Source organism: Bubalus bubalis, chromosome 19 (genome assembly GCF_019923935.1).
Source record: "Bubalus bubalis isolate 160015118507 breed Murrah chromosome 19, NDDB_SH_1, whole genome shotgun sequence".
Classification (NCBI taxonomy): domain Eukaryota; kingdom Metazoa; phylum Chordata; class Mammalia; order Artiodactyla; family Bovidae; genus Bubalus; species Bubalus bubalis.
Genome location: NC_059175.1, coordinates 32,334,783 through 32,456,678, shown reverse-complemented (window position 1 = coordinate 32,456,678; position 121,896 = coordinate 32,334,783). Strand labels below are relative to the sequence as shown.

Genomic DNA, 121,896 nt, shown 5'->3' with positions numbered 1-121,896 from the left:
ACATAGCATTTAGCCACAGGCCTACCAAGTTACACCACTATTTTTGAAGACAGAAGAGGGGGTCATGAGCCTAGGGATGCAAGAAATGCAGCTCTAGAAGCTATGAAAAGACAGGCTATTGATTCTTCCTTAGAGCTTCTGGGAGAGAGTGGGCCTGCTGACACCTTGACTTTAATCCAGTGAAACTGATTTTGCAATTCTGACTCCCAGAGCCATAAGATAATAAATATGTGTTGTTTTAAGCCAGTAATTTCATGTCAATCTGTGACAGAAACAATAGAAAACTAATAAATTGAGGTTGTAGGAAGAATCTGTTTCCTTGCCTTTTCAGCTTGTAGCAGCTATCCGTATTCCTTGGCTCATAATCCCCTTTCTCTATCTTCAAAGTTAGCTATGGCAAGTCAAGTTCCTTCTCAGAATGTATCACTCTGACCTCTTCTTCCTCCATCTTCCACTTTTAAGAATCCTTGTGATTATACTGAGCACATCCAGATAATGCAGGCTAATATTGCAGTATTAAGTTCAGTTGATTAACAAGCTCATTTCCATCTGCAACCTTAATTGCCCTTTGCCATGTAACATGTTCACAGCTCCAGATATTATGACATGGACGTCTTTGTGAGGCCGTTGCTCTGCTCACAGGGAGTTAATTATTCACTTAGTAAAGTTGAACACATTAATCAACACTCTGGCTTGGATAGTTCCTCACCTCAATCCATAAATGGAAAGAAGTTAAAATATTCAGGACTTTGGCTGGCCGGATTTGACCGGAGCGGGGCTGAGTGAGTGATGGGATTTAAGAGTGATGCCATGGTAGGAACTGTGGATGCACAGAAGGGCAGAGGGTTGGGGATGATGATTCTGGGTCTGGACATTTTAAATTTGAAGTGCCCATGGCATCTGCAGCTGAAAATGCCTAGCAGTCAGTTTTGTATGAGTATATGGAGTGTGGGGTTTCCCAGGTGGTTCAGTAGTAAATCTTCCTGCCAATGTGGGAGACCCAGGTTCTATCCCTGGGTCAGGAAGATCCCCTAGAGAAGGGAATGGCAACCCACTTCACTATTCTTGCCTAGAAAATTCCATGGACAGAGGAACCTGATGGGCTGCAGTCCATGGGGTCACAAAGAATCAGACATGACTAAGCAACTAACACAGACACACACAGTATAGGTGGTAGCTGAAACCATGTGTGTAAGGTATGTTAAGCAGGGCAGGAGAGTGAGAGGCAAAGAAAGCAGTGAACTAAAGACAGAATGGGAGACGGCAATGGCACCCCACTCCAGTACTCTTGCCTGGAGAATCCCATGGGCGGAGGAGCCCGGTAGGCTGCAGTCTGTGGGGTCGCTAAGAGTCAGACACGACTAGCGACTTCACTTTCACTTTTCATTCTCATGCATTGAAGGAAATGGCAACCCATTTCAGTGTTCTTGCCTGGAGAATCCCAGGGACAGGGGAGCCTGGTGGGCTGCCATCTATGGGGTCGCACAGAGTCGGACACGACTGAAGTGACTTAGCAGCAGTAGCAGCAAAGGCAGAATGGGAGGGAAATTCTCACTGTAGAGGAAGCTATACTGCACCCTCAGTTCACCCTTCACAACCAAGGCACTCACCTCCCCAGCTTCTAGGAACACTGACTGTGGATTGCTCCCAGCTCTGTCAGAAGGATCGGAGAAGACAATGGCAACCCACTCCAGTGTTCTTGCCTGGAGAATCCCAGGGACGGGGGAGCCTGGTGGGCTGCCGTCTATGGGGTCGTGCAGAGTCAGACACGACTGAAGCAACTTAGCAGCAGCAGCTGTCAGAGGGATATCACTTCTCTAGAACTGCCCTACACCCAAGGGAGACGCTTTGCCCTACTTTGAACCAGCCCATTCTGTGGGGATATCCCTCATCCAAGGAATTATCAATGTAGAAATCCAATGCCTTGGCCCCTTTGCATCAATTTGTGACATCAATCAAGGACCGTCTAATTCAAGAACTCTGTACAATCAGTGGAGGCTTCTGTTGCAACTGTATCACAGTTCACCTTGTCTCTTGCCTCATCTCCCTCTCCTACTGATAATCATCTTCCTGAGAGCAGTCCAAGCACACACCTACACTCTTCTCCATTTTAGTGTCCATTTCCAGGGAAGTAGCTCACACTAATCCTCTCACATTTAGTGGGATGGTAGAAAAGTTTAATTTTGTGGAAAGGACAGTAAAGAAATGAATTAGAACAGTATTAAGAGAGTGCAGTCTTTGAACTGTGAAATGAAACAGTGTCACATGCTACAGAGATGTTTGGTGAGATAATGAGTGGACCATGATGAGGGAAGAAGACACACTGAAGTATGGTGATGATTCTTAAAGGATAACGATCAGTAACAGGTAATCATGAGGGCAGTCTATGCTTCTGCAAAGATTGAATGTTGGGATTGAATTCAGAATGGGAAGGAGCCAGAGAAGAACACAGGAACAATGAATGGGAGAAACTCAAGCATTTTAAAGGTGCGTTCATTTGTTAAAAAAATAAATATTGAACAAATTAATTACCATTTAATAAGTTAATAGATATTTATGTCTGTTATATAAATCAGTAGTCATATGCAAGTGATATGACTGCCCATCAGGCACTCAATTTGCCCTCAAGGAATTTACTGTCTGAAAGGGATGAGAGGAAGCTGACCAAGGTAACTGACTAGGGACTGCTAGGCAGTAGGAAGGCTCCAGATCAATTTATAGTCTGTTGGCAATAAGTCTGCATGCCAGTCAGTCTACTGGCAATAAGTCTGTTGTGCTTCCCTGCAGGGCAGAGGAACATTCAGTGAAGATTGTCAGAGTTTTTAGAGTGGAAGGATAGGAAACCAAAGTGCCCATTTGGATGACCAATCTTGTGACCCAGGGGAAAGAGGCCAGAAAGGACCTAAAAGAATTGAGAGAATATTTCACCAAAAGGTTTTTTTAGATTGAAAATCTGCAATGTTTAAGATCATGAGAGAATGATAAAGGATATATGGAATGTAGTTAGAGAATGAGTTTTGGAGTTTAAGGCTTCTGAGGGCTATAGCCTGGTTCATTGGTCCACCATGATGTTGGGCTAGTTTAGGCTTATAGCAGGGTCTAGGGTGAAGGTAAATGATGTAAATCAAGACAATATCTTTACTGAGTTGTGAGAGGGAGCCAGAGGTCAATAGAGGGGAAGAGAATTATGAGGGAGCTTGACATCAAACAGATGAAGTATTAATAGGCAAGTGTCCATTGAAATAAATAGATGAACATTTTGAGGAAATAGATGCATTTGTTAACATTGAAGCTAGATTCCCAGAGCATACAGTGAAAAAAAGTGGGAAGGGGGTGATTGTTAGGAAGAATCTTGGAAAAGGATGTTCAGGATAATAAGGATATGAGGACACAAAAGCAGATTGTAGCTTGTAGGACTTCCCTTCCCTAAGACCACAGGGTTTAAAAATATGGTAAAAAGTGACTGACTCCAAATGATTAACTTGCCACAAGTTGTCTTGAGTCTATACAACTTGGCACAAGTTGTTTGCATTTTACCCAAGGCAGTTAATTATTACTGGCAATAAACTCAAAAAGAGGTTTCTGGGTCAAGTACAAGAAATGAAAGTTTATTCAATTTTGGCAATGTAAGAAGTGGAATTTTTTTACTTAGAAAAGTATTAGCTTCTCTTTTATATGGTATTTTATTGTCTTAATTTTTACTGATAGATTGAAAAGAAAAACTAAAGCTGCTAAGCCTTGTGCATTAAAAGCATTTTTAAAAATCACTGAAGTTAGTATAAACAGTAGTATACAGTGGGGTAAGGAGAACTTTTACTTCGGTGGATTCAGTAGAAATTAAAGGATGGATTTTTCTTACTAACAGGCACAAAGCAATGCTCTTGGGCTTTAACTTTGTGCTACGTTACTGACCAATTCTTGGTCAGGATCTTGATTTTGTACAGGTTTCCATTTTCACTCTTCAACATATTCTTTACAGGTTTGGAAATGGATCTTGTGATGATTAATTTTTGATTAATTAATTATTAGGCTGCTTTGACTCTTGGTTGTGGTAATGTGGGATCTTCCATCCTTCTGCTGGAATGTGGCCTGTAGGATATACTTCCCTGACCGGGGTCAAACCTGGGTCCCCTGCATTGGGAGCTCAGAGTCTTAGGCACTCAATCACCAAGGAATTTCTGTGATGATTACTTTTATGTGTCAACTTTGATAGGCTATAGTATTAAGTTATCTAATCAAGTACTAACAAAGGTGTTGTGAAGTATTTTTTTAGGTGAGGTTAATATCTATGAGTTGACCTTCAGGGGATTATTTTTGTGACATATATGTGTATATATCTCTACCTATATATCCATCCCCTATTGGTTCTGTTTTTCTGGAGAACTCTGACTGATACAGACCTGATTGGTATAAGGATAATGTTAACCCTGTGTTAACAATTGGTTCTGGACCAGTATGTGACCCAGATTGAACCAATAAAGTGTGAGGAAATGTTTGATCTGGGCTTCTAGAGAAGTACTTCCCTATAAATCTGTGAGAGTTTCCACTAGTACCTGCCTCTGTCTTCCTCTGACAGTAGTTTCCTTAGATATGAGGCGTGGAATGGGTGCATCTCTTTCACTGTCAGGTTGAGTATGAAGCCAACAAACAAAGAAGGCAGAGCCAAGACACTTGTAGAGACATGGAGCTGGGGCTGCTGGTTTAAATCAGTACTGAAGCCTGTCCTGCCTCTGAGATTCATAATCCAAACCATGTATCATATTTCCTCACTGTTTATCTGGTAGTTGGGCTTTCTGACTCCTGCAGCCAAAATTATTTTACCTAATACAACACTTTTCCTTAAGATGAGTTCTTTGGGATATTAAGAAGCTAGTATATATGATCTGTTAGTTGAAATTTATGTCCTGTGTGGATACTTTTTTTTTAATAATAATTGCATATTTGGGATTTAAAAACAGGTAATATAAATCAAAGAATAGCTTTTAATTGAATCTTTGCAAGTTAGACAATGTGTTGTTTGTAAAGTTTCAATGTGTTCTGTTAATTTGTTTTAGAAGTATTAAGATTCTTAAGATTCCAGTGGACTTATATCATACCCAATCTTTTTAAAAAAAATTGGGGTATAGATGCTTTACAATGTTATGTTAGTTTCTGCTGTACAACAAAATGAATCAGCTATATGTATACATATATCCCCACCCTCTTGGACTGCCTTCCCACCCCCACATCACCATCCCATCCCTCTAGGTCATCATAGAGCATCAAGCTGAGCTCTCTGTACTATACAGCAGGTCCCTACTAGCTATCTGTTTGACATATGGCAGTGCACATAAATCAAGCCTGATCTCCCAATTCATGCATAAGTCTTTTTTTGCATTATGATTTTTTCAGAGTATATGCCTAGTAGTGGGATTCAGTTCAGTTCAATCACTCGGTCGTGTCCGACTCTTTGCGACCCCATGGACTGCAGCATTCCCGGCCTCCCTGTCCACCACCTACTCCCACAGTTTACCCAAACTAATGTCCATTGAGTTGATGATGCCATCCAACCATATCATCCTCTATTGTCCCCTTCTCCTCCTGCCCTCAATCTTTCCCAGCATCAGGGTCTTTTCAAATGAGTCAGCTCTTTACATTAGGTGGCCAAAGTATTGGAATTTCAGCTTCAACATCAGTCCTTTCAGTGAATATGCAGGACTGATTTTTAGGATGGACTGGTTGGATCTCCTTGCAGTCCAAGGGACTCTCAAGAGTCTTCTCCAACATCACAGTTCAAAAGCATCAACTCTTCGGCACTCAGCTTTCTTTATAGTCCAACTCTCACATCTGTATATGACTACTGGAAAAACCATAGCTTTGACTAGACGGACCTTTGTTGGCAAAGTAGTGTCTCTGCTTTTTATTTATTTTTTTTAATGAATTATTTTACTTTATTTTCACTTTGCCATTGTTTTTTTTATTAATTTTTTTAAATTTTATTTTATTTTTAAACTTTACAATATTGTATTAGTTTTGCCAAATATCGAAATGAATCCGCCACAGGTATACCTGTGTTCCCCATCCTGCTTTTTAATATTCTGTCTAGGTTGGTCACAACTTTCCTTCCAAGGAGTAAGCGTCTTTTAATTTCATGGCTGCAGTCACCACCTGCAGTGATTTTGGAGCTCAGAAAAATAGTCAGCCACTGTTTCTACTGTTTCCCCATCTATTTGCCATGAAGTGTGGGACCGGATGCCATAATCTTAGTTTTCTGAATGTTGAGCTTTAAGCCTTTTTCACTCTCCTCTTTCACTTTCATCAAGAGGTTCTTTAGTAGTGGGATTGCTGGGTCTAAAAACAGAACTACCATATGACCCAGCAATCCCATTACTAGGCATGTACCCAATATTTAAATGCCATGTCACTGACAAAGCACAGAACTTGGAAATTATTTGATATTGCAGCAATAGTGCACACTTATTAGATAGTTAATCTGGCAGATATATATTGCAGGTAATATGGATATCACTAAAAATGCTAAAGGAAACAGCCAAATAAGGCTGCCCACAGAATAGGGCAAGTGATTAATTACCTTGGGGAGTGGGAAAGGAGAAACAGTTTCTTGTAACATAAAAATAGACCTAGAAAACCTAAATGGCACAGCAGTCTTTCTGCTCTGTTCAGAAAGAATTTATTCTAGAGCTTAAATTATATATTTAACCCTTTAATCATCATGCTTTTAATATTTTGAGTCCTTTTGCACAGGGTGCTGTTAATTACCAGTATGCCTATAAAGAATCACTCTCTCTCTCCCTTTCTCTTTCTCCCCAATGAAAACTTCAAAAATTAATTGCTAATTACTTTTTTAGATGAATGTAAAAACTTAGATAAAAGTTTTAGTCAGGGACTTAAGTACATGTACATGCGTATTCACAGAAGCACTTTTCACAACAGCTGAATGGTGGAAGTAGTCCAAATGTCCATCAACAGTGAGTGGTCAAACAAGTTGTGGTATCTACATACACACAATGGAATTTTATTCAGCCATAAAGAGAAGTGAAGCACTGATACATGTTACAGGATGTGGCACCTCAAAAACACTATGCTCAGTTTAAGCCAGACAACAAAGAGCACATGATTTTATGTATGTGAATTACCCAGAATAGGTAAATCCATAGAAACAGAAAGCAGTCTGGAGTTGTCAGGAACTTGGAGGAAGAAAGAGTGAAGATGGTTGTTTAATGGGTATGGGGTTATCTTTTGGAGGAGTTAAAGAAAATGTTTTAAAATTTGATAGAAATGGTGATTGAATGATATTGTGAATGTTCTAAATGTCACTGATTTGTATACTTTAAGCTGGTTAGTATTATTATGTAAATTTTGCCTCAATAAAAATGGGGGGAAAGTTTTATTGAGCTTAGGTTTATATATAGAGCTCTACAAATCAATAAGGCTGAATTAATTCTTGCTTTTCCCCACAAATCTGTTCCTCCTCTATCTTCATCTGATCCAACAAATGTCACTGCCATTGGCCAAATAGCTCTTGGCAAAACCTGGAAAACATTCTCCATACCTCTTTTTCCTTCTCCTCTCCCATCCCATCCTATCACCAAGTCCTATTGATTCTTTTTCTATAGTGTGTCAAATTTAATCCTCTGTATTTCAGCTGTGCTCATTCTGATAGGAATTACTTTATTTTCATCCAGAGAACTAGTCTCCCAACTGAACTACCAAATTTTCCTTCACATTTCTGTCATTCCATTCTAGCCAGAGTGAGTCATTAAAATGCAGTCTGATCATATCAGTCCCTTGCCAAAAACACTTCAATAGCCTTTTTTTCCCATTTAAGATAAAGTCTACAATCTCCAACATGTTATCAGAGGCCTGCTTGATCTGCCTCTACTGTCCTATACTCATACTGTTTATATATATATAATATTTTATTTATTTATTTATTTGATTGTGCTGGATCTTAGTTGTGTTCTATGGGATCTAGTTCCTTGACTAGTGATCAAACCTGGGGCCCCAGCATTGGGAGCTCTGAGTCTTAGCCACTGGACCACCAGGGAAGTCCCTCTGTTTATGTTTTTGTTTTATATGGCATGCAACATAAACTGACTCTAATTAGTTTCAGGATACAGATACAGGAGATGATCAAGGAACAGTTGAGCAGTCAAGACAGAAGTGGGGAGTTAAAGGAACCAAGTCCTCCCCAGGGACCTCTGCAGCAGCAGGTGGGTTCCTCTCACTGGAGTGCTGACATGGATGTGTTTAGTGTTCTGTATTTAGTGTCTCAGATTACCAGGGGAAAGAATCTAATTGGCTTGGCTTCTGTCAGACTTTTACCCCTGGATCTGTCTGTCCTTGAATTTATCTCCACAAAGATAGATCTGTCTTGTGCCATGTTACATGTGCCTGGCATAGAGTAGGGGCTCATTCAATAGTGAACAAATTTATGTCCAACTAATTGAATAAATAAATTGGCCATGGCCATAAGACAAAGCTGAGTAATTCAGCTTGGGGCTCACTTCCGGGTATGAGTTCATTTCCATGGTTGAGGGTGAGGCATCCACTTCAGGAGATAACTTCTCACTGTGCTGCTCAGCCTCACCTTGTTCCACTTTCCTCCTTGCACCAGAAACCTTTGCCCTTCTCTCATCCCTCAAAACTCTCAAATTCTTTCTAAACTCAAAGGCTTTGCATATGCCATCTCCTGTGCCAGATATGTTCTTCTCCATTGTTCTGGTTGTAGATTTAATGCCTCTCGGCTACAAATTTATTCATTTTGCCTGTTTTGTGAATATATATATATATATATATATTCACAGGCTCCTCCTCTGTCCATGGGATTCTCCAGGCAAGAATACTGGGATGGGTTGCCATTTCCTTCTCCAGGGGATCTTCACCCAGGGATCGATCCCATGTCTCTTAACCTCTCCTGCATTGGTGGTCGGGTTCTTTACCACTAGTGCCACATGGGAAGCCCATATATATATATGTGTATATATACATATGTTAGTCGCTCAGTCGTGCCTGACTCTTTGCAACCCCATGGACTGCAGCCCACCAGGATCCTCTGTCCATGAGATTTTCCAGGCAAGGATACTGGAGTGGGTTGCCATTTCCTTCCCCAGGGGGATCTTCCCAACCCAGGGATCAAACCCAGGTTTCCTGCACTGCATGCAGATTCTTTTACAACTGAGCTACAATGGAAGCCATATATAAACATGCATATATGGGCCCTTTAATTTTGGTCAGCTGATATAATATTAAACTTTGTCAGTAGAGGGAGCTAGAGAGACATTGCAGGAAACATCGTCTTCGGGGTCTCCTGTGCTTTCTTGGCACTTCTACAGCACCGCCAGCAGCTTCTCCTGGCACCCATCTCAGACATGTTTCCTGTAAGACACCCCGCCATAAGCAGCTTTCCCAGCACCTTGAGGGTAGATTTCTGGCAAGTCCCAGAGGGTAGAGTTCCAGCAAGTTCCAATGGTGTGAACTACAGTGATTTCTCTGCTGGCTAGCTATTCCCAGCCAGAAATTCTCCAACAAAGTCTAAATTTATATCCCAGGGGAAGTGGCTGCCCCTTGTCCCTGTTGTTTCTCTATTCTTACTTCTTACCAGCAGTCCATTGTGACTTCAACCCCTTGTTAAAAATCTTTTTTTTTTTTTTTTTTTTGCCCATGCTGTGTGGCATTGTGGGACCTACTTCCCTGATCAGGAATTGAACCTGGATGCCCTACAGTGTAAGCATGTGTTGAACAGCACTGCCACCCTTGGGGTAACACTGGTATTGCATTTTGTACCAGCAGAGGCTTCTTTTGAATCCTGTGTCCACATGATGAGATATCACATCAAGCAAAGGGTGCCAAACTGATCCTTGCCAGGAACCAAAATCTACTACTGCTAGCAACACTCAAAAGAGTGCACACTTTCCCCTCCTCCCTTTACTTGCTATGTGTTTATAATTAAATTAGTTACAATTAGGCTCTGGAGTCAAGCGGACCTGGTTGGGTTTCATGATCAATTCTTTCACTTGCTAACTTAGGTGAAGATGTTTAGCTTTTCTAAGCTTCTGTTTCCTCCCTTGTATGGGTGAGATAGAGAGTAATATCTATATCATAAGGTAGCAAGTAAGGATTAAATAAGTTAATGAGTAGTGCTTGGCAACAAAGTGTATGTATGTAGGCTGCTGCTGCTGCTGCTTAGTCGCTTCAGTCATGTCCGACTCTGTGTGACCCCATAGAAGGCAGCCCACCAGGCTCCCCTGTCCCTGGGATTCTCCAGGCAAGAACACTGGAGTGGGTTGCCATTTCCTTCTCCAATGCATGAAAGGGAAAAGTGAAAGTGAAGTCACTCAGTCGTGTCCGACCCTCAGCGACCCCATGGACTGCAGCCTTCCAAGCTCCTCCATCCATGGGATTTTCCAGGCAAGAGTACTGGAGTGGGGTGCCATATGTATGTAGGCTAGCTGCTGTATAAAAGGCCCATGAAGATAAATCCATTAAGTTTTTGAAAAGATGAACTCTTCTGATATTAAGAATGTTCATATTAGCTGTCCTTATTTTCCACTGTTTCCCAGTCAAAGGACTGCTCAAAGTTCTCGGGATCTTCAGTTCAGTTCAGTCACTCAGTCATGTCTGACACTTTGCGACCCCATGGACTCCAACATTCCAGGCCTTCCTGTCCATCACCAACTCCCGGAGTTTACTCAAACTCATGTCCATCGAGTCGGTGATACCATCCAACCATCTCATCCTCTGTCGTCCCCTTCTCCTCCCACCTTCAATTTTTCCCAGCATCAGGGTTTTTTCAAATGAGTCAGTTCTTTGCATCACGTGGCCAAAGTACTGGAGTTTCAGCTTCAGTATCAGTCTTTCCAATGAATATTCAGGACTGATTTCCTTTGGGATGGACTGGTTGGATCTCCTTGCAGTCCAAGGGACTCTCAGAAGTCTTCTTCAATGCCACAATTCAAAAGCATCAATTCTTTGACATTTAGCTTTCTTTATAGTCCAACTCACACCCATACATGACTACTGGAAAAACCATAGCCTTGACTGGATGGAACTTTGTTGGCAAAATAATGTCTCTGTGTTTTAATATGCTATCTAGGTTGGTCATAGCTTTTCTTTCAAGGAGCAAGCATCTTTTAATTTCATGGCTGCAGTCACCATCTGTAATGATTTTGGAGCCCAAGAAAATAAAGTCTGTCACTGTTTCTAGTGTTTCCCCATCTATTTGCATGAAGTGATGGGACTGGATGCCATGATCTTAGTTTTCTGAATGCTGAGTTTTAAGCCAAATTTTACACTCTCCTTGTTCACTTTCATCAAGAGGTTCTTTAGTTCTTTGCTTTCTGCCATAAGGGTGGTGTCATCTGCATATCTGAAGTTTATTGATATTTCTCCTGGCAATCTTGATTCCAGCTTGTGCTTCCTTCAGCCCAGCTGATGTACTCTGCATATTTTAAATAAGCAGGGTGACAATATGCAGCCTTGAGGTATTCTTTTCCCTATTTGGAACTAGTCTGTTGTTCTGTGTCCAGTTCTAACTGTTGCTTCTTGACCTGCATATAGGTTTCTGAAGAGGCAGGTCAGGTGGTCTGGTATTCCCATGTCTTTCAGAATTTTCCACAGTTTGTTGTGGTCCACAGAGTCAAGGCTTTGGCATAGTCAATAAAGCAGAAGTAGATGTTTTTCTGGAACTCTCTTGCTTTTTCAGTGATCCAGTGGATGTTGGCAGGTTCCTCTGCCTTTTCTAAATCCAGCTTGAACATCAGGAAATTCACAGTTCACATACTGTTGAAGCCTGGCTTGGAGAATTTTGAGCATTACTTTACTAGCCTGTGAGATGAGTGCAATTGTGCAGTAGTTTGAACATTCTTTGGCATTGCCTTTCTTTGGGATTGGAATGAAAACTGACCTTTTCCAGTCTGTGGCCACTGCTGAGTTTTTCAAATTTGTTTGGGAGCTTTCTGTGGCTCAAATTAGTTGTCTTAACCACTGGACCATCAAGGAAGTCCTTGTAATAATTCTTTATATCAGACTTTCCCTATTCCAATGCTTATGTAGTTTCTTTGTCCTAATTGGGCCCAGGTCGGTACATATCCCCACTCTTCACCTGGGTAATTTTATTTGTCCTTTAGGTGATAATAAAGCATAAAGGATTTTATTAAGTCCTTCTCTGAGATCTCAAACCAAATTATTCCTCTGTTTTTCCTTCATAACATCTTCCACAGTTTTAAACTTATGTATTAGTTTGTGTGATTCTTGCACATCTTTATCTTCCCAAACTAGATAACAGTCTTCAGGAGGGCATTGATCACATTTATTTTGTTTACTGCTACAAATCCGGTGCCTATTACAGTGCTTAACCCAATAATGGGTCATTAAATGAAAAAGAGAGTAAATCTTTTTTTAAAGGAGAATTAATTATTTATTTTTGGCAGCTGTGGGTCTTAGTTGCTGCTCGTGGGCTTTCTCTAGTTGTGGTGAGCGGGGGCTACTCTCTGGCCATGGTGTGTGGACTTCTTATTGCGGTGTCTTCTCTTGTTGTGGAGCATGGGCTCTAGGAAACACGGGCTTCAATAGTTGCGGCACATGCGCTTAGTTGCTGCCTGACATATAGAATCTTCCAGGACTAGCGATCAAATCTTGCATTGGCAGGCAGCTTCTTAACCAATGGACCACCAGGGGAGTTTGAAAGTAAATTTTTATTGTGGTTTTATAACAGTCAAGTCACTGGTGGCAACTGAAAAAAAAAAAAAAAGAACTCAACTTCCTGTTCACAGGGGGTTGACAAATTTATATGAAAGAATAAGACCTGCACAAAAAATGTAAATCAGTAAAGAGTTTCAAAAGAATGGTACAAGTGGTAAGTACTAGTAGTTCAGAGGCAATCAAGAATTTTATTTTTAAAAAGCTTTTTTTAAATTTTTATAGACATCCCTAGAAATTAATTTCTTCTTAGCTAATTGTATTTTATCTATTATATATTAATGGGGAGGAAAATGGCCCAAATGAGATCAATTATTTTAGAAGATACTTTTTAGTAGATTCATAATGGGTTATTAATCTTTCTGGGAAGTTTTTAAAACTAGCATTATATTTTAATTTGTTCTATGCATTTTGGCGTCACCATGCAGCATGTGGGATCTCAGTTCCTCAACCAGGGATCGAAATCATGGCCTCCTATAGTGAAAGCTCAGGGTCCTAACTGCTGGACCACCAGGGAGTCCCCTCTTTAGCCCACATTGATCACATAATATAACATTCCTGGCTTTCAGCTTCCTTATTAGAGACTGTCCTGAGCATTCATTGGAAGGACTGATGCTGAAGCTGAAGCTCCAATACTTTGGCCACCTGATGCAAAGGACTGACTCAGTGGAAAATACCCTGTTGCTGGAAAAGATTGAAGGTAGGAGGAGAAAGGGACAACAGAGGATGAGATGGTTGGAATGCATCAGTGACTAGATGGACATGAGTTTGAGCAATCTCCGGGAGTTGGTGATGAACAGGAAAGCCTGGCATGCTGCAGTCCACAAAGAGTCGGACTTGACTGAGCAACTGAATTGAATTGATATTGACAAAATAACATGAAATTTTTTTAATTAATAAACTTTTCCTAAGTATTTATTATGTATCAGCACTATAGGAATCACTGAGGACACAAAAGTAATATGTTTCCTGCCCCCTATATTTAGGGTGAATTGCAGAAGGAAGAAACTTTTTACAAAGGTCAGCTAAGAAAGCCACTGTGGCCAATCACTTATAAATCACAACACACAATTTCCTCATGTGAACTGAAAGAAAAAAAAATGCACAGTGAGTTGTGAGTTAAGTTTTATTTGGGACCTGATGAGGACTATAGCTTGGGCTGTACATAACTCCTAGGACCTGTCAGTATATACATGGTTTTAGTCAAGGGGGATACTTGCAATCAGGCACACATTTTTGCAAAGGTTTGATGCTAGTCACGAGGAACAGATGTGTCCGTTAAAGACTAGTGGTTTTCCAGACATGAGAAGATACAAGGAATTGGGCTCACAAAATCTTCTGAAAATAACCATCCAAAGGCCTGTTCTGCCAGTTTTTCCCAGAGCACAGGATGTGTCATTTCTGATCTCTTCCCTGAACTCCTTTCAGGGTGTGTTGAAGGTCAGTGACAACAATGGCTAGTGACTTCATTCTTGTAAAATGGCAACAGATGACAAGTGACAATTTTTAGTTGGCACCTATTTTTAGTATCCCTTATTAAATAAAAAACTAACTTCCATAAGACAGAAGATAGGATGGAGATTATTCAAGATACTGTGTCAAATCAAAAAATGAAAAAGATGAATTAAAGGTTAGTTTGATCAGAGGCAAGAAAATAGGGAATGCATAATGGAAGTTAGACTTCTAAGTGCTTTGAGACTCACAGTTGAGAAGAACTTTGCACATGAAGTTTTTTAGACCCTCTTTAAGGGAGGGTCTAGAGATGTGTGGCAATAGAAATTTTTGTAAATGCAAAGTTTTTGTACACTGGGACAAGATGAATATGTTAAATGTGAGCTAGACAAAGCAGACCAAAAATAAAGCAAACCCAACTGCTAAAATTCAACTTTAGAAAAACTCAGCCACATAGACTGGGAATTTCCATCAGAGTTTAGCGGTCCCGTGGATCCAATCCCTGTCTCCTCCATTGCACGCAGATTCTTGACCATTGAGACACCAGGGAAGCCCAACTAGACCCACAGTAACCGCTCAGAGATTTGGATATGCTCCAGAAGAGCCAGTCGGGCTTTCCGTATTTTAGACAACCAAAACCACACAGCCCTATTTTCAGAGATTAATGGCTGCTCTGTTGAAGAAGTGAAGTCACTCAGTCGTGTCCGACTCTTTGGGACCCCAATGGACTGTAGCCTGGCAGGCTTTTCAATCCATTGGATTTTCCAAGCAAGAATACTGGAGTGGGTTGCCATTTCCTTCTCCAGAGGATCTTCCCGACGCAGGGATTGAACCGGGGTCTCCCGCGTTATAGGAAGACTCCTCAACGTCTGAGCCACCAGGGATGTCTCACAGGGGAATCCCGCGCTGCAGCTCTGCTCTCCAACCAGTCCTCGGAGGAGAGAGCTGGCTTTTCATTGGATCAGCGCGGGGACAGACCCAGCTCTCTATTGGTTTAGAAGGGGGGCGGGAGGGAGGCGTGTCCTGACGTCACGCCCGTCCTCAAAGTGCTTACTCAGGGCTGTGGAAGGAGAAGTCCGAGAGGAAGAGGATAACCCGGAACTACCTTTGCGGTCCTGAGCCATCCCTTTCTCGGAACTGGGGTCCCCTCCCACCAACCAAGAAAGCTCCGCCCAAAGCAGCCCCGCCCGCACCAGGGGATCAGGTGACCTCGGGCCGGTGCGGTCACGTGACTGGGCGCGCCCGCCCGTTGTGGCCATGGCGGCCGCAAGCTCTAGTGTGGTCAGGCGAGTGGAGGAACTCGGAGACCTGGCTCAGGCCCACATACAACAACTTAGCGAAGCCGCCGGCGAAGATGGTGAGGGAGCTGAGGAGAGGGAGGCGGTCAGGCGGGCGGTTGTTCGGAGCTGGCTCTCGACGGCCATTGGGGCTGAGGCTGCGGCCTGTAGTCTATGGATTCCAGGCCAGAAACACAGAAGGTGTTGCGCTTCTGGCCCTAGCTGGGCGTTCTCTTGTCTACCTCCAGGAGCTCACATCGCTTTAAGACAAAGGCGTTTACTTCCGGACCAGGTTTTTCATAACCCGCGAAAACCGCCTAAATCTCAGGCAAATCAGGGCTTCTTGTCTTTACCTGTCTCGGTCGGTGGCGACTGGCAAAAGGGCGAGATCTGGATGAAAGTACACAGGGAAGTTTAAATGAGTGGTTAAAGTTGGATGATGGTACGCAAATAAGTAATGGTAGTTTTGCATGTCCTAAAGATAGTTTGGCGTGTATAATAGTTCTACTTTTTCATTGCTACGTTGTAAATTTTTTTGTTGTGTTTTGGAGTCTAAACTCAACTGTAAACAATAGTCTACAGACGAGATTTACATTGGAGTAATTAAAACGATTCTCTCACGTTCATCACCTCAGTTGTCACAAGGGCCCTGTCAGTACTGGAATAACTTTTTTTTTTTAATATCTAAGCGGTTTCCTTGGATTTCCCTGGTGGCTCAGACGGTAAAGCGTCTGCCTACAATGCGGAAGACCTGGGTTCAATCCCTGGGTCGGGAAGATCCTCTGGAGAAGGAAATGGCAACCCACTCCAGTACTCTTGCCTGGAAAATCCCATGGACAGAGGAGCATGGTAGGCTCCTACAGTCCATGGGGTGGCAAAGAGTCAGACAGGACTGAGCGACTTCACTCAACTCAAGCGGTTTCCTTAGGAAAGACTGACACAGAATCACCTCGACGTTTGCTCTTTTTCATTACTTACCAGCTGCCTATAGGTTTCTACATTCTTACCGAGTTTTGCACCTTTACTACAGATAGAAAGTTTAAAAAATTTTTGTGGGCTGTCTCGTTGTCTTCGGAGTCATAGAGAAATAGTAGTGGAACATTTTCTCAAGCGATTGAATAGTTGGTGAATTTATTGAATAGGGTCCATGATAAAATGGCTCTAGTTCCATACAAGACTATTTGCTGGATTTTCTTTTCTTAGGGGTCTGTTGTTAAAAATCCACAAGACTACCCTGAAGTAGTTTCCTTTTTTGGTTTGTGGTAAGTGAATCACATGAATAATTTTAGTTTATGGACAGTAGTAGCTATTCCAGTACCTATTGTCTGGAAGTGCATCTAAGTTACTTCCAAATAAACTATTCAGTGATTTCCACCCCACTCCAGCTCCATTAGAACCAGTCTGAAGAGATGAAAGAATGTATGCTATTCACTTACCAGTAAACTAAAAAGCCATTCTCATTTTCCAGTGGAAGTGTACTTTAATCCAGTCTAGAGTGAAGGCTGAAAAGTAAAGTATATATTCTTGTTTGGAGGCTTTAAAGTTCTGAAATGTACTAGAATTGCAATAATAGTGGTCGACGTTATGAACTGTTCAGTATTACTAGCAAGATTTTCATATTAAGTTTAACTAAGACATAGTTCCATATATTTGAACTTGTATTTTCTAATATAGCAAAAATTATACACAGTAAAAATTTGTTTTTTAATGATATTTATGTTAGGTTGTAGGGATTGATAATTCCTGTAGTTTTTTAATTGATCAGATACAGTCAGACACTAGTCCATGTAAGAATGCTCTCCTTTGTACTACTGGTCAATTTTGGTTCATTTATTTCTCATTGTACAAGCACAATGTGTTTACGATATGGAAATATATACCATTAGAGGGACCTTTTCTGGGGACTATGTTAGAATCTCTTATCTTTGCCTTGTCAGTCACTATTTTGACTGAATGGTTAGGAAAAATTCTACATTTCATAAAAATTTTCTAAAATGGTGAACCATTATCCCTCCATTTGTCTAATTATGTCATGAGTTCATGTGAAATGCTCCTTCAGCAATGGTTTGATGAATTCAGTGCAGACCTTTACATTTAAAATAATCCTGCAAATTAAGAAAAAAATATCAACTCAGTGTTGAAAGAAGCTCCTGAGGGGTGTTTTGTTCCAAACCGTTTCAGTTCACAGTAGAATCTTTTTTCCGGAGCTGTATGGGTGTTACTTCTGGACTGAGGAGAGATAGGAAGGCAGTGCTGAAGAAGTAGTTTTCAATTTAGGTGAATATTGGACCTTAAAGTGTTCAGAATCTGGTCTAGATACAGGTTCGGCCTTACTGGGGAAAGTTTAAGGTTGTCGTATTACTGCGAACAGACGCAACTTAAACTGGTGGTGCTTTTGTTCCAACACTGATCTGCTTACCTACTTGTGTAGGTGCTGAGGCTGGATCAGATGGACCCTCACCAGGTCCTGAAAGGTTGTTGAATCACGCCAATACACCGGGATTCTTGGCCCCCAGAGGAGAAGAATTCAATCCGGGGCCAGAGATGAGGCTTGATCGCTCAGAGCTTTTGTGTAATAAAGTTTTATTAAAGTATAAAGGAGATAGAGAAAGCTTCTGACATAGGCATCAGAAGGGGGCAGAAAGAGTACCCCCCTGCTAGTCTTCAGCTGGATGTTACATAGTCACTAGCAGTCTGTTTAATGAAAGAAAGGAATGTCTTAAAATTCAGAATGGCACCAAATGGTTTATCCTGGGCCATAAAATGATTAACTTGAATCTTAAAAGAAGGGCAGACCACCATACAAATAGTTTCATTTACATAGATTAGGGGAACAATATCTGTGTATAACATACTGGTTTGTCAAGTAGGTTCTGGGCCAAGAGGCGGAACCGACTTGGAGACAGAGTTTGGGGTAAAGGCGTAGTACATTAGCATAGTTTAAGACAAACATTTCCATAAGAAAAAGGCATTGGTTATCTCTAGGCTCAAGAATAGCTAACTTCAGGCCAAACCAGATGTCATTATGGCAACACAGTATTTTAAGAGAAACCTCCCTTTAAATTTGTATAGAGAAGGAAAAAAATATTGCTAGTTTGTTTCCTCCTGCCGCTTAAGAGAGAAAAATGTTTGACACTTGCAGGCTATTTCCTCCATTTGGAGACCCCTGGCCTTCCTGCCTGTTACCCTCTCAGTCCTACATTGTCCCTTTACCAGTGAGGGGAAAAGGTTATATATTTCAGGAGAAAGCTACAGAGGGGCAGTCTCAAGGATCTAAGTGTCTTGATGGGCTTTTTTTTTTTTTTTTTTTTTGATGATGTGTGTGTGTGCTTAGATGCTCAGTGTCCAACGCTTTGCAGGTTTTGGAACTGTAGCCTGCCAGGCTCCTCTGTCCATGAGGATTCTCCAGGCAAGAATATTGGAATGGATTGCCATACCCTCCTCCAGGGGTTCTTCCCAACCCAGGATACACAAGGGTGCATAGCACCTTGGATGCATATGGACAATTTGTAGGTTAGAGAGGAAAAATTCATAAGACAAGGTGAAACCATAGAAGCAAAAGAAAAAAGGAATAAGTTAGACAATGTAGAGGGAAAGTGAGGACGATGCTTTTAGAGGGTGTATCAGAAATATTTAGTTTAATTTTGTCCAGGTTTTGATTTCTAGGTTTTTAAGAAATAAACTACTCAGGCGTATTGTGTAATTTTACTTACAACAGCTATTTGTATACCTAAATATGTAAGTATAATTATAAAGTTATAATTTCATAACTAACAGCACTTAACATTTTATGAGGCATTTGGTTTAATCAGTCTTTTTCCTTCACAGAATGTATTTATGAAATTATAAGTTTTTAGTGGAAGTCCTTTCTATAGATTTATGTATATTATTTGTACTCTTCCAATAAAAGTTTTAAATTTAATGCTTAAACATTTTGAATATGTCAACATCATAAAATAAACATTATGAAAGTACACGTTGTGCTTAAGAAATGGCAACTGAACCTAGAAAGTTTTAAGTCTCGCTTTTAAGAAAAAATTTCCATGATAAATTTAAGTAGAGTTAGATATTATGATATACTTCATGTTTTACAAAAGATACTACTATGTTGTATTAATTTTATCATTTTAGATATGTAGCTTTTTTTTTTGTTTAAAAGACACCTGAAAATAGGTGAAGTAATCATATTTTTATCTCTTATAGATCACTTTTTAATTCGCGCCTCTGCAGCTCTAGAAAAATTGAAACTTCAGTGTGGAGAAGACAAAGAATGTTCAACCCCATCAAATCTTCTAGAACTTTACACACAGGTACTGAATCAGATGGTTTCTGACATATTGTGGGGTAGGTTGTTTACTTAAGAGGGTTGACTCCAAAATTTAGGTTTAATGTTCTTTATTTAAAATGTTTTTGTTCAAAAAACTATGTATAAGGCATATAGACTTGAAACTGTGAGGCAGTTTGCAAAGAAGTAAAGTTTATTGGATGTGTGGATTATAAAGTCAGGGAAAAAATCTTACATATACCAGTATTGCTTCCCTATACATAATTAAGCAAAATACTCATATGTGCAATTTCCAAGCTCTGAAAGGTTAGAGGGAATGGAGGTTTCTCTAAGGCCTCTGGTTATTTTTTTTTTTTCCCCCTGAAATTTACCTTTCCTTTGGATTCTTCGCTTGACTACCTGTGATTTTGTTGTGCAAGTCCATAAGAACAGAAAGCTGTTCCCCCTTCTTTCCCTTTTCTTTCAAATTCAGACCTCTCTATGGACAAAATCTGTTTTCTAGGTTTTCTCAAACTGCTGAGGCAAGTTCACATTAATAAACATAATTTTGAGGGACTTCCCTGGTGATGTAGTAGTTAAGACTCTGTTCTTCCATTGCATAGGGCACAGGCTCCACCCTGATGGAGTTCCATCAGTGAACTAAGATCTTGCATTTGCAACAAGACCTTCAAATATGACTTCAAATATGACTTGACTGCAAATATGACTTGTCTTTGGTTGGTTAAATAGAACTGATAGCAGAACTCGTTTCCTTAGTCTTCATGCAGCACAACAAAAAAGCAAAACCTGAAAAAAACATAATTTTATTATAGTAGCTATCATTTATATAGCACTTTATAGTTGACAGAGTGCTTCATATGCCCTTACTTGATTGCCAGTTGTTATAGGAAATAAGAGTAAACTTACTCGAGTTTCCAAAACACATTCATAGCACTTAGCTGCCTGATGCTGCTTTCTGTTAGGAGATACATGGGCATAGTTCTGCCTTCAGATGTGGTTGAATGAGCCTCTGACAAGTACCCACAAACCCCAGAGAGCTATTGTAGCTCGGGAGAAATTTCCTTCACTTTCTTTCTTTCCTTTCAGAAGGTTCCCTGTTTATCTTACTTCTTTCATATAGGAGAGCTGTAAACACTTTTAACTTATTTCTGAGAATAAGGCAAAAGAATTAGAGATATAATTAAAATTCCTCAAACCTTTCTGGAGCTTACTTGTGGTTCTGAATCAACAGGTCCTTTTCCTTAGGATGATGATCTCTCCCTTCCTGGCTTAGTCCCTCTAACACAACAGCACCTGTCACTTAAGTAGTGCTGTGTGCTAGGTCATGTTCTAAGTGATTTACGTATGTTAATTCATTTTATCCTCAAGGCTGGGGACTTTAAAAGACAATTTGTCAATGAAGTAACTGAGGCTTTAAAAAAGAAGTAAAATATGACTTGTCTTTGGTTGGTTAGATAGAACTAGTAGCAGAACTCAATTTCCTTAGTCTTCATCAAGTAGATTAAACAGAGACAAAGGATTGAGTAGTTTGAAAGGGCTGACTCTTCATTTGGGGAAACAGGTAATCCTTTGAAGATTCAGTGTACAAAACTGGAGGTAGTGACCTTTTCTTGATACGGCAGGCATTTAGAAAATGTTCAGAAAGTAATATATGCAAATAACAAAGAATATAAAAAACTTTTTATAATTATATTGCATATGATTAACTTACTTGAATTAAAACATAAATATCCATTTTATTTTTTGAGGAAAGCTGGATTATCTTAAATCAGTGTTTAGTTAAATCTTACAAAGTTTACTATAAATTCGTCTTAGATTATATTTACAGCTAGGACTGACTACTGGGGCTTCCCTGATGGCTCAGTGGGTAAAGAATCCGCCCACAATGCAGGAGATGCAGGTTCGATCCCTGGGAAGATCCCCTGGAGAAGGAAATGACAACCCATTCTGTGTTCTTGCCTGAAAAACCCCATGGACAGAGGAGCCTGGCGGACTACAGTCCATGGGGTCGCAAAGAATATATGTAAGATTAAACTGTAAGAGTTATTCATTCTAATTCAAATCTTTTATATTATACTTTTTTCTCTCTTACTGCAGGCTATTTTGGACATGACATATTTTGAGGAGAACAAGCTAGTAGATGAAGATTTTCCTGAAGATTCTTCACAGAAAGTAAAAGAGTTGATCAATTTTCTTTCAGAACCAGAAATTTTGGTTAAAGAAAATAATATGCATCCAAAAGTAAGTTTTGCACAACTATAAATTATGGTGGAATGCTGCTAATTCCTGCTAGACTACCCTTTAGGATCTGTGTTTTTTCCTTCTTAAATGTGTCTTTGTCTCTATTTTAAATTGACTGAAGGAGGGATATATGAAGTTGAATGTTTCAGACTGATGTCAAAACTAAAGTATCCATTTTTATAAATATGTTTCAGAACATTTTCTATGATGAAGTTACACACAGTGCATAGTCATTTTCTAAAGATGCACATTTGCTATTTCTGCTCCCTTTACTTTTGCAGATGCTATGTTTTCTTGAAGGTTCCTAGTGATTTTAATGACCACGTCTCTGGTTCTTTCACAGTCCTCTTCTTCCTGGACATTTGCTGTCTTTCCAAGGATCATAACATCCCTAAAGGCCTTTTATGCTTCTCTTCGTCTCTGAGAAGCCTTGCTCTTTCTCTTTCTAAGCATCTCACCTCTCTCCCATTCTGGAAGCATAGGCACTCCCCAAGAATATCTCCTTAATTCTCTAATAGTTTCTATTTTGTCTTTGTTTGAATATCTCCTTAATCCTCTAATAGTTTCTGTTTTGTCTTTGTTTGTCCACACACTTTTTACTGCTGTCTCTATTTCGATGATTCCCAAGATTTTTGTATCTAGCCCTGACTACTTTAAACCCCTGGATCAGCAGGGAAATCCATTCATTCAGGCAAATAATTTCTCATCTTCAGCTATCTGCTGGCTGTCTCTACCGAGATATCTTTGTTGCTCTCTGTTTTATCAGGGAATGCTAATTGTGTAAATGAATAATTCCAAGTTTTAAAAGATACCACATAATAAAAGTTTGATTCATTTAAATTATTTTTGTATATATCTTTTCATTGTTTTAATTTAGTAGTAGTAGAAAATGTTTCAAGTAACATATATATATATATATTTCTGAAAACTTATTTTTCCCATCAGACTATGGAATACTTATATTTGAAATACATTAGAGGATTTAGTTACTTAAATACTTGAATATCAATTATCTAGAAATACTTGTAAATTAGAGTAGTTATTGTAATTTTTATATAGCAGTAGATGTTTATATTTCTAATTGATTCAAAGTAAGTCATTCCTGTGTAGGTTGCAAAGTAAAGGGCAGATTTTATGAAATGAATATTTTTAATTTCTCAATATTTTGAAATTTAGTTTTTATTTTTACAGACATGAAGTTTCTCTTTTTAACTGAGTCTTTGTTGTATTTCAGCATTGCGATTTGCTTGGAGATGAACTCCTGGAATGTCTCTCCTGGAGACGAGGAGCCCTGCTCTACATGTATTGTCATTCTCTGACCAAAAGGAGAGACTGGCTCACAAGAAAATCTAGCTTACTTAAAAAGGTAAAAAGGCAAATTCTTCATACATATTTGATTGTTGACATTTAAATGTTTCTAAAATCTGTCTTTAATATAGGATTAAGAACCAAGGAGTCAAAGGGCCTGGGTTTTCATTCCAGGCCTGTACTTATCAGCTGTGTAATCTTAAATTGAAATTACTGTAAAGATTAAATAATATGGAAAAGAAAAACCATAAAATAACATGTGAAAATCCTTTGTAAACTGGAAAGTTTTACACTTTTAAGTCCCAGATTTTTATTTTTTATGATATAAGACAATCTGTATTAATTTCTAAGCATATTTTTTGGCCTGAAGAAAACAAAACTTGGTAGTGAGCCTCTTTCTATTAGCAGATCACTCCTAAAGATTCCACATGACCCTGCTCTTAGAAAATTGTGGCTCTCTGATTTTTCCTGATTCTTCCGACCAAATCAGTAAATGCAAAGATCCTGTCTTAATATTTGTATAACTATGGATCCTTCCTATCTTGAGTTGGTTGTACACACAGTTTATGTGGGCCTGCAAATGAGAGGTCACAGTTTCAGATATAAAAATTTGATTATAGTGTTTCTAAATTATAGTAAGTGTATCCATATTTTTAACAAGTTGTTATTGAACATATCTTTATTATCTTTACTGATTTCTTCCTCTGATGACATTTTTGACAAGTATGTTACTGAATCATGTGTTCTTGATTAGTGATTTTTTTTCCCCCTGTTGTTCAGCCCTTAAGTTGTGTCTGACTCTGTGTAACCCATGGAATGTAGCATGTGAAGCTCTTCTGTCCTCCACTATCTCCCAGAGTTTGCTCAAATTCATGTCCATTGAGTTGATGATGATACCTAACCATTTGATCCTCTCCTGTCACCTTCAGTCTTTCCCAGCATCAGGGTCTTTTCCAGTGAGTTGACTCTTCCCAAAACATGGCCAAAGTGTTGGAGCTTCAGCTTTAGCATAAGTCATTCCAGTGAATATTCAGGGTTGATTTCCTTTAAGATTGACTGGTTTGATCTTGCAGTCCAAGGGACTCTCAGGAGTCTTCGCCAGCATCATAGCTCAACAGCATCAATTCTTCGGCCTTCAACTTTCTTTATGGTCCAACTCTCACATTCATACATGACTTATGGAAAAACTATAGCTTTGACCATATGGGCCTTTATCAGCAAAGTGATATCTCTGCTTTTTAATACACTGTCTAGCTTTGCCATAGGTTTCCTTCCAGAAGCAGATGTCTTTTAATTTCATGGCTGCGGTCATTGTCTGCAGTGATTCTGGAGTTCAAGAAAATAAAATCTGTCACTGTTTTCACTTTTTTACTTTCTATCTGGCATGAAGTGATGGGACCAGATGCCTTCATCTTGGTATTTTTTTAGTGCTCAGTTTCAAGCCAGCTTTTTCACTCTCTTCTTCACCTTCATTAAGAGGCTCTTTAGTTCCTCTTCGCTTTCTGCCATTAGAGTGGTATGATCGTCACGTCTGAGGTTGTTGATACTTGTGGCTGTCTTGAGTTCAGCTTGAACTTCATCCAACCTGGCATTTCACATCATGTACATGTACTCTACATATAAGTTAAATAAACAGGTGACAATAAACAGCCTTGACATACTCCTTTTCCTATTTTTCCTATTTTGAACTGATTGTTCCTTACATGGAACAATCAGTTGTTCCATGTAACGTTCTAACTGTTAATTCTTGATCTGCATACAGGTTTCTCAGGAGGCAGGTAAGGTGGTCTGGTATTCCCATCTCTTTAAGAATTTTCCACAGTTTGTTGTGATCTGCACAAAGACTTTAGTGTAGTCAATGAAACAGAAGTAGATGTTTTTCTGGAACTTCTTTGCTTTCTTCATGATCCAGAAAATTGATGGCAAATTAGTCTCTGGTTTCTTTGCCTTTTCTAAACCCAGCTTATACATCAGAAGGTTCTTGGTTCAGGTATTGCTGAAGCCTAGCTTGAAGGATTTTGAGTATAGCCTTGTTACAATAGCGTGTAAAATGAGTGCAATTTTGTGGTTGTTGAAACATTATTTGGCATTGCTGCTCTTTGGGATTGAAATGAAAACTGATCTTTTCCGGTCCTGTGGCCACTGCTGAATTTTCCAAATTTGCTGGCGTATTGAGTATAGCACTTTCACAGCACCATCTTTAGGATTTGTTTTTTTTTTTTTTTTTTTTTTTTTTTAATTTTATTTTATTTTTAAACTTTACATAACTGTATTAGATTTGCCAAATATCAAAATGAATCCGCCACAGGTTTACATCTTTAGGATTTGAAATAGCTCAGCTGGAATTCCATCACCTTCACTAGCTTTGTCCTTAGTAATGCTTCCTGAGGGCCACTTGACGTCACACTCCAGGATGTCTGGCTCTAGGTGAGTAATCACACCATAGTCGTTATCTGGGTCATTAAGACCTTTTTGTATAGTTCTTCTGTATATTCTTGCCACCTCTTCTTAATCTCTTCTGCTTCTGTTAGGTCCATACCATTTCTGTCTTTTATCATGCCCATCCTTGCATGAAATGTTTGCTGGATATCTCTCATATTATTGATGATATCTCTAGTCTTTCCCATTCTGTTTTTTCCTCTATTTCTTTGCATTTTTCATTTAAGAGGGCCTTCTTATCTCTCCCTGCTCTTTTTGGAATTCTGCATTCAGTTGGGTATATCTTTTCCTTTTTTCCTTGGCTTTCACTTTTCTTCTTTTCACAGCAATTTGTAAAGCTGCCTCAGACAATCACTGTCTTCTTGCATTTCTTTTTCTCTGGGATGGTGTTGGTCACTGCCTCCTGTATAATGTTATGAACTTCTGTCCATAGTTCTTCAGGCACTCTTGTCTACCAGATTTAATCCCTTGAATCTGTTTGTCACCTCCACTGTATAATCATGAGGGATTTGATTAGGTCATGCTTGAATGGTGTAGTGGTTTTCCATACTTTCTTCAATTTAAGCTTGAATTTTGCAGTAAGTAGCTCATAATCTGAGCCACAGTTGGCTCCAGGTCTTATTTTTGCTGACTGTATAGAGCTTCTCCATCCTCAGCTGCAAAGAACATAATCAGTCTAATTTTGGTATTGACCATCTGGTGATGGTGATGGTTATGTCCATGTGTTGAGTTGCCTCCTGTGTTGTTGGAAAAGGGTGTTTGCTATGACCAGCATGTTTTCTTGACAGAATTCTGTTAGCTTTTGCCTTGCTTCATTTTCTACTCCAAGGCCAAACTTGCTTGTTATTCTTAGTATCTCTTGACTTCCTACTTTTGCGTTCTAGTCCCTTGTGATAGAAAGGACATCTTTTTTTTTTGGTGATAATTCTAGAAGTTCTTGTAGGTCATCATAGAACCATTCAACTTCAGCTTCTTTGGCATCAGTGGTTGGAGCGTACACTGGGATTACTGTGAATGTTGAATGTTTTGCCTTGGAAGGGAACCAAGATCATTCTCTCATTTTTTAATTTTGAACTGCATTTTGGACTCTGTGAGGGCTATTCCATTGCTTCTAAGGAGTTCTTGCCCACAGTAGTAGATACAATGGTCACCTGAATTAAATCCACCCATTTCTGTCCATTTTAGTTCACTGATTGCTAAGATGTTGATGTTCAATCTTGCCACCTCCTGCTTGACTACGTCCAATTTACCTTGATTCGTGGACCTTACATTCCAAGTTCCTATGCGGTTTTGTTCTTTATAGCATCGGACTATACTTTCATCAGCAGAGACATGCTCTACTGGCATCATTTCTGCTTTGGCCCAGCTGCTTCATTCTTTCTGGAGCTGTTAGTAATTGCTCTCTGCCCAGTAGCATGTTAGACAACTTTTAACCTTAGGGTCTTGTCTCCCAGTGTCATATCTTTTTGCCTTTTTATACTCTTCATAGGGTTCTTAAGTCAAGAATACTGGAGTGGGTTGCCATTTCCTCCTCCAGTAGACCACATTTTGACCCATCCATCTTCATTATGACCCATCCATATTGTATGGCTCTGCACAGCATGGTTCATGAGTTACAAAAGCCCCTTCGCCACAACAAGGCTGTTACCCTTGAAGGTTTTTTCCCCCGTACCCTTTTACTAGTTGGCGGGTTATACTTTAAAATACCCTTTTAAAAATTTCAAGGTAGTGGGTCCTTACAACATTGTAATGTAATAACCATAAGACATATCTAGTAATAACTATTAAGCAGTATTCTCCTGAGTGAAAATATTAACATTTGAAGTTTCTATAGCTCTGCATTTAATAACCTGGATTCTTTGTTTTTGACTTTCATTTAGTACCTTGTTGATGGAATCAGTTACTTACTACAAATGCTGAATTTTCGATGTCCCATCCAGTTAAATGAAGGAGCTTCTTTCCAAGACCTAGACACAGCTAAATTACTAAGTGAAGGTAATATGATTTCTTTTTTCAGTTTTCTAAGTGTTTCAAAGCATTTTAAGATTTTAAAATGTTTCTTAGATTTAAATGATTTAAGTAAATTTCAAGGTTTACATTACAGACAAAACAATAATAAAAGGCTTTTTTTAAAAATTGGAAGTCTTCTCATGTAATACATAAAAGTACTGCTAATCTCTGTTTAATAGTTTAAAGAAATTAATTTATCATGTTGCTTTTACTTTCTTTGCATCCCCACCCAGCCCTGATCAGGCTCTAGGTATGGCTTCTTATAACAGGGAGTAGAAGTAACTTCAAAACAAGAAGAAATTTACTGCTTTTTCACTTAAAAAAGGTCCACAACTGGTTATGGTGGCTTCATGGCATCAGATTCCTGTCTTTTTCCTCTATCGTCTTTTGAAGTAGAGCCCTGCGACTTCAGAGGGATGGATGTGCTTTATAGAATTCATATAAATAGTATTTGCCAGAGTTGTGCAACAGGCATCCCTGTTGAGGACATTGCTTCCATTTTCAGTGTCTCAAGATGCTGCTGGAGCTCCTTCTGTTTCAGCTATGTTTCAGTCTCTAGGAATAGCAAAAGGAAGTTTCTTTCAGCCAGGTCTTTCTTACAGCCTTCTTAGAAGCTTGTTAGAACACTGAGAACACTTCTGCCAACATTTCACTGGCCAGAATTTAATCACAGAGCTTCATATAGCTAGAAGGAAATCTGGGATGTATTGCCCTTTACATTATACGTTGCCATCCCTAGTAAAGTCTCTTGACTAAGAAAGAAGGGACGAGTACATGTTGGATGGTACCTGCTGGTTTCTGTCATAAACATATGTGCACTTAAAAATGTTAGGAACTGGAAGTAGCGCATCATTTAGGTTTTAGACTGAGGTTTGAGAGGGAAGAACCGTTTAGTTTTAGTGTCTCTTTTTACAAATGGAAGAACTGAGGTCCTGATAAGCCTGGTAAGGTCACATAGCTGGCGAAAGATGTTAGATTATATATGTAAACTTTCTTTTATGCTTCATGTGAAATTCTGGGGAACCTTGATGAGAAAAATCAAACATGCGGAAGAACAAGAAAACTTCTTAGGGAAAATTCTGTGTCTTAATTTTACAAGTGTGTTTTAATTCTTCTTTGTTAACTGCTGTAGACTTTCCCTTTCTAGTAGAAAACATTGCATGGAAAAAAAAAAAACACTGTGAATTAAGTGCCATTAACATATATGACTGGCTACAAGTGGCTTGTCCTTAAAAAAACTTGTTGTAGATATAAAGTGAGCATGATGTTTTGACAAACATGGTGTTTTGACAAATGTTTTGATTTATTCGTGAGAAGTATTTATTCCAGGTAACTAGTGAATTGATTAGTTGCATTGAAAATGAGCTTTCTAAAATTTCCTCTCCTGCATGGATTGATTTAAAAGAAGAAGCAGAGATGGACATTAAAGCTATTTAAACTCAAAGAAAGAGGCAAAATATTTCCCTTATTCTCCCATTTCTAGTCATAAAGTTATATATTGTCATGGCCTGGAATTTTTTTTATCACTATCCTGATGATCAGTTCAGTTCAGTTCAGTTGCTCAGTCATGTCCGACTCTTTGCTACCACATGAATCGCAGCACGCCAGGCCTTCCTGTCCATCACCAAATCCCGGAGTTCACCCAGACTCACATCCATTGAGTCAGTGATGCCATCCAGCCATCTCATCCTCTGTCGTCCCCTTCTCCTCCTGCCCCCAATCCCTCCCAGCATCAGAGTCTTTTCCAATGAGTCAACTCTTCGCATGAGGTAGCCAAAGTACTGGAGTTTCAGCTTTAGCATCATACCTTTCAAAGAAATCCCAGGGCTGATGTCCTTCAGAATGGACTGGTTGGATCTCCTTGCAGTCCAAGGGACTCTCAAGAGTCTTCTCCAACACCACAGTTCAAAAGCATCAATTCTTCGGCGCTCAGCCTTCTTCACAGTCCAGCTCTTACATCCATACATGACTACTAGAAAAACCATAGCCTTGACTAGACGGACCTTTGTTGGCAAAGTAATGTCTCTGCTTTTGAATATGCTATCTAGGTTGGTCATAACTTTCCTTCCAAGGAGTCAGTGTCTTTAATTTCATGGCTGCAGTCACCATCTGCAGTGATTTTGGAGCCCAGAAAAATAAAGTCTGACACTGTTTCCCCATCTGTTTCCCATGAAGTGATGGGACCAGATGCCATGATCTTCGTTTTCTGAATGTTGAGCTTTAAGCCAATTTTTTCACTCTCCGCTTTCACCTTCATCAAGAGGCTTTTTCGTTCCTCTTCACTTTCTGCCATAAGGGTGGTGTCATCTGCATATCTGAGGTTATTGATATTTCTCCCGGCAATCTTGATTCCAGCTTGTGCTTCTTCCAGCCCAGCATTTCTCATGATGTACTCTGCATATAAGTTAAATAAGCAGGGTGACAATATGCACCCTTGACGTACTCCTTTTCCTATTTGGAACCAGTTTGTTGTTCCATGTCCAGTTCTAACTGTTGCTTCCTGACCTGCATACAGGTTTCTCAAGAGGCAGGTCAGGTGGTCTGGTATTCCCATGTCTTTCAGAATTTTCTACAGTTTATTGTGATCCACACAGTCAAAGGCTTTGGCACAGTCAATAAAGCAGAAATCGATGTTTTTCTGGAACTCTCTTGCTTTTTCCATGATCCAGCGGATGTTGGCAATTTGATCTCTGGTTCCTCTGCCTTTTCTAAAACCAGCTTGAACGTCTGGAATTTCACGGTTCACGTATTGCTGAAGCCTGGCTTGGAGAATTTTGAGCATTACTTTACTAGCGTGTGAGATGAGTGCAATTGTGCGGTAGTTTGAGCATTCTTTGGCATTGCCTTTCTTTGGGATTGGAATGAAAACTGACCTTTTCCTGTCCTGTGGCCACTGCTGAGTTTTCCAAATTTGCTGGCATATTGAGTGCAGGACTCACATCCTTGTGATACTGATCTTCTTTTGCATTATAATTGATTACACTTGCCTCTACCTTCCATTGCTTCTTCAACAGGGGAATCAAAGGCACAGATACGGTCTCTTTTTTTCCCAGGAAATAAGAAAGTAAAATCAGCCCCCTAGCAGTTTTGTCACAGGAGTCAGTCCTCTTGGTGTTGGCTTGCTCTCAACTAGAGCAGTTTGTTCCTCCCTACTTGATTCCTTGAGATGTAGACTAGTAGCCAGGAAGCCTACTTCTCATAGGCTAAATTACTCTTAAGACCCTGGTGGAGTGGTTCTAAATTTTTTTTTTTTTAATTTTGTTAGCCAGTATAAAAAACGTAATTCAGAATAATTATTATTTTTTCTTTTTTGGCTGTGCTGTATCTTCGTTGCTGCATAGGCTTTTCTCTAGTTGCTGTGAACGGGGGCCTACTCTCTAGTTGCAATGCATGGGCTTCTCATTAGGATGGCTTTTGTTTTTGTGGAGCAGGGCTCTAGGGCACGCAGGCTTCAGTAGTTGGGGCCTGTGGGTTCTAGAGCACAGGCTCAGTAATTGTGGCACATAGGCTTTAGTTGCTCTGCAGCATGTGGGATCTTCCCAGATCAGGGATCAAAACTGTGTCTCCTGCATTGGCAGGTAAATTCTTTACCACTGAGCCACCAGGGAAGCCCCAGAATAGTTCTTAATGCTAATTAGAGTTAAAAGTTCTTTAAGAATCATCAAAACTTTTGTGACCAGGTCTTAATAATAGTTTGCCTGATTTTTGATAAAACTTAAAGCAATGTATGCTTTCAATGATTTTTATGTCTTTTTAGAAGGTGAGATAATCATTTTGTCCTTTGATCATTACCTGTGTGCCATTAAATTTTTTGCTTTTAGAAATTATCAAGTAATGTATTCAGTAAACCTTTTTATTTCATTTCTGTGTTTCATTATTCTGTGGGCCCTTATAAAAATAGCCTTGTCACTATAACCCTGGAGTTAAATAGGTTAAAGGACTGTTCAGCTGGGTGCATCCTTGGTTTATGCCCTTTTTATGCCACTAAGAACCACCCATCCTGGCAGCCTTTGGCTCATTGCTTAGCCCAGAACCTGAATTTCAGATGTCTTGAAGGAGGAGCTCTGAATTGAGATCACTAATTGCCTGGGTAGCATGTTAAAAATACTGATTTCTGTGTATCACCTTAAGGTTCTGATTCAATATCTGGAGTCCAGGAATCTATTTTTATTACCTCCTGTAATTATGATGCAGTCAGATTTAGATATCACTGCTTCTAGAGAATGCCAGTATGGCCACTTTTTTTTTCTTTTTTTTTTTTTTAACATAAAACTCTCTGCCCTCACTCTTACTTCATGGGTTATTCATCCTCTCCCTCCCTTCATCCCGCATGCTCACATACATGTTCACTAAGCATATGAACAGTAAATAGTGAAGTATTTTATTGAAAACCATGCTGAAACTTAGCAGAAAAATATCAAAGAAAATTTATAGCACCAAAAACAGTGTAACTAGAGAGTAATGGATTCCTTGAGAGAGTAGGGAGGGAGGAAGAGTATTTTTTATGTTGTTCATCTCTTCCCTTGGTATTTTGAAACAATAGTTCAGCGTAGTTTATGGACCAGCAGCCTCACCCTAGATTCTAAGTCTTTGTTAAAAATGCAGATTCATAGATGCAATCCCATACCTGAATCTGCAAGTTTTGGAGGTGGGAATCCAGCAACCAGCATTTCAGCATGTCCTCCAGGTAATAATTCTAGTGAAGTTTGAGAAACACTCTTTAGTATATAGCTGTTCTTTTGCTCCTCAGGGACACCTTCCTATAGGATATCTGTGTACTTTTCTTAACCTTCACTCCTTGTTAGTATAAAGGATGAGGCTAGCTTAGAGTTGGGTGTAAACTGGATGCCAGATCTCCCTTAAACAAACCCTTCTCATCTTTCCCATGTGGCCTCACTTTGTGGGTCTTACTTCAGCTCTTCCTTCTAAAGATCTAGTCTACTTAAAAGTTTAACCTTTCATTCAGTTTTGCTCCTGTCTCCTTACTTTACCAGTCTTTTTAGGAATAATTAGGGTGTAAGATCACAAACATAAGAAAGGATACTCATTTGATGAAATGCCCTATCTAATATGAAATATAATTCTGGAGTGAAAATCTTTAATTGGGGATGCAGAAAACCCCACCAACTATTCCTTAAGAAAACTTCATGAAATTAAGGAGAGCATATGGAATCTTGATTTTTGCAAACTGGGGCCTAAAGAGCTTTGATGAGTTGCACAAAGTTAGTAATTTTTATCCAGATCCTCTCAGATTCTAGGTCTGTTTCTTTTTACATTCTGAATAATATCTTATGCTATTCTAGCTTTTTCTCTGAAGATTTTGATCTTTTAACTATGAAGAAATGAAATGAGAAAGAAATGATTATGGGTAATATGTACAAAACAACTTAATAAGTATAAGGCATATTACCCATAATCTTTTCTTTTCACTTCATTTCTTCATAGCTAAAAGAGAGAAAAAATCTCAGAACAAAAGCTCGTTAAAATTCCATGAAATAAGTAGGGCATGTGGAATCCTGAGTCTTGCAAACTGAGGTTTAAAGAGCTTTGGTGAGTTGTACAAAGTTGATCATTTATCCCCAAATCTTTACTACTCTAGGTTTTTTTTTTAATATCAAATTAATAAACTCTGTATGTCATAAATGTTTAATCATATAATTGCCTTCTTCTATGATCATGCTTTCAACTTTTGATGGAAATCCTGCAGTGTATTCCTTTTTCCTGAGAAGATGAAGCTTGGATACAATTTAACACCTTTAGTTATTTCAAATTTTATGGCCTCTAAGGGACATGATTATGCAGGATTGTATCTGTACACTATTGTAGAAATATAGGAACTGTATTACTGATCCTTGAGTATACCCCCTAAATAAAAGTTATGTTCATGAATGGGATCGAGGGAATCTCGGAGTAGTATGCGGAATATGCAATGCACGTTCCTGGGAGAGGTTCCATTGATTTAGATTAGATTTTCAAACAGATCCTAAAGATAATCCCAGAAAGGTGAATACACAAACCTAAATGATTCTTTAAAAATAATTTTTGGGGAGGGTGGGATTTGGCTTCTTTTATAAAGTAGAGATGGAAGTGTCAATGAAATGAGGATTGTGTTAAGTGATATTTGGCTTTTCTAAGTATAACTGTTAAATGAGAAGGGAAAATGCTTAATAATATAAAAGGATTTTATTAGAGTCTTGATCATTAGGGTTTCTTTTAAAGTTTTAAAATTCTAATCTCTCAACTTAAATGACTTTCCTAGGAATATTTAGTGACATTCATTTGCTGGCTATGATGTACAGTGGAGAAATGTGTTATTGGGGATTGAAGCATTGTGCAGATCAACAGCCAGAAAATCATGAAATGGATACTGGCGTTTCTGGAGGAAGTTACGCTACACACAAAGAACCTTTGGATTTCCGAGAAGTAGGAGAGAAAATTTTGAAAAAGTATGTATATGTATGCGAAGGACCCCTGAAAGAACAAGAATGGAATACAACAAATGCAAAACAAATTTTAAACTTCTTTCAGCATCACACTAACTAGTAAGTTCTTCTAGTCCTTTTCAAACAGAAAAACAAAAAGACTCAGGAAATGAAAATTCCAGAAAAGAAGACATAATGATACTGAATTTATGAACATTACACTACATAAAGATAGCCAGCATGGTTACCCTTTTTTAAATGCCATTACTGTCTTTCACTATATATTCTTAAACCTGTGAAGGAATGATTCTTTAATTTCTGAAATGGCATTTACATTATTCTAACTCAGCCTGAACTACAGATATCCTGTGACTAATATTAAGAAGGAATCCAATTTATCTCTATAAAGATTTTTTCTGTTATTAATTCTTTAGATTTTTTTTTACTGTGGTACAATAGACATAACATAAAATTGAACATTTTAACTGTTTTTATATATTTTTTTAGTCTCCCTCTCTTGAAGTTTGCTACACTTCAGAGATTAAAATCAAGTCACCTCTTTGCTTTGGATATATGCTATGGGTGTATTTAAAAATTGGCAAAATGAAAAATTGTGACTTGTATCCATGTACCACTTTCAGAGTAAGATAAATAATGAAAGACTCCACAGAAGAATTTTTGTTTCACTACATAGTACTAATGGCATTTAAAATTTTTAGTCTGTTAGGCATTTTATAAAAATTTTAAAATGATTTTTCTTCTTTTGTTTAAAAGAATATGCATGGTTTATTAAACAAATAATGAAGATAAAATCGTTAGGTTACTCTGCCATTAGTCATGTGTCTTAGGGCACATCTTTTCATACATTCTGAAATTTTAATATTTTCTGTCTTTGATTGTAGGGGTGAGTGTTAAAGGCCAAGAGCCCAGCCTGCTATCTCACTGACAGTCTTTCTGTCTACCTCAGTTCCTGTTGTCGTCTAGGGATGACCTGGCTGATACCTTGCCAGTGTCCTCAATCTCTGGGCCATTGACTTCATCACATTCCAGGAACTTGACTCCCATGGCCACTCCATGAATATCACCATCCTGAGTTTCTGTTTCTGAAATCTTTAATTTCAGTAACTAATGACATTTTCATCTTTCCAACTTTTTACTTCCTCATTTTTGTTGATTTTTCTCTCTTACTGCTTTCCTATCTCTTTTGCTTCTTCAGAGCCTCCTGTTACTACTACTTTTTTCCTCACCATCAGCCCCTTTCAGAGTTTTCTTCCTTCCCTGTCCAGCCTTGATTTTCTGGGACATCACATGAAGAGCTTTCTACAGTCCCTTCAGATCCCATCTTCCCCTTGTCCTTCAGCCTAATCATTCTTCAGGCCTTCTCTCCATATTGAATTAATCCTATCATTCCCCCTTCTTTTCTGGGATACTGAATTCCATGTGAAGTTCCTGCAGCCCTTCAAAGTGGAGTCACTCTAAAGATCTCACCTTCAAGTTTAGAAGAGCCCTCAGCGTAGGCCGTTTATCTGTCCCTTTCCCCTTGTGGCTCACACGCACCTCTGACTTGCCTCATCACTGTTCTCTGGCCATTTGTCCCCTCCCCTAGCACATGGCTCTTAGTCTTGAATAGAGACTATGCGGAGGTCAGTCTCTGTTTCCCCGCTTTGCCCTACTCATTTTCCCGCTTTTTCGAGGAAAAGAGGTCTCCACCTCTTTTCCTCTCCACCAATTTCCCCACCTTTCCTTTCTACCGACTTTCTCCTTTCTCCCAGGGCTTCTCTTTTTTACTGTCTGTACCCTGTAGGTATTACTATTACCCAAAGTACTATCCTTTTTCTCTTTTTCCTCCTTCTCCCCTATTTCCTTCCTACCTTTCTCTTTTTTTTTCTTTTTTACTTTAAATATAGTTGACCCTTGAACAATGCAGGTTTGAATTTTGAACTGCATGGGACTGCCTATAAATTTTTTTTTAAATAGTTAATACTACACTTCTACACAACCATCAGTTGGTCATATCCTCAGATATGGATGGCTAACTATAAGTTATATTCTGATTTTTTACTGCCAGGAGGATTCATCCCTAATCCCCTCATTGTTCAAGGATCAACTGTACTTCTGTGTGATGTTATTCATAGCCATGGCTTCTGCCACCTGTAATGTTAGGCTGACTCCAAAACCTGCACTTTGAATCCCAACTTCTGCTCTCTAAACCTTCTTTCTAATTGCCTATTAAATATCTTCACTTAGACATCCCACAGTAATTTTAAATTTAACGTGCTCACACACAGCTAATCTTCATCTTTCACCTATAATCTTTTCCAGTTCATGTTTTCTTTTTTCTTCAATCTTCCACAAAGCAGGGCAACACAGAATGCTGTAATCTGCTTTCTTCTGCCTACCTTGCCAGTCTCATCTCTGCAGCTCTTCTTGTGTGATCATATTCTAGTACTTGTTCCTTAGGCTCCTTTTTGATAAATATTCTGATAGAACCTCTTGGGACAAGTGGATACTTTCTCCCTATCTCTGTCTCTTGTTTATCCTCACACAGCTAAGAATATTTTTATTTAATTCAGTCTTTAACAAGTTTTGCTGTGAAAAATGCCTCTATGCTTTCTAAGCATGAAGATTTAAATCACAGACTACCCATCCTCACTCCACCCCTTTTGGAGCATCATGATCAGTCACAAGTGTACCAGTTCCTTTCCCAATGTGCTATGTGTTTTTTTTTTTCCTTTGTTATTCTTGTTACTTCTAACTGGGATGCATTGCCCTTCTTTGTGGCTAAGGGAATATTTTTCCTTAAGGACTCAGCCCCAGTGATATTGTGTCTGTAATGCTTTTTCCAGCCCTTTTCAGTCAAAGTTACAAGTTTTGTTTCTGCTCCCTGAATCTTCGCCTCCCTGAATCTTCCCCTCCCATGTTGTTTTATTGCTTTATAGTCATTTTTCTTAAGAGTTGACAAATTCCATGTTTTGAAAATTTATCTTTATGCATAGTGTTTAATGAATGATAGGCCCTTAGTAATGCTTTTTGAATTAATAAGAGACATGATTCTTAAGTGCTTAACTCTGCCACAAAAGGGTTTCTGATATCTGATTCCAAACTGCCATGCCCTCTTGTACCAGTGGTTGACAAGGCCAAGAAGGAATTATTCCTCAGAGGAGTAAAGTATTGTTTAGATTTAGAACCAGAGAAAAAAAGAGGACTTTGTCTTCAGAAGCTAGAGACTCCATTTTGTCCTCATGACCCCTGTGAAACAGCCCTTTTGGGTCTCTCACTGGTTGGTATACTAATGAGGGTACTGTTGGGGTGCTTTCTGTACAACTTTTTCATCCCCCACACAATTGGAGAATAATTTGTAGATCATAACATTTACAGTGCTTTTTACTGTGATATATCACAAAGCAATGAACAGTACATTTTTATATATTAAAGCCTGATAAATGAATTGTTTCATTTAGAATGGATTAACTTCAAAATACCAAATATTCCACATAAGGAAGGTACTATAATTCACTGATCAAAGTATTATAATTTACTTATCAACACGTGCCTGCTACATGCTGTTTTATCCTTTAGCCCTTCAAAGTGGAGTCACTCTAAGTATCTCACCTTCAAGTTTAGAAGATCCCTCAGCATAAGCCATTTATCTGTCCCTTTCCCATTGGACAGGGACAGACTTCACATGGAATTTCCACTTTATCCACTGAGAATATAGCTTTGTAAAACATCAGAGTTTATATTCTAGTGGAAGAAGTTAATGCATTTTAAGAAGTAAAAATATAGTGTGGTGAGTGTTGAGTGCAATGAATAATTAAGCAGGCTAGTGTGACTCTTAAGAAAGGTGCTGTTTTATTTAGGGTGGTTGGGAAGACACCTCCAAGCACCTATCTACTTCATCATTTGTGTCTCCCCTCTGTTTAAACACCATCAAATGTGCCATTTTGCATTCAGTGTATTCATAAAATTTCTCTTTTGAAAGTTTTGATGCTGGATTAAAGAATGAATCACTTCCTAAGAACTTTTCATTTTGATCACATTTAAAGGGTTTCTCTCCAATGTGGGCCTTACTATTGGGTAAGTGATAACCTAAAGGCCTTGTAGAATTTATTACACTTGGAGTTCCTCTCCATTTTGAACTCCTTGATGGGTTACTAAAACTTTAACTCTTGTAAAGGAATTTTCATAATCCTTAAATTTGTATGGTTCTTTTCCAGGATGAATTTTCCCATGTTAACTAGGCTTTGAGACTTAGTTAAAGGCTTGTCTGCTTTGCTGCATTTATAGGGTTTTTGCTATTGTGAATTGCTTGATGCTGATTAAAGTGCACATAATGACAGAAGACTTTCTCTTATTTCTTCGTGTTCAGTAGAGTGAAGTGAGAGTCATGGCTAAAACCCCACAATAAAATTTCCCTTCTTGCCTTGTAACAGCAAGTAAGTTCCATCTGTAAGTTCCACTGGAAATTCTGTAATGTAAGGGGGTATGGTCTCTTAAAGGCTTTCTCAGATTCTTTTTAATGCCATTTTTTAAATACTCACAGCTGGCTGATAGGCTAGTTGTAGATCGCTTGTCACTTTTTCTTCTCCACCTTCCAGGGCTCCTTTTCTGGCTCCCATAAGGATATCCCTTCTGCACAGAGTACAGGATTCCGTAGTTCTCTAGCATCACTTTCTTGTATTATTTTTTTTTAACACAGTATGAGCTGTCATGTTATGAAAGTATTACATGAACATACATTTAATGTATCCACAGTCAAAGTATGCATTACGTATTTGTGCTGCTGTCCCTTACTGGTTTTTGTTTGTTTTCCTACTTCTAGTGAAAATTTCCAAGTAAAGTGTTTTGGAGCATATAAAATTAAAAAAAAAAATAAAACCATAATCCCATATTTGTTTTTTGTTTGTTCTTTGTTTTCTTTTATATCTGGGTATTGTATTAGAATGAAAACTTTCATCATCTTAATTTAGTGTTTATAACCAAGCACAACCTTATGTTGCCTTTCTGAGACAGATTGCCTCCTCTGCCCACTATGTCCTCTACCTGCCTCTTCACAGAAGAACTTGAGCTTCCCAGGCCTTCCCCAAGTTCAAAATATAAATTTAATCAGAGAAGTGAGAAAATGCAGAAACAGTCAAACAAGACAAAATAATGATTTAGCCATTAAACAAAGTCAAGGAGCTTTAGTTCCTCCTCAGGGTTTATAGATAATGTTATAAACCATATCCTTTGAGCTGTTTTGCAAATACCCAAACTTTCACCACATGGAAGAAATTAAATTGTAGGCCAACCAGAAGAACATAGGTCCCAGACTGATATGAACCAGAAGGATGTTGCTCTTGACTGCCACCAACCAATCAGAAGAATGTCCACAGGCCAATCAGGTACCCTGCAACTCTCTGCCTTACTCTGTCTTTAAAAAACTTTCTCTGAAAGCCATCAGCGAATCTGGGAGTCTTCTTTTGAGCATTAATGGTGCATGCTTCTTGTTTTGTGTCTGCAATAGATGCTGCACTGTCCTTCATGATCTGGGTGTCAGTAGATTGCCTTTAAGGCATATAGGCAATGGACTCAAGTTTGGTTTGATAATGTGTTGACAGTATTATTCTGGTCCTGATAACCTTCAGACAGAGTAGTTGTTAGGAATATGGGTTCTAGAGCCAGAGGCCCTAACCCCAGCTCTCTTGTTTCCTAGCTTTGTGACACCATATAAATTATTTAACCTTTTTGTGCTTCAGCATTCTGTTGTTTAACACAGGAATAATAATGGTACCTACTTCACAGGTTGGAAGAAAAAAACGAATTAATCTTCGAAGTGCTTATTCAATAAACCAGAAATAGATGTTTTTCTGGAACTCTCTTGCTTTTTCTATGATCCAACAGATGTTGACAATTTGATCTCTGGCTCCTCTGACTTTTCTGAATCCAGCTTGAACATCTGGAAGTTCATCATTCACGTACTGTTGAAACCTGGCTTGGAGAATTTTGAGCATTACTTGGCTAGCGTGTGAGATGACTGCAATTGTGCGGTAGTTTGAACATTCTTTAGCATTGCCTTTCTTTGGGATTGGAATGAAAACTGACCTTTTGCAGTCCTGTGGCCACTGCTGAGTTTTCTAAATTTGCTGGCATATTGAGTGTAGCAGTTTCATAGCATCATCTTTTAGGATTTGAAATAGCTAAGCTGGAATTCCATCACCTCCACTAGCTTTGTTCATAGTGATGCTTCCTAAGGCCCACTTGACTTTGCATTCCAGGATGTCTGGCTCTAGGTGAGTGATCACATCATCATGGTTATCTGGGTCATGGAGATCTTTTTTGTATCGTTCTTCTGTGTAATCTTGTCACCTCTTCTTAATATCTTCTGATTCTGTTAGGTCCATACCATTTCTGTCCTTTATTGTGCCCATCTTTGCATGAAATGTTCCCTTGGTATCTCTGAATTTTCTTGAAGAGATCTCTGATCTTTCCCATTCTATTGTTTTCCTCTATTTCTTTGCATTGATCACCGAGGAAGGCTTTCTTATCTCTCCATGCTAATTCTTTGGAACTCTGCATTCAAATAGGTATATCTTTTGTTTTCTCCTTTGCCTTTAGCTTCTCTTCTTTTCTCAGCTGTTTGTAAGGCCTCCTCAGACAACCATTTTGCCTTTTTGGATTTCTTTTTCTTGGGGATGGTCTTGATCACTGCCTCCTTTCAGTGTAATGAACCTTTGTCCAAGTTCTTCAGGCACTCTATCAGGTCTAATCCCTTGAATCTGTTCGTCACTTCCACTGTATAACCTGAAGGGATTTGATTTAGGTCATAAATGGATGGTCTAGTGGTTTTCCCTACTTTCTTCAATTTAAGTCTAAATTTGGCAATAAGGAGTTCATGATCTGAACCACAGTCAGCTCCCAGTCTTGTTTTTGCTGACTGTATAGAGCCTCTCCGTCTTTGGCTGCAAAGAATATAATCAATCTGATTTTGGTGTTGACCATCTGGTGATGTCCATGTGTAGAGTCTTCTCTTGTGTTGTTTGGAAGAGGGGGTTTGCTATGACCAGTGAGTTCTCTTGGCAAAACTCTGTTAACCTTTGACCTGCTTCATTTTGTTTTCAAAGGCCAAATTTGCCGGTTACTCCAGGTATCTCTTGACTTCCTAGTTTTGCATTCCAGTCCCCTATAACGAAAAGGACATTTTTTTGGGGTGTTAGTTCTAGAAGGCCGTGTAGGTTTTCATAGAACTGTTCAATTTCAGCTTCTTCGGCATTACAGGTTAGGGCATAGACTTAGATTACTGTGATATTGAATGGTGTGCCTTGGAAACAACAGAGATCATTCTGTCATTTTTTAGACTGCATCCAAGAATTGCATTTTGGACTCTCTTATTGACTATGTGGGCTATTCCATTTCTTCTAAGGGATTCTTGCCCACAGTAGTAGATAAAATAGTCATCTGAGTTAAATTCACCCAATGCAGTCCATTTTAGTTCACTGATTCCTAAAATGTCAATCAATGTTCACTCTTGTCATCTTCTATTTGACCGATTCCAAATTACCTAGATTCACCTTACCTGCCTCCTGAGAAATCTGTTTGCACGCCAAGAAGCAACAGTTAGAACTGGATATGTAACAACAGACTGGTTCCAAATCAGGAAAGGAGTATGTCAAGGCTATATATTGTCACCCTGCTTATTTAACTTATATGCAGAATACATCATGCAAAATGCCAGGCTGAATGAAGCACAAGCTGGAATCAAAATTGCCAGGAGAAATATTAATAACCTCAGATATGCAGATGACATCACCCTTATAGAAAGCAAAGAACTAGAGTCTCTTGATAAAAGTGAAAGGAGAGTGAAAAAGGTGGCTTGAAACTAAAGATTCAGAAAACAAGGATCATGGCATCTGGCCCCATCACTTCATGGCAGATAGATGAGGGAACAATGGAAACAGTGAGAGACTTTATATTTTTGGGCTCCAAAATCACTGCAGATGGTGACTGCAGCCATGAAATAAAAAGATGCTTGCGCCTTGGAAGAAAAAGTTATGACCAACCTAGACAGCATATTAAAAAGCAGAGACACTTTGTGAACAAAGGTCTGTCTAGTTCAAAGCTGTGATTTTTCCAGTAGTAATGTATGGGTGTGAGAGGTGGACTATAAGAAAGCTGAGTGCCAAAGAATTGATGCTTTTGAACTGTGGTGTTGAAGAATCTCGAGAGTCCCTTGGACTGCAAGGAGATCCAACCAGTCAATCCTAAAGGAAATCAGTCCCGAATATTCATCGGAAGGACTGATGCTGAAGGTGAAACTCCAATCCTTTGGCCACTTGATGCGAAGAACTGACTCATTGAAAAGACCCTGATGCTGGAAAAGATTGAGGGCAGGAGGAGAAGGGGCAATAGAGGATGAGATGTGGTTGGATGGCATCATGGACTCGATGGACGTGAGTTTGAGCAAGCTCCTGGAGTTGGTTCTAGTGTGCTATAGTCCCTAGGGTTGCAGAATGGGACATGACTGAGCAACTGAAGGGACTATCTGCCTTACTCATCAACCACAATAATTATCTCCCTGTTTTTTTGGCCTTGTCCCTTTTGGAATATTAGTTCCCCGACCAGGGATTGAAAGTAGGCTTTTAGCAATGAGCACGGAATCCTAACCACTGGGCTGCCTGGGAATTCCCAAATGGCTGGTTCTTGTTCTGGCTAGTGAGCACTCACTAACGTTTGCTTAGTTCAAGTTGTGCTGGCATTCTAAGTGGGAAGCAGTTTTCAGAGGAAATCATTGACTGTATAGGCATCTTAAATGTTTACATTTAGTATGGCTGGAAGAAAACCTACAATTTTCAGAAGCTTTTCAGCCCCAGTCTCCAAATGTGTATATACCTGCTATAATATACCAACTTCTACAGTTACCATTCAGCTTCATTTACTGGGCTTCTGGTCTCACACTTAACTTTTGGTCTCACATTTAACTCACAAGTCAGATGCGTTTAATAAATATTAGTCATCTGAACATTATGCATACCCTGTTTCAAAATAGATTAAACTGGTAAATGCACATGACTGAGTAGCATGTAGCTTTAAAAAGCAAAGAGGAATATTTCTTTAAAATGCTGTGGAGTGGTATTATTAAGTGAAAAGGTGGAAAAGGTATACAGTACTATTTAAGAAAGAGTATAAATGTGTTTGTATAACCTTGTTTGTTTATATTAAAAAAAAAACAAACACGGTTATGGTGAAAGGAGGAGTGGGGGGAGCGGAATCAGATGTAGGGGATCAGGGTGTAAACTAGACTTCTCTGAATATATGGTGAATTTTGTCCATTGGCTTGGGAATCACGTACTACATTTTTGCAGTTTTTTAAAAATAAGATAACATCAAAAAGGAAACTCCTAAAAATCCGAAACAAAATGAAGCAAATTAACTGTAATTGTGTAGCAAGTTGGTGGCTTCAATATACAGGAATGTTTCAGTTAGCTTTCAGTTCAGTCACTCAGTGGCATCTGACTGTTTGTGACCCCATGGACTGCAGCATGCCAGGCCTCCCTGTCCAACTCCCAGAGCCTACTCAGATTCGTGTCCATCACATCGGTGATGCCATCCAACTATCTCATCCTCTGTCATCCCCTTCTCCTCCCGCTTTCAATCTTTTCCAGCATCAGGATGTTTTCCAATGACTCAGTTCTTCACACCAGATGGCCAAAGTATTGGAGTTTCAGCTTTAGCATCATTCCTTCCAAGGAAATCCCAGGGCTGATCTCCTTCAGAATGGACTGGTTGGATCTCCTTGCAGTCCAAGGGACTCTCAAGAGTCTTCTCCAACACCACAGTTCAAAGACATGAATACTTTGGTGCTCAGCTTTCTTTATAGGCCAAGTCTCACATCCATACATGACTACTGGAAAAACCATAGCTTTTACTAGATGGATGGACCTTTGTCGTGTAAAGTAATGTCTCTGCTTTTTAATATGCTAGCTAGGTTGGTCATAGCTTTTCTTCCAAGGAGCAAGCATCTTTTTATTTCATGGCTGCAGTCACCATCTGCAGTGATTTTGGAGCACCCTAAAATAAAGTCTGTGACTGTTTCCATTGCTTCGCCATCTATTTGCTATGAAGTGATGGGACCAAATGCAAGTTTTAAGCCAACTTTTTCACTCTTTCACTATCATCAAGAGGCTCTTAATTCTTCTTCACTTTCTGCCATAAGGGTAGTGTCATCTGCATGTCTGAGGTTATTGATGTCTCTCGGCAATATTGATTCCAGCTTGTGCTTCTTCCAGCCCAGCATTTCACATGATGTACTCTGCATATAAGTTAAATAATCAGGGTGACAGTATACAGCCATGACATACTCCTTTCCTGTTGGAGTCAGTTATCTTTCAGTTCAGTTCAATTCAGTCGCTCAGTTGTGTCCAACTCTTGGTGATGCCATGAACCGCAGCACGCCAGGCCTCCCTGTCCATCACCAACTCCCGGAGTTCACTCAGACTCACGTCCATCGAGTCAGTGATGCCATCCAGCCATCTCATCCTCTGTCGTCCCCTTCTCCTCTTGCCCCCAATCCCTCCCAGCATCAGAGTCTTTTCCAGTGAGTCAACTCTTGGCATGAGGTAGCCAAAGTACTGGAGTTTCAGCTTTAGCATCATTCCTTCCAAAGAAATCCCAGGGCTGATCTCCTTCAGAATGGACTGGTTGGATCTCCTTGCAGTCCAAGGGACTCTCAAGAGTCTTCTCCAACATCACAGTTCAAAAACATCAATTCTTCGGCGCTCAGCTTTCTTCACAGTCCAACTCTCACATCCATACATGAAACAGTAATTTGGACACCCTTAGTGTGATATCCCCAAGGGCAAAAAGAACTGGAAAGAAATCAACCTCCTTGATACTTATGTTGTTATTAAGTATGAAAATTGAAATGTATGTAATTAGAAATTAGAATTTTCAGTGTAAGAGAAGAGACGTGAAATTAAGGTAAAATTTTTGTAGTTCTAAATTTGAATAGGGAGTAATAACTCATCCCTTTATGTATATGAAGACCACTAAATAATGTCCAAAGACCATTTCTCATTAAAATGAAGTAGGGCTCCCTGGAGATAAAGCCAATTCCAGTCTTGGGGAGGGTATTCAAATGGTTGATGAGGGATAATTTTTCTTTAATTATCTAATAAAAGGAATTATAAAATTGGAATAGCAACATTTTTCAACTGTAAACAAATAACATTGATAACTGCTAAATCCTTTGAAGTAAGAAGTTTATGGAGCATTCAGTTACAAATGGATCAGACTTTTGAAACCATTAATCAGTTTGATATCAGAAAAGAAGAATGACTTACTTTGAGACCTCACTGGGAAGTCATTTTGTAAGAGTTGAGAACCATTTTAGTACTTCATACTTAAACTGATTTATTTGTGTTATTCCTAGAGAGGTAAGAGAAATGCCAATTAATTTATGGTTCTTTTTCTTGTCTGGAATCCCTTGCAGAACTAAGCCTGAAATTGGATTGGTTATTGGCTTCTAGCAATGGCATGCAAGATAAATGATGAAACTTAATATTCAGATCTCACAGAACCTCTGGGGCTTTATTGGATTTCTGTTATTTGACATTTAGATCCCCAGATAATTTACTTTTGAAGTGTAAATACAAGCTCGTAAGCACTGTGTCCATTATTAAGCATTATCGCGCTCTGCTATGTAGAATATAAATACGGATATAGATACAGATAGAGATGAATATTATGTTAAACATATTATATATTTAATTATTTGTATAAATACACACAACTTATCTATGTTTCCTGTAGCTTATCATGATCCTTACAGTCTTAAATGTTTTTGTGAAGTTGCTGATCCTCTGTTCTATTTTTGAAGGCTATTTAAAAAATGGGATTAATTTTCCACTCTTGGGCACATATCTGGACAAAACTATAATTCAAAAAATACATGTACCCCATGTTCATAGCAGCAGAATTCACACTAGCCATGACATGGAAGCAACTGAATGTCCATGGACAGATGAATGGAGAAAGATGTGGTATATACACATACAATGGAATATTACTGAATCATAAAAAAGAAAATAATGCCATTTGCAGCATGACTGGACACAGAGTAAACATAGTGAAGTCAGAGAAAGACAAATACCATATCACTTATGTGTGGAAACTAAAACATGACACAAGTGAACATATCTTCAAAAGGGACTCACAGAGATAGACCACAGACTAAACAGGTGGGAAGGGGAAGGGGGTGGGGGAGGGATGAAGGGGGAGTTATGGCTTAGCAAAAGCAAACTATTATATATAGAATGGATAAACAACAAGATCCTACTGAATAGCACAGGGAACTATATTCAATAGCCTGTGTTAAACTGTAGCAGAAAAGAATATAAAAAAGTATCAGTTCAGTTCAGTTGCTCAGTCGTGTCTGACTCTGTGACCCCATGAATCGCAGCACGCCAGGCCTCCCTGTCCATCACCAGCTCCCGGAGTTCACTCAGACTCATGTCCATCGAGTCAGTGATGCCATCCAGCCATCTCATCGTCTGTCGTCCCCTTCTCCTCCTGCCCCCAATCCCTCCCAGCATCAGAGTCTTTTCCAATGAGTCAACTCTTGGCATGAGGTAGCCAAAGTACTGGAGTTTCAGCTTTAGCATCATTCCTTCCAAAGAAATCCCAGGGCTGATCTCCTTCAGAATGGACTGCTTGGATCTCCTTGCAGTCCAAGGGACTCTCAAGAGTCTTCTCCAACACCACACTTCAAAAGCATCAATTCTTCAGCGCTCAGCCTTCTTCACAGTCCAACTCTCACATCCATACATGACCGCTGGAAAAACCATAGCCTTGACTACATGGACCTTTGTTGGCAAAGTAATGTCTCTGCTTTTGAATATGCTGTCTAGGTTGGTCATAACTTTCCTTCCAAGGAGTAAGCGTCTTTTAATTTCATGGCTGCAGTCACCATCTGCAGTGATTTTGGAGCCCCCAAAAATAAAGTCTGACACTGTTTCCACTGTTACCCCATCTATTTCCCATGAAGTGATGGGACCAGATGCCATGATCTTCATTTTCTGAATGTTAAGCTTTAAGGCAACTTTTTCACTCTCCACTTTCACTTTCATCAAGAGGCTTTTGAGTTCCTCTTCATTTTCTGCCATAAGAGTCGTGTTATCTGCATATCTGAGGTTATTGATATTTCTCCCGGCAATCTTGATTCCAGCTTGTGTTTCTTCCAGTCCAGCGTTTCTCATGATGTACTCTGCATATAAGTTAAATAAGCAGGGTGACAATATACAGCCTTGACGTACTCCTTTTCCTGTTTGGAACCAGTCTGTTGTTCCATGTCCAATTCTAACTGTTGCTTCCTGACCTGCATACAGATTTCTCAAGAGGCAGATCAGGTGGTCTGGTATTCCCATCTCTTTCAGAATTTCCCACAGTTTATTGTATATACATATAACTGAATCACTTTGCTGCACACCAGAAATTAACACGTTATAAATCAATACTTTAAAAAGTTTGCAACAAAAAAGGATTTTTTTATATGGGTGATTTGGGTAATACATGAGAGAATTTTAACAACTGAGATAAGAGAATGGTGGGCAGAGGCTGATTCTGAAATTTATAAATCTCCATAGTTGGTTATTTTCACGAAGAGAATGGGTAGCTGCATGTCCTGGAAACTGCAGGTTGACAGTGAGTTAAACCAGGTTTCAGTTTCAGTTCAGTGGCTCAGCCCTGTCCGACTCTTTGTGATCCAATGGACTACTGTACACCAGGCTTCTCTGTCCATCACCAACTCCAGGAGCTTGGTCAAACTCATGTCCATCAGTTGGTGATGCCATCCAACCATCTCATCCTCCGTCTTCTCCTCCTGCCTTCACTCTTCCCCAGCATCAGGCATTAAGCACCAAATAGTGGAAGAGGGCCATCTATTGCATAAGAGTCGCCCAGACCCAGGCAAAAAGGAAAAGAAATGAGTTCCACACAGAGAGGGACGGCCTTGGGTGAAGTAACGCAGTTATAAGAGGGGCAAAGGGCGAGAGCTCTTAAATCAATGGGTGAGGTCAGCGCGCCTGAGGTTGAGGCCTTAAGGGAGGGGCGCAGTGATTTCTGGTGGGAGCTTCAAGCTCCGCTGCGAACCACGCTCAATTGGGCCATCTCTCTCCCCGGCTCTGAAGGTTTCTTCGTCTGCGGTGGGACCGGGGTAGGAGGGCAGGGGGTTGAGGGGAACGCAGGGAGCGGGGCGGGGAGGAGGAAGGGAGGGGAAGGGGGAGGAGGCGGGGCGCGGCTGTGCCGCGTCACCGTGCGGCGCGCCTGGAGAGGCGTAGGCAGCCATGGCGGGAAGCGACCCTGGCAGCCGAGGGAGCTCTCCTCAGCCTCCTCACAGCGACTGGGGCCGCCTGGAGGCGGCCTTCCTCAGCGGCTGGAGGAACTTCTGGCAGTCGGTTGGCAAGGAGAGGGCGGCTCCTAGGGCCTCCGCAGAGGAGGTGTACGAGGAGGCCAGTTCTCTGACGCGGCTGCCGGTGAGCATCGGTCGCCGCCCGCGAGGAACCGAGGGAGGGGCGCTCGCTGGGGCGGCCTCTTGGGGGGCCGGGGAGAGGGTAGCCCGCTGGGCCCAGCCTAAGTCTGGCCCGGTCCGTGCAGCTTTACGGGCACTGTCGCCACCTGTGGGGCAGCAGTTGAAAAGAGACGCCTTAGCGTTGACGCTTGGTGCCTGGCAGCCGGACCGAGGGTTGCTGCGAAACTCACCTGCAAGGAGCGCCCTGGTAACCTGCCAGGTCATCCTCAGGTTTTCTCCCCCCAAAACGAGTCTGGGGACTGGGACACCCTGAACATCCTGTTGAGGAAATGCTGAGACCATTCCAGACATTCTTGGAAACATGGACAGCATTCAGCGTCTGGGTTCTCAGCATCTTTCATCCTAGGCTTCACGTATCAAAACACACTTTCTGAGGGTTTTGCGGCTGTTTTCTTACCGTGTATTTCAAGTAACAAAACCGACAAGTGAAATTAAATAACTAAGTTACAAGGGTCTCAAGTTACAGCAGGCCTTGAGAATTACACATCTCATTCCTTGTTCAACTGTTTAGGAAGATGGGAACATGGCGAGAGAAGAATATCTTAGAAATTAAAATTCTGTATCTTAGCTGGACTGTTGTCACTTCCCTCTGAGGTACATCAGAAATTGAAAACTGCAGGCTTAAATTTCATCCATAGTTCTTGCAGAGATAACAGATTTTTACAGAAGAACACAGGTGACAGATATACTCTGATTTGATCTGATAAAATCAGAAGTTTGTTTACTTGAAAAGATTTTATTTTGAAGAATAAATTATTTCATTAAGTAATTTAATGCAAATAATGTGGTAGAATATTCATGAGGAGAAATTAAATAAACTGATTATTTTGTTTGAAAAATACCAGAACAATGGGTGGTTTTTCAGGAATGTTTCAGTGTGTCAAAATGAAGTGTTCATTATGATTCTGCCCTGAGGCAGGAAATTAACTTCAGCATGGTAAATTTCATGAGTAAAGATAATGACTGTTAAGTTGATCTTTTGCTATTTAGTATAAAAATTGTTTGTTAATTTTGTAATTTATTGTGATTTAATTATTAAAATGATGGATTGTTCAGTTGACCTATCGTTTCCCAGTATAATTGTTAATTTGTAATTTATTTTTCAAAAAAACCTATCTGCCAAGGTAAATTATTCATTCCCTTTACCTACCTGCTGCTTCCCTCTGTTTCAGATTGATGTACAGCTATATATTTTGTCATTTCTTTCACCTCATGATCTATGTCAGTTGGGAAGTACAAGTCGTTATTGGAATGAAACTGTCCGAGATCCAATTCTGTGGAGATATTTTCTGTTGCGGGATCTTCCTTCTTGGTCTTCTGTTGACTGGAAGTCTCTTCCAGATCTAGAAATCTTAAACAAGCCTATATCTGAGGTCACCAATGGTGCATTTTTTGACTACATGGCAGTGTAAGTACTAGTTTTATGAATTAAAAAGAAGATATTAATTTGATTATAGCAAGTCAGTAGCCTAAGTTAGTCTTGGTCCTACAAATTTGTAGCATGAATTTTAGGTCTAAGGGTCCTTTTGTAAGAATTGGGGATTAGGTTAAATAACATCATTCAGGACCTACTGTAAAGCCAAAAAAAAAAAAAAGTCTGTGACAGAAGATAGCACCTTAAAAAAAAAAAGAATATTTGTGCTTTAGGTAAGGATTGTTTTCCTGTGCTAGACTTAATACATGTGGTTTTTTTCCCCCCCATATGTTAAGTTATTTAGAATCCTTATTCCAATACAGATGCCATTACATCAAGTCTTGTGAGACTCGTTGACTAAAATGTACATGTGTATAATTTTAACTAGTGATGGCTCAGTGGTTAAGAATCCTGCAGTGTGGGAGATGTGGGTTCAATCCCTGGGTCAGGAAGATGCCCTGCAGGAGAAAATGGCAACCCACTCCAGTATTCTTGCGTGGAAAAATCCCATGGACAGAGAAGCCTGGAAGGCTATAGTCCACGGGTACTCAAAAGTCGGACATGACTTAGTGACTAAACAGCATAGCACTGTAGTCTCACTTGCTGGTTACTTCCACATTGTCCCACAGCCAACCAAGACATCAGGTGTATCTGTGGTGCTGTGGAACCATGTTTTCATAGGGATAGTAATAATCATAGTAATGAACATTTGTGATCTGACTCAATGGATATGAATCTGAGCAAACTCTGGGAGATAGTCAAGGACAGGGGAGCCTGGCATGCTGCAGTCCATGGGGTTGGAGATAAACGATTTAGTAGCAAACAACATGACCATTTGTGAGCATATATATTATTTCTGATTCTTGTTATCTAGAGTTGATTGTTATTGCTCAAATAATGCAAATTTAAAAATCTGAAGTTCAGACTATAAGTGGCTTATATGACTAATTAAAGTGGTGAGGCTTGGCCAAATCTACCTAGCTGCAACGTTGACTTTTTTTTTTTTTCTTCTTAAATTACAAGATTCCTAAGTAAAGATGATTTTCTTATAAAGTTAGTGATTGTTTTAAAGGGCTTGATTTAAAGCCAGCTTGATTTAAAGGGCTTTAGGTTTTATTTAGATTTGAGCAACTCTGTTTTAATTTTTGATGACATGTTGAATCACTTGTTTAGAAATTCATGACTATTGAAAAAGCTGTTTCTTTCACATGATTCTTAGTTTGCTAGGTAACCTGTAATAAGTACTTATTGAACTGCTAGTGTTAATGGAAGTACTCTAAGAAATTCAGTTATATTGGTAGCTTTTAGTAATTTTTTTCTTTTTTACCTCTAAAGACATTTTTATGCTATCTATGTAATTTAGTGCAGGGTTTCTCAGTCTTGGCACTATTGACATTTTGCACCGGGTGTTATGGGAACTGTCTTGTGTGTGCATTGTAGCATGTTTAATAGCATCCCAGGATCTGCTAGATGTCAGTAGCACTGCCCTACTCCCCCTGTAGTTGTAATAACAAAAATGTCTCCAGACATCAGCAGATGTTCCCAGGGGGTGCAAAATCTCCCCAGGTTGAGAATCACTGCTCTATGTAGTGAATTTTAACCATTAAAACACATGTTAGACCAAGTGTTTCATGAGAGAATCTAAATGAAAAAATAGAAAGTAACCACTTCCTGGAGAAGACTTCCTCAGTTACTTAACCACTACTACTCCCATAGCACCTTGTGCTTTTTCTGTCATGGCACTTGACATATGTATTATTAATATAATAGTATCTGTCCTCCACTGCCCTCCATGAGGATTAGGACAGTAACCATTGTATACCTTTTGTCTAGCAAGTTTTCGATGCATTATATATTGTTGAATGAATAAATGGCTAAGTAAGTATTTGTGTTAATTATCTAATTGTGACAATTTTATACAGCTATAAAATGTGCTGTCCACATACAAGAAGATCCTCAAAATCTAGCCGTCCTATGTATGGAGCTGTCACCTCATTTTTACACTCATTGATCATTCAGAATGAACCACGATTTGCCATGTTTGGACCAGGTTTGGAAGAACTAAATACATCTTTGGTGTTGAGTTTGATGTCTTCTGAGGAACTTTGCCCAACAGCTGGTTTGCCTCAGAGGCAGATTGATGGTAATTTTCATGTTAATGTACAATTCATAATAAGTCAAACACTTTGAGCTTGACTCTAGTAATTACATAGAAAAAAATTAGTTTTTTAAATTATTTAACTCTTTGATGTAATGAAATGTACTAATTTGATGGATGGGAGCCCTCACGTCTCTATGGACGGAAAGAACTAATTTACTTTTTTATAAGAGGTAAGTTTTCTCTTACTTAGTCTAAAATATGAGATTATGTGAAAGCAAATTGTATGTTGTTAAAATGTTGTACCATATTTTAAAAGAATGTTACAGTAAAAACCATTCAGCATCTACTATATTCAAAGTACTTTGATATGTCTTGGAATTTCAAAAAAGAGCTAAATTGTCACCTTACCTTTATTTCTATGAAAAACAACAGGAACAACAACCATGTAGTTAATTTGGTAAGTAGGATTTATAATAAACGTGTAATAGTGGTCTAGCTTCTGCTTTACTTTTTCATTTGTTGAGGGTACCTATTAGAAACTAAAGATGCAGTGATTTAAAACAAACAACATCAAAAATCTCCACTTTGCCCTGAAAGGTGATTAGTCTAGGTGAGGGCAGAGACATGTATACAGGTGATTAGAATATGGTGTAATGAGCTTCTTTGTAGAAAGTTAAGGGTCATAGAAGGCTCTGCATTGAACATGATGCCTTATATGAGTCATTTTGATAAGCAGGGGTAAGCCATCAAAAAAAGGGTAAAATATTCTAAGCAGTGAGAACTGCATCTCTAAATTCTCAAAGTTTTGGGTGTGCATGACACACTTGAAGTAGCTCTGTGTGTCTAGAGTGGGGCCAAGTGAGAAGATGCTTATATGTCAGACTTAAGCATTATATTGAAGGATTTGAAGCAGAAAAGTAAGATGATCAAGATGGCATTTTAGATAGATCACTCTGGCTCCTGAGTGGAGAATTGATTAGAAGGGGCTCTAAAGGTGTGAATACCCATTAAGAAACCACTATAATATTGTGATAAAATATGAAGGATATGGAATTGACTCAATGTGTATCAGCAGTAATAAGAATAATTCCTAGTTTCTGGGTCTTATTTTCATATTGGATGATGGTGTCATTCTCTAGGTTAAAGAAACACAGGAGTAGGAAGAGAAACTTTTTATACAGGCAGAGATCAGAGATGCCTGCTATAAGCTAGCTATTTGAATGTGAGTCCCGTTAGACCAGAAATCTCAGCCTATTTTTTTAAGAGGTTTTTTTTTTTTTTTTTTAACTGTTTTTGGCTGCACTGGGTCTTTGCTGCTGCATGTGGGCTTTTTCTAGTTGCGGCGAGCTGGGGCTACTCTTCATTACAGTGCTCAGTTTCTCATTTTGGTGGCTTCTCTTGTTGCAGAGCATGGGCTTTAGGTATGCAGGCGTCAATAGTTGCAGTATTCAAGCTCAGTCGTTGCAGCTTGCAGGCTCAGTAGTTGTGGTGCACGGACTTAGTTGCTCTGCAACATGTGCAGTCATTCCGGACCGTATCCCTTGCATTGGCAGATGGATTCTCAACCACTGGACCACCAGGGAAGTCTCTCTTGTCAGCTTTATTCTTAGTTGTATCTGTAGTGCTAGGCACATAGTAGACATTCAATATGTATTTGATGAATAAATGAATGATTTTATGGAATACTTTATGCATTCATGTGTCAAAAGAAAGACCTGGGCTAGAACTGAAGATTTGGGAATCGTATGAAGTCCATGTGAACTTGGAAGTTTCTGAAAATAAAGAAAATTGTGAGCCAGGTGATATAGTCTTCAGTGAATGTTTGGAGAAAGGGATTATCAAAAGTAGATTCATAAGTGACCAGGTTAAGGATGGGAAAATGGTATTAGAGCTAAATGGTGTGTGTGTCTCAAAGAGGTGGAGTTTTTTCAAGAGGGTTGGTGAGTAATGGTTTAAGACATGGCATTGAGAAGTAAAGAGAACACTTATCTCTGTACCCTGAGATGTGAGAGAATAAGCAGTTTAGTTACTGGAAGCCCACTGCAAGAGAAGCAGCACCTAGGCACAGGCCAGTTTCTGGTCAGGTCATGAGGTGGAAGGATCCCATTTCAATAAGAGGTTGGGGATATGGGGAAATTGGCTGATTATGAAATAGCCATTTCATTCTGTAGAGTAATTGTGATTGTTTGAAATTGCCAGTCTAACTGTGCTTCAGATCCTGCAAGGTCAGGGAAGCATAAAGGGATGAGTCGTTGGCAAGGTGGGGCAAAACAGCATGCAAATCTTATTGGACTGAGGTTAGATGCGTTGAGAAGGTAGTTTCTGGAAGTTAAACTGATGAAAACAAAGATTAGAGACATGGTTGTTGTTCAGTTACTCAGTTGTGTCCAATTCTTTGTGATCCCATGGACTACAGCATGCCAGGCTTCCTTCACCATCTGCTGGAGCTTGCTCAAAATGCATATCCATTGAGTCAGTGACACCATCCAACCATCTCGTCCTCTGTTGTCCCCTTCTCCTCCTGACTTCCATCTTTCCCAACATGGTAGAATGTTATGATATCTTTGGGAAGTCCCCTGGTGGTGGAAGACTAGGGCCACTTTGCCTGAAATGCTTACAGACCCCGTTAGGATCTCTACATAATGTGTTGCCTGAAATGGTGATGTAAGTAAGATAGTATGGCATGGCTTCTTTAAATATCTAGATTGGTTATAATGCAGGGATTAAGGATATGAAAGATGGAGTTGTTCTTGGGCTTCCCTGGTGGCTCAGATGGCAAAGAATCACCTGCAATGCAGGAGACCTGGGTTCAATCCCTGGGTCTGGAAGATCCCCTGGAGAAGGGCTTGGCAACCCACTCAAGTATTCTTGCCTGGAGAATCCCCATGGACTGAGGAGCCTGGTGGGCTACAGTCCATGGGGTCGCAAAGAGTTGGACACGACTGAGCGACTAAGCACAACACAATGAGGTAAGTAGAGGCCATATTATGTTAAAGTTTTATTTATCTGAAGAGCAGCAGCTTTGAAGAGAAGAGACATAATTAAAGACATTTTAAAGCAATCTCTCCAGCTGCTGTCAGAAGATTGGATAGTAGGGAACAGAAGTGGATTAGGAGCATAGTTAGAAATGATTACAGAAGTTCAAGTGAGAGATGATGATGATATCTAAATTAAAGGTGTGGGGTGGGAATGGAGAGGAGTAGACAGATCTAAAAGGATGTTTGTTAATATATAGCAAAAAGACACAAAGCCAAAAAGGAGTAGAAGGATCTTTGCAGGAGGCAAGAGGAGAATCAACCCCTAAGTGTTAACACAAAGGAGGGAAGGAGTTAAGAAAGAAGGACAAATAATAGTGTTGAATGATTTAGATATAAAATATAATAAGTAATATTTAGCACCTGTTACTTACCAGTTATGTATGTAATCTTATTTAATGCTTACAATAACCCTAAAAAATGTGTATTATTTCTGTATTTCAGTGTCAAAATCAAGGCTCACAGAAACATGGGTATATGTGACAAATTCTAGCTCAAATCTAATTCCAAATTTCAGTGTTTTCTGTATTTCTTCCATTTTCTAAGACACTATGAATTTAAAAATGCCTTTTCAGAGTGCAGGGGAAAAACCCATTTGGTTGAATGTATACATGGAGTATGAGACTAATGAGAAACACAAAAAAAGTGAAACTAAGTCAGTCTTGAGGATAAGTAGAAGTAGTTGTTGTTATGCAGCTGCTACTGATAGGATGATAATAAAGTTAATGATGATAGTGATGATGGTAAAAAAAAAAAATCAATGTTAAAGCCTAAGAGTTTTTTATTCTGTATCCATGATTTACTATTTTGTGAATGAAAATTGCATATAGCATCTTTTCTTTAACATAAACATTTTATTCCAAAGCTATATATAACTTGTCATAGTTTTTTGTTTGTTCTTTTTATACTAAGTAATTTTTGCATTGTCATCTTTTGCTATCTTTATTTTTTGTTTTGATAACTGTAATTTTCTCCTTTAGGCATTGGATCAGGAGTTAGTTTTCAGTTGAACAATCAACATAAATTCAACATCCTAATACTATATTCAACTACAAGGTAAGGCTACCAATTTAGCAGCTACCTGAGACATCAGTAATAGAATATTTTAGAGGGGGTGAAGCCTGTTTAGTGTCTGTTTATGTTTTATATTTACATTTTTCTTATAGAAAGGAAAGAGATAGAGCAAGAGAAGAACATACAAGTGCAGTTAACAAGATGTTCAGTGTACAAAATGAAGGGGACGATCAACAAGGGAGCCGGTACAGTGTAATTCCACAAATTCAGAAGGTGTGTGAAGTTGTTGATGGGTTCATCTATGTTGCAAATGCTGAAGCTCATAAAGGTAAGCATTATCTTATTTTCTTTTTAAAAGCGCTTTCTTTGCAAAGCAAATAAAGTATTTTTATAGGCTTTATTGTGGCTTGTTAAGAATATCATGGCTAATTTTATCAGTGTGATTCTGTTAATATTACTATCAGTATTGGATTCTCAAACCTTGATGTGTGTTAGGATCACCTGTGGATCTTGTTAAAAACATGGCAGCCTGATTCCTATCCTGATGGATTATGACTCATAGATGTGGGTTATGTCTTGGCTGTTTTTTTAAACAAACTTTACAGAATTCTGATACACACTGAAGTCTGCTACTGTAACTACATAGTATTTTTTTTGTTGTTTCATGCTTCTGTACTTTTAGTTATTGATATTTTGTTTGCTTTTGGCCTTATTCAAATAATTTATGCAGGTAAATGAAAAATTTTAGGTTATTTTAATCATCCAGATAGTAGAGTGTGAGTTAGTAGAGTTGGTGGAGTGTTCAATAAAGTGGATTAGTTAAGAACACTCTCCATATATTCTGAATAATTGCCATTCACATTGATAAATAGCATGAAAATAGAATACTATTGGGCCATAAGCCAATATTGTAATTTCTTTCCCAAATCCTTTGTGAACAAGGTAGGGCATAAATATGCAATATATTATTCTCACTTGGAAAAAGGTAGAAGCAGTCCACTTCTGAAAGAATTTACAGTTTATAGTGCACTGAAATTATAACAACAAAAGCCAAATGCAGCTCAACTACTGACTAATTGGACTTGTCTCACTGCATAAATGGCCTAACAGGAGAAGAAGCATACCCATTTGTAGAAGTAAATCCTTTTTACCTCAGTCTCTTCTGTTCTTCCACATAAAATCTAGCATTAAATTAAAAAGTATGATACCAAAAAAAAAAAAAATGAAATGACCCGTTCTTAAGAGATAAAGCAGTCAATGGAACTAGACCCAGAAATGGCCTCAATATTGGCACCCTCAGAAAAGGACATAAAAAGAACTATGATTAATATGTTGAAGAATCTAGTAAAAAAAAAAGTGACCAATGTATGTGAACAAATAGAGATTTTCAGCGGAGGGAAAGAAGCTATGAAAAAGTAAAATGAGTGTGCTAAATACCAAAAATACAACAGGTGAATAATTCCTTCAATGGACATATCAACAAAGGAAACCTTTTGTGAATGTGAAGATAGATCAGTTGAAATTACTCAAATTAAAGAGATGGGTTTCCCTGGTGGTTCAGTGATCAAGAATCCACCTGTCAATGCAGGAGACATGGGTTTGATCCCTATTCCAGGAAGATCCCACATGCTGCAGAGTAACTGAACCTTTGTCCTAGAGCCTGGGAATCACAACTACTGAGCCTGTGTGCTGCAGTTACTGAAGCCCATGCACCCTAGAGTCTGTGCTCTGCAGCAAGAGAAGGCACCGCAGTGATAAGCCTGTGCGCTGCAATTAGAGAGTGGCCCCCACTTGCCACAACTAGAGAAAAGCCCACATAGCAACGAAGACCCAGCACAGCCAGAAATTAATTAAAAAATAAAAATTTTTTAAAAGGAAAAAATTGGTAGTGGAGGGCAGAGCAAGAGCTGGGGAAAACCAATGAAGTGATCTAACTCAGGGTTGACATTTTCTTAAAGGTCTAGGTAGTACATATTTTAGGCATGTGAGCCATATAATCTCTTACAGTTACTCAGCTCTGATACTATAGTGCAAAAGTAGCCATAGACAGTTTGCGAATGAATGGGCTTGGCGGTTTTTACCAAAATAATTACTTATAAAAATATCTATAGTGTGTGGTATGTGGACCCCTGATTCCATTTATATGTGATTGGAGTCCCAAAATACGAAGAGAGTAAGAACAGGGAAAAAGAAATTTCTGAACAAATAATGACCAAAGCTATTTCAAAATTGCTGAAAGACAATAAACCACAGATCCAAGATTCTCAAAGAACTCCAGACGTGATAAATAAAAAATACAGATACATCGTAGCCAAACTGGTGAAAACAAAAGATAAAGAGAATATCTTGAAGGCAGCCAGGGCAAAACAAAATATACATATAGAGGACCAAAGATAAGGAGAGAGACTTTCTGATAGAATTTTGCTGTAAGCTAGATAGTAACGAAGGGAAATCTTTATAGTATTGCAAAGGGTGGGGTGGGGGAGATAAAATCCAGCAGAGATATCTTTCAAAATGAAGGCAAAATCAAGACATTTTTTGGACAAACAAAATCTGAGAAAGTTCAGTCAGCAAATTTTTATTACAATAAATATTAAAGGAAACTTCAGGGAAAATAGTATACCAGGTGGAAAACTACATTTACAGAAAGGAAGAAAAAGCCTTGGGATAGAAACAGTTTAGCTATACATAAAATGTTTTTTTCTAAGTTTAATTTCTTTATCATTATTTAAAGGAAAACATGATATTTTTTAAAATAAAATATATTGTAACAATATTACACAGCATGGAAAGACAGAAATGGAAATGTTGTAAGGTTCTATATGTGAAGTTATATAATACTTTTTAAAGGTAGACTATTGTAAGTTTAAAATATGCTTTGTAAATCTTTGAGCAACCAACCACTAAAAAAGTATAACAGAGATATAATTAAATAAGCCAGTAGTGAAGATAAAATGTAATCATTAAAGAAGACAGTTCAAAAGAGCACAGGAAAAGAGGGCAAAAGGAACAAAGAATAGATGGGACAAGTCAAAATTCAATAAATATGTGATAGACTTAAATGTACTGTGTTGATAATTACATTCAATGTTTGTTTTCTATTAAATATATAACAAATTACTGCCAACCTAGTGGCTTAAAAATGCATCTATTAGCCCAGAGTTCTTTATGTCAGAACTCTGAGTACAGCATGGCTGGGTTCTCAGCCAAGTGACTCACAGGCTGAAATTAGGGTGAGAGATGGGTTACATCCCTTTCTGGAGGTTCTGGGGGAAAATCCTGCTACCTAGCTCACTCAGATTATTGACTGAATTCAGCTTACTTTTATAGATCTGAGGTCCCTGTTTCCTTTCTGGCTGTCAGCTGGGGGCTGCTCTCAGCTTAACAGGCTATCTTCATTTCTTGCCATGTGACCCCTCTGTCTTCAAATTCAGCAATGGAGGATCTCTCTGACTAGGAAGAATCTCATCTGTTTTAAGGGCTTACCTGACTAGGCTAGGCTCACTGATTATAGTCTCCCTTTCTTGAAGTCAGCTGTGTCTTGTAATATAGCCTAACCATGTTGGTGATATCCCATGTGTTTACAGATTCTTCCCACACTCAGAGGAGGGAATAGAAAAGAATTTGAGTTATTAGGGTTATTTTAGAATTCTGCCCACCACCAAATGTCAATGACTTACACTCCACTGAAAGGCAGAGATTTTCAGTTTCAATAAAAAAGCTAGACTCAATCATATGTTTAAATTTTAGAAACTCTGGCCTTTGAAAGAAAGGGTAGTGACAGCTACAGAATTTGTGAGAAGAAAATACTTTTATCAGAGTAGTTTTGCTTTTAAACCATAGAAACATGTAAGTGGTACTGTTTTTGTTCTCTATGATTTCATCTAAATTCTGATCCTTGCAAGGCTGATTAATGTAGTTTTATGAAAGATCAGTAAATGAACACAGCAGTAGAGGGATAGATGCAGTTTATTATGTTTGGATCCTGGTAATTTTTATAGTTTTCAATTTTGTATTATTATTTTTTAAATAATGAAAATTAAGAATTTTAACTACATTCCTTAGGACATGAATGGCAAGATGAATTTTCTCGTATTATGGCAATGACTGATCCAGCTTTTGGATCTTCCGGGAGACCAATGCTGGTTTTATCTTGTATTTCTCAAGCTAACGTAAAAAGAATGCCCTGTTTTTATTTGGCCCATGAGCTGCGTCTGAATCATCTAAACCACCCATGGATGGTAAGGTTCTATTTTCTCTAGTGAGAAAAATCTCATTTTATTTTTCACTCTGATTTCTAATTTATTTTTCTTTATTCTTTCCTATTCATTCTTTTTAAAAGAATAGCATTCTAAAAGTCAGTTTTAATAGCTTAATCAGTGGGAGATATTTGATATCAAAGCTGAGTTCCAAGATAAGTAATAAACCTCATATTGATAGTAATTATAAGACAGAAGAGAAGATGGTATTTTTAATCTAAACTCTCTAGAAGACAAAACTTGGTTATTTACCCACAGTTTACTGGGATTTTTTTAGTCCTATTCGTTTTTGAGTGTCCAGAAAAATGTCCCACATAATTATAAGTATTTGTGCTTAGTTTCTTAGTAAGTTTCTTAGTAACAAATGGTCTCTTTTTATTTGCTCATAGGTCCAGGACACTGAGGCTGAAACTTTAACTGGTTTTTTGAATGGTATTCAGTGGATTCTTGAAGAAGTAGAATCTAAGCATGCAAGATGATCCTCCCCTTCAACCTTGGCAACTGAAAGCATTTGAAACTTGTTACTAAGGTCATGATGTGGATATTTGCTCAAGTCAGCTCATTCTGCCCTGCCTTTTTGCAGGTAGGCTTTATGTTGGACAGCTGTCACCACTCTAATTTTTATATAACTTTTCCTTTTTACCTTAGATCAATTACAAGAAAAAAGTTTCAGTGGTAGCATTTGGCCCCAAAATGAACCTTTTAAGATTTTTTAATAACTTTCATATATATATTTTTTAATATTAAATTCTAAAAAAAAAAAAAAAATCAAGTTTGTGCCTCTCTCATTCTTCGTGATTTCTCCTCTGTTCAGTTCAAAGATTGCCATCGTGGGGAATAGCAACTTTGCTAAGCTTTAAATAGATTCTTTTCAAGGGTCCTTAACTGGTTATCAGAAAATAAGTTTTATCTATTTTTAATAAATATACTGCTTAAAGATTGGAATATTCACTGAAATTTCATTTACTGGTATGGCCATACAACTTCTTTTTCTTTTCTGAAATAGTAGGAATTAACTTTTTGTCTTATTCAATACTAATTCGGCGAAAATAACTGGAAATTCTTGCTGTTTTCAAATAACCTGAAAGCTCATGAAGTGCTAAAGCCAGATTTTTTTCCTTGCTCATGAAGAAAATATTCCAGAGACATTCATGATCATATGACCTCCTACTCACTAATTGCTTCCACTTTGCAGAGGAAACAATCCTCCTATCTCAGTGGAATTGAGGGATTTAAAAATTACAGTTGAAAAGAGCATTATATTCTCAGTGGTGCTGCACCCAAGAAACAGCCTCCGTCCTACAAGCAGGTGCCATTCTGAAGAAAGGAGCTCTCACATCTTGGGTGCACTTATCCATCCCTTAACTTGGGCATTTGTAGTTGGGGGAAGAGAGAGAAATGCTGACATCCTGCTTTTCCTAGAAAGGAAGCCCTCTGACTTGGGGAGAGAGTGCTGTTTCCTTGACTGCCATGGTCTAGAATGGAGTTTCTTTCTTTCTGAGCTGGAGGAGGGATGTCTTGGTTCACATCCCACATACTCTTACTGTTCTTACTGAGTTTTTTTTGGGGTGTGTGTGCTGTGTACTCTTAGATTTTAATGATTTTTTCAAATTAATTTTCTCCAGTTTTTCTGGGGAACCATTACATGGTACTCTTCATGCTATTATGCCAAAAATACATCCTCTCCACTTTTAATTATGTGTAGTTAGGTGGCTCAGATGGTAAAGAATCTGCCTGCAATGCAGGAGACCTGGATTCAATCCCTGTATTGGGAAGATGCCCTGGAGGAGGGCATGGCAACCCACTCGGTTATTCTTGCCTGGAGAATCCCCATAGACAAAGGAGCCTGGCAGGCTACAGTCCATGGGTCACAAAGAGTTGGGCATGACTGAGTGACTAAGCACATGTTACCTCATTCTTTGCTGATGTTGGTAATGTATTTTCTTTTTTTCTTCATGATCAATCTGGCTAGAGTTTTATTGATTTTATTATTCTCAAAGAGCCAGCTTTTGGTCTTACTAATTTATTCTATATTCTGTTTCATTGATTTATGCTCTAATCTCTATTTTTCTGCTTTTTAAATTATAAAACTTCAATATTTTTTTTTTATATTATTAAGGTACAAATTTAGGTCATTGTGGGCTTGAGGCACAGTGGTAAAGAATCCTTCTGCCAGTGTAGGAGGTGCAAGAGACAGGTTCCATCCCTAGGTCGGGAAGACCCCCGGGAAAAGGAAATGATAACCCACTGAAGTGTTCTTGCCCATAAAATTCCATAGAGGAGCCTGACAGGCTACAGTCTATACGGTTGTGAAGAGTCAGACACTACTGAGTGACTGAGCACGCACATACACATGGGGTTGCAAAGAGTTGAAGATGACTGAGCAGTTCTTTGAGTATGCATGCATTGAAGTATTGCACTTACATATATTGTAAATTCCAGAAGACAGTGTTATCAATTTTTGATGAAACAGTCATATGTATTAAAAAGAAATTAAAAGAAGAAAAAAATTTTAAAATAATAAAAGTAATCTTTTATTCTTTTCAAGATATAGGCATACCTCATTTTATTGTACTTTGCTTTATTACGTTTTATAGATAACTGTGTATTTTACAAATTGAAGTTTTGTGGCAACCCTGCACTGAACATGTCTATCAGCACCATTTTTCCAGCAACATTTGCTCACTTAATATCTCTGTCACATTTTGATAATTCTTACAATATTTCAAGCTTTTTCTTTTTACTGTATTTGTTATGGTGATCTGTGATCAGTGATCTTTGATGTTACCACTCTGACTTGCTGATAGCTCAGATGATGATCTGGAGAAGGCAATGGCACTCGACTCCAGTACTCTTACCTGGAAAATCCCATGGACGGAGGAGCCTGGTGGGCTGCAGTCCATGGGGTCTCTAAGAATCAGGCACGACTCAGAGACTTCACTTTCACTTTTCACTTTCATGCATTGGAGAAGGAAATGGCAACCCACTCCAGTGTTCTTGCCTGGAGAATCCCAGGGACGGGGGAGCCTGGTGGGCTGCCGTCTCTGGGGTCGCACAGAGTCAGACACGACTGAAGCGACTTAGCAGCAGCAGCAGATGATGATCAGCATTTTTTAGCAGTTAAGTATTTGTTAAGATATTTACATTGTATTTTTAAAATTAATTAATTTATTTTAATTGGAGGCTAATTACCTTACAATACTACGGTGGTTTTTTGCCATACATTGACATGAATCAGCCAGGGATGTACATGTGTCCCCTATCTCAAACTGCCCTCCCACCTCCCGCTGCATCCCATCCCTCTGGGCCATCCCAGTGTACCAGCTTTGAGTACCCTGTTTCATGCATCAAACTTCGACTGGTGATCTATTTCACATATGGTAATATACATGTTTCAATGCCATTCTCTCACATCATCCCACCCTCAGCTTCCCCCACAGAGTCCAAAAGTCTGTTATTTATATCTGTGTCTCTTTTGCTGTCTAGCATATAGGGTTGTCATTACCATCTTTCTAAATTCCATATGCTAATGCTATGCTAAGTCACTTCCGTCGTGTCCGACTCTGTGTGACCCCAGAGACAGCAGCCCACCAGGCTCCCCCGTCCCTGGGATTCTCCAGGCAAGAACACTGGAGTGGGTTGCCATTTCCTCCTCCAATGCATGAAAGTGAAAAGTGAAAGTGAAGTCACTCAGTTGTGTCCGATTCTTCGAAACCCCATGGACTGCAGCCTACCAGGCTCCTCCGTCCATGGGATTCTCCAAGCAAGAGTACTGGAGTGGGGTGCCACTGCCTTCTCCCAAATTCCATATATATGTGTTAGTATACTGTATTGGTGTTTTTCTTTCTGACTTACTTCACTCTGTATAAAGGCTCCAGTTTTATCCACCTCATTAGAACTGATTCAAATGTGTTCTTTTTAATATATGAGTAATAGTCATTGTGTATATGTACCACAACTTTCTTATACATTCATCTGGCAATGGACATCTAGGTTGCTTCCATGTCCTAGCTATTGTAAACAGTGCTTCAGTGAACACTGGGGTACACATGTCTCTTTCAATTCTGGTTTCCTTGGTGTGTATGCCCAGCATTAAGATTGCTGGGTCATAAGGCAGTTCTATTTTCAGTTTTTTAAGGAACCTCCACACTGTTCTCCATAGTTGCTGTACTTGTTTGCATTCCCACCAACAGTAAGAGGGTTCCGTTTTTTCTGCATCCTCTCCAGCATTTATTGTTTCTGGACTTTTTGATAGCGGCCATTCTGATCAGTATGAGATGGTACCTCATCATGGTTTTGATTTGCCTTTCTCTGATAATGAGTTATGTTAAGCATCTTTTCATGTGTTTGTTAGCCATCTGTATGTCTTCTTTGGAGAAATGTCTGTTTAGTTCTTTGGCCCATTTTTTGATTGGGTCATTTATTTTTCTAGTATTGAGCCGCATGATCTGTTTATATATTTTTGAGATTAATTCTTTGTCAGTTGCTTCATTTGCTATTATTTTCTCCCACTCTGAAGGCTGTCTTTTCACCTTGCTTATAGTTTCCTTTGTTGTGCAAAAGCTTTTAAGTTTAATTAGGTCCCATTTATTTTTTTTTGCTTTTATTTGCATTACTCTGGGAGGTGGGTCTTGCTGTGAAGATCCTCTGGGAGAGGATCTTGCTGTGGTTTATGTCAGAGAGTGTTTTGCCTATGTTTTCCTCTAGGAGTTTTATAGTTTCTGGTCTTACATTTAGATCTTTAATCCATTTTGAGTTTATTTTTGTGTATGGTGTTAAAAGGTGTTCTAGTTTGATTCTTTTACAGGTGGTTGACCAGTTTTCGCAGCACCACCTGTTAGAGAGATTGTCTTTTCTCCATTGTATGTTTTTCCCTCCTTTGTCAAAGATAAGGTGTCCATAGGTTCGTGGACTTAGCTCTGGGCTTTCTGTTTTGTCTACTGCTCTGTATTTCTGTCTTTTTGCCAATACCATACTGTCATATAGCTTTGTAGTGTAGTCTGAAGTCAGGCAGGTTGATTCCTCTAGTTCCATTCTTCTTTCTCAAAATTGCTTTGGCTTTTCGAGGTTTTTTTGTATTTCCATACAAATTGTGAAATTATTTGTTCTAGTTCTCTGAAAAATACTGTTGGTAGCTTGATAGGGATTGCATTGAATCTATAGATTGCCCTGGGTAGTATACTCATTTTCACTATATTGATTCTTCTAATCCATGAACATGGTATATTTCTCCATGTATTTGTGTCATCTTTGATTTCTTTCATCAGTGTTTTATAGTTTTCTATATATAGGTCTTTTGTTTCTTTGGGTAGATTTATTCCTAAGTATTTTATTCTTTTTTGTCACAATGGTGAATGTGATTATTTCCTTAATTTCTCTTTCTGTTTTCTCATTGTTAGTATATAGGAATGCAAGGGATTTCTGAATATTATTTTATATCCTGCAACTTTACTATATTCATTGATTAGCTCTAGTAATTTTCTGGTGGTGTCTTTAGGGTTTTCTATGTAGAGGATCATGTCATGTGCAAACAATGAGAGTTTTACTTCTTTTCTAATCTGGATTCCTTTTATTTCTTTTTCTTCTCTAATTGCTGTGACTAAAACTTCCAAAACTATGTTGAATAGTAGTGGTGAGAGTGGGCACCCTTGTCTTGTTCCTGACTTTAGGGGAAATGCTTTCAGTTTTTCACCATTGAGGATAATGTTTGCTGTGGGTTTATCATATATGGCTTTTATTATGTTGAGGTATATTCCTTCTATGCCTACTTTCTGGAGAGTTTTTATAATAAATGGATGTTGAATTTTGTCAGAGGCTTTCTCTGTATCTATTGAGATAATCATATGGTTTTTATCCTTCAATTTGTTAATGTGGTGTATCACATTGATTGATTTGCAAATATTGAAGAATCCTTGCATCCCTGTGATAAAGCCCACTTGCTCATGATGTATGATCTTTTCAATATGTTGTTGGATTCTGTTTACTAGAATTTTGTTGAGGATTTTTGCATCTGTGTTCATCAGTGATGTTGGCTTGTAGTTTTCTTTTCTTGTGGCATCTTTATCTGGTTTTGGTATTAGGATAATGGTGGCCTCATAGATGAGTTTGGGAGTTTACCTTCCTCTGCAACTTTCTGGAAGAGTTTGAGTACGATAGGTGTTAGCTCTTCTCTAAAGTTTTGGTAGAATTCACCTGTGAAGCCATCTGGTCCTGGGCTTTTGTTTGTTGGAAGATTTTTTATTACATTTTCTATTTCTGTGCTTGGGATGGATCTGTTAAGATTTTCTGTTTCTTCCTGGTTCAGTTTTAGAAGATTATGGTTTTCTAAGAATTCATCTGTTTCTTCCAAGTTATCCATTTTATTGGCATATAATTGCTGATAGTAGTCTCTTATGATGCTTTGTATTTCTGTGTTGTCTGTTGTGATTTCTCCATTTTCATTTCTAATTTTGTTGATTTGATTCTTCTCCCTTTTTTTCTTGATAAGTCTGGCTAATGGTTTGTGTATTTTATTTATCTTCCCAAAGAACCAGCTTTTACTTATGTTGATTTTTGCTATAGTCTCCTTTGTTTCTCTTTCATTTATTTCTGCCCTAATTTTTATGATTTCTTTCCTTCTACTAACCCTGAGGTTCTTCATTTCTTCTTTTTCTAGTTGCTTTAGGTGTAAAGTTAGGTTATTTATCTGATTTTTCTCTTGTTTCTTGAGGTAGGCTTGTATTGCTATGAACCTTCCCCTTAGCACTGCTTTTACTGAATCCCATAGGTTTTGGGTTGTCATGTTTTCATTTTCATTCATTTGTATGCATATTTTATTTCCTTTTTTATTTCTTTCATGATTTGTTGGTTATTCAGAAGCATGTTATTTAGCCTCCATATGTTTGTATTTTTAATAGTTTTTTTCCTGTAGTTGACATCTAATCTTACCACATTGTGATCAGAAAAGATGCTTGAATGATTTCAGCTTTTTTGAATTTACTAAGGCTATATTTATGGCCCAGAATGTGATCTATCCTGGAGAATGTTCTGTGTGCACGTGAGGAAAAGGTGAAATTCATTGTTATGGGGTGAAATGTCCTATTGATATCAATTAGGTCTAGCTGGTCCATTGTATCATTTAAAGTTTGTGTTTCCTTGCTAATTTTCTGTTTGGTTGATCTATCCATAGGTGTGAGTGGGGTATTAAAGTCTTTCACTATTCTTGTTAATTTCCCCTTTCATACTTGTTAGCATTTGCCTTATGTATTGAGGTGCTCCTATGTTGGGTGCATATATATTTATAATTGTTACAGCCTCTTCCTGGATTGATCCTTTGATATTATGTAGTATCCTTTGTCTCTTTTCATGGCCTTTATTTCAAAATCTATTTTATCTGATATGAGTACTGCTACTCCTGCTTTCTTTTGGTCTCTATTTGCATAAAATATCTTTTTCCAGCCCTTCACTTTCAGTCCCTTGATTTGAGGTGGGTCTCTTGTAAACAGCATATATAGGGGTCTTGTTTTTGTATCCATTCAGCCAGTCTTTATCTTTTGGGTGCTGTATTCAACCCATTTACATTTAAGGTAATTAATGATAGGTATGATCCTGTTGCCATTTACTTTATTATTTTGGGTTTGAATTTATAAACCTTTTCATGTTTCCTGTCTAGAGAAGATCCTTTAGCATTTGTTGAAGAGTTGGTTTGGAGGTGCTGAATTCTTTTGCTTGTCTGTAAAGCTTTTGCTTTTTCCTTCATATTTGAATGAAATCCTTCCTGGATATAGTAATCTGGGTTGTAGGTTTTTCTTTCATCACTTTAAGTATGTCCTGCCATTCCTTTCTAGCCTGAAGAGTTTCTGTTGAAAGATCAGCTGTTATCCTTATGGGGATCCCCTTGTGTGTTATTTGTTGCTTTTCCCTTGCTGCTTTTAATATTTGTTCTTTGTGTTTGATCTTTGTTAATTTGATTAATGTGTGTCTTCACCTTGGGTTTATTCTGTTTGGGACTCTCTGAGTTTCTTGGACTTTGTTGGCTATTTCCTTACCCATTTTAGGGAAGTTTTCAACTATTATCTCTTCAAGTATTTTCTCATGCCTGTTCTTTTTGATTTCTTTTTCTGGGACTCCTATGGTTCGGATGGGGCATTTAACATGGTCTCAGAGCTCTCTGAGATTGTCCTCATTTCTTTTAATTCTTTTTTCCTCTCTGCTTCATTTATTTCTACCATTCTGTCTTCCATCTCACTTTTCCTATCTTCTGCCTCAGTTATTCTACTCTTGTTTCCCTCCAGAGTGCTTTTGGTCTCAGTTATTGCATTATTCATTGTTGATTGACTCTTCTTTATTTATTCTAAGTCCTTGTTGAATGTTTCTTGCATCTTCTCAATCCTTGTCTCTAATCTATTTATCTGTAACTCCATTTTGTTTTCAAGATTTTGGATCATCTTTACTATTATTCTGAATTCTTTTTCAGGTAGACTCCCTATCTCCTACTCTTTTTGTTTGGTGGGCATTTATCATATTCCTTTACCTGCTGAATATTTCTCTGCCTTTTCATTTTGTTTAGATTGCTGTGTTTGGGGTGCCCTTTAGGTAGGCTTAAAGTTCATGGTTCCTCTCTATTGTGGAATCTGATCCCTGCAGGTGGGATTGGACTAGTGGCTTGTCAAGGTTTCCTGGTTAGGAGAGCTTGTGTCCATGTTCTGGTGGGTGGAGCTGGATCTCTTCTCTCTGCAGTGCAATGAAGTGTCCAGTAGTGAGTTCTGGGGTGTCTATGGTTTTGGTATGGCTTTGGGCAGCCTGTCTTTTAATGCTCAGGGCTGTGTTCCTGCTTTGCTGGAGAATTAGCCTGGTATGTCTTGTTATGGAACTTGTTGGCTCTTAGGTGGAGCTTGGTTTCAGTGTTGATACGGAGGCTTTTGGATGAGCTCTTGTCTATTAATGTTCCCTGGAATCACGAGTTCTCTGATGTTCTCAAGTTTTGGAGTTAAGCCTCCTGCCTCTGGCTTTCAGTCTTAGTCTTAGAGTAGCCTCAAGACTTCTCCATCCATACAGCACAGATGATAAAACATCTAAGTTAATGGTGAAACAATTCTCCACAGCAAGGGACACCAAAAAGGTTCACAGAGTTACATGGAAGAGAAGAGGAGGAGGGAGATAGAGGTCACCAGGAGGAGAAGAGGGAGAGTCAAAGGGGAGAAAGCAGTCTAGCTAGTAATCAATTCCCTGTGTGCTTTCCACAGCCTGTAACACCCAGAGAGATTCACAGAGTTACTTAGAGAAGAGAAGAGGGAGGAGGGAGATAGAGGTAACCAAGAGGAGAAGACGGGGGAGTCAAAAAGGGAGAGACCAATCTAGCCAGTAATCAGTTCCCTAAGTGTTCTCCACAGCCTAGAATACCTAGAGAGATTCACCGAGTTAAGTAGAGAAGAGAAGGGGAAGGGAGGAGATAGAGGTGGCCTGGGGGAGAAAAGGGAGTGTCAAAACGGGAGAGAGCAATCAAGTCAGTAATCGCACCCCTAAGTGAAAGTGGATACTGAAGATTAGATTCTTAAAGGTACATAACTGATAGCAAATACCAAAAAGCAAATATTAAAAATCTAGTGTAGAGGCTAGACTCTCAAAATACAATATTAAAAATACAAAACAAAATCACAAAAATTGTGAAAAATATATATGAAGTTTGCTTTAAAATTAGGGTCTTTTTTTGGCAAGGTAACAGGAGGTTATAAAAATGAAAATTAAAGGAGAAATGAACTTGAACTACAAAAATTAAAAAGTGATAATTGTAAAAATATATTTAGGAATGTCTCTGGAGCTGTTGTGGGCAGTGTGGGGTCACTTCAGTTTCAGATAGTTCCTTGTTCCAGCTTGTACTTGTTCGCAAAGTCTGTAGGCCGCCTCCAATACTTAGTCAATGTTAACTACAGGGTTTTAATCTGTTGTACCTGTCACTTCCAGAGCGATTCCCTATTCTTTGTTTATTTTGACTTCCTCTGTTTGCAAGTCTCTTTGGTGTCTAATTTCTGCCCTGACACAAAGGGGTGAAGGTGGTCACTTATTTAGGCTCACTTGTTCAGTTGTGTCGTGGGGAGGGAGGAACACTGCAAACAAATATCGCTGATGTGTATGGGGAGTGCTCGCAGTGTATGGACCGCATTGCCTTTGCCCCAGCTCACAGCAGCATGTGCTTTCCGGGTCTACACTGCTCTGGCTCCAGGGTGCTCTGCAGGGCACTGTCCAAAGCAGGCCCTATGTTTCATGCACTTCCCAGGTCTAAGCCACTCAGGTTCAGGTTCTCGGGTTCTCCTCAAGGGCACAGACTTGGTTGGGCATGCATTTTGTGCCCTTCCCGAGTCTGACCAGCTCAGGTGACCAGGTGCTTGGTGAGCACACTGTTCCAGGTGTGTTTTAATCACACCCCTGGTCCTGGCTGCTCGGCTTCCCAGGTGCACTGTGAGAGCACCATCTCAGGTGTGCCATATATCTCTTTTGGGGAGCTGATCTCAGGCTGTGGCCCTCCTGGCAGATGTCAACCATCCAGGATCCTAGGAAGACGTGATTAGCAACTGGGAGCCTGCTCACAGTTTGCTGGAGGATGCTGGTCTCAGGGGCCGAGATTAGAGCAGCCCCTTGCCTTCAGGCTCTGGCTGTTGCACACCTGCCTCTCTGCCTCCGGTGGTGGTGGGGAGGGGCCTGTATGCAGCCGGGTAGCTCTCCTTTGGTATTCACTCAATCCTTTTGCTCTGAGAATGGGCCAGGCTCTGAGTTATAGCCTTTCACAGGAAAGTTCTCTCTCTTTTTTTTTTTCCTTTCTGGCGATCTCACAGTTTGGGTTGCTATCTCACATTATCCCCTTCAGATTGTCCTCAGGGCATTGAGGCCTGGTCTTTACGCTAAGGACCGATGATACCACCCACACCTCCCTGTCCAGATCCCCCTCGCTGCTGGTGGATACCAGCCTCTGGGCTACTTCTCTGCTGGCAGTTGCAGTTAGGTGCCTATTCTGTGGGTTGTTTTTTTGTTTTTTTTTTTTTCTTTTCTCCCAGTTATGTTGCCCTCTGAGATTTCAGAACTCCCCACAGACCCACCTGTGAGAGGGTTTCCTACTGTTTGGAAACTTCTGTTTCACAACTCCCTCCTCAGGACGGATCTCCGTCCCTAATTCTTTTGTCTCTCTTTTTGTCTTCTATATTTTGTTCTACCTCCTTTCAAAGAGAATGGGCTGCCTTTCTGAGTGCCTGGTGTCCTCCGCCAGCATACAGAAGTTGTTTTGTGGAAGTTGGTCAGCATTCAAATGATCTTTTGACGCATTTGTGGGGGAGAAAGTGGTCTCCCTGTCCTATTCCTCCACCATCTTGGGACTGCCCCCCCTTACATTGTATTTTTAAACATAATACTGTTGCACACTTAATAGACTACATGAGTTTGTGCATGCTCAGTCACTCAGTCGTGTCCAACTCTTTGTGACCCCATGGACTGTAGCTTGCAAGGCTCCTCTGTCCATGGGATTTCCCAGGCAAGAATTCTAAAGTGGGTTTCCACTCCAGGGGATCTTCCCAACCAGGATCAAATGCATGTCTCTTAATGTCTCCTGCATTGGCAGGCGAATTCTTTACCACCACACCACCTGGGAAGCCTACAGTATACCGTAAACGTAACTTTGTATGTATTGTGTTAGCCAAAAAATTCATTCATTTTTTCTGTAGGCTGATTCTAGTAGTGCTTAGTTGTCTTTAATTTCATTCAAAGCAGTTTTGTTAGATTGTATTGTAACAGTTCTCATATCAGCATGCATTAAAAAACTTACCAGCATTGGTGAATTTTTGTGTAGCCATTTTAATGTTGAAGATGGAAGATAAAAACCTCATTTTTGGCATGTTATGCTGTATTATTTAAAGAAAGGTAAAAAACATAACTGAAAAGCAAAGATTTGTTCCGTGTATTTAGAAGGTGCTGACCCTGATCAAACATGTCAAAAGTGGTTTGCAAAGTTTCATGCTGGAGATTTCTCTCTGGATGATGTTCAGACCAGCTGAAGTTGATAGTGATCAAATCAAGACATAATTGACAACAATCAATGTTATACCACACAGGAGTTAGCTGACATTCTCCAAATATCCAAATCAAGCGTTGAAAATCATTTGCACCAGCTTGGTTATATTAATTGCTTTGATGTTTGGGTTCCACGTAAGTCAATTGAAAAACTTCTTGACTATATTTCCACATGCAATTCTCTACTGAATGTGACAAAAGCATTCCATTTTTAGAACAAATTGTTATGGGTGATGAAAACTGTATACTGTACCATAATGTGGAATGGAAGAGATTGTGCTTGAACAATCACCAACCACACCAAACGCCAATCTTCATCCAGAAAAGGTGAGGCTATGTATATTGTGGGATTGGAAGGGAGTCCTCTATTAGCATCTTCTGGAAAACCAAATGATTAATTCCAACAAGCAGTGCACCTAGTACTACTAGGAAAACAATAGAATGGGAAAGACTAGAGATCTCTTCAAGAAAATTAGAGATACCAAGGGAACATTTCATGCAAAGATGGACTCAATAAAGGAGAGAAATGATATGGACCTAACAGAAAGAGAAGATATTAAGAAGAGGTGGCAAAATTACACAGAACAATTGTATAAAAAAGATCTTCACAACCCAGATAATCACGATGGTGTGATCACTCACCTACAGCCAGACATCCTGGAATACAATGTAAAGTGGGCCTTAGGAAGCATCACTATGAACAAACCTAATAGAGGTGATGGAATTCCAGTTGAGCTATTTCAAATCCTAAAAGATGATGCTGTGAAAGTGTTGCACTCAATATGTCAGCATATTTGGGTTAGGGTTAGGGAAAACTCAGCAGTGGCTACAGGACTGGAAAAGGTCAGTTTTCATTCCAGTCCCTAAGAAAGGCAATGCCAAATAATGTTTAAACTACCGCACAATTCCTCTCATCTCACACGCTACTAAAGTATTGCTCAAAATTCTCCAAGTAAGGCTCCAACAGTATGTGAACTGTGAGCTTCCAGATGTTCAAGCTGGATTTAGAAAAGGTAAAGGAACCAGAGATCAAATTGCCAGCATCCGTTGGATCATCGAAAAAGCAAGAGCATTCCAGAAAAACATCTATTTCTGTTTTATTGACTATGCCAAAGCCTTTGACTATGTGGATCACAATAAACTGTGGAAAATTCTGAAAGAGATGGGAATACCAGACCACCTGACCTGTCTATTGAGAAATTAGTATGCAGGTCAGGAAGCAACAGTTAGAACTGGACATGGAATAACAGACTGGTCCAAATAGGAAAAGGAGTACGTCAGGGCTGTATATTGCCACTCTGTTTATTTAACGTCTATACAGAGTACATCATGAGGAACGCTGGGCTGTAAGCACAAGCTGGAATCAAGATTGCCAGGAGAAATATCAATAACCTCAGATAGGCGGATGACACCACGCTTATGGCAGAAAGTGAAGAAGAACTAAAGAGCCTCTTGATGAGGATTAAAGGAGAGTGAAAAAGCTGGCTTACTGTTCATCATTCCGAAAACTAAGATCATGGCATCTGGTCCCATCACTTCATGGCAAATAGATGGGGAAACAGTAGAAACAATGGCAGACTTTATTTTGGGGGGCTCCAAAAATCACTGCACGTGGTGACTGCAGGCATGAAATTAAAAGATGCTTGCTCCTTGGAAGAAATGTTTTGACCAAACTAGACAGCATATTAAAAAGCAGAGACATTACTTTGTCAACAAAGGTCCATCTCGTCAAGGCTATGGTTTTTCCAGTAGTCATGTATGGATATGAGAGTTGGACTATAAAGAAATCTGAGCACGGAAGAATTGATGCTTTTGAACCATGGTGTTGAAGAAGACTTTTGAGAGTCCCTTGGAGCACAAGGAGATCCAACCAGTCCATTCCAAAGGAGATCAGTCCTGAGTGTTCATTGAAGGGACTGATGATGAAGCTGAAGCTCCAATACTTTGGCCACCTGATGTGAAGAGCTGACTCATTTGAAAAGACCCTGATGCTGGGAAAGATTGAGGGCGGGAGGAGAAGGGGATGACAGAAGATGAGATAGTTGGAAGGCATCACCAACTCAATGGACATGAGTTTGGGTAAACTTTGGGAGTTGGTGATGGACTGGGAGGCCTGGCGTGCTGCAGCCCATGGGCTCACAGAGAGTCAGACACAACCGAATGACTGAACTGACTGAGTGCTCCCAGTTAGACCAACTGAAAGTAGTACTTGACAAAAAGTGTCAAGAGTGAGTCAACAGAAAATGCATTATCTTCCATCAGGGTTATGCACAACTGCATGTTTCTTTGATGAATAGGCAAAAACTGTTACAGCTTAGTTGAGATGTTCTGATTCATCCTCTGTATTCATCAAACATTGTAACTTTGGATTTCAATTTATTTCAGTCTTCACAAAATTCTCTTAATAGAAAAAGTTTCAGTTTCCTGGAAGACTGTAAAAGGCACCAGGAAGAGTTCTTGGCTCAAAATGATAAAAAGTTTTGGAAGACGCAATTATGAAGTTGCCTGAAGAATGGCAAAAGGGAGTGGAAAAAAAGGTGAAACTGTTATTCAGTAAAGTTCTTGGTGCAAATGAAAAATGTGTCTTTTATATTTATTTAAAAACCAAAGAAACTTTTTGACCAATCCAATATTTGGGAACCGAACAATTTGTGTGACTCTATTGTAATAATTTGCTTTATTGTACTGGTATACCAATACCAGTACTGGTATGCCAAGGTATGCCAATATATATAAAATCATTGGTTGACAATTTTATTCTCTCAGCCCTTCAAGATGTTCTTTTTTTCTCTTCTATACTCTAATTTCCAATAAGTCATTCACTAATTGCATCTTCAGTCCTTTGAATATAATTTTTTTTTTAACTGCTTTCAAGTTTACTTTTTATCTTTGTTTTCAACACTTTCGTTATAGTGCATCCAGGTATGGTGTCTTTATATTTATCCAACTTAGAGGTTGTTAATGAACATATTGAATATAGAAATTCATCTCATTAACCAAGTTAGGAAATTTGGGGTCATTATTTCTTCAAATATATTTTATTCTCCTTTTTCTCTTCTTTTCTTCCCTTTTAGGTCTCCATTGTATAACACCATAAAATATGTTGTTATTTAACCTATCCCTGACTCTTTGCTCATTTTTTTTTCAATCTTTGTTCTGTAATTTGGGCAGTTGCAATTGATTAATGTTCCTCAAACTCCTCTTTTATCTCTATCCTCTTGTTAAATAAACCCCAAGAAATTTTCAATTAGATGTCATGTTCTACAATTTTCTTTTTTTTAAGTTTATTTTTCTTCTCAGATTTTTTTCATTGAGAGGATACATTCCTTTACATCACTGAGAATGATTGTGATGGCTACTTAAAAATCCTTGTCTGTTAATTTCAAAATGTGAAAGAATGGATTTCAGTTGATATTCTCTTATTAAGGAAAAGAGTGTCATTCTCATTTTCTTTGTTATATTGAAGAATTTTTTATTGTATCCTGAAAAATAAATATACTAAGTTGTGGGAACTCTGGAATCTGTTATTTTTCTCCAATAGTTCATGTTGTTTTCATTTGAACAGTTAACATGTTTAGATATAAATTGCAGGTTCTATCCAGTTTGGGCAATAGCTGTACTCTCAGTTCATATCTTTGTTTAAGTGAGCAGCATAAGTGGTTTTGAACACAAGATTCAGACCAAGATATAGACAGAGAATTAGGAGATTCCCTTCCTAGTTTTTTCTTTTCTAAGACTTCCCCTTGTCTCTCTAATGACTGCAATTGGCCTGCGTTGGTAGGCTTATTCCTCATGCCCCAGAGGCTGTGATTATTCTACCAGTTCCCCATGCTACAATGTATATATACCAATACCTACCCACAATCTACAAGTTAAAAAAAAAAGTGGGAAATCACTCTGTCAAACTTCTCAGAGAGTGTATATTTTCTACCAAAATTTGCCTGCTTCTCTTGACAGTTTAGTTGTATCAGGTAACTGCTTTTTTATATTATATTCTCTGTGGAAGAGTTAGCCCAGTAGTAAATTGTTGGGCCAAAAATCATTTTGACACTATAGCTATGTCACTTTATATTATTTTTTAGTAGTTGCTGTTTTGTTGTTCAGTCGCTAAGTTGTGTCTGACTCTCTGGGACCCCATGGGCAGCAGGCTCCTCTGTCCTCCACTATCTCCTGGACTTTGCTCAAATTCATGTCCATTGAGTTGGTGATGCTATCTAATCATCTCATCCTCTGCTACCCTCTTCTCCTTTTGCCTTTAGTCTTTCCCAATATCAGGGTATTTTTCAGTGAGGCGGCTCTTTGCATCAGCTGGCCAAAGTATTAGAACTTCAGCTTCAGCATCTGTCCTTCCAATGAATGTTCAAGATTACTCTAGGAATTATAATATACATTTGGAAATAAACTCTTGGGTTGACATTTTTATTTCAGCACTTTAAAGATATAATTAATTACCTTTGGCTTCCATTGTTTTTGATAAGTGTCAGCCATCTATGCTATTTTTGTTCCCTGAATTGATTGAGTTATACTTCCCTGGCTACTTTAGCTTTCTCTCTCTCTCTCTTTTTTTTTTTTTGAAGACTTATTTATTTTATTTTTTCACTGTAGTGAGTCTTTGTTACAGTGCATGGGCTTTCTCTAGTTGCAGTGAATGGAGGCTACTCTTTGTTGTGGTGCACATGCTTCTCATTGCAGTTGCTTCTCTAGTGCAGCACAGGCTGTAGGTGCGAGGGCTTCAGTAGTTGCAGCACATGGGCTCAGTAGTTGCGGTTCTCAGGCTCTAGAGCTGGGCTCAGTAGTGGTAGGGCACAGGCTTAGTTGCTCCATGGCACATGTGATCTTCCTGGACCACATGGATCACTAGACCACCAGGGAAGCCCTAATTTTTTTTTTTAATTTTTAATTTTCAATGGTTTGATCTGTCTCAGTGTGATTTCTTAGTTTTGAACTAAAGAACTGAACCTGTTGGATCTCTGGCTGACCATCAGTTTTGTAAAATCTTTAGCCAATATATTTAAATATTTCCTTTGTCCAGTTCTTTCTCTTTACAGTTTCTGGAACTCCCAGTTACAAATATATTAGATCATTTGACATTTTGTCCCACAGGTCTCTGATAATATTATTTTTTATTATTTATTTATTTGCCACACCATGCAGCTTATTTTTTTTCTATTCTACCTAGTTTCTTATATATAATTCATTTTTTAAAAATTGAGTCATACTTTTTAATTCTAAAATTTTCATTCTCTTAGAGCTTCTCTTTTTCTGCTAAAATTACCTTTTCATTCATTCATTCTTTTCTACTACATTCTTTAACATATTTAAATACTTATTTTAAAAATCATTTTAAATTAATTTCATCATCTAGGTCATTTGGGAGCCTATCTCTCTATTGACTATACTTTCTCTTGACTTGGGGCCACACTTTTCCTTTTTCATTATATATTTCCTATTTTAAAAAAATTATATGCAGAGAATTTTTCCTTAAGAGAATAGTAGATTGTGAAATAGGTAATACTTTTTATTTTGTCTTTTGTTTTTTAGGCAATTTCATTCATCCTTCCTATTTTCATCAGTCAGGCTTGGTTGACTTGGAGCTGGACCATATCTTTATTTAACTTATCTCTTTTGCAAATCAGATCATATCTTTCCATTGATGCCAATCCCCAATATGTTATGCTACCACCAAAGAACTGGTCTCATTGATACCATCTGGAAAGGGATTGGGTTGCCTGTATAGACAGTTTCAGTTCATCTCTAGATATAATTCTAGCAGAGTCTTGAAACCTAAGCACTGAATAAAAATGTAAGAGATTTTTCTGCCTTCTTTGTCTCTTGCTAAAATTCCTGCAGGAATGACTTGGGAGGTTCAACGAGTTGTCTTCACATTTGGAGTTCTTTCATCTGTTCAATACAATATGTTGTGCTAGTCATTTTGTCATTAAAGACTTCAGTGGTATTTTTCTCATCTCAGCAAAATCTTGCTTTCTATGATGGGGCTGCTATTCCATCCAAAGTTACCCAAAATAGGCAATTGGTTCCATAAAAGCAGTGTAGCTCTTTGATCACTGAAATAGCCTGATTCTCTTTGGAATTTAGTTTATTCAGATTCCTTTTATATACTATTCTTCAATGACTTAAAGTATGATTTTCATTTTATCCTGTATTTTATTATTGCAATAATAATCTTTTGTGACCTTCTACATTCTATCTGAAAACAACTGTTAGTGGTTTTCACACTGTCTTTTAAACACCTTATCACCTACGATGTCCTAGATTACAATGTTCATTTGTTAAAACATTTTTTGTATTATGTCCACACATTATCTGAACTATACTAACTTACTATTATTATATATTGTGAGAAGTTCTCACATAGTCTCATTTTCCTCATGATTTTCATCATTATTTCATTTATACTATACAGTATAATGACATTTTACTATTTTTTGGTGGAATTTTGTTTACCTTTGTATTCTTTGATCCTTGGAATAAGTCCTAAGCAAATTTGTATAACATATTAGATCTTATTCTTGATACCAATCTCATCAAATTAAATTTCCTGTATTTAAAATTTTCTAGTTGCTTATTTTTCTACATACTGTATAAGAAGTTGTTAGAGGTGGTATAACTAAATTATCATGTGTGAGGACCCTAAAATCAGATTGGTACAGATTCAAATCTTAACTGTATTACTTCACAATCTTGGGCAAGAGCCTGAGTTTCCCTAATTTAAAATAAAGATAAATAACAGTAATATCTACCTTATAAGGATCTTAAAAGTTTTAAATAAATTAAACATTCCTTTGCCGAATTACTATTTTAACTAAAATTTATGTTTTACAGCTAATAATTTGTATCTCTTAAACCCCTCTTAAGGTCCTATCCTTATTATACCCCTCCCCCTTTCCTGTCCTCATTGGTAACCCTAATTTGTTCTCTGTATCTGTGCATCTGCTTCTTTTAAAAATGATATACTTTTAAGTCAGAAATCTAGATGAATAATTCACTAATAAAGTAGAAGGTAGTAACTGGTAATAAATCATTTGCTACCTTGTATAGACTTGGCACCCCATTCCAGTACTCTTGCCTGGAAAATCCCATGGATGGAGGAGCCTGGTGGGCTGCAGTCCATGGGGTCCCTAAGAGTCGGACACGACTGAGCGACTTCACTTTCACTTTTCCCTTTTATGCATTGGAGAAGGAAATGGCAACCCACTCCAGTGTTCTTGCCTGGAGAATCCCAGGGACGGGGGCGCCTGGTGGGCTGCCGTCTATGGGGTTGCACAGAGTCGGACACGACTGAAGCGACTTAGCAGCAGCAGCAGCATAGACTTATTACTTCAGCCTAATTTTTGAGGTTGTTTTTATGAACATTATTATGTTCAAGAACCATTTGAATTTTTTCTTCTTTGAGCTTTCTGTTTATGCCTTTTGCGATTTTTCTATTCAGTTGTTCTTTTTTGCACCTCAAAATTTAAAGGCCTTTGTGTATCAGGGAGACTAATCTTGTCTATGATGTATGTTGAAAAAGTATTTTTTCCCAATTTATCAATTTGTTTTCTGACTTAACAGACAGTATTTTGAATGTGTAAAGCTTTTTAAAATGTAGTCTAATTTATTAATACTTTCTTTGCCATTGTTCAGTTGCTAAGTTATGACTGATTCTTTGCCACCCCATGGACTGTAGCACCCCAGGCTCCCCTGTCCCTCACTATATCCCGGAGTTTGCTCAGATTCATGTCCACTGAGTCAGTGATGATATCTAAACATCTCATCCTCTGTTTCCCCTTTCTCCTTTTGCTTTCAGTCTTTCACAATATCAGGGTCTTTTCCAGTGAAGCAGCTCTTTGCATCAGGTGGCCAAGGTATTGGAGCTTCAGCTTCAGCCTCAGTCCTTCCAATGAATATCCAGGACTGGTTTCCTTTAGGATTGACTGATTTGGTCTCCTTGCTGTCCAAGGGACTCTCACGAGTCTTCTCCAGCACCACAATTCAAAAGCATCAGTTCTTCAGCACTCAGCCTTCTTCATGGTCCAACTCTTATATCCATATATGACTACTGAAAAAACCATAGCTTTGACTATACAGATCTTTATCAGCCAAGTGATGCCTCTGGATTTTAATAATGTATATTGAAGAGTGTTCTGCCTATGTTTTCTTCTAAAAGCTTTATGGTTTCTGGTCTTACATTTATGTCTTTAATCCATGTTGGGTTTATTTTTGTATATGGCATTAGAGAATGTTCAATTCCATTCTTTTACATATAGCTGTCCAATTTTCCCTGCACCACTTATTGACAAGATTGTCTTTTCCCCATTGTATATTCTTGCCTCATTTATCATGGATTAATTGAACATAGGTGTACGTGTTTATCTGGGGGCTCTCTGTTCTATTCCATTGATTTATGTGTCTTTTTTTGTGCCAGCAACAAATGCTGTTTTGATTACTGTAGCTTCATAACGTAGCCTGAAGACAAGGAGTGTGATTCCTCCAGCTCCATTCTTTCTCAAGATTGCTTTGGCTATTTGGGGTCTTAATGTTTGCATCAGTTCAGTTCAGTTGCTCAGTTGTGTCCAGCTGTTTGTGACCCCATGGACTGCAGCATGCCAGGCTTCCCTATCCATCAACCAACTCCTTGAGCTTTCCCAAACTCATGTCTATCTAGTTGGTGATGCCATTGGTATTTCCATACAAATTTAAAAATTATTTGTTCTAGTTTTGTGAAAAATGCCATTGTATTTTGAAAAATCCCAAAATGTACTTTGATAGGAATTGCATTGAATTTGTTTATTACCTTGAGTAGTATAGTCATTTTAACAATATTAATTCTTCCAATTAAGAACACAGTATATCTTTCTATTTGTGTGTCTTTGATTTCTTTCACCAGAGTCTTATCGTCTTATAGATTTTTGAATACCTCATTTACTCTAGGTAGGTTTATTCCTGGGTGTTATATTGTTTTAGATGTGATGATGAATGGGATTATTTCTCTTTCTGGTAGTTTGTTGTTATTGTATGGAAATGCAGCAGATTTTCTCTGTGTTAATTTTGTACCTGCAATTTACTGAATTCATTGATGAGCTCTAGTAGTTTTTTGGTAGCATCTTTAGGATTTTCTGTCTTGTTTCAAGTCATCTGCAAATGACAGTTTTATTTCCTTCTTTTCAAATAGGATTCTTTTTTTTTTTTTTTTGGTCTGATTGCTGTGGCTAGGACTTCCAATACTATGTTGAATAAAAGTGGCAAGACTGGACATCCTTGTCTTGTACCTGATCTTAGAGGGAATGCTTTCAGCTTTTCCCTCATGGGTTTGATGTTAGTTATGGGTTTGTCACCTACAGTCTTTATTATGTATTCCTTCTGTTCCCACTCTCTGGAGAGTTTCTATCAAAAATGAATGTTGAATTTTTAAAAAAACTTTTTATGCATCTATTGGGATGATCATATGATTTTTATTTTTCAGTTTGTTGATATATGGTGTATCACATTGATTGCAGATACTGAAAATTTGAAACTCTAGTTTCCTATTTTTGTGATGTCTTTGTGTATTTCTTTCATGATGTACTCTGCATATGAGTGAAATAAGCAGAGTGACAATATACAGCCTTGACGTACTCCTTTTCCTATTTGGCACCAGTCTGTTGTTCCATGTCCAGTTCTAACTGTTGCTTCCTGACCTGCATACAGGTTTCTCAAGAGGCAAGTCAGGTGGCCCGGTATTCCCATCTCTTTCAGAATTTTCCACAGTTTATTGTGATCCACACAGTCAAAGGCTTTGGCATAGTCAATAAAGCAGAAATAGATGTTTTTGTGGAACTCTCTTGCTTTTTCCATGATCCAGTGGATGTTGGCAATTTAATCTCTGGTTCCTCTGCCTTTTCTAAAAGCAGCCTGAACATCTGGAAGTTCACGGTTCATGTATTGCTGAAGCCTGGCTTGGAGAATTTTGACTATTACTTTACTAGTGCATGCTGCTGCTGCTGCTGCTTCTAAGTCTCTTCAGTCGTGTCCGACTCTGTGCAACTCCGTAGATGGCAGCCCACCAGGCTCCTCTGTCCCTGGGATTCTCCAGGCAAGAACACTGGAGTGGGTTGAGATGAGTGCAATTGTGCGGTAGTTTGAACATTCTTTGGCATTGCCTTTCTTTGGGATTGGAATGAAAACTGACCTTTTCCAGTCCTGTGACCACTGCTGAGTTTTCCAAACATGCTGGCATATTGAGTGCAGCACTTTTACAGCATCATCTTTTAGGATATGAAATAGCTCAACTGGAATTCCATCACCTTCACTAGCTTTGTTCGTAGTGATGATTCCTAAGGCCACTTGACTTCGCGTTCCAGGATGGCTGGCTCTAAGTGAGTGAACACACCATCGTGATTATCTGGGTTGTGAAGCTCCTTTTTGTACAGTTCTTCTGTGCATTCTTGCCACCTCTTCTTAATATCTTCTGCTTCTATTAGGTCCATACCATTCTGTCCTTTATTGAGCCCATCTTTACATGAAATGTTCCCTTGGTATCTCTAATTTTCTTGAAGAGATCACTAGTCTTTCCCATCATGAGAAACACTGGGCTGGATGAAGCACAAGCTGGAATTAAGATTGCTGGAAGAAATATCAATAACCTCATATATGCAGATGACACCACCCTTATGGCAGAAAATGAAGAACTAAAGAGCTGCTTGATGAAAGAGGAGAGTAAAAAAGTTGGCTTAAAGCTCAACATTCAGAAAACTAAGATCATGGCATCCGGTCCTATCACTTCATGGCAAATAGATGGGGAAACAGTGGAAACAGTGGCTTACTTTATTTTGGGGGGCTCCAAAAGCACTGCAGATAGTGACTGCAGCCATGAAATAAAAAGACACTTACTCCTTGGAAGCAAAGTTATGACCAACCGAGACAGCATATTAAAAAACAAAGATATTACTTTGTCAACAAAGGTCCGTCTCGTCAAGGCTATGGTTTTTCCAGTAGTCATGAATGGATGTGAGTTGGACTGTAATGAAAGCTGAGCACTGAAGAATTGATGCTTTTGAACTGTGGTGTTGGAGAAAACTCTTGAGAGTCCCTTGGACTGCCAGGAGATCCAACCAGTCCATCCTTAAGGAGATCAGCCCTGAGTGTTCATTGGAAGGACTGATGTTGAAGCTGAAACTCCAATGATACTGGAAAAGATTGAGGGCAGGAGGAGAAGGGGACAACAGAGGATGAGATGGTTGGATGGCATCATCAACTCAATGGACATGAGTTTGGGTAAACTGTGGGAGTTGGTGATAGACAGGGAGGCCGGTCATGTTGCAGTTCATGGGGTTGCAAAGGGTCGGACTCAACTGAGTGACTGAACTGAACTGTGTATTTCTTTTTTTTTTATTTTGATATGTTCTTAAATATTGTTAATATTACATGTCATATGTAAAATATTTTGTATTTTGTATGTTGTATATTTTTATGGTTGTGTTTTTACAAGTACTTCAATGCCTATTTTCTTAGATTTCTTTTTTAGTAACCCTTTTTACCTCTTTCTGTATTTCATTTTCACTATGTTATTTGTTTTGATTTTTGATTATGGCCCTCTTTATAGTCCCAATCTGTGCTGTTCTTCCTTGGTCATCATACAAGGTATGATGAGTTTATCTTCATTTTTTCCCATGTGTTGCTAACTTTCATTTTACATCTTCTTATTTTTATGTTCATTTCTATTTTAACTTTTAAGTATATTCTTTAAGGTTTTTTTTTCACATAAATGCTCATTTAAAGGTATTTAATTTTGATTGGCATGTTTTGTTTTCATTTTTCTTTGTTTTGTATTTGTTTCGGGGTAATCGTTTTCATCATCTGAAATGTTTTGATTTTCACTGTTTTTATTTTCTGTACAATACTTTTAATATAGATATTGTCTTCTATCTTTTGTTAATTTTAGGAATGGCTTACATTTTTCTAGGCCAGCATTAACAGTTGTGTGTAGAAAAGGAGGAGTTTGATAGTGTATTAAATTTCTTAGCTCATGAGTGTCCTCTTCTGTTGTTAATGATGAAATTCAGGTTCTTTGATTAATGTATACATTCTTTGAGTGTCATGAGAGGATAATGAAGTCTTCTGATATTTCAGTTTTATTTTTGTGTAGAAGAGATATTTTTTATTGCTCATTTCCTTCTTTCCCCTCACCCTCAAACTCATATAAATCCTTCTCCCTAAAGTTATTCCCTTTCCAATTCTTTTCCACTCTTCGAGAAGGGGTACAACTCCCACTTCTGATTGCAAACATTTTCAAGGCTTTCCCCCCTGATTCCCCATAACCAGAACTCTGAACATCTGAATATCAAACTTATTCTCAGCATTTATGCCCAAAGGGTAGGACTCTACTTCTTTTGGAAAATATCAATATTCCATACCTTAAATGCTTATTTGCTGCTTTAATGTGGGCTCCAGTAGTGCCTCTAATGTTTATTTCCCTAGTTATTTATAAATTGAAGTATTTTTCTGTTTTATTCATGCTGTAGACATGAGTTATCAGTGGTTTTACTTATTCTTTCAGATCTGTATGATATTCAGAAGGTGTATGGAGATTCTAATTTAGGTGACCCCATTTATCCTATGGTAGTCTAAAATCAAATCACTTTATTTTTGAACAAATGTAATTGTTAGGCAAGTCTTCTTTCCTTGAACTGCAATTTCCTCCTTATAGTTTTTATCTATCAATTCTAGTTGTGTCTTCTGAAACAACAAAGAATAAATCAAATATACAGCCCATAAAACCTTCTTTTCTCTGGAATAATTATCCTTTGATCCTTCAACCACTCTTCAGGTGGTAAAACTTCAAGTCACCCCTCCCTGCATCTGATCACTCTCTTTATCAAAGATATTAACTTCTCCAGTTCATAGTTTCCTATACTGTATTTACCAGCATAACTTGAAAACACTGTTGCTACTGGAAGATGCTAACAGTAGCAATTGAAAAGTTCATTCTTAGAACAGTTACTTTCTTTCATGCAAATATAATTATTTATGTAAAGAAATAAAGGAAAATTGAAAATGGGAAAAAGCATGTTTTTATATTTTGCTTTCAACAAAAGACAATCATCAGTTGACTGATCTACAAACACAGCAAGTATTTGTTTTGACTGGAAGAACAGTTCACGTGTCTAAATGTTTCTAACCAAATGTAGCAAATAAAAAGTAGAATAGCCTGAATGAATATGAATATTTGTGAATCTTTTAACTAGGAGTCTAAAGCTGCAAACTTAGTGCTAATGAAATAAGAGTACTGCTTTGCTTGTTCTCATTTTATGTAGCACTGGCAGTTACACTTTTTAGGTAATGATGCAAGCAGATCCTAGGTTGCTGAAAGTTTCAACACAGAGCACAGTATACTTAGAGGGTTCAGATAGGAAGATGATAGGAAAATGTGGGGAAATTGGATGGGGCAAGTGGGAGTTGAAAAAGAAAAGTGAGCATTGGATTTTCTTACCAACTTTGGGGGTGGCTCTTGTTGAAAATGGAAGTATATGAAGTTAAATGATGCATTTTCTCTATGTGACTTCCCTACCTCCACTTTCAATGTGATTTCATATCTCTATTAAAGGGCAGAGAAATAAATCTGAAGATTTGGATTCAGAAAGAAGTATCAGTTTAAGTCTAGAGGATATGGGAACTTTGCACCAGGAGTACTAGTTTTCTAGTTCAGAGGTGTTCAACTTCTGTTCAGCTTTGACACATGAAGGATGATGTTCCCATGCATTACACAAGGCATTTGCATTATCTAGACTTGCCCTCTGTAATTCTATCTCCCTTTCTCTTTGGAAATATTGGGAGGCAAGTGAAATAAAGTGACTTTAATATGGGATTAAACTTGAATCTTATCAAATTTATTTTAAAGTAAGTCTTCCTAAAAGATGATGCTGTTGAAGTGCTACACTTAATATGCCATCAAATTTGGAAAACTCAGCAGTGGCCACAGGACTGGAAAAGATCAGTTTTCATTCCAATCCCAAAGAAAGGCAATGCCAAAGAATGTTCAAACTACTGCACAATTGCACTCATCTCACATGCTAGCAAAGTAATGCTCAAAATTCTCCAAGCTAGGCTTCATCAGTACGTGAACCGAGAACCTCCAGATGTTCAAGCTGGATATAGAAAAGGCAGAGGAACCAGAGATCAAATTGCCAACATCCATTGGATCACAGAAAAATCAAGAGAGTTCCAGAAAAACATATACTTCTGTTTTATTGACTAAGCTAAAGCCTTTGACTGTGTGGATCACAACAAACTGTGGAAAATTCTTAAAGAGATGGGAATACCAAACCACTTTACCTGTCTCCTGAGAAACTTGTATGTAGGTCAAGAAGCAACAGAAGTGGACATGGAACAATGGACTGGTTCCAAATTGGGAAAAGAGTACATCAAGGCTGCATATTGTCACCCTGCTTATTTAACTTATATGCAGAGTGCATCATGTGAAATGACAGGCTGGATGAAGCCCAAGCTGGAATCAAGATTGCTGGAAGAGACATCAATAATATCAGATACGCAGATGACATCACACTTATGGCAGAAAGTGAAGAAGAACTAAAGAGCATCTTGATGCAGGTGAAAGAGGAGAGTGAAAAAGCTGGCTTAATACTCAACATTCAAAAAATGAAAATCATGGCATCTGGTCCCATCACTTCATGGCAAATAGATGGGGAAACAATGGAAACTGAGAGACTTTATTTTCTTGGGCTCCAAAATCACTGCTGATTGTGACTGCAGCCATGAAATTAAAAGACACTTGCTCCTTGGAAGAAAAGCTATGACCAACCTAGACAGCATATTAGAAAGCAGAAACATTACTTTGCCAACAAAGGTCCATATCGTCAAAGCTATGATTTTTGCAGTAGTCATGTATAGATGTGAGAGTTGGGTCATAAAGAAGGCTGAGTGCCAAAGAACTGATGCTTTTGAACTGTGGTGTTGGAGAAGACTCTTGAGAGTCCCTTGGATTGCAAGGAGATCCAACCAGTCATTCCTAAAGGAAGTCAGTCCTGAATATTCATTGAAAGTACTGACGCTGAAGCTGAAGCTCCACTTCTTTGGCCACCTGATGCAAAGAGCCAACTCACTAGAAAAGACCCTGATGCTGGGAAAGATTGAAGGCGGGAGGAGAAGGGGACAGCAGAGGATGAAATGGTTGGATGGCGTCACCAACTGGATGGACATGAGTTTGATCAAGCTCTGGGAGTTGGTGATAGACAGGGAAACCTAGCGTGCTACAGTCCATGGGGTCACAGAGAGTCAGACACAACAGTGACTGAACTGAACTGAAATCATCATCATGGTTATAAATAACTTGATATATAATAGTCTCAGTCCAACATGACTGAGTGACTGGACAAAAACATGATAGTCTCCAAATATTCTACTAATCAGGCTCTCTCAGACATAATAGAACAGAAGGGCTCACAGACCAAATCAAGATAATTTAATCATGTTGTTAGTTGAATCAATTGAAAGCATACAACAAGGAGCAAAGGGAAAGAAGTGAGGTAGGTTAATATACTCAGGGTAGTGTTCAAGCAGAATTAAGTTACTATGCTACCTGAATCCTGTGTTACACATGTTCCTATGTCCTCTTTCTATCCCTCTCCCCACTCTTCTCTTACCTTCTCTCCTTTCCTCTCCCTCCTTCTTCACTCTCCACCTCTCTCTCCTTCTCCTCTCTCATATATGAATTCCAAATTAAGTAATTGAGGCCATATAAACACTCTCCTTAAAGCAGAAACCTCTGAGCAAAGCACTGAATCATATAATTATGATGCATCATCCACATCTAGCAAATCTCTCTATTCTGAATTTTCAGTAAAAGGATTTAGTTATTTGAACACCAGCTGTTGCTCTGTTCTCAATATTGCATATAATAGAAGCATTTGCAAACTACTCATGTTGTCTTTTTCTGTGTACTTAGGAAGACAGGATGTTAATATTTATTTTAATCACTTCATAATCATTGATTGCAACAAATAGTTTGTCTGAAATCCGAGGAACATCCAAAAGAGAGACATCAGGGGCTAATCTCAATTAAATTCTTAAATTACATTTTGGAATGAAAACTAAAGCATAGAGACTAACTAATTTATCTCAGATCATTATTTCTTCAAGAAAATTGGAGATACCAGGGGAAAATTTCATGCAAAGATGGTCATGATAAAGGACAAAAATAGTGAGAACCTAACAGAAGTAGAAGAGATTAAGAAAAGGTGGCAAGAATACACAGAAGAACTATACAAAAAATTCTTAATGACACAGATAACCACAATGGTGTAGTTACTCACCTAGACACTCATCCTAGAGTGTGAAGTCAAGTGGGCCTTAGAAAGCCTTACTATGAACAAAGCTAGTGAAGGTAATGGAATTCCAGCTGAGCCATTTTGAATCCTAAAAGGTGATGCTGTGAAAGTGCTGCACTTAATATGCCAGCAAATTTGGAAAACTCAGCAGTGACCACAGGACTGGGAAAGGTCAGTTTTCATTCCAATCCCAAAGAAAGGCAATGCCAAAAATGTTCTAACAACCATTAAATTGCCCTCATTTCACCTGCTAGCAAGGTAATGATCAAAATCCTTCAAGCTAGGCTTCAACAGTACATGAACTGAGTACTTCCAAATGTACAAGTTGAATTTAGAAAAGAGAAAAGGCAGAAGAACCGGAGATTAAATTGCCAACATCCACTGGATCATAGAAAAAGCAAGAAAATTAAAAAAAAAATCTACTTCTGCTTCATTGACTACACTAAAGGCTTTGACTCTGTCAGTCAGAATAAACTGCAAAATTTTTAAAGAGATAGGAATACCAGACCAACTTCTGCCTCCTGAGAAACCTGTTTGCAGGTCAAGAAGCGACAGTTAGAGCTGGACATGGAACAACAGACTGGTTCCATATTGGGAAAGGAGTAGGTCAAGGTTGTATGTTGTCACCTGCTTATTTCATTTTTATGCAGAATATATCATGCAACATGCTGGGCTGTATGAATCTCAAGCTGGAATCAAGATTGCTGGGAGAAATGCCAGCAACTTCAAATATGCAGATACCACTCTAATGGCAGAAAGCAAAGAGGAACTGAAGAGTCTCTTGATGAAGGTAAAAGAGAAGAGTGAAAAAGCTGGCTTAAAACTCAACATTCAAAAAACTAAGATCGCTTCTGGTCCCATCACTTCATGGCAAATGGATGGGTAAAATGTGGAAATAGTGGCAGATTTTATTTTCTTGGGCTCCAAGATCACTGCATGCGGTGGCTGCAATCACAAAATTAAAAGACACTTGCTCCTTGGATGAAAAGCTATGACAAACCTAGACAGTGTATTAAAAGGCAGAGACATCACTTTGCTGACAAAGATCCGTACAGTCAAAGCTATGATTTTTCCAGTAGTCATATATAGATGTGAGAGTTGGACTGTAAAGGAGACTAAGCTCAAAGAATTGGTGCTTTCAAATAATGGTGCTAGGGAAGACTCTTGAAAGTACTTTGGACAGCAAGGAGATCATACCTGTCAATCCTAAAGGAATCAACACTGAATATTCATTGGAAGAACTGATGCTGAAGCTGAAACTCCATGACATTGGCCACCTGCTACAAAGAGCTGCCTGAAAAAGACCCTGATGCTGGGAAGGATTGAGGGCAAGAGGAGAAGGGGGTAACAGAGGGTGAGATAATTGGATGGCATCACTCACGACTCAGTGAACATGAATTTGAACCAAATTTGGGAGATAGTGGAGGACGGGAGCCTGGTGTGCTGCAGTTCATGGGATCACAAAGAGTTGGACACAACTTAGCAACTGAACAACATGATAAAATGGACAAATGTGTGGTGTGAGTTGTATGTGTTTATGTTTCTTCACTTCTAGAGAAATTCCAGAGTAAATTGACTAAGCTACATTACCTAGATAAAGCAGAGTTTGCAAATTTGCAAAGTTTTTGACAACTAAAAGGGTTTTTATACATCCTATGTTACTCCCTCTGTGGAGCAGAAAGTGATCATAGGGAATACTGTTTTGTTTTGTTTTGTTTTTTTTTCTGCACTGGGTCTTCGTTGTGGCAGGTGGGCTTTCTCTAGTTATGGTGCAGGCTTCTTGTTGCAGAATATGGGCCATAGAGTGCACAGGTTCAGTAGTTGCATCACATGGACTTCTCCAGTTGTGGTGCAAGGACTTAGTTGCTCCATGTTATGTGTGATCTTAGTTCCCAAACCAGGGATTGAACCCTCATTGCATGCATTGGAATATGGATTTTCAATCATTGGACCACCAGGGAAGACCCTATGTTGTATCTAAATTTGATATTGTACAACACCTAGAGGATCCTACTTGAGTGAATCTGAAAGAAAAAACCCAGCATTTCAGTGATAATATGCAGACTATATAGATTTAAACTGTTTTTAAAAAGCATGATACAGGAATTTCTAATCAAGATAGTAGATTCAGAGAAACAAAGTTTATATTCCTGAATAAACAACAAGAAACTGAATAAAATATATGAAAAAGTTTTTGAAGGTGTTGAACATTAAGCAATAAAGGGTAGTGATTCCATTCACTATTTGAATAGATGAGATGACCTAAATTGTCCAGCTTATTACCCGCAGATTTCCCAAGCCACAAGGGAGAAAGAGTCCAGATAAAGTGTAGTGGTCTTCCTAAACTGAGAAGATGAAGCTAGGAATCTGGGTACACCAAGAACTGAGAGTTCATAGGGAAGAATATAATAGGAAAAAGCTGTTCAGAAACAGGGAAAGAGCTCTCTGGGGATCTGCAAATCCTGTGTGTCTTCGGTTGACTACTGGTCACTGCATGAAGGTGAGAAAACTGCTTGATGTAGAAGGGATTAGAGGAAGTAATACTCAGTATTTACAGAGGGTGCCAGCCAAATGGAAAACTTCATAATTTATGGGATTTGGATAGAGTACTCAGAAGTGTTTTGCCCCAGCAGTAGCAGAATCATTCCTAAACTAAATGCTGCTGTTTCCTTCTAACAGTGCTTATAAACTAGACCTGGATGGCTCAAACTGTTCCTAAATAATAACATCACAGAATAAAGCTCAAGAATATTTAAAAGAATTCAAAAATACACAGCATCCAACAAGACCAAATTAATAATGTCCAATCAAAATTATCAGTATGCACAGAGCAAGGTATATGATCCATAAGGAGAAAAATAATCAAAACCAATCTAAATGGGACACAGAAGATAGAATTAGTAAACAAGAACAGTAAACAATTGCTATATTTCTAAGTTTAAGAATCTGGAGTAAATATTGCACATGTTAAGTAAAGACAGAAAGTGTTAAAAAAAAAAAAACCCCTCAAGTTAGACTTCCAGGGATGAAAACTGCAAATGAAAAACATACTATTGGGATTAATGATGAATTAGACACTTTAGACACTGGGGAAGAAATGATTATGGAACTTGAAGACATAGTCATGAAACTATACAAATGACGAACATAAGAATGACTGGGAAAAAAAAAAAAAAAAACAGCATTAGTGAGTATTTAATAGTACAGATCTGCCAGAGATTTGATGAATCCTCTTAGCTTTTGCCTGCTTTCAAATGGCTCTATTTTGACTTCATGTTAAAAGGACATTTTTACTGGATACAAAATTATAGATTAACTTTTTTTTTACATATCATACTTTAAAGATGCTATTTAGTTGGATCTGGGCTTAGCTGTTTCTTTAGTTAGGTTTATCTTTACCACAGGCTTCAGATAATTAGTGCAAGTGATCAGAATTTTCATTTTACCACAGGCTTCAGATAATTAGTGCAAGGGATCAGAATTTTCATTTTAGTCAGACAAGGGACCTGAGTACCTGGAGGATTTGTTTCCATTCTCCTGCTTTGCTCGCAGCCTTCCTGAGATGCTGCTTGTCTACATCTCAGAGGAATGTCTCTAGGTTCTCTTGCTTCTCTCCCAGCCAAAAATCAGTCATTGCTTTGTACCCAGTGAAGAAGGAAAGTTATGACCAACCTAGACAGCATATTAAAAAGCAGAGACATTACTTTGCCAACAAAGGTCCATCTAGTCAAGGCTATGGTTTTTCCAGTGGTCATGTATGGATGTGAGAGTTGAACTATAAAGAAAGATGAGGGCAGAAGAATTGATGCTTTTGAACTGTGGTGTTGGAGAAGACTCTTGAGAGTTCCTTGGACTGCAAGGAGATCAAGCCAGTCAATCCTAAGGGAAATCAGTCCTGAAAATTCATTGGAAGGACTGATGCTGAAGCTGAAGCTGAAGCTCCAATACTTTGGCCACCTGATGTGAAGAGCTGACTCATTGGAAAATACACTGATGCTGGGAAAGATTGAGGACAGGAGGAGAAGGGGACGACGGAGGAGGAGAAGGGGACGATGGAGGATGAGATGGCTGGATGGCATCATCGACTGAATGGACATGAGTTTGGGTGGACTCTGGGAGTTGGTGATGGACAGGGAGGCCTGGCGTGCTGCGGTTCATGGGGTCGCAAAGAGTCGGACACGACTGAGCGACTGAACAGACTGAACTGACTGACCTAAAGACTTCAGTTCAGTTTTTCCTATGCTGCCTTCAGACTTCAAGAAACCTTCTATGCTTACACCTCAGGAAGAATCCCTTTCAGCTTCCCTGCCTCTCCCTCAGTCATAGATTATCACTGCTCTTACTCTGTGTACAACCTGGAGAATTTAAGGTCCTTGGTAGGGCAGCTCTCTCTCAGTATTTCTGCACCTCTTCACCAAAGTTAGGTGCCTGGTGCCTTGTATCTGTAAAGCCTGAGTGCTCAAAAGTTTCTTTTAACATTTCTACTCTAGCCCCAATATTTTTCATGACTACTCTGTGAAGGCTGTGAAGTATTGGTAGGTGGGTGTGCTCTGTGTTCTAAAGATTCTAAACTATCATATCAGCTAGCACTTAGTCTACAAAAAATTCTTAAAATTTCAGTAGTTTTCTTCTTATGTTTCCCCAGTTATCTTCTTATCTTTCTTCTTGCTCTGATGGCTTTGTCCTTTTCTACTGCTTCAGCAAGAATGAAAGAAACTGTAGTATTGCTTCCCTCCAGAGAGAGGTTTGTGACTTTCTGGATTTTAATTCATGAGATATTTTTCTCCATCATTAGCTCTGTTGACAAATTTATAATAAACCATGATTTCATGGGTTATCTGACTTGTACTATTGTTAGGGTAGAAAGGACATTTTTCTTGCAACTTTCTATATTCTAGGCAGAAGCTGACATCTGACAGTTTACATATAAATGATTGTTTAACCTTTCAACATATATATGTTTTGGAATTGATTTGTTAGAATCATTCATCATATTCTTTCAAATACCCTGGGTGGTGGAAAATCTTTAGTTCCAAAAATCATATCTGCTCTAAAATAATAATAGCAATCAAAATTAAGTTTCTAAGTAATGCTGCTGATGAAATTTAGCAGTATTATTAGCAAAAATGTAAAATAATTAGGCTGATTTCCTTATATTTCTTTTAAACATCTTTTGAAGAAAATTTTATATAAACAGTTCAAAACTGGTTTTGAGTGATGACAGCATCATTAAAATAAGAAAACTCTTTCTTATGTTTAATTATGTGATAGCAATTTAAACCAAATAGGAAGATGCAATTTTAAAATCCATTTTCATTGCTCATGAGCTATCACCTCACACTATCAGAATGATCATCATCAAAGTCTACAATCAAGAAATCCTGGAAAGGGTGTGGAAAAAAGGGAATCCTTCTACACTATTGGTCGGAATGTAAACTGGTGCAGCCACTGGGGAGAACAGTGTGGAGTTTCCTTAAGAAACTAAAAAGAGGCATCAGATGATCCAGCGATCCCATTCCAGGGCATGTATTTGGAGAAAAACATGGTTTGAGAGGATACTTGCTCTCCAGTGTTCACTGCAGCACTGTTTACAATAGCCAAGACATGAAAGCAATCTAAATGTCCATCAACAGATGAATGGATAAATAAGATTTGGTACAAATACACAGTAGACTGTTAGTTATTAAAAATATTGAAATAATGCCATTTGCAGTAACAGGAATGGACCTGGAGATTATCATACTTAACTAAGGGAAGTAAGTCAAACAAAGACAAATATCATATGATATCACTTATGCAGAATCTAAAAATAATTGTACAAATGAGCTTATTTACAAAACAGAAACAGACTCATAGACTTAGAGAATGAATTTATGGTTGCCAGGGAGGAAGAATGAAGGGGGAGGGATAGATTGGGTGTTTGGGATTGACATGTATACACTGCTATATTTAAATTAGATAGCCAACAAGATCCTCCTGTATGGTGCAGGGAACTCTGCTCAGGATTCTGTAATAACCTAAATGGAAAAAGAATTTGGAAAGAATAGATATATGTACGTGTATAACTGAATCACTTTGCCGTACATCTGTTACTAACACAATTGTTAAATATACTCCACTATAAAATAGAAAAAATTTAAGATGATTTTAATTGCTCATATACCTTGCTTCAAATACCTGCTTTTAAAATTCTTTAAAATATTTGATTTTAGTTCTTCTTATACTTAATAATGCAATGCAATCGATAATACATATTTTTTCCATTTTATGATTTTCTTTGTAAATGCAAAAATAGATTTTTTTTCTTAGTTTAATTGAAAACATGTCATAGCCATCTTTACCTTATTTACAACTGCTTTAATTTCAAATGAAGTGTTTTCGGAGGAAGATAAATACATTTCATTCACAAAAACGAAAGTCGGAAATTTTTACAAACATTGAGAAGCACAGAAAAGTGGGACCAGACGTGACACAACTCTCCCGGCAGAGGGCAGCACTCTATGGGAAATCAAATCACAGGAGAATGCTTCTGAACTTTTGCCTTGTGTACCAGAGCCTGGTCAAAGCATCAAGAAACATTATTTTAACATTTATTTTAAATATCGAGAAACATTATTTTAACTGAATTTTAAACAGCATAAAATGTACACTCTCTTTAGAGGCTTAATATTTTGGCTAGGTATTTACTTACGGGTGTTTTTTTCTGTCAATACCATAATTTCAGTTCAGTTCAGTTCAGTCGCTCAGTCGTGTCCGACTCTGCGACCCCGTGAATTGCAGCACGCCAGGCCTCCCTGGTCCATCACCAACTCCCGGAGTTCACTCAGACTCACGTCCATCGAGTCAGTGATGCCATCCAGCCATCTCATCCTCTGTCGTCCCCTTATCTTGCCCCCAATCCCTCCCAGCATCAGGGTCTTTTCCAATGAGTCAACTCTTCACATGAGGTGGCCAAAGTATTGGAGTTTCAGCTTTAGCATCATTCCTTCCAAAGAAATCCCAGGGCTGATCTCCTTCAGAATGGACTGGTTGGGTCTCCTTGCAGTCCAAGGGACTCTCAAGAGTCTTCTCCAACACCACAGTTCAAAACCATCAATTCTTCTGCACTCAGCTTTCTTCACAGTCCAACTCTCACATCCATACGTGACCACAGGAAAAACTATAGCCTTGACTAGATGGACCTTTGTTGCCAAAGTAATGTCTCTGCTTTTCAATATGCTTTCTAGGTTGGTCATAACTTTTCTTCCAAGGAGTAAGCATCTTTTAATTTCATGGCTGCAGTCACCATCTGCAGTGATTTTGGAGCCCAGAAAAATAAAGTCTGACACTGTTTCCACTGTTTCCCCATCTATTTCCCATGAAGTGATGGGACCAGATGCCATGATCTTCGTTTTCTGAATTTTGAGCTTTAAGCCAACTTTTTGACTCTCCTCTTTCACTTTCATCAAGAGGCTTTTGAGTTCCTCTTCACTTTCCGCCATAAGGGTGGTGTCATCTGCATATCTGAGGTTATTGATATTTCACCTGGCAATCTTGATTCCAGCTTGTGCTTCTTCCAGCCCAGCGTTTCTCATGATGTACTCTGCATAGAAGTTAAATAAGCAGGGTGACAATATACAGCCTTGACATATGCCTTTTTCTATTTGGAACCAGTCTGTTGTTCCATGTTCAGTTCTAACTGTTGCTTCCTGACCTGCATATAGGTTTCTCAAGAGGCAGGTCAGGTGGTCTGGTATTCCCATCTCTTTCAGAATTTTCCACAGTTTATCGTGATCCACACAGTCAAAGGTTTTGGCATAGTCAATAAAGCAGAAATAGATGTTTTTCTGGAACTCTCTTGCTTTTTCCATAGTTTAAGCACATATAATAATTTATTGTATTGTATACTTATTTACTGCTTTCTGTGTAAGATATGATTTCTTCTAATTATTGAAAATGACTTATTTTGAATTTCATTGGTATACTAATGTCTTGACAATTGCAGTATTTATTAAATGCAGTATTCTTATATTTTATGAATGTCGATTATGTCTGCATGAGACATCATTTTCTTTTATCCTCTAGACTGGTTTTTAAGCCTTTTATTTATATGGAAGTTTTTTTTTTTCCATTTAGTGTTGTTTTTGGCATTTTCTAAGTGCAAGTTACTTTGCAAATGCTTTTGTCTTGACTTATTTTGGTTGTCCTTATTTTATCTTCTGCACTTCATTTACACGTGTATCGACACATGGTCAGATACAGAAAGCAAAGGTTGGTGCCTGCCAGCAGTATCCTGCAATTGTATATCCTGTATAATGCCTAACTTTTCCCATTCATCCCTTACTCTTTTCTTATTATGAAATATATATACTTACGGAAAAGTTCATAAAATATATATGTGCTGTCAAATGAATACTTAAAAAAGAAATACTGGTATAACCCAAGTCAAAAAATAGAACTTTGGCAGCATCCAAGAACACCCACTTTGTTCATGGCTTCTCCCTAATTATAATTCTATCCCGCACCCTGGAAGTATACACTATTCTGGCTTTGTGATAATCATACCTTTGTTTTCTTTTATGCTTTTAAAACTATATGTGCATCTATAAACAATGGTGTGGTTTAGCCTGCTTTGAACTTAATATGAATAATAAGACTCATACTTTTGAACTTATTTTTATCTTTCTTCTTTTGTTCAATATTGTGTTTGCAAGATCATCCATACTATACCGTTTGGCTATATAATTTTCTTAGTAACTTATTGTTCCATTGTATACATATTTCAGAACTCATTCATACTATTATAAGTGGAGTTTAAGGTGTTTACAGGTTTTTTGTTGCCATAAATATTCTTACAAATGTATGCTAGTGTATATATTTACATATTTTTAGGGTGGTATTAGCATACTTTAACATTTCCCTGGTGAAATACCTCTTGGACTTTGATATCCAAACTTCAGAATATAGATGTCTTTGCAATACACTTGTCAGCTGATTTATACTTTAAAAATTGTATTTATGTCTCACAAACTCAATACTACATTTTAAACAAAACAATATACATGTAGGAGGGGAAATCTGGGTTATATCCAGATAGAATTGTTAAGTATTAATGTTTTGAAAGGTGCAGCTAGAATCACCAAAGGGCATGTGTGATGGTTAATTTTATGTGTCAACTTGACTGAAAGGGTTGCTCAGATATTTGGTTAAATATGATTCTGGATGTATCTTTGAGAGAGTTTCTGGATTAGTTTAAGATTTGAATAGATAGAATAAGTTAAATAGAGGCCCCTTTCTAATGTAAGTGAGCCTCATCCATTTCATTGAAGGCTTGAATAGAACAAAAGGCTGAATAAAGGAGAATTTTCTCTCTCTGCCTATCTTCTAGCTAGAATATTGATCTCCTGCATTTAGACTTGGACTTGGATAGGAACTACACCATTGGGTTTCCTGTGTCTTCACCAGATTTCTGGGTTCAACTGCAGATCTTGGAACTTCTCATTCTCCATAATCACGTGAGCCAATCCCTTATAATAAATTATATATGGTATATTACATCAATTGGATATCATAAATCTATATAGCTGTATCTATATCTGCAATTGGCTCTGCTTCTCTGGAGAAGCCAGACTAATACAGCATGTTGATGCATACAATGAAACTGTTTGAAGTAACCACATTGGTCATTTAATGAAAACTTTATTCATTTTATGTCTTAACATGACAGCTTGCTACATATATACATATATATAGACATTGTACTCTGAGTTATGTTTTAGGAAATTAGTTGAGGTTTTAGATCAATACAAAAACATTATAATTTTCCTTATTTAAAATATTGAGAAATGGATTCAATTAGCATATTTTTAATCAAATGGGGAATTTTGAATATAGCATAAGTATTAGAAGAGACAAAACGTACTGAAATAGAAAGTAAAGATTATTTACTGAAAAAATAGTTTGACAAAGAGTATGTACAATATGATTTTATATTGATGTGACACTACAAAGGTGTGTATATTGTGTGTGTGTGTCTGGAAATATAGACATTAAGGTAAGTAGTAGTGATTGTCTCGGTGGTGAAGGACTGATTTAATTATACTTTTCTACAATGTCCATGTGCTGCTTTTGTAATAATTTTTAATCAAGTTATACTTAATACACAATGATATAGTAGTTTCAGGTATACAAAATAATGATTCATTATTTTTATACATTATGAAATAATCACCACAGTAAGTTTGGTTGCCATCCGTAACTACACATGATAATAATTTCTTAAATATTAGGTAATAAATTAGATAGTAAAAAGTCAGTCCTGTAATAGATTAGTTTTTTTTAACTGATTAATTTTAATGGAGCATAATTCCTGGTAAAAACTGAGATATAAAAGACAGCTAAGTATTTTCTGCCTAATAATAATTCTAATTCTATGCATGACTAGCATCTTATATGCTAGATAATCTTCCTGGAAATAAATAACAATTACCTGGATAATTATTAAAAACACCACTCCATTGGCAAAACTAATACAATTATGTAAAGTTTAAAAATAAAATAAAATTAAATAATAAATTAAAAAAAAAAAAAAAACAGTACTCCATAGGCTCGTAGCTTCCTTAGTGGCTCAGACGGTAAAGAATCTGCCTGCAGTGTGGGAGACCTGGATTTGATCCCTGGACTGGGAAGATCCCCTGGAGAAGGGAATGCCTACCCACTCCAGTATTCTGGCCTGGAGAATTCCATGAACGGAGGAGTCTGGCAGGGGTTGCAAAGAGTTGGACAGGACTAAGCAACTTTAACTTTCTTTCACTTTCACTTTATAGGTCATAAGTCACCTAGTGTCTTCCCTGTTGATTATGTGCATTTTAATATGGATCTTAAAATAGATAGAACATGTCTTCCTCTATTCTTCTAGCACTTTATAGTTGAAGTTCCATCATTTTCAACCCTGTTATGTCATATTTAGTTTATTAAAGAAGAAATAAATTGATTAAAATAAATTATGAGGAGTTTACAGATAGCTGTCTATAGTTATATACAGAGTATTATACTCGCATTTACTTCATTTACATATATGTATTTTTTAAATGCACCTCTTCTTTCTCCCTGTGACTCTTGAAAGCTTGGATTATAATCTGTCAGTTTTAGTACATTTTTATTCTACATGAGAAATTCTTTTATTGATTGATGTGATCATAAAACAATGATCAATGCATTTTAGTGCATTACAATGATTTTAGTGCATTAGTGAACACAAAAGTGAATAAGTAAGGTTCTTTGTCCTCAAGGAGATCCCAATTCAGAAAAGAGAGGAAGAAGAAATGTGCTAAATAGATCTATGAACAAAATAATTTCCAAACCAATAGAATTTCACTTATTTTATTCAGCAAATATTTATAAGTATTTATTAGGCTCCAGGTTCTATGCTAGAAACTAGGCTTCAGAAAGAAAATATATTGTTTCTCCCTTTGAGTTAGCAATAGTCTAGGATAGTAGACTAATAAAGAGATAAACAGACTAACTACGATCAGTATGATTAGTAGCACTTAATCAGTGGTTCTCAAATAGGGAATATTTTGCTTCCCAGAGGACAGTTGGCAATATCTGCAGACATCTTTGATTGTCACGTTTGGCATGTGTATGCTGCTGGCATCTGGTACTAAAATAAAGATACTACTGAATATCCTATGATGAAGAGAACAGCCCTGCACAACAGTTATTAGGTCAACAACGTCAATAGCAATGCTCTTGAAAAACGTTACACTAATCATTGAGTGTTTTTGGTTTAAGTAAGAGAAGTGTCTAATCCAGTAAAGATAAGTAGGGGAGAAGGGATGGAATGTTTTTATAGAGTTTGGAGCTGAAGTTTGAAAGACAAGTGGAGGTCACCAGGCAGAGGGTGTCAGCAAGGTAAGTGAAGAGTGCCATGGGAACATACAAGAAGGAAAGTCTAATTTAGGAGAATGATGAGGAGTGGGCATGTATAGACAACTGTCAAAGAAGGCTTCTTGGGGATATTTGATGGTTTAGTCACAAAGTCGTGTCTGACTCTTGCGACCCCATGGACTGTAGCCTGCCATGCTCCTCTGTTCATGGGATTCTCCAGCCAAGAATACTGGAGTGGGTTGCCATTTCCTTCTCTAGGGGATGTTTGAGTCAAGTTTAAAAGAATGACTAGGTGAGGACATAGGCATATGGGGGATGGTGTTGGAAAAGTTCTCAAATTTCAGTTTCAGATTGAAGTTTATAATTCTGTCAAGTGTCATTTTGAGAAGTGGTGCATTTAAGTCCTGTAAAATAACAACAAAAAAATTGCATATGCCAATAATAACTTATTTGTACCATAAGGGGATCATCATATTTTAGAGATTACATCATATTTAAGAAAGTAATAGAACTCGGTTGCAATGGATATATAAGAATATTTATTGCAGGTTTAATTTCCAAATATTTGGGAATTTTCCAGATATATCTATTTTATTGATTTCTAGTTTAATTCTATTATGAGCTAAAGGCATTGATCTCTATCCTTATAAATTTGGAAAAGTTTGTTTTATGGCCAAGAATACTGTTTATCTTGCTGAATGTTCCATATACACTTGAAAGAAACAGTTATTCATCAAGAGGGAAGGGACATACACATGTTGGGCTTCCCAGTGGCTCAGACGGACCTATGGCTGATTCATGTTGATGTTTGGCAGAAACCAACACAATTCTGTAAAGCAATGATCCTTCAATTAAAAAATAAAAAGTTTAAAATTGAAAGAAAAGAAAAGAAAGAAATGCTTATTCAAATGTTAGATTGAGCATTCCATAAATGTAAAAAATATGACATTATAGTGATAGATTGGTCAATAGTGTTGCTTCTCTCTTACATCTTTAGTAATTTCTTGTCTTTGTTCTAGCAATTACTGAGAGAGGAAGTGTCAAACTGTTAATTGTGGGTTTATCTATTTCTCTTTTTAGCACTATTAATTTTTGTTTTATATATTTTGAGATTTTGTTAATAGGGATCTATACGTTTAGAATTCCTAAGTATTCTTGGAGAATTGATTATTTATTATTATCTAATTTTTCTCTTAAATATTGATAATATTCCTTGTTCTGATGTAACTGTATGATATTATTATAGCCACCCAAGCTTTCTTGTGTTGGTGTTGCATGGTATATCTTTTCCCATCATTTTACTTTTAATCTAACTATGTTTTGTATTAAGGAGATTGCTTATAAATAGCATATCATTTAAAAAATTCCAATCGGACAGTCTCTGTTTTTAATTGGCACATTTAGATCATTCACATTTTGTCACTATTGATATGGTTGGATCAAACTCTCTGGTTAATCAAACATTTTCCTTATGATTCCATTTTATTTTCACTATTAATTTACTGTCTATACTTCTTAAAAAACTTTAGTACTTTCCCTAGAGATTATGATGTATTTTTTCAGCTAATCAGTCTGCCTTTATAACATTCTGCTTCATGTGTAGAGTTTTTTTTTTCCTTATGTACCACTGACTTCAAAAGAGTATACAATCATGCTTACCACTAATTACATTATTAAAAATTCTGAAATCTATACTCCTTAGTCTATGTCTAGCAAATGTTCAATAACTGCCTATCAGGAAGAAAAAGTCCTCATTTATAGTGTTTGATAATTTCTGTGATATAATGTCTCCAACCATGGCCTATTGCTAGCTACTATTGTGCTATCACTAAATGTAGATTCAGAAAGAAAGGAGACCATCACTGCACTGAGCCAGTGCAAGCTGGCTCTAGTACGTGCTTTTGAGTCCATAAGCTCCCCTGGTATTGCTAAGACATGTCCTTGGTTCTTGTTTACTATTCATATTTCTTGGGCCTAAAGCTTTCAATTCTCAGACCTACAAATTTAACTCTCAATATCTAAGAAGTCTGCAATTACCTTTCATCCTCTTGCAGGTTTATCTTCTTGTAATGTTAAAGACTTCAGGTTCATTAAAAATGATCTATCCCTTCCAAAGAATTTCTTTCCACCTTCAAAAAAAACCTACCAGTGTCTCCCATATACCTATTTCTATTAACCATGTCTGAAATCAATCTAACGACAAAACAAAACAAGTAGATGCATCAGGCCATTCTGTAGTTGAAAGTTATTTGTGACGGTTACCCAGGAGTTGGCTGCACTAGCATTGGAGCTTATAGCAGATTTAATTTGGAAAGGATATGGGAGGGTTAGAGAGCAGGTTTGCATGTTTTCTTCCCAAGAGAACTGTGATTCATTGGATTGATATATGTTAGCCCAAAGGTCTGCGTTTTGAAGACCTAAAATGACTGCCTTGGTGTTCACTCATAATCAGCTACTAACTCTCCCAATGTGAATCAAGTGGTGACTCTGGCCTAACAAGATGAGATCTTATTTACAATGGAACTGGGGAAATGGAACAACTGTTGAATATTTGGAACCTCCTGGGAGAGTCTGCTGCAAGACAGCCTTAAAAGTGTTTCATTTCCAATGTCTTTATAGAAGAGAGAATCTGAGTCACTTATACTACTACTACTACTACTACTAAGTCACTTCAGTCGTGTCCGACTCTGTGCGACCCCATAGACAGCAGCCCACCAGGCTCCACCGTCCCTGGGATTCTCCAGGCAAGAACACTGGAGTGGGTTGCCATTTCCTTCTCCAATGCATGAAAGTGAAAAGTGAAAGTGAAGTCGCTCAGTCGTGTCCGACTCTGTGCAACCCCATGGACTGCAGTGCACCAGGCTCCCCCGTCCATGGGATTTTCCAGGCAAGAGTACTGGAGTGGGGTGCCATTGCCTCATAGTAATGTTTAAATAAAGATTTTGGGGGAGGGGGTGGGTATGTGCTGAAGAGAAAAATTATAGAAGCTCAACATATTTGAGAACTCAAATGCTAAGAGACTGGGAAAGGTCATACAGAGACTATTAGTATATATTCAAGAAAACATTTTGAATAATAGTGAAGTTTACTACAAAAACAATTAGATGAATATTTCTTGTGTTGTTGTTTCTTCGCATTCCAGGATGAAAACAGTAAAAAAGGGTTGAAGAATCTTAAATCTCATTTCTCATTTCTTACTCCCTTTTTAAAAATTTTTGCATAACAATCATCACCAATATCAATCATCATCTTTCTTCTAAAGGAGGAAGTTGGAACATAAAACACATCTTTATGATAAATAAAAGCATGTAGACAGGAGTTGTAAATCATTCAAATTTTCTTTGGTATAGTGATTCCAAAACATTACTTAGTGAACTATTATTGGTATTAATCACCTTTATAGCCAAGAAATTCAGATTTTTCTCCAAATGTATGGTTTTCCTTTTCTGTGAATTAAAGAATATTTACATAAATTTGTCCTAATAATAACATTTTAAATACATGAGAACCATTTTGTTAGACTATGGCTACTTCCGCTTTTTTTGTTTGTTTGTTTTTTAAAACCATGTAGTTTTTCTACAATAAGAGGAATAAATACTCATTATTTTAAAAATTGGAAAATATAGATGATACTTATAAATAAAACAGAAAAATCAACCATAACATGAACATGCAGAGAAAAACCTATTAATATTCATAGAATTTCATCTATATACTTTTATGACATATTTTTAAAATTTGGAATTATACTGTATGAGTTCAGTTCAGACGCTCAGTCATGTCCAACTAGTTGCAACCCCATAGACTGCAGCACCAGCCCTTCTAGTCGATCACCAACTCCGAGATCTTGCTCAAATTCATGTCCATCGAGTCCATGACGCCATAAAACCATCTCATACTTTGTTGTCCCCTGCTCCTCCTGCCTTCAGTCTTTCCCAGCATCAGGGTCTTTTCCAATGAGTCAGCTCTTCACATCAGTTGGCCAAAGTATTGGTGCTTCAGCTTCAGCATCAGTCCTTCCAATGAATATTTAGGACTAATTTCCCTTAGGATTGAACGGCTTGATCTCCTTGCAGTCCAAGGGACTCTCAAGAGTCTTCTCCAACACCACAGTTCAAAAGCATCAATTCTTCTGCACTCAGCTTTCTTTATAATCCAACTCTCACATCCTTACATGACTACTGGAAAAACCATAGCTTTGACTAGACAGACCTTTGTTGGCAAAATAATGTCTCTGCTTTTTAATATGCTATCTAGGTTGGTCATAACTTTCCTTCCAAGGAGTAAGCATCTTTTAATTTCATGGCTGCAATCACCATCTGCAGTGATTTTGGAGCCCAAGAAAATAAAGTCTGTCACTGTTTCCACTGTTTCCCCATCTATTTGCCATGAAGTGATGGGAATAGATGCCGTGATCTTCATTTTTTGAAAGTTGAGTTTTAAGCCAGCTTTTTCACTCTCCTCTTTCACTTTCATCAAGAGGGTCTTTAGTTCCTCTTCACTTTCTGCCATAAGGGTGGTGTCATCTGCATATCTGAGGTTATTGATATTTCTCCTGGCAATCTTGATTCCAGCTTGTGTTCACCCAGTCCAGCATTTCATAAGATGTACTCTTCATAGAAGTTAAATAAGCAGGGTGGCAATATATGGCCTTGACATACTCCTTTCCCAATTTGGAACCAGTACATTGTTCCATTTCCAGTTTTAACTGTTGCTTCTTGAAATGCATATATATTTGTCAGGAGGCAGATAAAGCAGTCTGTATTCCCATTTTTTTAAGAATTTTCCACAGTTTGTTGTGATCCCACAGTCAAAGGCTTTGGCATAGTGAATAAAGCAGAAGTAGATGTTTTTCTGGAACTCTCTTGCTTTTTTGAAGATCCAATGGAATTGGCAATTTGATCTCTGGTTCCTCTGCCTTTTCTAAATCCAGCTTGAACATCTGGAATTTCATGATTCACGTAGTGTTGAAGCCTCACTTGGAGAATTTTGAACATTACTTTGCTAGTGTGTGAGATGAGTGCAATTGTGCAATAGTTTGAACATTCTTTGGCATTGCCTTTCTTAGGGATGGGAATGAAAACTGACCTTTTCCAGTCCTGTGGCCACTGCTGAGTTTTCCAAATTTGCTGGCATATTGAGTGCAGCACTTTCACAGCGTCATCTTTTAGGGTTTGAAATAGCTCAACTGGAATTCCATCACCTCTACTAGCTTTATCCATAGTGATGCTTCCTAAGACCCACTTGACTTTGCATTCCAGAATGTCTGGTTCTAGGTGAGTGATCATTGTAGTTATCTGGGTCATGAAGATATTTTTTGTATAGTTCTTCTGTATATTCTTGTCACCTCTTCTTAATAATATATTATGCTTCTGTTAGGCCCATAGCATTTCTGTCCTTTATTGTGCTCATCTTTGCATGAAATGTTCCCTTGGTATCTTTGATTTTCTTGAAGAGATCTCTAATCTTTCCCATTCTGTTGTTTTCCTTTATTTCTTTGCATTGATCACTGAGGAAGACTTTCTTATCTCTTTGTGCTATTCTTTGGAACTCTGCATTCAGATGGGTATATCTTTCCTTTTTTCCTTTGCCTTTCACTTCTCTTCTTTTCTCAAATGTTTGTGAGGCCTCTACTTTGCATTTCTTTTTGGGGGGATGGTCTTGATCACTGCCTCCTGTACAATGTCAGGAACCTCCATCCATAGTTCTTCAGGCACTCTGTATATCAGATCTAATCCCTTGAATCTATTTGTCACTTCTACTGTATAATCGTAAGGGATTTGATTTAGGTCATACCTGAATGGTCTAGTGGTTTTCCCTACTTTCTTCAATTTAAGTCTGAATTTGGCAATAAGGAGTTTATGATCTGAGCCACCGTCAGCTCTAAGTCTTGTTTTGGCTGACTGTATAGAGTTTCTCCATCTTTGGCGGCAAAGAATATAATCAATCTGATTTTGGTATTAACCATCTGGTGATGTCCATGTGTAGAGTCTTTTCATATGTTGTTGAAAGTGGGTATTTGCTATGACCAGTGCATTTTCTTGGCAAAACTCTGTTAGCATTTGTCCTGCTTCATTTTGTACTCAAAGGCCTGTTACTCCAAGTATCTCCTGTCTTCCTATTTTTGCATTCTAGTCCCCTGTGATGAAAAGGAAATCTTTTTTGGGTGTTAGTTCTAGAAGGTCTTGTAGGTCATCATAGAATTGTTCAACTTCAGCTTCTTTGGCGTTAGTGGATGGGGTATAGACTTGGATTACTGTGATATTGAGTGGTTTGCCTTGGAAATGAACAGAGATCATCGACAATAGAATGTTCAATCCCACCAAAAAAAGCTACCCCACCTCCAAGGGCAAAGGAGAAGCCCCAACAAGACAGTAGGAGGGGTGAAATCACGTTTAGAGTCAAACCCCATACCAGCCAGAGATGCTCGAAGGGCTTAAACAAAACCTTGCATGCACCAGGACCCAGAGACTCCACAGAGACTGAGCCACACCTGCCTTTGAGTGTTTGAGTGTCTCCTGTGGAGGCATGGATCATCAGTAGCCTGCCACAGGGACAGGCTCTCTGGTTGCAGCAGATCTTGGACACACAGTGTGTTGCGTAAGCCCTCTTGGAGGAGGTCACCATTAGCCCCACCATAAAGCCACTGAGCAGATGACCCACAAACTGCAGAGCAAGTATACTAAATAAATTCTTGCACTGTTAGGAAAGTTCTAGGACACACAACAGACTTCCCAACTTGAGGATCCAGCAAAGGGACTAAGAACCCCCAGGGAATTTGACTTTGGAGGCCAGTGGGCTTTGATTACAAAATTTCCACAGGACTGGGGAAACAGACTCTTGGAGGGCACAAACAAAACCTTGGCACACCAGGAGCCAGGAGAAAGGAGCAGTGTCCCACAAGAAACTGAATCAGACTTGCTTGTTATGTCTGGCAGAGGTGTGGGTCGACAGTGGCCTGTTGCAGCGTCTGGAGCACTGAATACAAAAGTGGTGGCTTAAGCCCTTTTGAAGGAGGTCCCCATTACCATCATTACCCCCACCATAGTTTGGCCTCAGGCCAAAACACAGTCCTGCCCATCAACAGAAAATTGGATCAAAGATTTACTGAGCATGGCCCTGCCCATCAGAACAAGACCCAGTTCCCCCACAGTCAGTCTGTCCAATCAGGAAACTTCTCCACAAGCCTCTTATCCTTATCCATCAGAGGGCAGACAGAATGAAAACCACAATCACAGAAAACTAACCAAACTGATCACATGAACCACAGCCTTGTCTAACTCAATGAAACTATGAGCCATGCCATGTAGGGCCACCCAAGACGGACAGGTCATAGTGGAGAGTTCTGACAAAATATGGTCCACTGGAGAAGGGAATGGCAAACCACTTCAGCATTATTGCCTTGAGAACCCCGTGAACAGTATGAAAAAGCAAAAAGATATGACACTGAAAATGGACTCCCTAGGTTGGTAGGTGCCCAATACACTACTGGAGAAGAGTGGAGAAATAACTCCAGAAAGGATGAAGAGATGGAGCCAAAGCAAAAACAACACCCAGTTGTGGATGTGACTGGTGATGGAAGTAAAGTCCAATGCTGTAAAGAGCATATTGCATAGGAACCTGGTATGTTAGGTCCATGAATCAAGGTAAATGGAAGTGATCAAACAGGATATGGCAAGAGTGAACATCGACATTTTAGGAATCAGTGAACTAAAATGTACTGCATTGGGTGAATTTAACTCACATGACCATTATATCTACTACTGTGGGCAAGAATCCTGTAGAAGAAATGGAGTTACCCTCACAGTCAACAGAAGGGTCTGAAATGCAGTCTCTAAAATGACAGAATGATCTCTATTCATTTCCAGGGCAAACCATCATACTGTACAGTTTCAAATACAAACATTTCCACCAAGAATATATGAGAGCATTTTCCTGTTCTATATTTCATTTGCTAAATCATATTGAATGCTTCTGGCTTCACAGTGGCTCAGCAGGTACGGAATCTGTCTGCAATGCTATGTGCGTTTGATCCCTGAGTTCCTGGTAAGATACTCTGGAGTAGGAAATGGCAGCTTACTCCAGTATTATTGCTGGGAAAATCTCATGGACAGAGGAGCCTGGCAGGCTACAGTCCATACAGTCACTGAGAGTCAGACAGAACTGAGCACACATGAGCATGCATCTTTTATTAAATAAAAAGAAAAGTGTGAGCATTTGTCTCAAGTTTTTCAATTATTTCCTTGAAAACTTTCAGTTCAGTTGCTCAGTTGTGTCAGACTCTTTGTGACCCCATGGACTGCAGCATGCCAGGCTTCCCTGTCCATCACCAACTCCTGGAGCCTACTCAAACTCATGTCATTCGCATCAGTGATGCCATCCAACCATCTCATCCTCTGTCATCCCTTCTCCTCCCACCATCAATATTTCCCAGCATCAGGGTCTTTTCAAATGAATCAGCTCTTCACATCAGGTGGCCAAAGTATTGAAGTTTCGGCTTCAACATCAGTCCTTCCAATGAATATTCAGGACTGATTTCCTTTAGGATGGACTGGTTTGATCTCCTTGCAGTCCAAGGGACTCTCAAGAGTCTTCTCCAACACCACAGTTCAAAAGCATCAATTCTTTTTTTTTTTTTTTTTAATTTTATTTTATTTTTAAACTTTACAAAATTGTATTAGTTTTGCCAAATATCAAAATGAATCTGCCACAGGTATACATGTGTTCCCCATCCTGAACCCTCCTCCCTCCTCTCTCCCCATACCATCCCTCTGGGTCATCCCAGTGCACAACCCCAAGCAAAAGCATCAATTCTTTGGTGCTCAGATTTCTTTATAGTCCAACGCTCACATCCATTCATGACTACTAGAAAAATCATAGCTTTGACTAGATGGACCTTTGTTGGAAAAGTAATGTCTCTGTTTTTTAATATGATGTCTAGCTTGGTCATAGCTTTTCTTCCAAGGAGCAAGTGTCTTTTAATTTCATGGTTGTAGTCACCATCTGCAGTGATTTTGGAGCCCCCCCCCCCCCCAAAATAAAATCTGTCACTGTTTCCATTGTTTCCCCATCTATTTGCCATGAAGTGATGGGACCAAATGCCATGGTCTTAGTTTTCTGAATGTTAGTTTTAAGCTGACTTTCTCACTCTCCTCTTTCACTTTCATTAAGAGGCTTTTTAGTTCCTCTTCACTTTCTGCCATAAGGGTGGTGTTATCTGCATATCTGAGATTATTGTTATTTCTCCGGGCAATCTTGATTCCAGCTTGTGCTTCATCTAGCCTGGTATTTTGCATGATGTCCTCTGCATATAAGCTAAATAAGCAGGGTGACAATATACAGCCTTGATGTACTCCTTTCTCAATTTGGAACCAGTCTGTTGTTCCATGTCCAGTTCTAACTATTGCTTCTTGACCTGAATATAGATTTCTCAGGAGGTAGGTCAGATGGTCTGGTATTCCCATCTCTTGAAGAATTTTCCACAGTTTGTTATGATCCAAACAGTCAAAGGCTTTGGTGTAATCAATAAAGCAGAAGTATGTTTTTCTGGAACTGTCTTGCTTTTTTGATGATCCAACAGATGTTGGCAATTTGATTTCTGGTTCCTCTGCCTTTTCTAAATTCAGCTTGAACATCTGGGAGTTCTGGTTCACGTAGTGTTGAAGCCTGGCTTGGAGAATTTTGAGCATTAATTTACTAGCGTGTGAGATGAGTGCAATTGTGCAATAGTTTGAACATTCTTTGGCATTGCCTTTCTTTGGGATTGGAATGAATCCTGTGGCCACTGGTGAGTTTTCCAAATTTGTTGGCATATTGAGTACAGCACTTTCACAGCATCATCTTTCAGGATTTGAAATAGCTCAACTGGAATTCCATCACCTCCATTAGCTTTTTGTAGTGATACTTCCTAAGACCCACTTGACTTTGCATTCCAGAATGTCTGGCTCTAGGTGAGTGATCACACCATCGTGGTTATCTGGGTCATGAAGATCTTTTTTGTATAGTTCTTCTATATATTCTTGCCACCTCTTCTTAATATCTTCAGCTTCTGTTAGGTCCATAGCATTTCTGTCCTCTATTGTGTCCATCTTTGCATGAAATGTTCCCTGGGTATCTCTGATTTTCTTGAAGAGATCTCTAGTCTTTCCCATTCTATTGTTTTCCTTTATTTCTTTGTATTGATCACTGAGGAAGACTTTCTTATCTCTCCATGCTATTCTTTGGAACTCTTTGGTATGCAAATGGGTGTATTTTCCCTTTCCTCCTTTGCCTTTCACTTCTATTCTTTTCTCAGCTATTTGTAAGGCCTCTTTAGACAACCATTTTGTCTTTTTACATTTCTTTTTCTTGGGGATGGTCTTGATCACTGCCTCCTGTACAATGTCAGGAACCTCCATCCATAGTTCTTCAGGCACTCTGTATATCAGATAATCCCTTGAATCTACTTGTCACTTCCACTGTATAATCATAAGGGATTTGATTTAGGTCATACCTGAATGGTCTAGTGGTTTTCCCTACTTTCTTCAATTTAAGTCTGAATTTGGCAATAAGGTGTTTATGATCGGAACCACGAGTCAGCTCCCAGTCTTGTTTTTGTTGACTATATAGAGCTTCCCCATCTTTGGCTGCAAAGAATATTCAATCTGATTTTGGTATTGACCATCTGGTGATGTCCATGTGTAGAGTCATGTTTTGTTGGAAGAGAGTGTTTGGTATGACCAGTGCATTTTCTTGCCGAAACTCTGTTACCCTTTGACCTGCTTCATCTGGTACTCCAAGGCCAAATATCCCTGTTACTCCAGGTGTCTCTTGACTTCCTACTTTTGCATTCCAGTCACCTATAATGAAAAGGACATCTTTTTTGGGTGTTAGTTCTAGAAGGTCTTGTAAGTCTTCATAGAACCCTTCAACTTGAGCTTCTTTGGCATTAGTGATTGGGGTATAGACTTAGATTACTGTGATACTGAATGGTTTGCCTTGGAAACTAACAGAGATCATTCTGTCATTTTTGAGATGGCATCCAAGTATTGCATTTCAGACTCTTGTTGACTATGATGGCTACTCCATTTCTTCTAAGGGATTCTGACCCACAATAGTAGATATAATGGTCATCTGAGTTAAATTCACCCAGTGCAGTACATTTTAGTTCACTGATTCCTAAAATGTCGATGTTCACTCTTGCCATATCCTGTTTGACCACTTCCAATTTACCTTGATTCGTGGACCTAACATACCAGGTTCCTATGCAATATTGCTCTTTACAGCATTAGACTTTACTTCCATCACCAGTTACATCCACAACTGGGCATAGTTTTTGCTTTGGCTCCATCTCTTCATCCTTTCTGGAGTTATTCCTCCACTCTTCTCCAGTAGCATTTGGGCACCTACCAACCTAGGGAGTCCATTTTCAGTGTCATATCTTTTTGCCTTTTCATACTGTTCATGGGGTTCTCAAGGCGAAAATTCTGAAGTGGTTTGCCATTGCTTTTTCCAGTGGACCACATTTTGTCAGAACTCTCCACCATGACCCATCTGTCTTGGGTGGCCCTACACAGATTGGCTCATAGTTTCATTGAGTTAGACAAGGCTGTGATCCATGTGATCAGTTTGTTTAGTTTTCTGTGATTGTGGTTTTCATTCTGTCTGCCTTATAATGGTTAAGGATAAGAGGCTTATGGAAGTTTGAAAACTTAACCACTAGCCATATATGCGACTGCTCATATACCTATGACATCTTCACTTGGCTTAGTGATTTAAAATTGTATTTATTCGATGAAAAGTAAGTGAAAACGTTAGTTGTTCAGTCCTGTCTGACTCTTTGTGACCTCATGGACTGTAGCCTACCAAGCTCCTCTGTCCTTGAAATTTATTCAGTAGGTACCTCCCAATTTTATTGATGATTCAATTTAATTCAATGTCTTTGATGAATAGCAAGTTTAAAATTTCTTTTATATTTTTATATAAATTGTATTACTTCTGTGAATCATCCATTCTTTTGCTCATTTCTTTTGGGTTACTAGTGGTTTTTGTAATAATTTTTATGCTTTTTACAAAAGCAATTCATTTTTTATATTATTTATGCCAAATGTTACTCTAATTTTAAAATTAGTTTTGTTTCTGATATGTCATATAGTCAAATTTATTGATTTTGCAGTTATGTATTTTATTTATTTATTTTTAGTTTTTAAATGTAATTTTATTTTTTAACATTTGTATTGGAGTAAGGACTTTCCTGATAGCTCAACTGGTAATGAAGATGCCTAAAATGCAGGAGACCCCAGTTTGATTCCTGGGTTAGGAAGATCCGCTGGAGAACAGATTGGCTACCCACTCCAGTCTTGGGTTTCCCTTGTGGCTCAGCAGGTAAAGAATCTGCCTGCAATGTGAGAGACCTGAGTTAGATCCCTGGGTTGGGAAGATGCCCTGGCAAAGGGAAAAGCTACCCACTCCAGTATTCTGGCCTGGAGAATTCCATGGACTGTATAGTCCATGGGATCACTAAGAGTCAGACACAACTGAGTGACTTTCACTTTCAATTCATGGCTGATTAACAATGTTGTGATAGTTTCAGGTGAACAGTAAAAGGACTCAGATACATATATCCATTCTGATTCTCACAGTGTATAGCATATTGTGTATTTTCCATAGAACATGAATTAACTTAAGTAAATATGTAATTAATATTTTCTAATGCTTGATTTTGCCTACTAAATTTGCCAAAATCCAAAAATGGAGATGGTATAGACTCTAATGCTACCATTTCAGTGAATTTCTTCAATGTATTATAATTTTCATATTTGATATAAAAACTATCTAGTACTGAAGGGCTGCCCAGGTGGTGCAGTGGTAAAGAATCCACCTGCCAGTGCAGGAGGATGGTAAAGAGTCTGCCTGCAATGCGGGAGATTGGGTTTGATCTCTGGTTTGGGAAGATCTACTGGAGCAGGGAATGGCAACCCACTCCAGTATTCTTGCCTGGAAAATCCCATAGACGGAGGAGCCTAGTGGGCTACACTTCATGGGGGTCACAAAAAGTCAGACACGACTGAGAGACTAAAGAAAGATTGCAAGAAAGCAAATTCAGAGATGCAAGAGACACAAGTTCGTTCCCTGGGTTGGGACTATCCCCTTGAGAAGGAAAAGGCAATCCAGTCCAGTATTCTTGCCTAAAAATTTCCATAGACAGATGAGCCTGGCAGGCTAAAGTCCATGGGGTTGCAAAGAGTTGAATATGACTGAGCAACTGAGCATATACACACATCTAGTACTGAAAGTCTCTTAATGATAGCCATCATCTTATTATGAATTGAAATGCTTATCATTATAATTTAATCCTCTAATATAATTTATTTATCATGATTTTTCTTTGTCCAGTTTTATTATTACCTCTTTTTCGTTTTTTAAATTTGCCTTTTTCTACATATCTTGGCCTATAATTTTTTTTTTTTACATATTTGTACCATTTTGTTTAATTTCTTTCAGTTCAGTTCAGTCACTCAGTCGTGAACTACTCTTTGCGACACCATGAATCGCAGCACGCCAAGCCTCCCTGTCCATCACTAACTCCCGGAGTTCACTCAAACTCATGTCCATCGAGTCAGTGATGCCATCCAGCCATCTCATCCTCTGTCGTCCCCTTCTCCTCCTGCCCCCAATCCCTCCCAGCATCAGGGTCTTTTCCAATGAGTCAACTCTTCACATCAGGTGGCCAACGTACTGGAGTTTCAGCTTTAGCATCAGTGCTTCCAATGACCACTCAGGACTGATCTCCTTTAGGATGGACTGTTTGGATCTCCTTGCAGTCCAAGGGACTCTCAAGAGTCTTCTCCAACACCACAGTTCAAAAGCATCAATTCTTTGGTGCTCAGCATTCTTCACAGTCCGACAACTCTCACATCCATACATGACCACTGGAAAAACCATAGCCTTGACTAGATGGACCTTTGTTGGCAAAGTAATATCTCTGCTTTTCAATATGCTATCTAGGTTGGTCATAACTTTCCTTCCAAGGAGTAAGCATCTTTTAATGTCATGGCTGCAATCACCATCTGCAGTGATTTTGGAGCCCAGAAAAATAAAGTCTTACACTGTTTCCACTGTTTCCCCATCTATTTCCCATGAAGTGATGGGACCAGATGCCATGATCTTAGTTTTCTGAATGTTGAGCTTTAAGCCAACGTTTCCGCTCTCCTCTTTCACTTTCATCAAGAGGCTTTTTAGTTCCTCTTCACTTTCTGCCATAAGGGTGGTGTCATCTGCATATCTGAGGTTATTGATATTTCTCCCGGTAATCTTGATTCCAGTTTGTGCTTCTTCCAGCCCAGCATTTCTCATGATGTACTCTGCCTAAACTCATTTTATGCTGGAGAATTTAAGCCATTTAAATTTACTGCTGCAATCTGTATATTTGTTCTATTGTATTTCTCTGATTTCATTTGGTAATTTTTGGATAACTTCTTTTCTATGTCTTTTTAGATATATTATATATTCCTCCAATATTTGCAATGATAAATGCCGTATTTGAAAATTTCATCAGTATATATATTACACTTAAATTAAACTTCTTTAGTCTGTATCAAATTGTCAGATAATTAAACATTGTCATTTTAGTCCCCAGGATTTAAATCCACTTACTTTCTTTTCTTTCTCTCTATCATGCCTCTATCATTGTTAATATAATTTATTATTTTGATAATCTAGTCTAGCAGGTGAGAGATAGCAAACAGCCACAATAAAATAGATGATATGGAATTGCCACCTATTTGTGGGTCTCAAATCTTATTCATGGGATGTGTAATAGATTCTAACAATGAGCTGTCATCAATTTTAGTTTTTAATGTTGTTATGATTTTATATTTTTGTGTTTATATAAGTATTTATTTTGGAAAATGTAAGAATTTAAAACTGATTTAGTCAATTTTATGACTATGCCAAAGCCTTTGACTGTGTGGATCACAATAAACTGTGGAAAATTCTGAAAGAGATGGGAATACAAGACCACCTGACCTGCCTCTTGAGAAACCTATATGCAGGTCAGGAAGCAACAGTTAGAACTGGACATGGAACAACAGACTGGTTCCAGATAGGAAAAGGAGTACATCTAGGCTGTATATTGTCACCCTGCTTATTTAACTTATATGCAGAGTACATCATGAGAAACGCTGGACTGGAAGGAACACAAACTGGAATCAAGATTACCAGGAGAAATATCAATAACCTCAGATATGCAGATGACACCACCCTTATGGCAGAAAGTGAAGAGGAACTAAAAAGCCTCTTGATGAAAGTGAAAGAGGAGAGTGGAAAAGTTGACTTAAAGTTCAACATTCAGAAAACGAAGATCATGGCATCTGGTCCCATCACTTCATGGGAAATAGATGGGGAAACAGTGGAAACAGTGTCAGACTTTATTTTTTTGGGCTCCAAAATCACTGCAGATGGTGACTGCAGCCATGAAATTAAAAGACGCTTACTCCTTGGAAGGAAAGTGATGACCAACCTAGATAGCATATTGAAAAGCAGAGATATTACTTTTCCAATAAAGGTCCATCTAGCCAAGGCTATGGTTTTTCCAGTGGTCATGTATGGATGTGAGAGTTGGACTGTGAAGAAAGCTGAATGCCAAAGAATTGATGCTTTTGAACTGTGGTATTGGAGAAGACTCTTGAGAGTCCCTTGGACTGCAAGGAGATCCAAACAGCCCATCCTAAAGGAGATCAGTCCTGAGTGGTCATTGGAAGCACTGATGCTAAAGCTGAAACTCCAGTACGTTGGCCACCTGATGCAAAGAGTTGACTCATTGGAAAAGACCCTGATGCTGGGAGGGATTGGGGGCAGGAGGAGAAGGGGACGACAGAGGATGAGATGGCTGGATGGCATCACTGACTCAATGGACATGAGTTTGAGTGAACTCTGGGAGTTGGTGATAGACAGGGAGGCCTGGTGTGCTGCAATTCATGGAGTCACAAAGAGTCAGATACGACTGAGCGACTCAACTGAACTGAACTGATAATGTTATCCAGACAAAAAGTGAAATATTTTAATTTACCTTTTATTCAGACTAAATAAATCATCACAGCTACTTTAAATTAACTCATTAGAGCTCAAAGAATAATGTTAAATGTGACAAGAGTTTGAGGAATAGCTCAGTTAGGTTTCTGGTTATTTGTAGTAGTTGGACAGGTGTCTGATCTTGTATTACAAGGACATTAAGGTTCATTATCCTTATTCTTGGCTTTGGATCATCTTTTCTAAGATGGAAACTTCCTTAAGGGCAGACACAGCCCCATGTTTTTCTTCTCCTGTTTTCCTCCACTATAAAGCAGAGGTTTTCATTTCTGTTTTGGCTAGGGGAGTATAAAGATAAACAAAACCCGTGTTGCTAGGTTGAAATTCAGGTAAGAGGATGACAAATGGCTATTATTTTTACTTTTATGTTATAATCTGCTAAATTTTAGTTCAGGTAGGAAAACAGCTCTGAGTGATTGCATTCACTTCATCTTTCTTGTTCAGCTTTCTTCCATGCATGAAAACCCCAAATGGGAAACATTCCTAAGTTGTATGGAAAGACTTCTGTTCTAAAGATGTGTTTTGTATCTTTCCTCTACATTATCAATGTGTGACACCAATCTAATTTTCTCCAAGTTTTGTTCTCTTCAATAGATTTTCTGTCTACCCTTCTCAATTCCTCTTACTACGATTTAGACCAGTCTTCATTATTTCCTGCCTAGATTGAACAGCAAAATTCTCTTAACTGATTTCCATACATCCAGTCTCATTCTTTCTGAAACGCTTTCCCAAACTTCCATCTTTGAGATTTTTTTAAATCACAAATCAGAGTATGTCATTACTGTTCTAAATATTCCAAATGCCTCTCATTGCTTTCAAAAGGAGTTTGGCAAGACATGTAATTTCCTTTACAATCTAGTATTTATTTATTAATTTATTTAACAGAGCTTATACCTTTATATTTGATACATAAAAGTTTTCAGATAGTAGGAATAAATCTTTGTGGATGTTGCCAATGATGACGGTGGGTATAACATTGAAAGAAATAGTTCTGGGAGGCAAAGGCAAGCAAAGTCAGTAATAAAAAAGCAGCAAAGTCAAAATCTATCCTTCAATTTACTTATTGGATTTTCTACAATTACTAAGGGATGATACATATTTAAAATGAAGTTTAAAGAATGGCAGGAGAAAAACTCTAGGCTTGATAGGTACTGAAAAAGAAGGAAATAGGCTTAATGTTATGAGCTATGCAGAAGGGAGGTTAAGAATGCTCTTCGAAAGTCAGCCTGGATTATAATTCTAGTTCTTCTGTTGACTAACTTGGGATAACTACCTGACTTCTTTTTTTTTTTTTAATTTTATTTTTAAACTTTACAATATTGTATTAGTTTTGCCAAATATCGAAATGAATCTGCCACAGGTATACCTGTGTTCCCCATCCTGAACCCTCTTCCCTCCTCCATCCCCATACCCTCCCTCTGGGTCATCACAGTGCACCAGCCCCAAGCATCCAGTATCGTGCATCGAACCTGGACTGGCGACTCGTTTCATACATGATATTATACATGTTTCAATGCCATTCTCCCAAATCTTCCCACCCTATCCCTCTCCCACAGAGTCCATAAGACTGATCTATACATCAGTGTCTCTTTTGCTGTCTCGTACACAGGGTCATTGTTACCATCTTTCTAAATTCCATATATATGCATTAGTATACTGTATTGGTGTTTTTCTTTCTGGCTTACTTCACTCTGTGTGATAGGCTCCAGTTTCATCCACCTCATTAGAACTGATTCAAATGTATTCTTTTTAATGGCTGAGTAATACTCCATTGTGTATATGTACCATAGCTTTCTTATCCATTCATCTGCTGATGGGCATCTAGGTTCTTCCATGTCCTGGCTATTATAAACAGTGCTGCAATGAACATTGGGGTGTCTCTTTCCCTTCTGGTTTCCTCAGTGTGTATGCCTTTGTAATTTGTTTTCTTTGGCCAAATGGATACTACTAGTGTATTTCTTTTAAGCTCATTGAGAGAACCTAGTTGATTCATGTAAAGAGCTTGACAAAGTAAGCTTTTAAGGAAACTTAGCTATCACTGTTTATATTATTATTATTTACCATATTTACCTAAAAAGAGAAAATAGAGACTTTTGTTAACTAGATATACGAGAGTTAGATGACAGAAGCCATCAACTACTTCCTGGACTACAGGAAAACTCCAATTATTAAAATGTAAATAGGAAAAATAAATATGTTACCACCTGGTTCTTAGTTTAAAAGGTAGAACACATTGTTTCCTCCTTCTGCTACTCAATTATTTCAAATATTCTATTTAAAATTTATGATTCTTTTTTTCTTTGAGAATAAAAGGTTACACATTTGATTCATAACATATATTTCAAACTCAGCATTCAGTTATGGTTGTAATAATCCTTGAAACTATAACTTTTTTGGGTAAATTTAGAAAGCATTGAATGAGGTTGGATGAGAACAATCCTTGAGACAATTTTAGAGTATGTTCAGGTTAAATTGTGATATAAAAGCCCTCATTTAGTTTGAAATGATTTTCTTGTCCTCCTGTCAATTTCTTTTACCACTTGGCTCTGTTTTGGGCATAACCACTCAAGAGCAATTTTACTATTTTTGAGTAAAAGCATAAAAAAAATGTATTGGCTCTAAGATTACTTTCATTTAGGGGGATGTGTATGTGGAGTTAGGAGAGAGAAAAAGGAAGATATAAAAACAAGGAAAGACAGTCATTTTCAGGGAGTTTACTTGAGTTAAGGACAAATGTAGCCTACTAATTATTTTCTTTCATTCTGTAATAAAATTGAACTTTGATGAGCTTAGGTCCAGGGAACAAAATGTGATGCTACCACTTATATTCATGTATTAAATTCACTGGGTGCTACAGTGGAATGATCTGTTTCTCAGAACTGGTTTGTTTGGGATATTTGTGTGAACTTTTTGAACTTTACTCTTTCACTCGAGTATTAACCCTGGGCAAGATAGTCCACAGATCCCAAATTGTGATGTTATTATAAGCTCTCAGAAGGCCTAACACTGCAAAAATGCATTTGTTCTAAACATAAGGTGGAGGGTTTTGAGTCCTTAAATCCTTCTGTTATTGATTTTCTCAAGCAAGTAAATAATATAACTTTAAAAAAAAATTTTTTTTTATTTTTTAACTTTATGATATTGTATTGGTTTTTTCATATATCAAAATGAATCCACCACAGATAGCTTTTGGGTGGGCAAAATAATAAAATTCTAGTATTTATGTAAATTGTTGTGATTTATTTTTTATTTTCATTTCTCTTTGCCTTAATATGGAGATGTTAAAGTCTTCCTGCTCTTTATAGAGAAAAAAACTCTCCCAGTTTAAATCCATTTAGCTTTAATGCCTGATTTCAGTTTCATACAAGTAAAAGCTATATTTTCTCTAACTAAAAATAAATGAAACATAGCACACAGGAGTTTGTTTATGAATGTGTTGTAATCTAAGAATGAGGAGTTTTTCATAGAAAAACCAGACCTCTATGATTTTAACCTTAATGGAAGCAATTAGGCCGGTTGTTATTTGAGATTAGTAGCTATGGTAGTTCAGAAAGGTTTGTTTTTTTTTTTTAAATAGAATGGAAATCATAAATATCAGCTCTATCTCAAAACAAAGCAACCATTATTTCTCCCAACCTCAGTTTGTTTGCAGCACATCACAAATTCTTTAAATTACCAGTAATAACCTGGTCTTTCCTGACCTGGGGAGTCAAACTACTTTTTTCAAAGGACTTTATCAAATATCTGTCTATGCATACTTATATATATATATATATATATATAGTTGGAGGGTCTTCCCATTTCTGAGTCCAGTTTAAGCACTGAAATACTATAGAAATGGAAAAAAAAAACTATACATATGTGTGAATAAGCTCCTTGTGAGTGCTATTGTTGTAAAGGATTGACCTTGAACTTTTTTGACATTTATACAAGCCTGAGTGACATCTTATTGTAATGTCTTTTGTAGCATCCGTGGATTGAAATGTATGGTATACATAGCATTCAGATAGTTCAGTTCAGTTGTTCAGTCATGTCCAACTCTTTGTGACCTCATGGACTGCAGCATGCCAGGCTTCCCTGTCCATCACCAACTCCAGAGTTTGCTCAAACTCATATCCATTGAGTCGGTGATGCCATCCAACCATCTCATTCTCTGTCCTCCCCTTCTCCTCCTGCCTTCAGTCTTTTCCAGCATCAAGGTCTTTTCCAATGTTAATTCTTTGCATCAGGTGGCCAAAGTATTGGAGCTTCAGCTTCAGCATCAGTCCTTCCAATGAATATTCAGGACTGATTTCCTTTAGGATTGAGCATTCAGATAAACTAATGAAATATTTGCTTATGTGCAATTTTACAATCTTCATATAAAAATGAATTATGTTTCTGTCAGAAGATCTTCATGATTCACCATCATACAACATTCTCTTTCTTCTCCAGCATCTGATAAAAGACTAGCTTCTTTGATGGGACACAACACGGGAAAACACTGTGAGAAGGGCAAAAGGGAAATTAGGGATCTTCTTGTGTATTAGCTTATCATGTAACATACATAAATACTGTCTCTGCATGTTCATCTGGCAGAGATGATCCTCAAGGATGCATCCTCAAATCCTTGAGGATGTGGGGAGGAGAGGTGGGGATTGAGGAAGAGACAGTGATGACTGATGTGCAGGAGCATGTAAGTCATGTGCAAATACTCTTTCTCCTTTCTTTTTCCTCCTCATTTAATTACCACTTCCCCTACTGCTCAGGCCAAAAATCTTAGAAAAAACCTCGAATACACGCTTCCCAGGTGGCACTAGTGGTAAAGAACCTGTCTGCCAATGCGGGAGACATAAGAGATGCGGGTTCAGTCCATGGGTCGAGAAGATCCCTTGGAGGAGGGCATGGCAACCTACTCCAGTATTCTTTCCTGGAAAATCCCATGGACAGAGGAGCCTGGCAGGCTACAGTCCATGGGGTTGCAAAGAGTCAGACATTACTGAAGTGACTTAGCATGCACGGCACTGATTTCTTAGAAACTGGTTCTAGTTTTAAAACATATTTATCCAGCAGACAAAAAAAAATAGATACAGAAGATATGAAT

General features: G+C 38.3%; 2 protein-coding genes across 4 annotated transcripts; both read left to right on the top strand.

Annotated features, from left to right (window-relative positions):
- The first annotated feature begins 15,252 nt into the window (after window positions 1–15,252).
- Window positions 15,253–39,024, top strand: RIMOC1 (RAB7A interacting MON1-CCZ1 complex subunit 1). 2 transcript variants are annotated; one of them, XM_006076400.4, is made up of 7 exons: window positions 15,253–15,508; window positions 19,632–19,738; window positions 21,811–21,954; window positions 23,189–23,320; window positions 27,582–27,696; window positions 33,971–34,253; window positions 35,036–39,024. In XM_006076400.4, coding segments are annotated over exons 1-7 (882 nt in total). In that variant the 5' UTR covers window positions 15,253–15,408; the 3' UTR covers window positions 35,037–39,024. The 2 variants fall into 2 exon arrangements, with proteins under 2 accessions (XP_006076462.1, XP_025126348.1); XM_025270563.3 differs by having other exon boundaries at window positions 15,254–15,508; window positions 33,971–39,024.
- An 8,977-nt stretch (window positions 39,025–48,001) lies between these two features.
- On the top strand, window positions 48,002–61,287 carry FBXO4 (F-box protein 4). 2 transcript variants are annotated; one of them, XM_044932645.1, is made up of 7 exons: window positions 48,002–48,321; window positions 49,869–50,104; window positions 52,033–52,253; window positions 56,227–56,302; window positions 56,413–56,588; window positions 60,326–60,501; window positions 60,909–61,287. In XM_044932645.1, exons 1-7 carry the CDS (start codon window positions 48,172–48,174, stop codon window positions 60,996–60,998), a joined length of 1,125 nt encoding a protein of 374 aa, XP_044788580.1. In that variant the 5' UTR covers window positions 48,002–48,171; the 3' UTR covers window positions 60,999–61,287. The 2 variants fall into 2 exon arrangements, with proteins under 2 accessions (XP_044788580.1, XP_006076460.1); XM_006076398.3 differs by lacking the exon at window positions 48,002–48,321 and adding an exon at window positions 48,413–48,640.
- Window positions 61,288–121,896: the final 60,609 nt, after the last annotated feature.

What these genes read in the sequence shown, in the direction of transcription:
- RIMOC1 (XM_006076400.4), top strand. Translation starts at nt 15,409, where the DNA reads ATGGCGGCCGCAAGCTCTAGTGTGGTCAGGCGAGTGGAGGAACTCGGA. An exon ending in AAAATAATATGCATCCAAAA is followed by an intron (nt 21,955 to 23,188) that starts GTAAGTTTTGCA and finishes GTTGTATTTCAG; the next exon opens with CATTGCGATTTGCTTGGAGA. An exon ending in AGCTAAATTACTAAGTGAAG is followed by an intron (nt 27,697 to 33,970) that starts GTAATATGATTT and finishes TGACTTTCCTAG; the next exon opens with GAATATTTAGTGACATTCAT.
- FBXO4 (XM_006076398.3), top strand. Translation starts at nt 48,452, where the DNA reads ATGGCGGGAAGCGACCCTGGCAGCCGAGGGAGCTCTCCTCAGCCTCCT. An exon ending in GTTCTCTGACGCGGCTGCCG is followed by an intron (nt 48,641 to 49,868) that starts GTGAGCATCGGT and finishes CCTCTGTTTCAG; the next exon opens with ATTGATGTACAGCTATATAT. An exon ending in TTTTTTGACTACATGGCAGT is followed by an intron (nt 50,105 to 52,032) that starts GTAAGTACTAGT and finishes AATTTTATACAG; the next exon opens with CTATAAAATGTGCTGTCCAC.